The following is a 134,447-nucleotide window of genomic DNA, read 5'->3' as shown; positions in this document are numbered from 1 at the left end:
AAACTACAGCTTTGGAGCTCACCATGGCTTAGACTAAGTACTGAGTAGAAATGGACTATCAATTAATTTATAGCTTATTACTTCCACATGTTAACTCATTACTGGTACTCGTTCTGGGAATATGATTAGTTATTGAGGGGATTCTTTTAATAAGAAATGAAAGATCTGATCTGATCTGTAGCAAGCTGAGTAAGCTGGAACTGCTAGAGGAGCTCAATCTGAGTGGTAACAAGCTGAAGAGCATCCCCTCCACGGTGTCCTCCTGCAAGAGACTGCACACGCTCATCGCCCACTCCAACCACGTTAGCGTCTTCCCCGAGGTCCTCAACCTGCCCGAGATCAAGGTCAGAACGCTGGTGCTGCATTCATTTACGTTTCTATGGCATCATGGTGTCCTGCTCAACATGTGCAGGTGGTCTGAAGTGTCATGTTGGTGTTTTGGTGCTTGTGATGGTGTGAGTGAGAAAGTGTGTGTATGCGTGTGTTTATCCATCCTTTTCTATTTCTGATGCAGCTGGTCGATGTGAGTTGTAATGACCTGACTGAAATCCAGCTGCCGGAATCCTTACCGGCCACACTACAAGAACTGGACCTGACCGGCAACAGTAGCCTCATTCTAGAGCACAAAACACTCAACTTATTCAGGTATGTTACCGCACACCAACAAACATGCGCAAACACATACACACATGCACGCACACACACACACACACATACACATACTGTACACACACACACATAATTACAAGGACATCACAAAGTGTCAAGCTGCTTTGACTGATGCATTGTCCTTTTATCAGTCACATCACCACCCTGAAGCTGGATCAGAAGCCATCCATGACTGCAGGGGACACCACAGGCACTTCAACACTGTGGGACCACGGCTATGCAGAGATGAGCGGCCAGAGAAACAAGTGAGGAGATCTGTATGTGTGTGTTTGTGTGTGTGTGTGTGTGTGTGTGTGTGTGTGCATGCATGTGTATGTGTTTGTGTGTCCATGTTTCAGCACATGTCTGGGGGACAAAGAGAGGCACAGAGAGGGATTTAAAAACGTGAATGAATGCTGTTGCTGGCCTGAGGTCAGTGGACCCCTGTCAGTGGATCCTGTTTAAAAGTACTTCCTGTAGATGTACTGCAACTTTAATGAGAGTCCTGCACGGGTGGGGGTCATGACCCTCACATTGAACAGTATCTTGTAACACTCCCACCCTCTGGTGCCAGCTCATGACCATGGAGGATAAACATACACACACACACACACACACACACACACACACACCCCCACACACACACACACACACACACACACACACACATACACACACACTGGGTATATTGCATTCATATTTATTTTCAAATGGGCATGTCAATGAACAGTTGAAAAACAGTGGAAAAAAATGTCCCTCCTTTCCCAAATGGCAGGTTGTGTGTATCGGTGCTGGCTGTTGATCGATTTGGAGACAGCGTGGAGGCAGCTTATGGGATCTTTGATGGAGACCGTAATGAGGAAGTGCCTCGTCTCCTGCAGTGCACCATGGGAGATGTGCTGACAGAGGAACTACAGCATTCTAGCATGGACAGTGTCTACATGAGCAACACTTTTCTCACATCACACAGGTATCACCTGCTCTGCCTTTCTCTTTATTGCCTGATAAAAGCATACAACTTTTATATTAAATTCCAGCTAAATATTCTAGAACTGAAATACACAAACATATCATACCATGTTTTAAAATGCATTTACCGTAATGATAAGTCAGCCAAGAAGTTTGATATGAATTTTCCATTTTAAAGGAACATTGAACCATAACAGCACGTTAAACATGTATTGTGATTTGTGCAGCTTTATGATTTAAGCATTTGCTGTCTTCTCCCTTGACAAACATTTTATCTGTCCCATAAAATGTTTTATGCTTCTGTATAGTATTGTAGATACTATTCAGCGCAAGCGCAACTTATTGCACAAGTATTCTGGCCCACTTTAAATGGCCTTGAACTAGGTTTTGAAGTTCATATGACCATATCAGTACAATTAGATGGTATAAATGGTGACCATTATTAACAATAACTACACTCTTACAACTGATAAAACAGATATAAGTCAGTGATTTATTACATTTGTGGGACGTGAATGTAATAACATTTTTAACCTTCTCACACCAACTCAATTGCAAACACTTCCTACAAACATAATATTTATTATTTTGGTGGGAAATTATTACGTTAGTGGGTGCTACAACCTAGTTTTGAAAAATTCCAGCCAATCAACAGGTGGCTTCAGGAACAAGGAAGGAGGGAATTCACAAACTCAAACCTTAAAGCTTTTATATTGTTATGTCAACCACATATATGATGCAGGAAGGAATGTTCAGAGACAGTAAGGTGTAGCTTGGGTGAACACAGATGAATCTCTGAACACATTTGAATTAGCCCTGCAGATCATCAATACTTCAATTCACAGCGGTTTCCAAAATCACAGAAAACCCATGAAATATTAAATACAGTGTCTACATAACTGTTGAAACTAGATAACTGTCTTGTCATATCTGAGTCACAGTTATCCAATTAAATCAGGTTAGTTACAAACGGACTGGAACATAATTTTCTTACCCTGTCATTATCACGGTCCTCTGGCTGTCTTAGCTGTGTGTGCTCAAAACAACAACAAAAAAACAATTCAGGAAGACTGAGCTCTGTAACAACTTAACAGCTTAGTAGTCCAAGCCATGGAAATATTTCAGCCAATCAACAGTTTGCTCCAGGAGCCTGGAAGATGAAGATGTAATTTGATTGGCAATAGGCAACTTTTTTCTCAGACTCAACCTTTCAAGCTTTTGGATGTTCTGTCAACCACATATATGATGTAGGAATTTTGTAGCCGGGGTGAACCCAGACGTATCTGTGAACGTATCTGAATATGCTCTGCTGATCTGTCTGGCAATTCTTCAATTCACAGCGTATTACAAAATCACAGAAAACCCAGGAACCAATCCCAACTGCTTATCCATGGGGTGGGCTTTATACAATGACAGACTGCACTGCACTGATGGTGTCAGTATTAAACAACACAGATTTGTATCTTCTTTTGAGTAAACCACTCTAAACCTTTGTCACAAGAAAGATGTTTTTCCTGTACTTCCTAAAAGCTTCATTAAGACTTTAATGTACCTATTTAAGTTTAAGTTCACTGCTGATCATGCCCCTTGGAAGTCAGAAGTGAACGAAGCATCCCCAGGTCCATTCTCAATCTCAGTTGAGATTTGCGCACCAGTCTGGTGTCAGTGAGGCTAAATAAAGGTCTGATTGTCTTTGATTGTGGCTCTTCTGCAGAAAGTTGGGGGTGGCTGGACAGAAGCTGGGTGCCTCTGCACTGCTGTGCTACATCCACCGCGAGTCCTCAGAGCCCGGAGGCTACTTCTTCCTGACAGTGGCCAACGTGGGCACCTGCCAGGCTGTCCTGTGCCGGGACGGGCAACCACTGCACCTGTCAAAAGTCTTCAGCCTGGAGCAGAGCACAGAGGAGATGGAGCGTGTCAAAGCCGCCAAGGCCATCATCACAGAGGTAGGCTCTCTAGGTTGGCTCTTAAAGGTACAGTACATGAATCCAATCCAATATGCTTGTTATCAAATTTAGTCGCTTTCTCCTCACAGACCTCTTAGGGACTTTAGCTGTCCATTCTAAGTGAGTGCTCAAAAAAGACTCCAGTGTTTATACATGGTTCTGGTTCTGTAAATAAGTGGCTCAGGGTGAGTCAACTGTTTCAGGCAGCACATTCCTGCACAGAAAAAAAACAGGTGTAATCTGAAAATAACAGCAACCTTTAACTAGAATTATGGACTTTACTTTTAAACTCTTGAAGTGAGACTCTGCTCCATGTGACTGCTCTGACCTCTGCACTGACCTGTGACCCCATGCTGTTGCAGGACATTAAAGTGAGCGGCGTGACGTGCTGCTCCCGTCTGCTTGGCTGTTCCTACCTGTCTCCGTGGGTGCTACCCAAGCCCTGGGTACGTACAGAGCCCTTGTGCTCGCAGGACGAGTTTCTCATCCTGGGCAACCGGGCGCTCTTCCAGAAGGTGTCCTACCAGGAGGCGGTGCGCACCGTGCAGGCTGTCCGAGACCCCCGTGCCGCCGCCAAGAAGCTCTGCACGCTGGCGCAGAGCTACGGTTGCCGGGATAACGTCGGGGCAGTGGTGGTGGCCCTGCACATCGGGGAGGACAGCTGCACCTGCGAGCCACCGCTGACCACCACCGCTACGCCCGCCCCTGAGGGTAAAGGACCTGTGCCCACCCCGTTGCCAACTCCCATCCCTATCTCTGTGCCCCCCATGGGTGACCCCGCCACCCCGTCCTCCAGCAGTGGCATGGCCTCAGAGTTCAGCAGCGAGACCTCAGCCTCGGAGGTCGGCAGTGAGGCGGGGTCCACGGCCTCTGACGAGCACCCGTCCAATCCTGCGGCTCGCCCTGAGCGCCGCTGCAGCCTGCACCCGACCATGATCACGAGCGCGACCACGGGCACCGGAGGCCCAGGGGGACCCCCAGGAGTCGGCCCGGGGCCCGGGGGAGCCCATCCTGCCTTGTTCCAGCGCCAGCCGTCCTGCGCCACGTTCTCCAGTAACCAGTCCGACAACGGGCTGGACAGCGATGACGAGACCCCGCTCGAGGGCGTCATCTCCAATGGCAGCAAGTTGGAGGTGGAGGTCGACATCCACTGCTGTGCCTTCCAAATCCGCTCCGGGGCCCCCGAGAGCCCCAACGAGAAAGACCACCGGAATTTCAGCTACCCCAACGGGAAAGTGCGGCGTCAGAACAGTGTGGTGGTTTCGACGACCAATGGATGCCTGCTGGCCGTCTGCGGCAGGGAGATCACCGACCTGAAGAAGTCCCCCTCCACCTCGAGCCTCTTCGGCAAGAAGCTGTCCAATGGCTCCGTTGTGGTCCCCGAGGACAGCCACAATCTCATTGAGGTCGCCTTAGAGGCTCCCAAGAAGAAGTCTGGTTACTTTGCCGCTCCTGCGCAACAGGACCCAGAAGACCAGCTTGTGGTGCCTCCTAGTCTGGAGCAGGATGTGCGGGAGCAGCTGAGGATCCAGAGCCAGGTCGTCCCAGGGCCTCCGCCTCCCTCCACTCCCCCCTCTGCCAGAGACCCAGACTGGGATCACCCTCAGACGACAGTCTCCGGTCTCCCCGTCACCAGTCTCCAGCAGGAGGTCTACGACACAGCCCTGTGACAGCTGTGGTGCAGGGGCATCTCTCTGAGGTAGTGCCATGCCAAGAGGAAAAGACAAGGCCCTCTATGGTACCTGTGGGATATTCCAGTTCCTGTATCCATTCAGCCCTGTCATTGTGTGTGGAGTCCCAAGTGCACTAACCCGATAGCGTGCCATCTGCCCAGAGTGCTAGATGGTAGTCTATCCGTGGAGCCTGGCAGGTGGATAGGTCTCATGGACTGGTCAGGCAAGGAGTATCAGGACCAATGAAACGAGGTCTTGAAGCAAGGTTCATCCCCTCCGCCTGAGCTGGAATACCTCATATGTAGAACAGTGTTGATCTCATATGCTAGCTTAGCCCTTTATTATCAAGGTCACGCTCAAGGCAGGCTTTTTGATCTCTAGCCTTATCATCCTAGAAAGCCTCCCCATGAGAAAGTTTCAAGGGCCATCCTATGACCAAAAGGTGAAAAAAGTGCCTACTGTAAATTACCTGGTTCTGGGGGACTACTTTGGCTCTCGTTCAGTAATGACATCCATTGGAGGAATTCACTGGACCACCATCACAGCTTCTTTTCTTCTCTCTTTTCACTCTCTCTCTCTCTCTCTCTCTGTCCAAACCTGACTCATCCTACTGCACAGTGGACGGCCTTGAACAAGGCGCGACCTGCCAAAATGTCTGCTGCAGTTGACACCCGAAGAAGAAAGGCAGTTCTGAAAAGAGGGCTACCTGCTTGTGGATTTCTTTCCAAAAGAGATGGAAAACCACTTTTCAGTGGATGTTTGTCAGACATTATTTATCATCTCCAGACTGTAGACAGAGCCTTCAGACAAAATATGCCCAGGCCTTTTCCCTGGTGTCCATTGCGGAGCTGTTTTCTGTCACACAGGGGGAGAGTCTCTCACAAAGAGTGCATCACCTTCAAGCTGGGCTGGGTGAAGGGAAAAATACTACAACTCCCAAGTATCTCGCCAGAGTAGGAAGAGGGGAAGTGAGAAGACAGAGTGCAGGGTGTGCTTCACTCACACTCCCACAATGTGAAATAACACAGTGGTGTAATTAAACATGCAGATCAGTCAAGGCATTGTGAAGATGAATAATTGAAATGACCTTCGCTGCTCAGAGATAACTTTTCAACTTGAGTACTTGAAGTTACAAGTGTGTCATTTGCTGAAGAGCGAAAGAGTAATGCCAACAAAAATGGGCTGTAACACTCCATTTAGACTAAACTTTAGTCAAACTCTCTGATGAACCAGTGTATTACTGTTCTGAGGACTAAACCCGGATATTTCCTCCTCTCTGTAAATTAAATTGTCCAATACGAGAATACAAAAATTAGCCTTGTGTATAAACTGAGGCAAAGTGGTTTTTGATACGCCAGTGTAAGAAAAGAAGTGACACATAGTGTAATGTATACTGTAATGTCCTATGTCTGTGACCGTGCCTGAGTGTGTGTGTGGATCCTCTGCCATGACCATCCATTTTCAGAATAGCCCTACATGTATCTCCTTTGACAGATACTATAATGTGTCTGTCTGGCACTCCGCTTCTCAGCTGAAAAGACTGAGATTTGGAACGGTAGGTGAGCGCTGGGCTGCAGTGGATATCTCTTATGGTTTTGTTTTTTTTTCTCCCCCATGCGCTCTCACTGACAAAAGAGCAGATTTCAGACTTGGCTGCACCATTGCTTTGACAAGGTGAAACGCCTCATTTTAGCTTTGGGTTGAGGGGCCATCTGGTGGTGAGACGTGAGAAGGCTAGCTTGTGCTCTCCCTTCCACCACTAGTCATGTCTGTCACTGTTCCGCCGCCACTTTGCTTCCTCTTCGGTTAGTCAGACATGCATTTTAATTCCCATCCAAAATGGAACATCTCCGTTTACGTTGTCCTGGTTTGGAGGGTAGTCTACAGGACCCTCATCTGTCATGTACAGAAAACCTATATCAGGTCCTATATTGAGGCCAAACCAGAGCAAAAACAGATGCACATGGATAAGTGTGTTATCAGTATATCTGGTTTATCTGAAGGTTTGGAATGAAAGCTATCTTATTAGCTCGACCTACGAGTCTTGGAAGTATGGAGCTAATGAGGCTTCCTTTTTTTTGTTGGTTAATGCATAGAATTGCATTTCGTAGAAATATGATATTCAATAGTAATAATGTAATTTAATTATAGATATTCATATAACAAATGTCAAGAAATTATATGGACAAAATAGAAATGTATTTATTTATTGTACTTTATAGGAATGCAACAAATTCATTTATATATGCAGCAATTGGATTATTCGTGTTTGCCGAATGAATTATTATTTTTTATTTTTTTCCGGAAGCATCTATTTAAAAAAAATATTGGCTGTATTTACAGGCTTTTGTAGCGAGAACACTGAAGCTCCTAGTTCTGTATGTCTCCCTGGTCAAGTATAAGAAAGGATACCTATCAAAGGTCAAAATCCCTGTGCATAGCTCTTCTTGCTCCAGGTGCTGATGGTGTGCAGTATAACTATTGAAAAGTCAAAGAGTAGTATACATCGCACACTGGAGGGTATATTTTGCTGACTTTATGTGGCATGAACAACGCGTTTCGCAAGTTGCTTCATCAGGTTCACGTTAAGGAAGGATACCTTATACCCCTCATATACAATTCCCTTTTAAAGGAGTGAGAGCTTTTGTGCCATTTAAACAAAAGATGATGGATTTAATGGTGGTTTTATGTTTGATTTCACAGCATTGTGAAGCTGCGTGGGTGGGAGTTCCGCGCCAAGTACTGTAATGTGACTCTGCTGTATCAGTGTCTAGTCTGGGATGGCCTGATAGACATGCTAGCGTTCAGCAATTAGCCCATATTTTTAGGTTTAGAGCAGAGGCTATAAATGAAATTGGTGTTGGTCAGCAATTGTTTGTCATTCAAAATGTGCCAAAATATTTCAATACATCAAAACATTCACATGGAAACCCAATCCTACCACTTAGACTGTTTATTTTACTGGAAATCTTTATTGGGGAATGGGGACATGGGTTGCATAGCTCAGACACAAGTCTGTGTCTGTATTGTGGAGTCTTTACAATGGAGGTGTAAGTAGCGTGTGACCCTAAAGGCCCCTGTCCCAGGGATGGGTATTGTAGTATTGGGTAGTGTGTGTGTGTGTGTGTGTGTGTGTGTGTGTGTGTGTGTGCGTGCGTGCGTGCGTGCCTGTGTGTGTGCTTGCATGCATGCGTCTGTGTTTCTGTCTGTGTGTTTGGAGGAAGTATTTGAAGGCATTTATGAAAGGCACTGAGAGCGTGAGCCAGTGGCTGTTGTAGCTTGTAGCTGGATACGGATAAGAGCTCCCCTAAGCTCTCCTTTACTGCTAATGAGGATCCAAGTGTTTCATCTCATTGTGTTCTCCATTAGTGAATTCTTTTACTCTCTGCCTGATTTGGTTGAGGCCAAAAATATTAAGCACAGTTGAAAAGTCAGTATTCATTTATGGTGAGAGGACCTATGTGCTTGACCACAACTGTGCCAGAGAATTTCCTGAAAAAGATTATTAATCTGCATATGTTTGAAATGCATAGCTTCCCTTTAAAATAGTTTGTCTTATTTTTGACTCTTAGCTTCAGTAGTCAATTACCCATCAAAATAATCTTATGGACCTCTTGAACATATAGACAGTTCATATCATAAGAGTAGAGAGACTGTTTTTTTCATTACACATTACAACAACTACATTTGCATAAATATCTATGTTACTTGGATCACTAATTAGTTTCGGTATGTGTATGGAGTCATTTGTTTGAAAGAATCTTACACTGTCAAAGCACTTTGTATATAGTTAATCAAAATCTATATAGATATTAATATATTTGAGTATGATCTCACATATTAGCTATGTGTTAAATGCACAGGAAACTCATAGGTTTTGAGTTGTTGTGATTGTTGTGGCCTGTCTTGGTCAAACACATTCATTCTTCTCTAAGAGAAAGTAGATTACTGAAGAATATACAGTATTTATTAGGCAAAGGTGGCGAATGAGACACCCATGTGATTCAAGTTTGTCTTTCACACATGTGTCTCTCTAAATTCGGGGGTTCATTTCACATAGCCCAATTGGGAGGCTGGGGGATTTTGACAGCAATGTGCCAGAACACTGACAGATACCACTTATGAGTCTGAGTGCCAGAATGCCAGAAAGTAAACTTGGGGCTTTGGTAATAAAATAATCTCACCTCACCGACCTAGAGACCCCATACTCAGACACACGCCAAACACTACAGGCGCACACTCTGGTCCTCTAAATCCACACACCACAGTCCGCCATGTTGGCACTCAAGAGGAAGACCAGTTTGCCAAAACAGACAGAACCTGAGAGCAGGGGTCTAATGTCATAATGACCTTTCCCACTTCACAGAGGAGCATCTGGCTTTTCTCCTTCATGCAGGCGCAGTGGTGAATGGACATGAATTGTGCTCATTTCTTTGCCTAGTGGGCACGAGGAGAATATTCACAAGTGTGAGATGCACAACTATTCTAGAGGCATGAGGACGATCAACATTGGTCCTTAACTTGATATATGCAACATACTCAAGGCTTCAATGCGTGCTTGTGTGTATATATAGAAGAGGCTAGCCTTTGAGTGGACTGCAAACAGGAGGGTTTTTTTCTGCATTCATTGAAAATGAAGAGAAACTGAGCACTCCCTGTGTCAGTCTGTGTGTGTGCGTGTGTGTGAATGTGTGAGCTGTGAACTATGTTCTGTCGTTGTCCACCTTCTGTTCACTCTCATTGAAAAGTGTTCCTTTGTTTCATAGCATAGTCGCTCTTGGTGCGTGAGCTGCTTGCCTCTGTGTTTGGCTCTAGATTGCCAGTTAAGCCCAGAGTTGTTTATGCCAGTGCTTCAGGTCCACTTTATGTCTGTGTGCTGTTGTACTGTATGTGCTCTTGCAGCCAAATATTCATCATGTTGTGTTACTCAGAACAGTGCACGTGCAGAGCTATGGCCACGTACTGGATGATGGGCAGCTTTATGTTTACAGACACACTCTTTCTTTACCATGAACTGAACCAAAATGTTTACTCATGCAAGAGCTTCATGAATATTAGGAGTGGTGGTGTTCAAGGGAAGTACATTTATGGAGAGTACAAATGTCATTGTGGGTGACACACAGGGTACTGTTAATATGAATCAATAATCGAGTGGCAGAGTATTCCCTTTAATTTTTTAGAAAACTACTGAACAAGAACTAAGTACCATACAATATGATATTAAAGTGGAAGATTTTAATGTAAAATGTTTGTGTCTGTGTGATTGTTGGGTTTTCAATTGGTGGTGGCACGTGTGCCAGTTGTTTTTCATTAAGATGATACAACATTTTATTTACCCGCACCTACATTTCTTATGAAGTCCATTATGTTTGTGTTTTTGCCATGCAGAGGAAGTTAATTTGTCTTCTGCCACAAAGGGATCAAATGAACTGACTGTGTGTGAGTGTACTCATATGTACTGATGTACTTAGTTATGTGTACCATTTGTCCGTGTGTGTCTGGGTTTTGGTTTTGAATGACATTAACTGAAAAGTTATGTCTGTGGCAAAAAATTGTTCCATCGTCATATGTCATATATGCTGTATAGCTGTATGACTTATTTGCATATGTTTATGGTTAACTCTTGATAAGACCATAATAGGAGATGTTCCAATTGCTTTCCATGTGACCAAAGTTTGATCTCACTGTCATTTCTGTATATTCTTTTTTTTCTAGAGATTCTTGAATATTTTCTCTCAATGCCAAGAAGCTGAGGTTTATTTTTGTACTTCATTGTTTCATGCAAATTTATAGGTCCTCCAGTACAAAATATAGAAATGTTGGGATTCTGTGGTGTATCGTCACCCATCAAGATACTATCTTTTGTTTAAGATACTAATTATCAATGTATTTAATGTCTGAAGCATGCCCAATATAAATGAATACACAATATAAAATATATATGAAAATGTGATTACTTTGTACAGATAATAACATTTATGTTTATAAGGCATTGTTTTGGAACATATGATATTTTTATGTTTATATTTTAGCATGCAGAAAACTGCGGAATTCATTTCAGTTCTGTTAAATTTTGATGCGATTAGGTTTAGGAAATAATTTGTTCTATGATTTAGGTAAAGAGAAGCACTTTTGCTGTTTGTCTGCTCAAATCATACTCCTTTGGATTTTGAGAGTGGGTGATGGTCATGTGTTTCTTTTTGGGAGATGCTGCTATGAATAGGTTTGAGCAGAAAAGCTGTATTTTTAATTAACTTTTCAGCCAAGTAGCAATAAAAATTTATACTGTGAAAATCAGGTGTCCACATTGCTTAAATAACAACGCTGAAGTAATGAATTAGAATACAGTTTGTGCTTATGCTTTTATTTGATTGTATTTATGTTCATATTAACGTGGTGACCTCATATCTGAATGTGATATTTGTATAATAGTAATTATTTCATAATTTACAAATATTTAAATGGGTGTCATTCATTCATATACATACATGCATCCAGTATACATCCAGTATGTACCCATACGCGCACACACACACACACACACACACACACACACACACACACACACACACACACACACACACACACACACACACACACAGAGTACCACCCACTTGTATATTTTAGGGTATAAAAGATGAAGTCAAGTCAGTTTTATTTTTAAAGTGCATTTAAACATGCACAGAGTGCAACCCAAAGCGCTCCACAAACAAGACACATAACAAGACAAAAGATGCCGGATGGAGCGGCGTAGTCGCCAGCGTGCCCATGACATCAAGACAAGACAAATACATTTAAAAAATAACAAATACAAAAAATGCTGGACGGAGCGGCGTAGTCGCCAGGGTACCCGTGACACCAAGACATACAAGACATACAATAAACAAATAAAAAGTTTAAAAAAAAGAATATATATATATTTAAAAAGTGGGAAAAGTGATTAAAATTAGTCCAATTTCCAAACCAGCTGAAAAATGTCCAAGGGCAATGATGATCCATGAAAACTGCGCACAGAGCTGTGTCTTCACATGCAAAGTTCTTTAGCAACTGACCAACCCGGTGAATTCACTGGCAGTCATATGCATATATCATCGTCAAAGCCATATGCAGTCATTTAAACACACTAGTCATTTCCAAATAGCAGCCCAACCCTTCTTAATTTCTTGTCCCTGAAACCATATGATATATGACTAGCCTGGCGAGCCAGACCCACATTAAAATGTAGGGTCTGGGCACTCACCGTTCGCAGTGCTCAGTCCGAGGGGCGGGATAATCAGTTGTCTTTCAAATTCCCTCTGCACGGAATAGGACGCAATAGGATATTTGTTTTCAAGTAGCAGGGAATTCAAGCCAAACCGTTGCAACTCTGCCATCAATCATTATGCTAAGCCCACCAAACGACTCTATACACGATTTCAAAGGCCTGATTAAGTTTCGATTTCTGGAGCTCACAAGCCAACGGAGAGTTGCTAGACTAGCCCTGGCAGCAAATGTAATTTGCTGCCGATAGGGGCGCGTCTAGATTTCTAGGCTAAATAATTGACAGCTTTTGCAGAAAGAAACTAAATACTATATACTGTACCAGTCAGTGTATATTTTAAAAGCCATGTGTGCTAAAAATAAAAATCTATAAATTAAAAACTAAAATATTCTGTTTTTTAAGTATTGAACCCCTATAGGTTATACTTGGTAGAGAACCCCTTGCTACAACTAGCCTTTACTCTTTTGACATTAGTCAGCTTTGCATATTCTTCTGCAGTTTACCCCAAGCCTAGTTACAACAGACTACAATGAGTTATCTGGTGATTATGTGTCATTTATTTCCATTTATCCTCCCTTGCATTCATTTTCCCTTCAACAATGCCTGATTAAAACTCACAGCATGTTACCTCTGCAGTATTTGTAGGTGTTTTTTCCTGAGTCAGTGGGAGATTTACACCTGTAACGCATAAAATATTTGACAAAAAAAACTCTTTTGGTTTCATGTAGCCATAAAAACCTTTTCCCATACCTTAAGCTACTTGCTTTAATGTGGATCCTCTAAAACAATGTATCACACCTTCATCCCCAGCCACTGAACTAGTGGATTTTTTAAGGGTGATGGCTAGACTGTGGTGGATTGCCTCACAAACCTAATGGACAGCATTTGTGTGTGATTTGAGGGGTGTGATGCAACTCCCTCTTTCTTCTGACGGATCCACTGATACTCCATTGGGTATTTGGGATATTTTCTTGGGTATATGTTCCTCATTTAAGCATTTGAATCACCTTGTCTCATAGTCCCCATTTCCTTGGTTATTTACAACCTGGTAAGTTTTAGATAAAATGCATGCTGCTTTAAAATCACAGGAAGATTGGGGTTCTATTGCAAATAAACAAAGTAGCTTCATGCTACTTTGAAATAGGACAAACAGGTTAGGTGATAAGTCCTTACAAAAAAGGACTTATCCTATTACACTTTACTGACTGAGTGTCACTGAATGTGTATAACACCCTAGTTTTGTACAAAATTCTACTTATTCATTCATTATTTGTAATCAACCACAAAAGCAATTTGACATATTGCTGTTGCTATTCTGTGACAAAAGACAATGGTAAAATATGTCCAGAAATTAGTATTTATTAAGTGGGAAATGGGATGTATATGCATTTTAAAAAGAATAGACATGTAAATACCATAAAAATAAGTCAATCTAAAAATGCTCAAAAGATATTGACACCAATATAAATGGCCTATTAGCTTTGACACACTGACAAATAATACAAATGACCTATAATCGTTAGTCTTTAGATAAAAGCAAAGACAAAAAACAATACAGCTACATAAAACGTAAAATTGTAAAATTATACAGTAACTATAGACAGCAATCTGCAAGTAAACATAGTGTTAAAGTGTCCAGCCAAAAGTTACAAATGGTAATGAGATTTATGTGTGCTAGTTTCTGTTTCCCTTCTGTTTCAGCAGTAAAAAAACAAGCTATTCAGATTTTAAGTGCAAGTAGTGTATTCTGTACTGTATAGTGCACAGATATGGAATTTAAATTCCAACCAGTGGAGAGTTCTGTACCTAATGTGTGCTTTCTGTAGGCTAAATTTCTGATATCAAATAACAGTAATAACCCCATCTCTCTTGTGTGAGTGAAAATTTGTTCTCAGACCGTGCAGAACCCCAAAATACCTATAGCCCAAACAAAAAAACTGGAGAAGACCCTTTTTACAGATGATTGTTCTCCAGCTCCTGCTGCTTCTTGCGCTCTCTGACTGCCCTGAAAGCCCTGATAGCCAGCACTGCACCAAGGGGGAAAAGAATGACCCCCATCACCCCAAACAGACCTCCTGCAACATCTGCCCCATGGAGTGAGCACTCAAATCCTCTGTGACCTTTGCTCTTATACATTTCCTCCCTCTCCTTGCAAATGGGGTGGTTGTAAGTCTCCTGAAGTTTAATGAAGTAGAACGCCACTGCAGGGATGTAGCCCAAGCCAATCAGGCCATTCAGTATGGCCTCTACAAGTAATGTCAATGGCCAGCGGTATGGCACACGGAAGATACCCAGGGCCAGCATGAGGAGAGCATAAACCATCAATGCCCCTCCACATGCCATGCTGAAGATGTAAGGGGGCAGCTTGAGCTGATAGAACTGTCGGTCAAGTTGTTTCACCCGCTCTGCCTCTGATCCGGTGAAAGCGCTGGCACCTCCATAGTAGTATTCATACAAACCACCAAGGCTGGCAATATCACGGTACTCCCCCTTTGTACTGTGAGAAACTCCAGCACATATAATGATCAACATGTTGAGAAATACCTCCATTGCCTGGCAAATTCCTGAATGGTAAAAGACAATCACACACCTCATTTTCAAAACCATAGTGTCCAGCCCATGCTATAACTGTAATATTGATCTGTGGTTAAGAAGTTAGTGTTACACCTGAAAGGAAGGTCAGGCATGAGATTTCAATTCTTACTGCCGAGTTAAAAATAGCCACTTAGTCCATGAAAAGTTCAAGACCACTTTTGCCAAGTCTTGAAACTAAATGTTTTGAAATTAATGTTTCAGCTAAGATACCTCTTCCTGTGCCCAAATATCTGATATTGTGAAGTGCTTCTCGGTGTTGTGGGTCATACTGGTTGTAAGAAGACACAGGACTTTCCAAGTACCTTAAATAGAGAGGAAAGAATTACACAAGAGCCATACACACATCCAATTTAAGGTATAGTAGCAGTTTGTAAGCGCTTGTAATTCTCTTACTGTCTATGATGGCCTTGGTCATGATGAGAGTCATAATTATGCCTGTCTGGGTGAGTGTATGCACCTCTGTCTTTCTCGGGATAATTACGCTTTGTGTTACTCTTATCATTGCCGTAGTTCCTCTCTTCTCCTGTCCTGTTTCTCTTCTCATAATAGTTCTCAGTTTCTCTCTCATCATCTCTTGTGTAGTGAGACTGTTCTCGTTCTCTGCTTTTATGCCGGTGATCATCCCGTCGGTGGTGCCTGTCCGGCTCTGGCATTGTGGCAAATGTGGTAGGCTACTTGGCAAACTTCAAATTATGGGCAACCTGTTCAAGACAAGGAGGGAAATCAGATGCTTCTAAATCAAGCAAACATAGGCCAATAGTAATTATCAGTAGGCCTAGGTGAGAAATGTACAAGAGAGCAGAGCCAAAAAAAACCAACTAAAACACTGATCTAACTACTTGTGATTTGTTTAGTGGGGTTGTTTTATTCCTTGTGCCTGGCTGTTACATCTTATTGTGTCGTCTAATCTAAAATATATAAGCCCACCAATATTAGGCTTTACATTGGCTATGCTATGAACGTCATAGACTACATTGTAAACAAACACTAGCACTTAGGCTCACTAATGTTATGTTAGGCTATCGTCTGGGCAATTCTTGTCTTGATGTAGGCCTATACACGCGGGATTCTGCGTGTATTCTACGGAAATAAAACCGTGCTAAATATTTTCCTCCTACGCAACGTTGACCTCTTGGGCGGCTACCCTAAGTCTCGCTCTCGGCCATAACACAACAAAGACACAAAACTTACATCAATAAAAAAAAAACGGAAAACTGCCACATTACCTGTACGTTCGTGATAAGGTTCTCCGAATAGCTTACCACCCTTTGAAATTCCCCCTTTTAAGGCGATGTAGGCCTCCATCGAGATTTCACTTTTTCTTCCCTGCCTACCTACCTACTTACCTATCCAGTTTCAATTTAAGACCGCCCCATTCGCGTCATGGCTGTCGCCTTTTATTGCCACTGCGAAGTAGCAGGCTACAGGTAGAGGTGTAGGCTTTTGGTGTTTTTCTTCTTTTCTTGGGATAGTAGCAACTAGAAGGCTGTATCCTCAGTTGTCTGCACATGTTTAACTAGAGCTGAAACGATAATCCAGGTGTTTATTATCAGGTGTTTTGTGGCCCATTTGGCCTAGGTTTGAGTGAGAACCTTTTCATGCAATGTTCATGCCTAGCTGCGATAATTAGCCTATTTCTGCAGTCTAAACCCACATGGCAAAATTTGACCGGCCCACCTCTGGCCCACTACCTTGCCCTAGGGTAGTGTGAGTGTTGGCCCACTTCTGGCTTGGTCCCCGGCCCAAAAATGGCCCAGTCACTGATAACTGACACAAAGAATTTGCTCTGGCCCAGGTGTGGCCCACACACAGTAAAATGACTCTTATTGTTTCTCTTGGCCCAGTTGTGGCCCACACACAGTAAAATTACTTATTGAGTGTTGGCTGAATGTCGGCTGGGTCCCCGGGCTACATGTGGCCCATTAACTACCAAAAGTACTTGAAAATAAATAGAAATCCAGAACTAGTATTTAAAAGCACAAGTTACTTTTATTAACAAGTTTAACAAACACAACCTTGCAAATAAAACAAACATTTTAAAATTATACAAGCATTTACATATATATACACTTTAGAAATTACACCAGTTAAAATATACAAGATACTTTTATCTACAAAAATCTACATCTTTCATTAAAAATAAACATTTTTAAATTATATAATGATTCAAAGAAATAAATTATTCTAAATTAACATTGTTAAACATTTACAGAAATATTCTGTCTCTCTCCCTCACTCACATACACACACTTTTCTCTAAAAGAGTTATTGCATGGTCAGTAGTTGTGGGTTGTGAGTTAAGTGTAGTGTTAGTGCTTTAAATTCTGTATTTTTGTACCATGTACCATGACCTACTCAGCTACAGACACACACACACACACACACACACTAACTCTCAAAGTATTTTTCAACAGCAGCAACCTTTGCCACCTGCCTTCTCTTTCTGTTGCCGCTTCATTGTTGCCTCCACCGGTTTCAGCAGCACTAGCAGTCGGGGGGTGTCTCCAAACTGCATTAAGGTATAAAAGAACATATATTACAAGATCATTATGAGGTCTAAAGCAAGATTTCAACATGTCATTTGTCAGAGAAGTTCTATTTGTCCACTCAAATATACTTACTGATAGCCACCTCAGCTCTCTCAGTTGGGGGTTGGTCAAAGAGTTCTTTCCATCCACCCTTCTCAATTTGAGATGCATGGACAGCATGTCATCTTAGCAGTGGGAAAAAACATTAAACTATTTATCCTTTACTGTCTGACAAAATATTACTAAAGCCCAGTCTTGCGACTCTGCAGCTTTGGTAACACCTCCCTGGTAGTTATTTTGGGCAAACAAGACATTGTGTGGTTGTTAAATGATAATTTATTACCAATGACAATTACCAAGCGCAAAAGATATTTGTCAACACATATACACACCTGAAGCACAAGAGCTTGTGGACTTCCTTCACAAGAGCCTTGTGGGTGCTCCAGTTGGCCATGCAGTCAACAGCGCATTCCCCACTCCTGTTCTTTTCCGACATAATGGATGAGGCAAACCAAAAGCATCTAAAAATGACACATCAAAAAACACAGGCCTAGATGAAAGCTGATTCCTATTATTTGGCTCATCTAAACAAAAATGTATTACATATTCTATTAAATCAATGTACAACTTACCAAGAACTCTTCATGTCTCCTGTTTTACCAACACAAGAAATGGTTCACAAATGTAGCCTTCTTCATCCAAAGGATTGCAGGTCTCTGGTCAGTGTTGCCTGGATTCAGAGGTGTACATTTAAATTAGTTATAGCCACAATTAGTAGGCTAAGGAAGGGGCCTAGTATGTGTTCAAAATTATTAACCCCAAACCCCCCAGTACAAAACACAAAATGACCTTAAAATATGCCTACTGATTTTTATCAGCTTTACATGACCAGGACAGGACCCACCCTGCTACCAGGCAGGAGAGAGCTCTCTCTCTCTCCCTCTCAGACACACACACACACACACACACAATAAAGTCTCAGTCCTGCTTGAAGCATAAGAGAAAGAGATTCCCAATTACCAATCGCTAGCTAGCCTCTTCCAAGTCAACCAATGCTGGTTAATTGTTAAGCTGTATATTTCTGAAATAATTCGATCACAATTAACCACAGAACTGTGCAAGTATAGCTAACATTAACGTTACAGCACTGATTTTTTTTGACTAACCACCAACACTGACGGTAACGTTAATTAGCCCAACAGGCCATCAGAAGTCATAACCGCTAGCTTCTAGGTTAGCTTGAAACACCCATTCTTGTTATGCTAGTTGCTTGAAATATATCTGCTGCGATAATACGTACACTCATAATAATTTACATGTACAGGTAAATACAGGTAAAGGTAAAGTTATGTTACTTACCACAGCCAGTGCCCAAAACGAGACAGTTTAGCGCCGTCCTGGTTTCAAACGGAACGGTTGCTCTGCTTATGGCTCTTCCACAGGTAATGGGCCGACAGTCACTTTACAGAATTGGGCCATGTACGTTTAGTGTCCGTCTGCCGCTAAATGTTTCATTTTTGCCGCCAACAGCCCTGATACTGATCAGTGCTCGTTCCTCAAGTATCGGGCCACACACTGTATAAAATCCGTCTGCTGAAATTGCTTCTAACACTGGCAGTAGCCCGTCGAACCACAATCGGGCCAAATAAGAAACACAGTAACCAGCCCAACTACTGCTTGTCAGTATCGGCCCATTCAAGGGGACAGTGCCTCAGCCGACTTGAAACTCCGCCGACAGTGGCAGCACTCAGCCAGGATCGGGCCGACTGTGTTTACTGTGCTCAGACTGTGCTTCAGCCGACATTGCCAGCACTCAGCCAGAATCGGGCCGACTATGCTTGCTATCTGGGAAGTCCCAGACTTATCTTTGACTCCATTACACCAATATATCAAATAAAAATCAACTTGGTTGGTACCTATTAGCCAATAAATTCAGGAATGCGTTAGCTGACCCTCTTGGTAGGTTTGATGCCTTCCTGGCAAACATTTCACATGTCATGACATCTTTTAAAGCACAAAATCGGCATAAAGTCTGTTAACGCGACAAGAGGATCTGCTGCCATGTTCGTTATGAACTAGCCTACCCGTGCCACTGCTTTGCAGTGTGTTGCATGACAGACTACAATGGGACTGAGCAGAATAATTCCGCTTAATAACAATTTTGACAGGACCTTGTGCTGTAAACAGCGCCACTCTAGTTCAAACTTGTGCGTCAATTTTCACTCTCCACCTACTCGGACGTAAACGCACGCGCCGACATCGAAGCACACTCGCCACTCTCCGCGCGCAGGCCACTAAAAGCGAAGAGGCGAGACAAAGATGGCGGCGACGGCGGAGGAAACAGCGTGATATGCTGGAGTAGTTGAACATTACCCGAATATCACCACTGTCAGACCAGAGTTTGTTAAATTACAACAATGTCGCTGTAGGACTTGCTTTGTTGTAACTATTACACCAACATTTGACATATTCCCTGCGAGAATATTCATCTTCTGATTGAGGAGAAGAAAATCTCACCGGGAGCATGGCTTCGCGCAGTAACCAGGTACAGAAAACTTAACGTTAACTGACAGTCTTAGTGCTCCTTACTGTAACATCATTCAGATGTAAAAGTGCTTGCGAGTTGTACGCGGCTTGTTTAGCAATCTCTCCATGCGATGTATTTGTGTAACTGACGAGTCTCCTCGTCGATACAGTGGGCTTAGCAATGAAAAGCCCATTTCCCATTGAAACACCAGCATGGTGCAGGCCGGACAAGCCTTGCTTATTCAAATTAGCTTGCTAGCTAGCCAGCTAACTCTTAGCCAGATAGCTAACAACCATATGGGTGGTTTAAACTCATCGGAGCAAAAGTGATATTGTAAGAATATTTAGCAGTTGTAAAGTTAACGCAGGTGCCATTTCTTTTCCCTAGTGTTGGAAGCCAGCACATTATTTTGCTGCGTGAGTGAACTTGGCCCACCTGCTCAATTGCTGTGGCAGGCCTTCTTATCCCAGGGCAGATTTTGATTAGCAGGGTAGCTAAGGGAATGTTTGCCTTCAGGGAAGGATGGTTGCCAATTGTTTCCCCCCCTAAGATATGCCTATATATATGTACTGACAGTTAACTTAATAGTTTTTGAATGATGGGTGTCGTTTAAAAGTCTTACTTTTAATTCACGGCTTTAGCTATCACCGCGGGTTGCAGGTGGTGTGGCTTGCTAATGACATACAGTGGGCCTGTTGATTGGGGGCGGTCTTCTGTCGAAATCCATTCAAAATCCGCCGATAGAGTACATGTCATGAGGCCTGTGCAAGAAGCGTTCCATTCTCATCCAGAAATAGTTCGCGCTCAATGGATGCGCGATTGGAAAATAATAGTAGTTTTATAGTTTGGGTCGTATCGACTTTGATTGTTGATCTTGAAACGATGGTCAAATTTGCCATCGCTTTTTTGCTTACTGGCTATCACTAACCTAGCTAAATGGGATTGGATACAGTGCAGTGCACACAACTGTAACGTGCTCTACCTTACTAGCTAACCTTAGCTACGTTCCATACAGGAAGACACCCTTGCATCAGTAAGAGCAATAAGTGACAGTCGATGAATTCCACAGACGGTTAATCAAATGTGCAAAACTAATTGAAAGGGATTTATGGCCAACCCAAATGTCTGAAATACAGGCATGTATTACTCTAAGGTACCTCATCTTGAAGTTGCTAAATGATAACGTCATGGCGCTAGCTAGCTAACCCCGTTTCCCTGTCACGTTCAGCAACGAATACTTTTTTTAAAGTTATCAGTTGATCGACCTTATTCAGTACACGAAATTCATTTAACTTAACTTTGCCTCGAACTCAGACATCAAATCAGACCTTTACATTAACTAACTCGAAATAGCTAGATAGCATGTCTTGGTATGGCGCGACAGCTACTGCTAATGTTACCCCATATGCCTGTAATAAAGCAGCATGACTTAGCCTTCATGAAGTCCGTCTCATTTGAGCTGTTTATGGCAAAAATATGTTCGGTTGTAGTATTACCTGTACTCGTCATTCAGTAGTGGAGGTAACGCTTCCCCCCACAACATAAGGATAACGCGTTGAATGTCTAATGTTCGTGTGCCATGGTAACTGTTAGCATGTTAGCTAAAACCATCCTTGTCAACCAACGTTAGCAAGCGTATATTGATATATTGCCCGACCACATAAATGTGTTCACATTTAATTGGTGACACCTATGTCTAAAATTAGATCAGAGTTGGTAATGTAACGTTTCCCCCTTTGCTGTTACAAGCTGATGTAAGCGCAAAATGTGTTTGACATCTTAACTAAATATGACCGGCAACAGAATTCAGCTGAATCATAGTTGATCACCCATCCCCCTCCTGTGATTCAAATTGCAGACCACCGCTTGACACTTCTGTGATGTTTACAGTTGTTTATTATTAAGAGTGTTTGATGGAACGTAAATCAGTAACTTTGTTTTTCATTCATTAATATGTAAACGCTGCGTTTTATTAATATCGAAACTCTGACATTCGTCGAATAGCTCTGAACAATATTTAACCTACTTAATAAACCTGTTGAACTGTGCCTCTGTCAATCGTTTGTACAGGGCCCGCATCTCTGTTGTCTGTGGTTGCCACCTTGGGTGGTGGCTGTAACGTGTCTGCATCAGTAACTGAAACAACTTTTAGTTTCATTCTGTTCAGTACAATCTGAGCGTTTGCGGTGTGATTTTGATCCAGAAACTTATACCAATTAAATAATTTAGGCGTTTCATTGAAGCATACCAATTTCATTATACTAATTGCTGGAATGACTGACATGCACTATGTGAACAATAAATAAGCCAACACGCTAAACAGTCTTAATGACAGATGCGCAACTCTGGATTTTTGTATTACATAAACAATAGTTCTAAAGTGACTACATGCATGCTTCAAATGACTGTCTCTCCCTGGCTAAAGCAAATGCTTTCTGTTTGTGTCAGATGCACTTTACACAAGCCTATGTGTGTGGATCTATTAATGGTTTGTGATAGTTTGTCAGTTGGCAAAACATAACTAACAGAGATGTGGCAATGCTGGATTGTGTCAGTGTCACATGAGGTGGCAGAAGGGGTGGGTGGATTTTGTGAGTGTCTGTATGCTAGAATGAAGAAGCGTTCAGTTACTGAAAAAGGAAGAGGAGGGAAGGTTAAGTGTGTAGGGGTGGGCCCCTAGATCGCTGAGCTCAGGATGCCATCTTATTATGGCCAGAAATGGAATAAGAAGTGACTGGTGGGCAATGTTTACGTATAATCTGGATTGGCTGTGGGTTACCTTCTGTTGCCACAGAAGCCCGTGGAAATAATGCAGATGGCTTTGAATTTCAAACTATTGATCCCATTGGAAATGAAGCATCACTTTCTAATTGCAGGCCTATTAAACCTGCGTATAAGAATTGTAATATGAAATTTGTATGTATTCACATATAAATATGTGAATATGAAACACCTAATCATGAGTTGTTTTATTTGAAACTGGCATAACGATATATAAGTACATCTCTGAGTTACCTCAAATGGTACTTCTTCTCTTTCTGGAATGGTAGTAGTTGTCATTCCCTTTGGGTTGATATGTTGTCAGTTGTGCAGAATTTATTAGGTAGGCAGCAGTGCTGTGGGAGGCAGTAATTGGTTGTTTTGGACAGGAGAGGTTTTGGGGGCGTGTGTGGCAGGCATTCCACATTTGATCAGTTGGGAGCAATTTGTTGTAAGCAGAAAATCCTGTGAAACCACTTTCAGCTATCAGCGTGTGTTAGTTTTACTTAAATGTGATGCTGCTGAATCCATTCAGAAACTTGTCAGTCATGTGTTGGTGATGAACTGATCCAAACTTTTACATGAGTTCATTTAGCGAGACTGTGGTGATGGAGACAATATGGTGACAGTTTCCACATCTTGGCATATGTTGAAAACCATCTCAGAATGACATACAATAACAAGTATAGCAGAATGACATAAGCTTACACTTCTGTTTATTCCTCAGTTTCCCCTTACCTCTGGTGCTGCAGTGAATTTGCATAATGTCATTCTTCTCCCACCCTGCCCAGTTCTTCAAGGCCTGCCTTCTGTGATGACGTTGTCCGTTGTGTAAACCTTGCCCCTTCCCTCTGCAGTGACTTTGGTTAAAAAAACGTGTGTGTTGCCACAGAAGCCCGTGGAAATAATACAGATGGCTAATTTGAGGTAATCCCCCCCACTCCAAGCGAACAGCAAGGGGGCTTAGTATGGTACGTGTGGCACGCCTGCAGCAACGGGCAAAGGGACATTCTTTCTGTTGTGATTGTGATTATCCATCCAGAGGCCATTGGATTAGAGCTGCCTGTTTGTCACTTGTAGTGCCGTTTCAGCAATGTGGCTCAGCCGTTCACCAAAGAGTTACATGTTGCTTGAATTGCACTTTCTTTTCTCTGTGCCTCCCTCTTTTTTTTACCTCCCCTCTGTCCGAGTGAGGAAGGCAGGATTATCAGTGCCCAGTTAGGGAGCGAGTGAACAAGTGAGCTTGCTGCAGCCTTTACCCTCTCCCCAACAAAGTACACCAACTATAGACCTTTAAAGCCATGCATCAACACAGCCAGTTCATTACCAGCTTTAAATAAAATATTTTGGGAATGATGCATAAATGAACCCCCTGAATTAAGTTTTGCTATAGATGCTCTTGCATGCATTTCTTTTCTACATGAACTCTGGCTCCAGGTTTCCATTCCAACAGGGAGTGTGGCAGCAGGTCTGCTGCTGCACAGCAAGTGCAAGGGACTTTCAATTACACTGTTAGTGCAACTGGGATTAAGTTAATTATAGGCAGCGGGAGAACGCAGGTTATCTTAAGGGGAGCGAGTCCAACACTAGGGTGGGACTGGGAACCCAGCGCTCAGCCTGGGAAGGCTGCCATGCCCAACGACACTGCCCTGTCCTGTCTTGTGTGGGTTTATAGCTGTAGCACCTGCCTCATGCAACTTGCTTTACAGAAGCTAGATAACTACTAACAGACTGAATAACAGTGACAGACTGATAAGAGACTAAATGGCCTTTGATGTTGAGACTCGGACCATGATGTCATTGACCAGTTTACATCATGTTTGAGCAGACTTGCCTAGTCACTATGATTGATTGTTTTTTCCCCGTTATCTTAATATTTATTTAAGTTTGTACGCAATGTTTGTCAGTATGGTCATAGTATTGTGTTATCACATTGAACTCTGACTGATGGTTCGTTACAAGGGGAGGGAAATTGACTCATTTGCTTAATGCCTAATGATATTAGCCAATGTGTTGGATGTGTGAGCCCTCCCTGCTTGACAGATGATCGCTGTTGTTTAAGGGCACAGCTAGCTGGGGGTAATCCCTATTTGAACCGGTGAGATTTGAGGGTCAGAGGTTGGGTGTGTAAGGCCTGCCATTCCACTGTCTCTGGTCACTGCTGTCTGCGCTGCAGCTTAGTATGGAAACTATGCAGAGGTTGTAACATTTTGTTTCATTACGCCACATTGTTCCAGACAGACAATCAACTAGCCAGCCCTATATGCACATAACTGAAAGAGTACTTGTATAGCTAATACGCAATTGAGACAGACCTAGTAACTATTTATTGAGCATTCATTTAGTATTAAGGTGTCCTGTCTGAATGATAGCTACACATTTAAGTTGAAAAGTTTATTGATGCTCTTGTGACCTAGTTCCATACACAATAACATATGAGTGAATAGCAGGCATTTGAATAACATGTTTGACAGGAGGGAATTACAACATTGATAACAGAGTAAACTGTTGCCCCATCATTTTTATCAGGATTGTATAACAACTATATGAAGAAGGGGTGTCATGATTCTCCAAATTCTCACGTTTCGATTTTCAATCTGTTTTCAATTATGTTAGGCCTACTATTAATGCATATTTATTGCTATATTTCCTTGTTTTGTGGGACTTTTAGTTTTGAAACCGCATTTTTATATTGAAAACGTGCCTACCGCGAACAGAACAGACATTAAACATAAATGTGAACATGTTATGAAACAACTCGGAACAAAAATTTGATTGTTTCAGCACACTTCGAAGGGACACAAGGTGTTCATGGAATATTGCACTTATCAATGTGCATGTTATGCCTTAAAGTAAGTTTCGGACTGTAACTAGAACTTCTTTTCACTTGCTAAATTGAGTAAGTTAGTGTTAACTGACGTGAATGAATGACAAAATAGCTTACTTCCACACCAGAGATTTCAGAGTAGCAGGAGAGGCTTCGAGTTCAGTTAATGTGTGTTTTTTTTTTTAACTGGCTGCAGCTTGAAGTGGCATTGGCATGCATGCTGGACGTGACATTGGGGGTGTGGCTGCATCGTTGATTCTACATTTGATTTTGAGGTTTGAGATCGTGATGTTATTTCGGTTGATTTTCGACTGAAGTCCGAAATTGTGACACCCCTAATATGAAACCATTTAACATCTGCAATTGTTTGTAATCATTAAGAATTTTTGTTTGTAATCACTAAGAATATTCCTTATATTTGTGAGTAGGGATGTAACAATTACCGGTATAATGGTAAACCGCAATAAAAATGTCTAGTGTAATGTCAGTCTAATTGTAATGAATTATGGGAGTTAAGATCACCGAATAGTGGGTACAATTAGGTACATTTCATTTCCTGTTCACTTCCTAAATAAATGGCATATGAGTGGTCCTAATAACGTGAACAACAGGCAACAGAGATGTGTGAGAAGATACAATGTTTCATAGATGTATGTTCGGATGAGTTCATGGCAATCAATTTGCCAAAAGTGACATGCAAACGATGTAGCCTAATGGGAGATCAGAGCCAAGATCACCCTGCGAAGCTATTGCTTCAGTGTGTAACTCCAAAGTTGCTCCCATCACTGGAAGATAAACACTAAAAAAGTGACCTGACTGGGCAGTCTGCTCAATTATGACCTATTTTGATCCGTCTAGAAACGATGCATGCGTGATACTGAACCAGACCAAAGTCTGTTTGCAACATTGTAACAACTTATTGCCTGTTGTGGACCAAACAATAAAAACTATATGTCTGGAAACAACCTTTATCATTAGGTAGCCTAAAATTGTGTTTCAAGACGTCCTATTTAGTTTTAGTTTTTTTTCCCCTGATACATTTGACCTACTTGTTTTGTTTTCCTTATTATTTGGCTGACGCCTTTATCCTAGCTCCCAGGGCCTAGCCATGCAAATAGATCACTGTTTTAAACCATTTACGAGGCTCAAAGTAGCTCCATACTTCATTGGTAGACTTCCGAGGGCCTTGACATTTAAAACGAGACATGGAGAACTTTGAAAAAGCACTGGTCGTTTATTTACAAGAAGATTTATACAGACAGTACCTTAAGGAATTTTACCGTTCGACGCCATCTTGAATTTAGTCACGATAAGTCGAGCGACGAGTACGAATGAACAGGTATGATAAGGGGTCAGATTCCAAAAATAATTCCGTGGAAATGCATGGATTCCAGTTGCTGCTACTGGAAGCAATTGAATCCATGCATTTCCACTGAATTATTTTTGGAATCTGATCCCTTATCAGGTACTGTCTGTATAAAGCGTCTTGTAAATAAACTACCAGTGCTTTTTCAAAGTTCTCAATGTCTCGTTTTAAATGTCAAGGCCCTCGTAAGTCTACCAATGAAGTATGGAGCTACTTTGAGCCTCGTAAATGGTGTAAAACAGTGATTTATTTGCATGGCTAGGCCCATGCCTGAGGCACCACAACGAAACACTGTGGGTAGCATTGGCTAACTAGCGGCAGATTTCTGAGTGCAGGGGACAAGCCGAAGTGAGCTATGAGACATACGTTCACACTCGGTATCATGTTTCAACACACTTTAGGTCAATATCACACCGGAATTCTCCTTTAAGTAAGGGATAACGGCCGCCGAGGTGTCTTGTTATACGGAATTAATGGACGAGGGCGAGTGGCAAAAAGTTGCTTCCGCCCGAGTCCATTAATTCCGTATAACTGGACACACCTCGAAGGCCGTTATCCCGCTTATCACCCGTTTGCCACTGTAAAGCAAAGGAAACACGCGGTTTCGTTTAAAAAGAAGCTGAAGTTCAGCTTGTTGTACAACTTCCATTGGCCCTATAACAGCGATAGCACAGTTAGCTTGTTTACAGTTGATTCCATTGTTGCGAAGCTTGCAACCGTAGTCTTACTATGGTTGTTATAGTTACCATTCAAAAGCATTGATATGGAACGGTGTCCTGTTATTCCGAATTAATAGCCACCCCACCAGCCAATCAGGAAAGAGTATTTCTTCTCTCCGGGTGATAATGGAACCATAATAACTGCTGGCAATCCGATGTCTTCCACTACAAGTGTCATTGTTGACTAGAACCATGCAAGGGTTGCCGCTGTTAGTTGAAGTTTTCCCTCATGTTATTTATTGGCTGAACGCAGGCTCAACCCTTCACCAAAATAAGGACATCCAGCAGCCATTTTTCCATGACAGTGCAGCATGACTCATCACTTTCAAAGTGCTTCACTTCCACTGAAGTTAATGTGAAATTGTTGAGCTGATTTTTAAACCTCTGTTTTTCTGCTCTCTTAGCTTCTGCTGTGTACAGTGTCATATAGTAAGCAGTAAAAAATGATCCATAACCTTGAAAGGAATAATTCAGGCAAAATCTAATGGATTCACTAATACCAGTAATGGAGGTATATCAGGCTCATTAAAATCTGCACAGACATACCCCTCTATTCATTCAGCAAGTGGTAAAACTTTGATGCTTTGCCAGAAGGACTAGCACACTTTCCTATAAACGTTATATTGTTTGGAATGAGTAGGTCTGTTATTGTTTTGGGACATCTAGAGGATGATGGATTTTAGATGGATGAGCTAAGCTTATGTTTTCAATACTAGAATGCAGACATTTAGTGTCCATTATGTGTAAGTTATTTCATTTCTGAATAACAGTACAATTTATTAAACATATTCTGTAAGCATATATACTCATATTCACTGTTATCAACCTGTCATCAATTTCTTAGTGGCACAGGTTAGTCTGATTGAATGCATAATTGTGCAGTGCACAGCAGTGTAATAAAATTGAATTTCTTTTTATCCCAAACAGTATATCTTTGGGGAGTTCAGCCCAGATGAATTCAATCAATTCTTTGTGACTCCCCGATGTTTTGTGGAGGTAAGTATGTTTTGAAATGTTTTATAATTTATATATATTTGTGCAACCCACAATATTTGATCAGCTAAAATTGTAAGCACAATTTTAAACCACCACCATAAAAGAGATTGTGAGGTAAGACTCCTCCTTATTAGCATTGCCATTTACCAGTAATTTAATGCTAATGTTGTGAAACATCCATGTGTAGCACTTATGCCACTTATGTTATCAAAGTAGCTGCACAGGGAGAATGTGCTCCTCAGAGGAATACCAGGCTGAATTATCCCTTTACCGTCACATAATTTGGTTGATATTAGGCAATAGATCGCTCAGTGGATTTGTGTATGGGTTATGTGTGAAAAGGTTACTTTTTGTATATCTGTTCAGGGTCCATGTCAGGGGTAGTAGTTTCATGTGCAAAGTATATGATGGAATACATTCTGTGCGTGAAAAAAAGCAGCCTGAAAGTCCTTGAGTTTTACATTCCCTAGACCGGGAACCTTTAAAAAAGTATAATAAACAAGTTCAGTTTGACCCTGCCAGTTATTGTAAACTATAGAAATAGGACGAAAACCTCACAATGTAACTCTTTAAAGCTTCAGTTGTTCAAAACAGTCTCGTGCCAGTCCGATTTAATGAATCCTTACTTTATGCAATATCACTTAGTACAACAATATAAATATCAAATCTGCCCTACAGGCATACTAGAAAAAATGCTTTTTTGTATATATTTTTTGAGGAGGATGTAGGGCTCGGCAACATACTGAATATACTCGATATATCGCAGTTTGCTGTATGTGAGATACATTAAAGTGTTGTATCACAAATATCGAGTATTTCACAGTCATCATTCTTTTTAAGCGGCAACACTTACTTTGCCGTTTTGTGTCCTTATCTCTCTTTCCCTCCCTCTCAGTAACAAGGTGAACAACGCACATCACACACTCACCAACCAATCCTATTAATATTGGGGTGTGACGTCTAGGTGTAGACGAGAAGAAGTAAACTTTCAGTTCAACAGCAGCAGTAGCATTTCTATTTATGGGTTTCTATCTATGGGTCAACAATGAGCTAGGTAGATGGAAGCAGTTCTGATTTGGTTACACAAAATGAAATAGCAAGGGATTTTCAAATTAAACTTACAACAATATGATCCGTGGGCAGAAGGACTACTGTCTATGTCTATGTGCACATATGTCTATGTGCTGACTGTTTCAAAACGACAGTGCCAATGCACACATTTCACTCTCCACATATGCTTTTCTCGTGCTAAATGTTTGTCTATGCTTCCCTCCAGATTGATTTTTAAATTAAACTTATGAGATCTGCGCATTGAGGCAGGTTAGGCTACTGTCTATGAGTGCATCTCACTGTCTCAAAACGAAAATGCAACCCTGTCTTATTTATCAACCAACAACCGAACGACTAATTAAGGAAGCACGCCCCACCTTACCTTCTGTCTGATGTAAGCCAACCAAGAATGTTTTAATGCGGATATAAATTACAGGCATTGGACTGGTATGATTTATCCTAGCCTACTGCCTCACAGACATCATTTAAAACATCACTGGGTGAAAGTGAGATTTCATGAAGTCCTTTTGAGAAAATTTTAAAATATCGAGATGTATATCGTGAAATAGACTAAAAATACCACAATATTATTTTTTTTAGCCATATCGCCCTGCCCTCACCTGACTGCCCAGTCTGCTGAGGAATATTTCTTCTGCTTACTTTCTCTTTCAAATATTGGTGGTTTAGGAAAGTTTAGGAAATCTTACAATAGGCTAGTTAGACTTCATGTATTCTTACTATTTGTCTCCTGTTAGCTGAATACAGATCCACTGCTGATATGTAATTGTCTCTGATTTGCTCCTCCAGCTTCCCCCATTCAATGACAAAGTATCCTGCATCAGCCACTCCTCAGGTAAGAACAGAACTTGACCTTTGCTCCCGCCCTGGAAGGGAATACAGACATTGAAAACATAGTGTTTCTATGCACACACACATACACACAAATAACCCTCAGACACACTCATGTGTGCTGGTACATACTGAAGTGACATTTTTAACCGCACCGCAGTCTGTCACAAGGCCTTTGTGTCCAGGAAAAGATGCACTTTACCCTCTCGTCTGAGCACTCTTGATCTTTATCTTGATTTGTATCAATTATTCAGGAAGTTACTGCACTCCTGCTGTGCCTTACATTACGGAGTCAATGAGACGGCAGGTTTGCGGTGAGTTATGGGTCCAAAACATGGTGCCTTATTCCTCCTCCTTCCGCTGCCGAACTCAAACCCGAGTTTCTAAACACTGATGGCTTTCTAAACCTTGCCCTTTGTTATTACTCTCATTCTTGCCTGTTTCGTATGATCTGTGAAGCTTTTTTGCATGCTTTAGATGCCATTAAATGTCTTTCTGGCATAAAAACAATGCATTTTGCACAGCTGTGCTTCCAGTTGACTCCAAGTTGATTTTAATACCTCTTTCCTAGTTTTGTTTTTGTTTTTTAAGGTTGTTCTGTTGTGTTTAATCCCTTAAACACACTTACTGAATGTATCTGGACTCTTTGTTTTCCTTGCTGGGTGCAATGATGGTTGTGATGGGCCGCCAAGCACAAATTCTTTTTCATTATTTTTATTTTTTTGTATTGATGGTGTTCAATTAACATCTCCAAATTGGCCAGGTTTGATCACAGCTCTTGACTACTTCTGACTCTCTGTGGAATGAAAGCCCTTTGAGTACTAACAGGATTTCTCTAGCAATACGATGGGTATGACTGAAGCATATCACAGAATGACCTAACCAGTACAGAAACATTTGCCTCACTGATATATGACCTAAACATTATCACTCTCAGTATTGATGTTGCCTGAAATTACTAACGCTGTTCTCATGTTCTATTTTGAAGTCTTACCTCCAACAATTATGGTATCGGCAGTGTTACATCAGTTTTCACATATGGATAAAATTTCACAAGCTAGTGATGGAAGATCATAGCAGCATATAATAATTGCTTTTAAGTTTTAAAGACGCACTGTTTAAGCATACGTGAAAGTTGCATTTCATTTTTTATCTTTGTGGCCATGAAGGTGAGTTTACAAAAGTAATCGAAGTATACAAGACGAGCGCAAATGAGTAGGTAAGCAAGTTTAGGTAAGCAATCATATAGTGCACAGGACGGTAGTGCTGAGCAGAAAGAAAATGTCTCTTGCCTCAGGAGGGCGTGGCCCCCTTGCCTGTGGATGGCTGCAGCATATCTGATTGATTCCCCCTCCCCCTCCTCTCGTGCAGGGGAGGACTTCCAGCGCATCGAGTTTGGCGTGGACGAGGTGATGGACGCGGAGCCTGTTGGGGTGAAGGATCCCATGTACAAAGTGTCGAGCACCCTGAACCCCCAGGCCCCAGAGTTCATCCTGGGCTGCCAGTCTTCCCAGAAGGCCATGCCCACAGCCATGCCAGAGCCGGACGTCCCTGACGGCACCGACTTCAACTCCGTGGACTGCCCGGACTCTGAGCCCTCCGCCATGGACAGCGCCCAGGCTGGGCAGGAGCTAGACGGCATGGGTGGAGGTCTGGGCCAGCGGGAACGCAAGAAAAAGAAAAAGCGCCCGCCGGGATACTATAACTACCTGGAGGGCTCAGGCGGCAGTAACAACAGCGGCGGCATGGTGGTGCCGGACGGGCCATTGGGCTCGGGGCTGGTGAACGGACACTCGCTCGGCACCCCTAGCCTGACCTCCGAGGACACGAACCCAGAGGGGCTGTCGGGGCCTGAGCTCGGCACGCCGAGTCCAACCACCACCCCCGGTGCCATCCCTGCCCCCGCCACCACCCCCGCACCCACAGCGGCTCCCACCCATCAGAGGACTTGTGCCAGCCCTGATGAATCTTCCCTGGACTTGACCAGCGGCGCCGCCTCCTCTTCCTCAGACGGCAACAATGCCGCCTCGTCGTCGTCCTCCTCTTCCTCCTCCTCTTCCTCCTCCTCTCAGAGCAGCGCGGTGGCGGATGGGCGCAGGACTGCAGAGCAGCCGGCCGAGAGGCCAGAACTGCTGGTGGGCGGCAGGCACAGCCCTTGCCCCACCTCCCCTCCTCCACCCGTGTTGGCTGCTGCAGCCAGCCCGCTCGCAGCTGCTGCTGCTACTACTGAAGAGGAGGAGGAGGAAGGGGTCGTGGACAGTGGCGTAGCCAACGGGCTGGCTGGGCCCAGCTCTGCAGATGGACATGAGGACTCCTCTGAAGCAGGGGAGGCGCTGCAGAGCTTGCCCACTGCTGCCTCAGCAGCGCCCCCTGCTGCTGTCGCCCAGCCGCTGGCGGAGCAGGCACAGGTGCCCGCTGCACCAGCAGCACCCGCTGCCAACCCGCCCAAGTCCTGGGCCAGCCTTTTCCACAACTCCAAGCCTCTGCCGGGGGGCCCACAGGCCTATGTGGAGGTCAAGAACGTGCCGGTGGTGACGCCCACTTCTCCGGCTGCTGCCGAGGTGCCTGAGAAGGCTGGAGAGGTTCGGGAGGGCCCTGTCCCCGTGGCAGAGGACCCTATGGCCCCCAAACTGGCAGGTAATGTACAGAGTGATGCTTGTGTGCCCACAGAAGCATAGTAAACTTCAGTGTTTTATTTTGCAGGTCCAAAATCATGTATTGTTTCAAATGTCATGAGCAACCTATATGTGGGAAATCCAAGTGTGCTTTGCTGATATCTGCCATTAGTGTTTTGCTATTTAAAAAAAAAAACAAAAAAAAAACAGTGGCTTGAGAAGCAGATGTTTCTGTGATGTCTGGTTGAATTCAATCACATTCCTTTTCAGTGCTATTTAGTGTATTATAATTTGTAGTATTTTCTGTGAGCCACTGGGTGGCAGCAAACTTGTATGTTTGAATTTTTCTATTCTGTCGGTATTAATCTCTTGCAGTGAATTTCACAAATTGTTCTTGTATTATTTTCACAATTTGTATTTCAGAAAGGTTTTAGAAATATGTGTTAAGATATATTTTTTTGTGCGTGTCTATACATCATTGTTATTTTATGGAAGCAACAGATATTGGAACACTAGATGGCACCAGCACTCAAAGTTTATGGCAAGACCTCTACAAAAGTTTTCTTGTGCTCCGACCTTGGGAACACTACAAGCTTTTCCAAGATATGGCTGCGTGACAAGGTTCTGGATGGTTCACAACGGGCTTTAAATGGTTGATGACATGCCTCTGTCCATGCATTTGGGCATCAAAGAACCCCATTGTTTACTAGTATGTAATACCATTAGAGCCCCTAATCTGGCCGTCTCCCTGTGCAGTCAAGCCATTGCAGGAGCACAGGGATAAAAGTAGCCACACAGCTAATGGCATTTGCGGTCTCCACTGCCACGTTGACAACACCATCAATTTAAAGCTTTGAGACCTAAGTCTGGGTTTTCCCCAAATGTTAGCCTGATTGCAGATGGAAATTCAAGAATTTGACAATGTGAGCCTGAACCTTAAAACGTGACTTAATTGCCTATGAACGTCTCCCTCTTTCCCACTTACTCATGTTCCACTGAACTCTTTGGAACATTGGGCTCATAAAAGGAGTACAGCCTGCTTGGGAAGACAGGATCTTCTCTGTGGTTTTATTTGGTGTTGGTGGATTCTACCGTCACAGCATCCCTCTGCTGGGAACTCACTGGTGTGTGTGACGTGGTCGAGCTATCGCTGGCTGGCGTCTACAGTGCAGCGAAGTGTCAGTGAATCAGACATCGTAAGAGATTACTATCTGTATCTTCATGTGTGGTTCAAAAGGGTCTTGCTAGCCTTAAGTTAAGGCGTTTTGGTGATTGTAAGACACCGCAAAATGGGATGATCACACAATGTCCCGCATCCCAGAGCCAAGGAACGGGCACTGGCAGTCGTTGTCACAGATCCGACGTCTAGACATTTTGACAGTCCAAGTAGTGTAATGGAGACATCAGAATCTGTGGCATGGCAGTAGAGTTAAATTTGCCAGGTCCCCAAGAGAGACATTCCTAGTGGTCCATTAATTGCAACTTAATTAAGTGGCATGGCATGTACCATTGTGTTCTTGGAACCCTCCATTTTTCTGTGCAGGCCTCATTTCATGAAGGGGTGTCTGCTCATGAATTTCATCTGGTTCTGTTAACTTTATATAAACCCTTAATAAATAAATCACTACTTTTTTTAATCCCCCCATCCTCTTCACAACTGAAATTTTCCATCTTTTGGATAATCGTGTTTATTATTTATGGGGCGATGGGGTTTTTTGTCTGCTGGGTAAATATGGTACAGTGTACAAAATCCTGTCCCGCAGATAAAACTCTGAAGTATTGCTACCTCAGATAGGGTCCTGGTTTTTGGACAGCACTTTTAATCTGGAATGGGATGTTAACCACGCCATCCATTATATCAGAGACTGTCTAATGAGGAGACACAGCACTGAAAGAATGCTCCGTAGAAATGCATGGGGTTAGTTTGTAACGCCAATATAGCAGCAGTCTCTACACACATCCTGCCCCTTCCTGTATAGAATAGGAAAGTAGCTGCCCGGTAACTGCCCACAGTGCGTTGCAAGATGGCCACTGAGTGGGGGGACTTGCTTAAAAGGACTTTGATTAAAGACTCTGATGGTCCCCTAAGTGGACACTCCTCATGCGGAAATGATTAGTAGATATCTGGCCCCATCAGGGAGTGTCCTACTCTCCTGATTGGTCTGCACTATTCATCATCTGTCCAGACATGCTTGCCCTCTGCTTGTCCTTGTAGGCACACAGTGTAAAGTACAGCAGGTGGCTCCCAATGATTTAAAGGAACCATATGTAAGATTGTGGTCAAAACTGGTACTGCAATCACTTTCAAATTACTGTAGAGAGGTGTATCCCCTCCCCCTCCCCCCTGACTTGAGGTTGCCAACCCGGATACCGAAACACTACTGACTTTGCGATTAGTAGATAGGTGGAAGGTGGCGCATCAGGCCAAAACACAACATCAACATCAGTTGAGGGCTGTAACTTCACTTTTTAAATGACAATATCCTGGCCGGATTACTGTTGTCAGTGATATAAGTATTTGAAATGAACATGATTTCTTGTCTATGTCTAGTGCCTAGTGACACATCAGGGCCATTTTATGATTAATTGAGATACATTTATTACATATGGTTCCTTTAAATGCCGTCAAATTCATTGTACTCCTGACACTCCTGAGTTAAATGAGAATTTCTGACTTCTGCAGTAATAGCTTTGTGTGTGTGTGTGTGTGGAAGCCTGTGCGTCTGTATTTTTGTTTCATAACGTGAACGCTCAGTCACCTCGACGTGCCTAAGACGTCATATTGGTTTAAAGTCCCATTCTACTTATGGCATAGACGTAGATATCAGTGGTGATGCAAGATTCTACCAGTTATTTTGAGGTTGACTACTAGTAATGCTTTTTAATTACAGTCTCTGAACTTTGATGCAGCCACAGACCACAAAAACTCTAACTTGTGTAATGTGTTCATGAAGTGTTAAATGTTTTCTTGTACCAATTCCTGCCGTGTATTTGACTCCTTGTAATACATACCAAGAAACATGTTATAGTAGGTGTTATTTTGCTGATTTCCATCTGTTGACACCTTGATTGATTGATGTTTTGATTTATTAGCTGAAGAATTGGATTAGTAGCCTAATAATGTAAATAATGGAATTTTCCAAATGAGGGCCTAACTTTTTTGTAATATTGTAGCAACTAAGTTGTGGTGATCGCTCACCAACATGTAACTACTCGCTTCTTGCATCCCCAGAACTTATTGAGAATGTGAAATTGATACACAAACCAGTGTCTTTGCAACCCAGAGGACTGATCAACAAGGGCAACTGGTGCTATATCAATGCTGTATCCTTTTTCTGACATTCGCCTCACCTTGTGCTTGGTGATTGTGCACTGCTTTCCTTGTATATTGTCTCCTGAGAAGTTCACAGCAATGCCTCCTTAACCTGTGCCCTAAGACCTTGCAGGCCCTGATTGCATGTCCCCCAATGTATCATCTGATGAAATCTATCCCTCTGTTCAGTGAAACCCAGAGACCATGCACATCAACACCCATGATGGATAACTTGTGAGTTTCAGCTGTGTGTCTAAAATGTTAATGTGGATTAGATTAATTTACGTCTGAGTCAGGGGAAACACAACATCACTGCATGTCCCGTTGATGAGAGTGGAAATGTAAAGCCAGCTCTGGAAGAGCAGATTTTCATACAATCAGACTCTCTGTCAGTTGTCAGAAGTGATCAGTCTCAAGTGGGGCCAGTGAATTGTACTCAGTAATGAGCATGGCTGTTTTTCCAGTGTGTGATTTTGCATTGACAAGGTCATTTGTGTTGTTCCATTGTGTCCTCTTCCTCCTTCTCTAGTGTTCGGCTGGTGAATGAATTCAGTAACATGCCTGTGCCCTCCAAGGCCAAACTGCAAGGTAAAGAACTGCTCCTGTAGAACATTTTCAAGTGGCCTGTGTTGGTTGTTTAAGATTATTCAAGAAGCGTTTAAAAGCTCATCTTGAGTTTACAGTTTATATCAGGGGTATTCAATTAATCTTCAGCGAGGTCCAGTTACGGAAAATGTCCTCAAGCAAAGGTCCGGAGCATCATAATGTTTAGGCTATGTATATGTATGTATAATATATATATATATATATAATATTAGGATGGATGGATGGAGCCTAGTTGTAGATAGATAGATAGATAGATAGATTATAGATACTTTATTGATCCCCAAGGGGAAATTCAAGAAATAGAAGATTGTAGGCCTAGGCCTAATGTTTAATGTGAAATAAAATAAGTAGCCTAAAAGGCAACATTCGAAATGAGGAGAAATAAGGCAAGATAAGAGTAATTGGGGAGAAAAACTGAGTAGCCTTGGCTATTTTTAAGATCTTAACGTAAACTTAAAATAAAATTTGAGCTGAGACAAGGATGGATATTCCACAGCTGGTTCCTTGAACCCTTTAATCAGCAAGTTTAATTTAATTTTTTTAGGTTTTTTTATGTTGACCCGAAATCCTGGAAACCCAGGAACATCACGTTGTTGGGCAGTGAATGCATGTAGGCTTAACTAGATTGTGGTGGATCAATCACATTGCCTTCTTAAATCGTACAAATATTCTGTGGTCTCAGTTCACTGTTGAATGGGCCTAGCCTACCCTATGCTTGCTCAAAATATATGATTTGTCTAGTAGAGGTGCTTCAAATTGGCGCTTTTAAAAATCGCCTGTCTCAGAATACATAGAAGAGGTCCAGGGCAATTCCGCGCAAAACTGTCACATCCATATTGGACGTGACAGTTTTGCGTGGTATTGCCCCCGTATCGTTATATAAAGCTCTGTTCTCGCTGTCTAGCTTTCTCCTCTTTGAGCAATCGATGATTTGAAAATTAACTTATTTATCGTTAACGTAGATATCCATCTGATTGTTTCTCATCCCGTCTCCTCTCCTCGCTCATTTCAGGCCATCAGTCTCTTCCCCATAGTAGGCTACTTTACTCACTGACTCGACTTGATCAGAATTCACAGATTTCACTGGCTGAGTAGCAGCAAGCGAAATGATAATTCCTGAAGCTCTTGAAGTAAATGCTGTTATCCTAACCAACGAAACATTTAGCGCAGCTTTGAAATCTTACGTGAAAATCTAAATTAGGCTATTATGGTCTGCGTCCGGATAGGATCACGTCACGGTCCGGACTCGGACTGCGGTCCACCATTTGGTGATCCCTGGTTTATATGATTGTACAATAACTGTTACTTTTTAATGTTACTGTAATATTTATTGTTATTCTCTGCCGTAAGTTGTGTTGGATATATGTCTGTTAAGCAAGGATAACGATATTCACATGAACATTTACCTTTTCCCCCTAGCTGCTGGAGACAAAGTCATGAAAGACATTCGGCCAGGTGTCCCTTTCGAGCCAACTTATATTTACAGACTCCTCACACTCATCAAATCGAGCCTCTCTGAGAAGGTAAGAGCTTTATGCCTCCCTCATCAAGATATTTGCTTCTCTTTATTTATTTGGGTTTATTTGGAGCATTATCTAAGGAGAGAGGACACTGTGTTCTACCTAAATGTCCTGTGCTACCTGAGGGAATTCGCACACACGTTCAGCTTAGCGTTGCTGAGAAAACCACAAAGCAGAGATCGATATCAGGCGTCCTTTGCATTCTGAGTCAGATTTATTTTAATGAGCGAACAACGTAGCAGGGCTGCCGGACCGTGATTAGGAAACCTTTGATGCCTGCATATCTGCCTGCCTTGACTTGTTACCTGGCTTTGAGAGTGAGTCTTGCACTAGTCATTAGTGTTGTAATATAGTGTTCGTCAGCCCTGCTCACCAGACTGCCTGCCTCTACCTGCTGACTCTATTAGTACGCTGAGTCAATTGTGTGTGTGTGTGTGTGTTTATGTGTGGTGCTAATTAGCTGGCCATTGCCTCAATTCAATTGCCTCTGTCAAATTCAAATTTCAAATTCAATCAGCTTTATTGGTGTGACTGTAAAGTTATAATATTGCCAAAGCAATATGATGTGTATAATAGAACAACAAATTGGAAACTATCAAGAATAATCTCTCTCTTTCTCCCCCCCAGGGGCGTCAGGAGGATGCAGAGGAGTACCTGGGCTTCACCCTGAACGGCCTGCATGAGGAAATGCTGGCGCTGAAAAAGCTCATCTCTCCACAAGAAGAGAGTAAGCAATCACAGACTTGTGGCAGACTTGTGGCAAACAACATGCGTGTTCTTAGTGGGCAAGAAATGTAGCCCTGGGGGTTGATCTGTAATGGGAATTTGTGATGAGCCTGGTGAAGTTGACTCAAAGGTGGTAAACCTCCTAATAGACTGGTGTGGTGGAGCAGTGGTAGCATTGCCACCTAATGGCCTATGCCGATTACACAATTTCAGCCCGATTTTGCCACGATTTTGTCGTAGCTAACAAATTTCCAGTATCGTGACCGATTTATGAAAGGTCGGAAACGATGACGAACGAGGAACGTGTCTTGTAATGTGACATATTCAATGACCCGTGATTTATTGTCTGCGACATTCCACGACCAAAAGTCTATCATGTTAGATTTTTTTGGGAATCTCCTACAACTCCCGTATTGACGCTGACAGTTTGACGACACGCCACGAGTAGACTACAATAGGCTACATGATCTTGTAACGTGGCCAATCTTCCGACCAATACGCAGCCAGAATTTATGTTTCTATGATCGCCTAGTCTGACATGGTCAATCGTAAAAAACCATTGTGGAAGACAAAAATTGTCTGCATAGTAATCGATATCAATAAAAAATACGTTCGATAGAACATTCGATAATTAAAAGCAACACACACCTTCTGCCTTACGTTGTCCATAATTAAATAGGCTAATATATCTTGCATTGTAGCTGGTATGTGCAACTCTACCAGAGTAGACGATAGAAGTAGGCCTACCTCAATACAGACTCACAATGAGTCCTTGCCCCGTGCACACTCTCTCTCTCTCTCTCTCTCTCTCTCTCTCTCTCTCTCTCTCTCTCTCTCTCTCTCTCTCTCTCTCTCTCTCTCTCTCTCTCTCTCTCTCTCTCTCTCTCTCTCTCTCTCTCTCTCTCTCTCTCTCTCTCTCTCTCTCTCTCTCTCTCTCAACAGGCGCATCCCTCCTCATGCACATGTAATTCAAACATTCACAATCGTGCAAGACGACTGGCTAAATTGTTATTAAATCCGGTTAGCATCATTTGCACGCTGCACGAATTTGTTCAAAACTGTTGCATTCAAATTGACTGCTAAGTTCTATTCATCTCAATCCCGATGCAAATGGAAAAGTATTTTACAAGACTCAAACGGGCCTGTCCCAAGGAGAAAAAGTATTCATTTCAAACTTAAACACACGTGGGGAAACTGAACTGTCTAACCAGTAGACTATGATAAACTAGCAAATTAAGCTACTTTGTTTACAATATTTCCAGGCTTCAACCAGTGCTGCTTTTCATTCAGACTTATGTGCACATTTATCAGGGTACCCGCGGAGTCTTAAAAGTATTAAAAAGTATTACATTTCATTTTCCTAAATTAAGGCCTTAAAAAGTATTGAATTGCACCTCCGTCCGATGAATGAATGTGTGTGATGGTAAATGTTTAAAGACCTAATAGTGTTCTTGAGAACTTTCTGTCTCAATCAGAGATCGCTCAAGAAGATACGTCAGCCATGAGTTTAGCTTTGTTTATGTTGTAGCTACACGCTTCTCTCATTGGCCTGGGGCGGTTGCTTAAAAAAAAAAAAAAGAACACGTCTGGAGGACGGTCTAAAAGTTGGATTATAGTGACACAATCGAGACAGCTGATGAGGTTGCCCAATCCGTTTAACTTTTTTGGATATGCTATTGTGAGCTCTATGTGCGAAATCGGAGACTGTGTTCTATCCATGCATCAATGTAGACAATTTCTTACTATTGCGAACTCTTGTCAGGGGAGGTCATTCATTGTGGGTGTCACCTATGACTTGAACAGATAGCCTGCTATGCCACCCGATGTACTATTATTGTTACAGTTTTTAATCAATGCAACTAACATTATGTGTAAAGCGACGCAATATAAACCGTAGCCTATGCCTCCCGTATGTTATGACATGTAATGCTACAACAATGTTTTTCACAATTTGCGACGGAAGGTTTTGACTGAGCGTGTTAACAGTTCGCGATATTATTATTTTATGTTGAGTAAGGGGGTCAGTCGTGTTTATGACGCACAGCCTTGTAGCCTATTTTGCTTAGGCCTCACTTTTAATGACATAGGTTGTGAGCGTATGTTGACAAAAAATAACCATGCAATTAAAATAATCAACTTAAAACTTTGCTATTATTAATGTATAGCACAAAACCATAACCAGTAGGCCTACCAGAACCTCGCATATTAGCGTCATGATTTGTGTACGTTTATCTATGGCTGACCGTTTTTGCGCTAAGTAGGCTACGCATGTTTCTTTCATAGCGCAACACAACCTGTCCCTCACCATATCGCAACCTCTTGTCAACCTTATACAATCTGTTGCTGAAGACAAAAGCGCCCTCTCCAGATTGTCGTTATCAGATGCGCATGAGCACACACAGTATTGCTGCTCATTGGAAAACTGAGTTGTCTGTAAAACTCAAAATTACCATGTTTTCATTAAATGCGGATGAGGCAACAAATGGAAATATGAACAATATCTAGACTGTTCTGATTCGTTACGTTGATGAGGAAATGTGAAGTCTTGCAAACTTGCTTTTATAGATTTTACTTGGTGTTGAATTGCATATTAACAAGAAAAAAAATCTCTGCTTTAAACACTTTTGGCCTGAAGTAATTAAATAAGAGTGTAAGTTAAAGCCTTGCTACAATATTGCTGCAGTAGAAAAGAACAGCAATGGCTAATCAGCAATGGTCAGAGATGGTACTGAAATATTGTTTTGTTCATCAGGAAAACTCAATCTCAATCAAGAACACTCTCAATTCGCCTTATTCACATGGCGGCCATTGGCGGCTAAAACGAGGCTACAGGGTACACAAACCATAGGATTGTTATGTTCTATGCATTCACCTGTAGGTGGCATTAATTATATAGTAACTTAAGAGTACCCTGTAGCCTCGTTTTGGTGTTTATTTGGTGCTTTACTTTGCTGTTTGCATATTTTTGTACATTAAAAACCAATAGGTCGCTACCGCAAAAGGGGTTCTATCTCTACAGGTAGATATGAACAACGTATGACTTATGGCCTGAAAAAAGTTTTTTTTTCACTTTAATCAACTAGGTTCTATTCCGTGTAAATTTGTCCATGAAGCAGGACATTGTCACGTTACTACCGCGACAAATCTTTGCGTTGCCACTGCATTGCTGTCATGTTCATGTTGGCATGTTCAAACACTTGTAAATAGTAATTATTTGAGGTTTAATCTTACCTTTAATATTATTTATTCTATCCGAATGGGTGCGATGTAGGTATTAAATTTCATCTGAAGTGGTATTAAAAAGGTCTTAAAAAGTCTTAAATTTAGGTCTGACAATTCTGGGGGTACCCTGTTTATTTATTTAAATGTTTTTCATGATTGGGTTGCTATTTCTTTTCCCTGTTTGCTTTGATTGATAACTGAGGTGATAAAAATCAGAGGAAGGTTAAGTTTGAAAAAAAAAAAAAAAGTGTAACTTTTTTTTTTTCTGGTCCTTATCTGAAATAGATTTTAAAAAAAAATCAATAATTATCGATATCGACTGATATGAAATACTTATATCGTGATACAGTTTTCAGCCATATCGCCCAGCCCTACTGCATAGGCCATAACAGTTGGCAATTCCCAAACCCACCGTCATAAGTCCATGTCACTTTAGATGAAAGCATCTGCTATAGATGAATATCAGTCACCTTGATCAGTCCCATGGCTTTATTCTCCCTTTAAAAGCAAAGCTATATGACTTCTATTAGGAGGGTTACCACTTACTCTGACTTAACTTAGCCAGGCTCGTCACTAATCCAACTTTGTGGAATACTAGATATTTAGGCTGCATTTACACCGGCAGGCCTTGAGGCACAGTTCTGGTTTTCTGTCTATATCTGATTTTTTTGGATTGCCTGTTTACATTTACGTTTCAGAATGGCCCATATCAGATATGTGTTTTCACTGTTCACTAATTTGTAGAACACTTGAGACAATTCGCAAGCGCACCAGAGGAATTTTGGTCACTGAGATGAAAGCAAACAGACGGCACAGCAAATGCATGAAATATGCTTGCATTGGGGTGTTTCAGTGGCTAGTTGCTTACTTTGTTTACGAAGTATCTTGATGTCTGCAAAATAGGCTATCGGTTTCATTTTAAGTTGAAAAAGAAAGTGGAGACACTACAGTCTTTATTGCAACTTTTCATTTTAATTACACCATTCTGCCAGTCGTGCATGCACATGAAACTGAAACTGTAACTGCGAAAACGTAGAAGATTGTGGGCATTTTCAACAATGTACAAGTTGAAAATGACAAGGAATATCCAATCTGCACGTTTAGACTGCAGTCGGCATTTATCCGATTCATTTCCATATTGGCATTTATCCGATTAATTTCCACATATGAATGAGTCCTGAATGAGTCCTGAAACCAATCTGAAAATTTTTGAATCCATGTGCATTTTTCCTGTTTACACGTTAACGGTGCACATCGAAATTGTGACACATGTAAGCAAAAAAATCGGAATTGGGTCACATTTAACTGACTATGTTTAACTGATAGCCTTAGTTGAGCGTCAAACTGAATATTCCAGATGATTATTGGGGCTGTGTTGGGCAATCAGGTGAAGGTTAGATGTTTCCCATAGTAACTACAACCCCTGGCAAAAATGATGGAATCACCACTCTTGGAGGATGTTCATTCTGCTGTTTTATTTTTTAGAAAAAAGACAAAATCACAGATGTGCCTCAAAAGAATTTTTATGTAACAGATGAACATTCGGGCTTTGTGAAACATAGCTCAAAATTAGTACAAAACTAGTAATTAAAGGCATTCTATTTCAGATCATGTACAGGAAAAAATGATGGAATCACAAATCTAAAAAATGTGTACTTTGTTGCATCGCCTCTGGCTTTTATGACTGCTTAAATTCTCAGGAGGCATAGACTTCACTAATGTACAACAGTATTCTTCATCAATCAGGTTTCAACTTTGTCGAATAGCAGTTGACGGATCAGCTTTACAGAATGGTGCCTTGTCATGCACCATTTTCTTTTAGTTTCCACCATACATTTCATTGCATATCAGGTAAAGTACCAGGGCATATGTCGTTACCTCTATAGTAAATGCACAAGTGTACATTGACATTTTGACACTTGTCATTCCATCAATCGAAAGGAGTTTTGGAGTAGGTACATTTTACAGGATGATAATATATCTTCTTAGAGCAAAGAACTTTTGGAATGACATATCAAGTCAATGATATGGCCAGCAATCTGGATCTCAATCCCATTGAAAATTTATGGTGGAAACTGAAGAAAATGGCTCATGACAAGACACCATCCTGTAAAGCTGAGACGTCAACTGCTATTCGACAAAGTTGTAAACTGATTGATGAAGAATACTGTTCTATATTAGGTAAATCTATGCCTCAGAGAATTCAAGCCATCATAAAACCCAGAGGAGGTGCAACAAAGTACTAATTATGTTTGTTTTAGATTTGTGATTCCATAATGGTCTCCTCAGGATTAAGTGATTCCATATTTTATTTCCTCTACATGATCTGAAAAATAAATGGTCTTTAATTACTACCATTTTTTTAAATTTTTATTTAAAAGCCAGAATGTCCATCTGTTAAATAAAAATAGTTTTGAGGCACATCTGTGATTTTGTTTTTTTGTTTTTGTTTCTAAAAAATAAAACCGCTGAATGAACATCCTCCAAGACTGGTGATTCCATAATTTTTACCAGGGGTTGTACTACTTGTTAACAAATAATAACAATCAAACAAAGCATTTAAGAAACACGAATTTCCACAGAACAGAATTGGCTTGAGACATAATGTTGTGGGGTGGGGTGTTATGGGGAAGCTGTGGTCCAGTGTCCATGAGGACCCAGGCTCAAGTCTGGCCTGAGGTCATTTCTCTATCCCACACCCCATCTATTTCCCACTAATTTCTTGTCTACTCTCCACTCTATCAAAAGCCCATAAGTGAATCTTTTTGAGTGTGTAAAGTGTGTATTTTTAGACATGTTTTGTCTCTGTACCTGAACAGAAGTATCAACACCGAATGGCCCCGACTCCCAGCCAGGAATGGCGGACGATTCTGCTGAGAAGGAAGAAGAGGAGGGCAGCGATGACGAGTGGGAGCAAGTGGGCCCCAGGAACAAGACCTCCATCACCCGCCAGACAGACTTCATCCGCACCCCCATCACAGACATATTCGGAGGCCACATCAGGTTAGGGGCCAACGGCAACTCCACACCATGCCAACTTCCAAGCCACCACAGTATGGCTCTCACCAACCAGTGTGGCTAGTTCGTGGAAAGTGGGAGGAGACGGTGTGCTATGCAAGTCATTCATCCTCCGCAGTAATGCAAAAAGAAAAGAAAAAAACCATGAAGCGCTTTGTTGGCGTAAGAGCAGCAGCACCTTATTTTCTGCTTATTTTTCTTTGAGTCGGCTGGAGAACCACGGCACCAACGGCGCCCATGTCCTTCTTTTTGTTGGCCAGGCCTTCAGTGTTTTTGGTAGGCGCGTGGGAGCCGGGAGAGTGTTTGGTAGAGAGTGGTGCCATCCACTGCTAACGCTGGCCTCTAGCACCCAGCCCGGCCCAGCTCCTTGCTGAAACCTCTGCGGTTCAAGCATTATAAACTGGTCTGCCGCCAGCCACCAGATGAGCGCCAGTAGACTCATCATCACGCTCTGTGGAAGGCCCTTCGTCTCCCAAAAAAATGCTGTGGCCAACAGTACATGGTTCTGTTTGTCTACTCTGACGCAGGGTTCAAGTACAACTACTACCATTACTGAAATATCTCTATACGTCTTTCAATTTAGAGAGGAGGGGCTGGCCTATAATCAGAATCTGGTATTCTGCCCAGTGGGATTAGAGGTATTGGATCAGATGATATTTCTTTCTGTCTCCACAATTAGGCTTAATCATGTTGCCCTATTAATTCTCAGATTCCAGGAGAGATGTGGAAAATTTGATATTCTATAGAAATCATGCTGCCCTTTTTTGTTTTTGGAAGCTGATGACAGTTGTGGCCTTATTGGGCATGTCTTTTCCTAATGAATGTCTGCCAAACTTCCATTTGTGTGTGTCATTTTGGAGAGAAAAATAACAAGGTCAGTCCATAACAAAGTTGTTTGGTAACAGAAAACATGGCCTGACCTGTTCCACGAACGAGTGTAACACCCTTTTCGCGTGTGTGTCCTGTGTGTAGGTCGGTGGTGTACCAGCAGAGCTCCAAGGAGTCGGCCACCCTCCAGCCCTTCTTTACTCTGCAGCTGGACATCCAATCAGAGAAGATCCGCACCGTCCAGGAAGCCTTGGAGACGCTCGTGGCACGCGAGTCTGTTCAGGGCTACACCACTAAAACCAAGCAGGAGGTAGGAACCTCAGTTCCACAACTGATGCAGAGTACAATGTGGACCATTGAAGCCTGGTGTTTATTTGTAATATGCTTGGCTTGAACCAGTGTTAGAACTCAATGGGCACAGGCTAGTTGTCAAATAGAAACCAAGCACATCAGAGCAGTGAACTATGCACACTGAGAAAGTTTATGCACTGAAGTGACTAAAGTTGACAAAATTCAATTCTCACTCACTATAAAACTAGGAATAATAGAAAAATTAATGCAATACAACTCTTACTAAAAAATAATGCAATACAACTCTTACTAATGGATTTCAACCACCACAAATGTAAGAAATATGTTTGTCCTCTGTATGTAATATACTTGCAGACCTAAGCAGTACATATGAATACTTCAGCCCCTACCACACCCAGTTCAGCCATCAGTTGTATAATCATTTCATGTCCATGTAGACTAAACGGCAAGAGAACACCAGTGCAGAATTGCAGACAGAGACTTTAGGGTGGAAATATGAAGATATTTATGTTCCGAGTAGAAACCATTTAGACCTGAGACATGATGGATATCATATCAGTCTACACCTTTGGTCATACGTTCACTTGCTATAGTTAATTTTGGAGGTCATCCTGTCTGTTCATAAAGCTGGATGTCTTGAAATTGCACAATGCCAAAAGAAAACCGCAGCCCCATTGTGTTTGTCAGCATCTGTTTAGACAGTGCCAATGTTTGTGCAGTGTCTCCCTGATCTTTCCTCCATCTTACCCTGAGCTGAATTTGCCTCCTTTGGAGTGGCTGTCGTTTTGTTTGGACGAAGACTTTTTGTTTGGGTTGAAATGAATCTAATCTATTGTCCCCCTTTTCCCAACACAGACCCACACACATAAACCCTCCAAAGACTGCACAGTTCAGGACACAAAGAAACTGTTTATGCTACATGTCCTCTTTTGGCCACAGAGCTCCACAGCCCTGATGTTTCCTAGTCAGGACGTAGTAAAGGCTCTTGCCGTCGTGCCATAACCTCGTGTTCGGAGAATACCGATGAAGGGCCCACATCTGTCCACCAGCTGGCACAATAGACCTCTCTGCCTATTTTTTCCCCCACTCTTCCATTGTTTGTTTTCTTTCTTTCTCTTCTGAGGTATTTTGTTTTTGCAAGACAGCAAGTGTCTTTTGTTACACGACTTGCTGATGATGCAGATTTGTGACGACTAATTGTTACACCGTCTGGATTTATGTTCCCTCTGATTTGTTAACAACTTCAGCGGTTTGGAAATTGGGTCCTGCTCTTAGATGTGCCCCTCTGCTGGTTCAGGGCGTGCTGTTTTGTCCCTGAATGAGTGGGTGGTACCCAGCTTATATGGTTCCCTCTGATGTGGGTTTGAGTATGTTGTTTAATGACCCTTTGTTTTACTTCTGTTCTTTCTCCTGAATTAGATTGAGATCAGCCGGAGAGTTACCTTGGAGGAGCTGCCCCCTGTTCTAGTCCTTCACCTCAAGAGATTTGTGTTTGAGAAGACTGGTGGATGTCAAAAGCTGATCAAGAATATTGACTACCCTGTAGATCTGGAAATCAGTAAAGGTATGTCTTTACTTGACTGGTTCATACATCAGTTTACTCAATCAATCGTTGTGCACACGTTGATTGTATTAAATAGGAAACGACCATCAGAATGCAGTAAGAATTATGTCCAAGAACCATGATTGTTAGAACTGTTTGGTTCTTCACTTTGTTTTTATTCATGAGGTTACTAGCTATTCCTGCAAGGTCAACATCCTCAGCCCATCATAGGCTACTGTGTCTAGTCACACCATACTATACCACACCATACCATACCATACCATAGCAGACTCTGCAGTGTTAACAAATGTAGAATTGTAACCTTATGAAGTAGCATCCCAAAAAGAGTCTGTTTACCTGCAGAAAGCCCACTGTTTACAGTACACACACTCACCAACTGATGGAGGCTGGCCAGCCACCTGCGGCATAGCTAATATTTAGACATGCCATAATCCCGCATACAGCCCATCTTCCTACACCTCCACGCTTCATGCTCACTGCCAAGTGGGTCACCCTACCAGAACTGAAACAGGCCTGAGAATGAGTCCCTATGAGCGCTCTGGCAATTATTTTCTCCCTGCGTTCCGTCTGGATGAAACCCAAGCTCCCACAAGATAGAATGTTGCCCAAAAATACCCAGCTAAGCTTGAGGGGGGTGAGCCATTGGCCTCCTCCCCCTCCTCCTCCTCCTCCCCAGAAATTGGATCCAGCCTGTTTGGTTTCCTGCTGTTAAAAGTAGGCTACATGTTAGTCCAGTAAGTGGTGGATGAGTCCCGCCTGCCATCTCACCCGTCTGCAACGTGGGTGCAATCTGGATGACTGTTTCCAAAAGCCAATGTTTTCACCCCAACATTGTTCCTAAAAATAAGTGCTTAGACACCCAACCAAAACCCAAATCCAAAGGCGTAATAATTGCGTTACACTGCGTCAATGTTTTGTTTGTGTGCTCAACATGCTCTTCTGTGAATACTCCTCTTTCAGATCTTCTGTCTCCAGGGGTGCGGGGCAAAATCTTCAAAGGCCAAAGAACCTACAGGCTCTTTGCAGGTGGGTAGTCTTATTTTATTTGTTTACAGGCAGAAAGTGTGTGGGGTTATTATAATGTGATATATCTGCATATCAGCATGAGGAGTTGGCATGCTGTATATGGTTACCTGGGCTTTAAAAGAACCTCATTGTGCAAGCATTAATGAAAGGGAATGAAACCTTGTTGCTTTGGCAGAAAGTGTATGCTATTCAAAATTTGTACTGCCATAAATAGTCTACAATTTTTCTACAAGTCTGTCCACCGCATATCAGCAAGCCTGCTGGTTTTCAGTGCCAGATTGCATTCCAAGCCTTGCTTAGCTTCTCTGACATCTCTGGAGCTACTGAGGTATCTGAATCTAGGTCAGGTTGATGTATCGATGGTAGCTGGAAGGATTCTCTCTAGTATTTCTTTCAGTGGCATACTTGGACTGGTACTTGGTACTGGTATGTCATCATTTTCATTTGTGGATTTTGTACTCGTAACAAGGACAAATTGTTGGAACACAGTGTTTTTTTGTGTGCATGTGTTTAAGACAAACAACAACAAAAACATCCATATGATCCCTGAGGGGTTTTGAAACGCAATAAATTACTGTGAGGCGTCCACTGATTAAGATCCCAGCATAGTTGGAATAGAGTGGAAGCCTCCTCTGGCACGACGGCCTGCTCACTGGGACACTTCGCAGGTGTGTCCCAGCAGCACAGACTACCTTGTTCCTAAGAGAGGGGGGCAGTGGGTCTTCAGTGCAGCTTCTTAGTGTCATTTTATCCACAGAGCTTCCATTCTTTGTTTGGATCTTTACCAAAGACGGTTTACCAATTTGGAATAAGACGGAATATAAATCTTTGCCTTTACCTTAACCCCCTAGCAACTGTTGTTACAACAGTGCTTACATATTCCTGAAGACCTCCCCATCTCCCAGTGATCTTTTGGGAAATGCAATGGAAAGCTAAGTGAAAAGTATTCCAATACGCAGCTCTAACCTTTCTGGAAGTCTTGAGCCTGCTTTCTTTTGCCTTGTGCAATCAGGGGAACCCGGGTAAACCCCGCTTGCTGTGTTTACTTGCCAAAAGATGCAATCTCATTCCTGTGTTGACCTAGTCAAAACACTATCCATGCATATCCTGGAGCAGTGTACCACCATCACCACCCCTTTAGAGTCCTGGTTTCACTTTAATGTCCGAATTAGACCGTTCCTTAAATTAGGATGCTGATGCAAGTTGTGTGTTTATACAATGTAATGAGCAATGGCCAGAAAGTAGGAAAACTCACTGTGGACGAATGTCCCAAGGGATTATTTAGAGGAGATATCCAGATGCATCAGAGCTCCAGGGTATTAAGCTCCTTTATATTAAGAACACGTGTTCTAGGTGAATACCATCCACTACGTCAGAACGAACTACATGGGTTTGTTTACATTTGCATGCACAGTGGTTTTTCTTGGATTTAATCCTATGTTGATGAATTGACGTCAAACAAACATGGCTATAGTTTCCGCATATGGAATACATATGGATGTGGTTATGATTTGTACAAGGACATATTATGATGCTAGAGTTAGTATGCTGCACATGACAATGTATGTCCACCATTTATTATTGGTTTTTAATTTTGACAAGAGGAAGTGTTTGTTCGTCTTTGTCACAGGTACATAATTATACATTTTTAAAGTTTTTAAGCATGTGAGCAACTATTTTTTATATCCTTGTTCAAATTCATGGCATATGGTGCAGTGAAATTCAATTAAGCAAATCTATGTTCCCTGATGACACAACTGCCTTGTAGGTTTGTGATATATTGACAAAATGTATCAGTTACCAATGTAGTCAGCTGTTAAAAAGGCAAATATGCTCTTGTAAGGCTTTTTGTTTAAAACTAGTGCACTCACTTTTTGATCATTTTTAGTCTGTACCCACCTAGTAGAGTAAACTGCTGTGATGAATAATAGGATGGGTCACCCCACCAACATATTCATCTCTTGCTCTCTGTGCAGTTGTGTATCACCACGGGAACAGTGCTACAGGTGGCCACTACACTACGGATGTCTTCCACATCGGTCTGAACGGCTGGCTGCGCATCGATGACCAGGCGGTGAAAGTCATCAACCAGTACCAGGTGGTGAAGCAGACTGCGGAGCGCACTGCCTACCTGCTGTACTACCGTCGCGTTGACCTGCTGTAGAAACCACACACGCACACAAAACACACCTCAGTACACCTCAACAGAAACAAATCTACATGAACTCGCACACTTTCAAAACCACATGTATGTACGTTTGACATGCGTATGTACGTAGACACATACACACAGACACGCACACACACGCACGCACATACACTCTAGCACACACGCCACACACATACAGATGTTCACAAACACATTCACATTTGTTTCAACAGGAACACTGCCCAACTTCTTATCTTGCAAGATTTTCCCCTCCCCCCTCGACTTCCCCTGCTCGTCCTGAGAGCCAGCTTTTTACCAGCGGCACCTTTTTCCTTTAATATTTTTTTGGAAGTGAAAAAGACATTTCTAAAAAAACAAAAAGCAGTGTGGGAACACTTTCCAGAGATGGTTTACCATGGGCCGTATGGATGGCCCCGAGGGGTCCACGGTGCACCGCTGCGGGGACGTGGGGGGACAATGGGGCGGGGGGGCTGCTTTGGTGGGGGGGTGGGAGGGTTGGGGGGGATGGGAGGTGTTTTGGACTGTATGGACCCAAGACTCTTTAGACCTCAGCCTCACTCGGTCTGGGCACAGTGGATTCACTCACAGTAAGAACTCTTTATCTGGTGAGGCTGTAGTTGATGGACTGCTGGAAAGAAGTTGATATTTTTTCTTTTCTGTGCTTTTTTTTTCTTTGCTTTATTATTTTTTAAGATAAACAGCATAGAAAAATCAAAGTGTTTTTGCCTTTTAGCGTGGGGAGTTATTGGCCGAAATTCTTTTTTCAATTTTTTCATTTGTTTGTTTTTTTGCAGCGGTTTAAAAAGAAACATGATCCTGTTGACAAATTTCTGACCAGAGTATAAATGGCCCTGCACCAGCAAAAACTACCGCAAAAATTGTGTGTAGATCTTACACGTACAAAGTCTCTATCTGTCTAGCAACTTATGAACCAAGATGCTGCTCCTGACCGCTCACCACCATCACCTCCTCCTCCTCCGCCTCCTCCTCTTCGTCGTGACGCTGATGCTTTCAAATCTAGGTAACGCTTGAGCCATGGAAGAGAGCTGAGGAGCGGAGGTGCTCAGGTGCGCTAAGACAAGCGGGGCTTCCTGATTCGGAGAGAGGGAGCCCTGGTGTGGTTTCTGGATGTAGAGTTTAGAATGATTATCTAACAATTTGAATGCGCTTTAGGAAATAAAAAGATTAAAAATTATAAAAACGCTTCTGTGCACGTAAGAAAATTGTTAAAAAGTGATCAATAAGAGATGTTGGATGTGCAGATGCACATTTTTTGCAGATATGTCAAAAAACATTTTAAAAAAGAAAAAAAAAGAAGAAAAAAAATGACATTTGGGTGATGGCCCTCTTCACCACTCTATTGGGTGGTTGTGCTTGTTCTTTGGCTTTCTGTGTATACACTTGAGAGAGATGACTGGCGAAGGTCTCATCACACTCGACTTCAGTTACCTCCCCTTCCCACCCCAGCCCTCCATCCCCAATTGTTTTTTGTTGTTTGTTTTCATTGTTTTTGTTATTTTTGTTTTTTGTTCCCTGAAGTTTATTTCTGGATGAGTGTGGGGCCATAGGCCCATAAGCTTAATGATCTCTGCAGAGAGGTGAACTCTTTGATGTTCCCCTCATCCCCGTCCTCGCCCCACAGACAGACAGACAGACAGACAGACAGACAGCTGCCTTAGCACTGGCAAGGGTCAGGGGCGAGGCTGATGTTCACGTGAATGAATGAATGAATGAACGAATGAGAGAGTGTGTGTGTGTGTGTGTGTGTGTGTGTGTGTGTGTATATATGTGAGAGAGAGGTGTGCAACGTTCAGGTTACCTCTGGTCCCATTAGCCGAGGCCTTTTTTTCCCCCCTCTCTTGCACCTCTGTTGAAGTGTGCAAGAGATTGCGGCACTCAGCTTGGAACCACGATTACCAATGAATGAATGCGCACAAGAGGCACATCATGTTTGCTTTTGTGTAGAAGTCAGTGCTTTCCATTAATTATCAGAAATATTGATATTCTTTTTTTTAATGCTATGGATTTAAAGTTCAACATTATTTCCTTCCATATGTTGCCCATTATCTGTCTTTGCCCACTCCTCGCTGTAGGATTTCTGAATTGGTATTTTTGAAGAAAAGAGAAAAAAAAAACAAGGTAAAGCACAACAATGAATAAAGTTATACAAGTTCTATGTTTGATTTATATTTATTTCTTTTTCAGCTTTTGCCAGTGTTTCTCCTCAACTGGGTTCATGTGCAAAATGCGCAGAATTGATTTTGTTTGGGTATTTTTTTTTTTTTGTCTACTTTTTTTCTTTTGATGTTGTGAAACTGCATTTGAGTTATTCCCCTTCTCCAGAATAGACTTAAATTATACATATTTTTGGAGCTGAACATGACTCCTTTCTAACTGCTTTGTGGTTCTTGTATCACAATGATGTGTACAGGCAATGCTAACAGCTTTGTGAAGAGCTTCAGTAATCCACACAACTTGCACACCCAGATAGGCACAGAAACACGCACGCACACACACACACACTTGGCCATTGAATAAAGCAAGGTACACCAGCTTCTGGGAACAGGTCACTTGTGAAGTGGCTCTCACACGGTCCTGTCTCCGACCACAGGAACGCAGGGATGTGTTGTGAGTTCATTCTTTCCCACAGTGGAATATAGCAGAGCATGCACTTCAGATCTCACAAATGAGCTTATTATATCCTTCCTCACTGCAGCACATCCACACACACACACACACTCCAACAGTGATTTCAACAGGAAAACATCAGATTGCTCTAATTCTGTTTTACTTCGTTCACCCATGTTCAATTATTGGGAGAAGCCACCTTCAGACGGACGAATGGACAACTAACTGATATACTTGTGCATTTGCAATGTTGCTTATTCTTATTGAGATTGGAAGTTCGAACTGTGCAAAGACTTTTGACACCCTTTTTTTCTTCTTGAGGCTTTTAAACACCAGTTCAGTCATTCTAATTTGGGTTTTTGCATTCTGTGGACATAATGTGAAGTAAAACATTCCCCATATGAAACCAAAGTATACAGAACTGTTGTACACTGACCTTTGCCTCTTTGTGATTGAACGAACATGTAATAGATAAAGGATTCATAGGTATCTTTTCACTATTACATTGCATCATATATTCTACTCACCAGAGTCGATTTGCCAGCCATTATTATTGTCACTATGGTGACTGTGGGAAAAAAAGGAAGTGGACCATGTTAAAGTAAATGTCGACTCATAAAGTAAGTGTTGGTTCAAATGTGCAGATGGCTTAAGTGCTGCACTTATGGTGTCAAATGTTGATTTGATTTTCTTTATTTCTGGGGGAAATGTTTTTTTTAATATGGAGGTTTGAACCATGCACAAAAAAGCTGTTAGTCTTGATGTACATGTTCAGCCTCGGGTTTATTTTCCCTTTTCTTCTTTCAATCTTTGTTACGACCAGGAAATGTCCTGGCGTGTAGCTTCAATGATGTCCTCCTCTTCACTCTGTGCTTCCTAACACTTATGTCTGCTGAGAGCTTGAAGTGTTGGGAAATCAACTTAAAATACAAACTATACTGTCTCATCTTCAGCCTACAGCGCGTTATTACTTTTTTTTTGTCAATTGTTCAAATAAAAACTTGTGGAGGAAAAAGGGGTGTTTCTACTGAAGTGTAGTCAGAGGACTATGCTGTGCTTTCAAATAAGGGGATATTTGATCATTGCAGTCTTTCCACTCTTCTGACCTCCCTGCTGAAGAATGTGCACTGTAACCAAAAGAATGAAATAAAAAGAGAAACTGATGTTCACTCTGTTAGTATGTATTGCAGACTCACAAAATCCACTTAGCTGTGGGTTGCTTTTAATCCGTTTATTTTGCAATAACGGTTATCTATAGGTAAACTTAATACCCTGATGCTCAAAATAGGAATAGTTTTTATGAAGATAATTCTATTTTCCATTACATCTCGATCATACACAAAACTAAGGACTATGAAGGATTCTCGAGGGCTGATTATGACGAGAATGTCAAAATGTTTCCTGTTTTATGAACTAATCAGGAAATGTCTGGAGATGGTCTTCCGTGCCTGCCGAGTTAATGTGCGGACTTTACATTGTTGCCATTCCTGGTTACAAAATTGTGCATAATACAGTTGGAAATAGTTCAGTGTAGCTCAGGCTCTAAAGTATTTTTTTTTTATCAAGACAAGAAATAACACTTAATTAATGTAATATTTTACCATATCTGACATTCTATCACAGATTCTCAAGATCTGTGTTGGCCTTGCACTGGTCTCAATCATGTAAATATCAGAAGTCGTGATCCCAAGTCTAGACAATTCATTTATTTATCGATCCCTTTGTAATGTCCTGTCAAACTCTGTGCCTACTCTGCTCCTGCTGGGGGTGCAGGGAGTCTCATAAGGCCTCACTGTGCACTAACGGAAGCAACAGTGCTGCAGTGTTGGTTCAGACAGAGAGGGTTAAAGCAGAGCTTTAAGGATCTCTGGTTCCAATGTTTGTGTCCAGGCTTGCTGTTATCTTGAAATGTTGCTATCTGCAACATTTTTTAGCTGCTTATCACTGAATTCTTTGATGTATTTCCTGTTGGTGTTTTCACATTCAGACCTATTTTTTTTTTTTAAACCAAAATGGGCCCTTTTAGGTTTTTGTCCCAGTCTAATTGAGCTGTTAATGATGCCTTACTCAGTGTGAGGGTACCTTGATCCTTGAATGGAGGAGTGTTCATATTATTATTTTCATCAGGAACAGGGCCAAGTTTTATGATTCTGTGGCTGATATTCACCGCTGGGTTCCCGTTCATGGGGTTTCTTGCTGGGCCGCTGATCCCTGTGCATACTGAGCAGAAAGGTCTGTCCTGGTGTCCTCATGCTGTTAGAATCTACAGTTATGCTGCTTGGTGGGTGTCATTACACCCCCTCTCCCCCCTCCCCACAATGTTTCCTGCAGACCAGGTCAGATGTACATTATTGAGGCCTGCCGTGCCTTTCTCTGGGGCGCTAACATGTAATTTTCCTTGTTCGTGTGACCACAATGTTAAAGACCTCTTTACAGGCCCGCAGCATGTGTGGAGAAATTGCTATCCTCTGTAGCCACAGGCAGACCACCTAAATGCAGAGATGGGCTCATCAAGCTGCCCTGGCAACTTGGGCCTGTTTTTTTTTTTTTACCACCTGGCTTTTTTTAAAGGACCGAGTGGATTTTTATAGCCAGATCACATTCAAAAACAATCTGGTCAGCACTAATAGGCATGTTGCCCTGTGGATTTTGGCTGAAGCACTGAGCGGTGGAAAGATAGTCTCTAAATCTGAGAACAGAAAAACACAGGCTGGTGCCCCACTCTGGTCCAGTCTTTGATAACCTGCTAACCGTCAACCGATATCTCACTCAGTCATCAGGGGTGCTTTCTTTTCCATGTGGAGTTTTTCATTTTTGCCACAATGATCTCTGAGCTGAGCCTGGTTTTCCACATCATTTTATATCACTGTTTGATTCCCTTGAAGATGGATGAGCCTTGTGGACATTTTTACAGCCAAATGTGTTGGATGCATGAACAATGAACACAGGATATTCTGAAATTGAAACTTGAACCTGAACAATCACAGAGGGTTCGTTCAGTTCCTTAGATCATGTGGCTCATCTGTGTCCAGGGTTGCCACAGTCTCACTCCCCATTGTTTACATTTCAACTAGTTTCTTTTGGCCTGAGGAATATTAAGGCACGCAAAAGTGAAAAGAATGCCATGTCAACCAAACATGCATAAAATGATACTTTTATTATAGCAGAAAGGAGTAAAATTTGATACGTTAAACAATACATTTAAAACAATACTTATACTCCCTGATTGTAGGGTCTCACAATCCTGTAATTTGCGGTTTTATTTTCACTTAGGGGTTCTGGATCTTTGAGCCCCCAGCCAGCCCTCCTGCTCCAGTCAAACAAACTGGACCTTGAGAAAGGAATCCCAAACACGTGCTCAACGCTCTGTCCAGGCACCAGCTGTTACAGTAGGCCTACTGTAATTCATCCTGTCCTGCGGCCGAAGCTTTGCCATAGCCTCTGCCTTTGTACAGTCCTGCTGTTTGTTAGGTCTGTCTCAATATAACCTTACTGTTAGGTCTGGCACAACTTAAGCCTGCTGTTACATCAGTCGCAGCCTAACTTGGTGTACCCCAGGCTAAGCTTTACACTAATTTCAGGTCTAACCTGAGCTCTGTAATGTAAAGCTTTGGTATTTTCCTGCAAAGTCTCCTTAACACTAAACTCCTTACTATCTCTGTTATAGGCTACTTACATACTAGACTCAACATCACCGCTCTGAGTGGTTATGCCCAACTAGCCTACTCTCGCAGCGCCATCTCTGTTTGTCTCTCATTAGCATTTCCTCTAGCCTTGGCGTTTTCTGGATGAGTGAGGAATTTATTTTGTTTTGGTATGTAGTTCACAACATTTGTACACCAAGGCAATGATCTTGCGGTGGGAATGTAGACATTCAGGAATGGCCTGTTATCCCTGCAGCATCCACATGTCAAGTGATGTGTGCACTCAGGGAATATGGGGACAAACAATCTTTGTCTTGTCTCTTTTGTATAGCAGGACTTATGTACTGCTGTTGTATTATGCTATTCATTTGTATTCAGGTCTTACCACCTCTGTCTGGTCCGAGTTCAGCCATTGGTCCAGATTGGGCCCTGTGACCTCACGCTCTGTTCTCCTTTCCCATCGCACAGCTTCCCGTCAGCAACTCATGTAGAGCCTCTCAGTTGCTAAGGGAAACAAACAAACGGTGTGCAGCGGCACTCAAAGGATCTCCGCAGGCCCTCTCTAAATAAACCTCTAAGCTGGCTGCCGTGTGTGTGTGTGTGTGTGAGTGAGTGTGAGAGAAGGTGGGGTATAGTGTATGCGTGTGTGTGAGTGTGTGAGAGAGAGGGAGTGTGTGTGTGTGTGTGTGTGTGTGTGGGTGAGAGAGAGAGATTGTGAGCGCTGAGGTAGGTGTGAACCTCAAACCTCCACCCTTCTCTTCTTTCTAGCACGCACACATCATCATGGGCCGAGCCTTGAGTAAAGGATACAGGAGGCATCCAGAGACCCACTGAGCATCAGCAGACTCCTACGATCTCCTTAAACTCATCTCCATTATATCATAGCCAGGTGTAATGCCCCCCTCCCCTCAGGAGAATAATGTCTGTATGCATTCCTCCCAATAGTCTCTGTTTCATGTTTCTTCTCAGAAAGTGAATATCCTATGTGAATGAACTCCTCCAGTAAAATCAGTATGGCCCCAATCATAATTTGATGTTTCTGAACCTGGTTTGAATTATTCTGTTGTGATGCTCTCTTTGGTCCCCTGACAGGATTTCTGTCCATAGAAATCAGGAAATAGTGTCCTCTAGTGGACATAGGTCACTATATACGTGAGGGTTTGGAATTTGGCAGACCAATGTCCAGTCCTGTGTAAAATATTAAGGTGTATACTTATGTTTGAGTGTTAGTACCAGAGTGTCAGGTTTTCTAATGCTCTGGTTAGTGAAATTGTCAATTATTTTCCACAGTTCTGCAATTACGAGTTGCATGAGATCTTATGATGTTAATACAAACATGGCACAACATGTTTTTTTCCCCCTTGTAGCTCCACCGCTTACTCCCTGCCACAGCTCATGCAGCGCTGGCACTTTTCAGTGGTACTACGGGTCAACTGTGAATCATCACAAGACCATGCGGCCTTTCCAACCAAAATGTTGCAAACCCAGTTTATTGAAGAATTGGAGCACGAGCTCCAAGGTAAACCCGAAACAGGCGCACTGCACAGGGGTCCTCGCCAACTCCGGAGAGTGAAGGGGGGGGGGGGGTGTCCTATTGTAAACCATATGGCACACTGTGAAGAATCCGGCCTATTCAGGAGAAGGTCCTGTCTATTTGAACTGCTGTTTCACCGAGGGTTTCTCTGGCGATGTGTGAAAGGACAGTTCAGTCTCTTGACAATAGAACAGTTTCTCTGTGAGTTCTAAGAGCCAGAAAAAAGTTTCATGTATTGGACAAAGAATAAATCCAGCAGGGAATTAATTATATATGCTATGTAGTCATGGCAAGGGTGTAGCACAAGATCCTGGGCCCTATGCATAGGCAGTCCTGATGGACCCCCATGTCCCCCCCCTGAGTCATGGAAGGAAGGCTCTTCATAGTAGGGCAGAAAAAGGCAGGAGAAAAATCCCTTTAGGACAAGGATTTTTCCGTTTTAAAAGCTTTTGCGGACAGATACTGTACAGGCTCAGTCTGAATATATAGCTCACATCCTGTCTTCTGTTGGTAATGATGACACACAATATGAAGAAAGCAAACAGTGTTGCCATCTGTCATGTATGATAGCTTCCCTGTTTGTTTTTGAGGAAGTAACCCATTGCTTTTACCTATTGCCTTTTAAAGTTGTTTCTTGAAAACAAGATGATTTTCTCATCTTGATGTTTGGAAAGCCTCTTTGAAAGACAAGTTTGAGCACAAATGGGATGAAAATTTCAACAGAAACAGATATCAGAAACAGCTCATATCCTGTATGATAAAGAAGGAATTACAGTATGATTTTGGTAGTTTACAGGACGGTCCTGACATATATTGGGTAGCTGGGTTGTTGAATCATCAATCTTTTGTAAGTAATGAATCGACTGATGGATGTGCTTATGTTTGATGGTGATTATGATGTCTATTTGCTGTCACTTTACAGCACTTGATCTCATGGACTGTTTATATATGATATATTATATGAGTCACAGCATTAACATCATGCTGTGACTCATGCCTCAGCTTCCTCCGCATGCTGAAGTCTTTGTCTCTGGGGATGCTGCAGAGGGAAAGACCCCCAAATCCTCTATTTTTCTGAAGATGCTTCATGTAAAGGCCCCAGTGATTAAACTCGTCTTGTATACAAAACAGGAGGACCTCTGTGTCCAACACAAGCAAAACAAATAAATCACAATCAAGGACAGTGGTGCCAGGATGAACCATGTCTTCAGAACATGATGTCTTCTGGTAACTTGCTTAGGTACTAATCCTTTCCTGGCCTCTTCACTGGGCTTCTGTTCAGCCAAGTGCCATAACTTTTTACAGCTTGTTTTGAAATTTGAATGCATTCAAATTAGGCTCAGTTGACACCACCTTCAGTCTCCCTCATAAACAGGCATGATATCGAATGTGGAAGCCATGCTGTTGGAATCGTTGCCACAGTAAAAACATCGCCTAGAGAGAATTAACACTTAGGATACACAATACAATATGTGCGGTCTGGTTTTTTGACATCATATAGCCTACTGTACAACAGAAGCCTGTAAGGAAGACCTGTGGCAATGCTGCTTCTCAAGACAAGGGCTAGTATGCCATGTCAAGACAAGGGTTAGTATGCCAGTCCAAAAAGGTTGGCAAATGGTGGCACAGTAGCCTATGTCAACAAGAGACTGCACTGTAATTCAATGCCATACTTCTGCTGGATGGGATCCTCTCTAACAAATGTAATGTAAAAATATATTTAAAAAAAACGCAAAAATAAATAGATTTACATAAATAAATACGCATACAACGGCATATAAAAAAATGGTAGTATGTTATACAGCATAATGAATACAACCTTTAAGATTGTGGCTTGTTTGCTAGCCTGTCAGGTGATCTACTTAGTTAATATTGTGCTGTCTACGGTATTCTGTATCAGATGTTTAATCGTTGAGAAGAGATAAGGCTCTTTTTGATTAGCATTAAGCTTTTGACGCGCGTCTTAGGAAGACGTCTCTGGTGATTTACGTTCTCTGCGTTTTCATTTCGACATCTTTCGTCAGAGCGCGCGGCGCTTGCCAGGAACATAGCCTTCTTGAGGGGGCACAGGGGGAGTGAACGGGATGAGAGCAGTTTTTTTTCGTGGTCCACAGCTCGGGTCTCATTCACTATAAAAGGCGGTGAACAACCTCCAAAACGCCAGTCAGAAGTCCCGGCGTTCCTGTGCTTATACCTTTGACCAACTGGTTTAACTATTTAGCTGCCTCTGAGATTTGGAAATTAGTCAGAAGAATTTGGGGATAACCGTGATCAAGCAGATATTGGTAAAATACTTTTTACGTTTATAATTGTGTATTTCAGCAGCTTGATTTTGTATTTTAACTATTATTATAATTACCTTGACCATTATATTATCTAACGTTGTTTCATTGTCTGTCAAATTGAACGATACAGATTAGGATATGTCAGTGTTTATTTAAAATACTTTAATGCATCTGTGTTTTCGGCTTCATATCAGCACTGCAGGACTGTTGTACTCTGGTTACTTTGAAGACATGCATGTTTTTCATGTGCTTTAATCTAGAATTGCTCTCGTTGTGCACATCGCTTGCTTTGAACATGAAAGACACCAGAGGGATGCTGGCACCTTGTCAGATCCAATCTAGTGTTGCCCACACACACACACACACACACACACACACACACACAGAGAAGGTGCAAGGGCTCAGGTCAGGCTTGTTCTCTGTTGCTGAGTTTGCAGAAGGAACCGTGCAGAAATGGGATAGTCTGTGAAAACAGCGCTATAAATCCACATGCTCCAGCTCCAAAAATGCTTATTTAAATGCAGCCTCCCTTGAGCAAATGAAATATCCATACTGTTTATGTTTCTCATTGTCTGCCGGTTGCATGAGGAAAGGGGACGGTGTAGTATAGAGGTATGTGTGATGCAGCAGATGCAGATGGTACTGAACAGCTACTGCATGTAGGCATCACAGACCCTGGAGGTTGGAATAGAAGTGTGTTAAAACCAGTTGTGAAAGTGTGTTCAAAAAGTAGTGTGTGTTTGTGTTTGTGCGTGTATGTGTGTGCGCGTGTGCGTGAGGACATGGATACTCTGACCAAAGTGAACGTTTGCCATGCGCACGTGTGTGTGTGTGTGTGTGTGTGTGTGTGTGTGTGTGTGTGTGTGTGTGTGTGTGTTTGCCTGGCTGCCACACCGGTATAAAATTCCGGTGCGATAAAGTTCCGTGTGTGTGTGTGTGTGTGTGTGTGTTTGCCTGGCACACACCGGTATAAAATTCAGGAGCGAGATGAGAATGGCAGCAAAAGGGAGTGCTGTGTGGAGCACCTCAGGTGATAGGCGTGGCGGCCAGGGCAGCGTGGCTGGACGCAGGACTGACTGGGTGTAAACGCCGACCTGGTGTCAGACCTCCAACCTTTCCAAAACCACCAAACAGAGAGAGAGAGAGAAGGAGAGGGGGATAGAGAGAAAGAGAGAGAGGGCTGGAGGAAGCGGTGTGATGGCAGTGGCTCCACTCTGTCTCTGGCCGGTGGGTGAAGTCCTGTTCAGCAGGCTGATTTAAGAGCTCTGCTGTTTGACTTCTCGCTGCCAGCAGGCAGTGGCTGTCACAGGCAGGCTGGCATGTGCCCCCGGGTGTGTGTGCTGTTCTCCACTGGCATTTGCCATGCACGCAAGACAGTGGCAGCACTCACACACACACACACACACACACAGCACTTCTCCGCCTGCCCTGATGAAAGAAAAAGAAGAAAAACCCTCATTCACTCTTTCAATAATTTCCTCTCCTCTCTGCTGCTCCCATCTCTGCTCTTTACCTCTCATCTTTTCTCTCCTCTCCTCTCCTCTCCTCTCCTCTCTACTTCTACTACTCTTTTCTCTCCTCTCCTCTCTCTTCTCTTCTCTCTCATCTCCTCTCTACTTCTATTACTCTTTTCTCTCTTCTCCTCTCTTCTCTCCTCTCTTCTCTACTACTCTTTTCTCTCTTCTCCTCTCTTCTCTACTACTCTTTTCTCTTCTCTTCTCTCTCTCCTCTCTACTACTCTTTCCATACTCTCTTCTCTTCTCTTCTCTTCCATCTCTTGTGCTGTTCTCTGCTGTTGTGCTGTTCCCTGTATGTTGTTCTCTTGTCCTCCTCCGGTCCTTGCTGGGTCAGCCAGAGGATGCTTTTATGAGGTCAGAGAAATGACTGATCTAATGAGAATGAAGAGTTTATGACCTGAGCCGCTCTTGTGTTTTGGCTCTTAGCTGTCGGCTGCGTAAATCCTTTCTCTTTCCAGACAGTGATTAACTCTCAAAGATTGCACTCTTGTAAAGTTCCGCACTCTTGTAAAATTAACGAGCTCGATTAAGCGGCTTCAGTTTTTTTCACAGCTGACTAAAGCTTTTGGAGGCCAGGTCATAGCTCCCATCACAGACTCCCAAAAAAGTCTAGTTTGAGCAGACATGGCTTTTAATTAAAAGTCATCTGCTTGGTGTTACTCGTGGCATGGAGTTGTAGAGGGCTGCCAGGTTTCAATTTGTTATTGTTATGGTTCTGAGTAAATCAGGAGAGATTGTTGTTCTTTTACCACTGAGATGAAACAGGCTTAGGGCAGACTGAAGGGGATCACATGCAACTGGAGTGTGTGATGACCCATGGTGATTTTAGTGATGACCTGAGAGGCCATAGAAAGGAGAACTTTGCAACTTATGCAGTGCATACTGTATGTAAAAATAAGCATGCACAGTTGCATCATCACATTCAGGTCAAACTCAGCAAGTAGCTCATCTGCGATAAGTTTTATTCAGCAGTGGAAGATGGAAGATTGTTCACACAGATTTGCATTTCTGTCAGTAGCCTTACAAGTTGTGAGGCTGCTCACATCTGTTCAAGTGGGCATGCCATTGCTGGTGTCATCCAGGCTGTTTGGGGAGAACAGGGTTAGTCAGTAGTGAATGGTGGATCGACATCTTGTGTGCCCTTCTAGCTCTGTCTATTTACCTGAGCCTTAAATAGGCCGAGGAACACAAGCCCACACTAAACACACTAGTCCACCCTGATGAGTGTCTGACAGCAGCTAGTTTGTGGGCACACATACATAGACAAGTTCAAGCTCGTTCAGGCGTCTGTGAAGTGTGCCTCTGCAGGTTTCTCACTGTGTGTGTGTGTGTGTGTGTGTGTGTGTGTGTGTGTGTGTGTGTGTGTGTGTGTGTGTGTGTGTGTGTGTGTGTGTGTGTGTGTGTGTGTGTGTGTGTGTGTGTGTGTGTGTTGTTTGTCTTTCAGATCCCTGTGTGTGTGCCAATAGGAGCGAAACATTGGAAAAGGAGTCCAGCTCACAGAAGACTGCCCACTGTTGTCTACACAGAATTTGGAGGCTTTCTCTCACACACACACACACTCTCGCTCTCTCTGACTTACACACCCTCTTAATGACCCACACATCCTCCATGCCCATGCTGCTCACCCTGGCACTCCTGGCGCTGGCTGCCAGGCAGACGGGTGCCCTCTTCCTGCCCGACTCCCCGGAGCTGCGGCAGCTGATGAGCCGCCTTCAGCGCGAGGCCGACAACAGCACCGCCGACGCAGACGCCCAACCTCACACGCGCCATCGCCGCGCCATCCCCTGGTCCGACCGCGACGAGATCCTCAAGCTGCACAACAAGCTGCGCGGCGCCGTCTACCCTACCGCCTCCAACATGGAGTACATGGTGAGTGTGTCACTCCAACCCACTAGCTCCAACATGGAGTACGTAATGACTGTGAGCAAGGACCTGGGCTTTAACATGTTTTAACCAATGTCAGTGTGGTCACTTTGCTTATGAAATTGGCACAAGAGCATCGGCAAGTTGCAGAGTTACTGCACTGGAATGTAATCTGGAGCGGTGATGCAGTTTCTTATGCTTATCGTTATTATGCAGTAGCAGGGCAGTGATGGTGCTTTGAGCACGTAAACCAGACCAAGTCTTACTGGGCTGGTATGCATTGTAGGCCAACGACCATGGTGAGGATTTTAATCAACTGACAAATTAGAACCCAAATACCACGTGTCAGGCCAATCAGTTGCTTCTCCTTACGTTTACTCAGTGTTGAGCTGCACTCAGAACCCCTGGATGTGAAAACCTGAGCTATGGAAAGACTGGCAAACCATGCAGCCAGGATCCCAGCTAATAGTGGAATCAACTTGTTGACCATGGCACCGGGAGGCGTCATTGTTTGAGCAAGGTGCTGAGCCGGTGAGGCGCGTCGAGCCGCGGTGCTCCGCTCCATGTGCCGCTGCCTGCCTCCAGTCTGGCCGAGGCTCCGTCACCCTTATTGGAGATGCCATAAATCTCCACGGAGCTGTTTATTGGCCGCCGTTAGCCGCTCAGCCCCCGTGGCTTAATTGGAAGGGACGTGTTGATTTTACTGGAGTAATCCTCTTTTGGAAAAGATGAACTCACCACGAGCGCGGCCGGGGCCAGCTCACTGAGGTGCTCTTTTCACGGCAGAGATAATTATGCTCAGTCTAAGCTACCTGCTGAGCGCGCCAGACACAGCGCCAGGGCCAGGGCCAGCCCAGAGCTGAGGGCACAGTGGGCACACAAAGAGGGTGGGGGCCTGGGGCCTGGGCAGAGGGACTGAATGGAGCAGTGTGAGCCTATGGTTAGACAGGAGAAGAATGTTGCATTGTGGGACTTGTAGTTCTAAAACAACGAGGTGAATTTGGCATGGTCTAATTAAATAGATGGGTGCATTGCATTTGAAGTGTTTAGAGACTATATTGTACAATATGTTTAGCGACCAGTGGTGACAAAGACCTCTAAATGTCTAGTCTGCTTTCACAGTCGAGTGCAAAAGGTTTGGTTGGACACAGTTGTTGCTGAATGAGAGGCCAGCCGCAAGGTAATGAGTGCATATTTGATGTGTCTGCGTGTCGGGCCCAGTGCGGTTTGAGCAGGGAAGAGAAATACGGTAGCCGCCCGCTCAGATTCTTCCAGCGTCCAGCCGAGGCCAGCACAGCCTCAGGGAACAAGAGAGGGTTTCAGCATGAGGCCTGGACCAGCTCTCTGGCCCTCTGGAGAGAAGAGAGGAAACCTGTGTGTTTGTGTGTGTTTGTGTGTGTGTGTGTGTGTGTTTGTGTGTTTGTGTGTTTGTGTGTGTGTGTGTGTGTGTGTGTGTGTGTGTGTGTGTGTGTGTGTGTGTGTGTGTGTGTGTCTGTGGGTTTGTGAGTGATTATATGTGTGTTCAGAAAAATGGAAGAGAGAGAATTGTGTAAGCTAATGTGTGTGTGACTCATTCTCTCTCTCTCTCTCTCTCTCTCTCTCTCTCTCTCTCTCTCTCTCTCTCTCTCTCTCTCTCTGTGTGTGTCTGTATATCTGTGTGTGATTGTGGCTGTGTGGGTGTCTGTGCACATTCGAGGAAGCGTGGGGAGGCTAACCACTGAGGCTCTGGAAATTTACTGAGTCAAGAGGAGCTTCAGTGTGTGCTCTCCTCTGAGTGTGTGTGTGTTGTGTATGTATATCTGTGTGTGTGTGTGTGTGTGTGTGTGTGTGTGTGTGTGTTTGAGAGAGAGAGAGAGAGTGACTGGAGGAGACAGGCCTGTGGAAGCAGCCAGACTCTCCCTTTTTGCCGTCTCTCTTCCCGCTCCTTTCCACAGGTGGAGGGAAAACAACACAGCGGCGGGAAATGTGTCTAATTTAACCGTGATTGCTGTGGATTTGTAGTGGAGGCCAGCCAGCCTCTGAAGTGCAGTGCAGGGCAGGCCAGGCGCTGTTTTACTTGCCTTTCAAGCGCTGTGTTCTCAGATCAGTTGTAAAGGAATTGTGCAGAGCTTTGCAGAGCTTTTCCATGTGGTGGGCCTGTGTGGGAATCAGAGTCTCATAAAATGGCCTATTAAAGAAAAGGCGTGCGTGTGCATTGTCTCGTGAAGCTGAGAGGGAAGGTGCTGGTATGCAGGGGTCAGCAGCAGAGAGGTGCAGATGAGCCACAGGTTTCTGCTTGCTCTGTGTTTGCCTTTGCCAGCTTTGGAGCAGCTTTTCTGACACTGTGTGTGTGTGTGTGTGTGTGTGTGTGTGTGTGTGTGTGTGTGTGTGTGTGTGTGAGCAGGTCTGGGATGACCAGCTGGAGCGATCCGCCACTCATTGGGCACACCAATGCATATGGGACCATGGGCCCACGGATCTCCTCATGTCCATCGGGCAGAACCTGGCAGTGCACTGGGGCAGGTAAGCCACTCACATGATGAATATCATGATTCTTTAGTGTGCATATGTGCACTATTGTAGATTTGTTTTAGTTTTATGTTCATTTGAATTTCAACCTTACTGTGAAAACCTTCCAAAAAAGCCATTTTAATAGTACTAATATTTACCTGATCTGATGTGAGTTCATTGTATCTATAAACTACATATGTCGTAGTTATGTATATTATAACTATATGACTAGCATTATCATCACCATGCATTATCGCACATAAATCCATTGTTCCTCCACCCCTAGTCCTGGACCCCCACCCTCAGTCTTGTGAATTCACCACCCTTGCTGTACTTCCTTCCCTCTTTTTGATATACAGTCTTCTTCTGACACGCCCCCCCACCCCCACACACACACACACACTCACACACAGACAGACTCATGCCCCATTGCACACACATTCCAACATCACTCAGAATGCCCCCGATACTTATTGAACAGCATGGACAGTGTTTGGAGAGGGAACAGTGTTTACAGTACAATACCTATTATGTAACCACTCAGTAAGAGTGAGTGAGTGTATGTGGTGTGGTGTGGTGGTGAGAGAGAGAGGGGTCTGTCTTTTGTACACTGTTCTAGAGCACACTGTGCTACTGTGCTAAACCCCACAGCAGGTGACTTCCCAGGAATCCTCTCTCCTGTTCCCCAACTGGTCCCCAACCTCCTTCTCTCTCTCTCTCTCTCTCTCTCTCTCTCAAACTTTCTTCCTTCCTTCCTTCCTCTCTGTCCATCCAAGCAAATCATTTGACGCTTGTCCAAGCCCCTTCCTCTCATCTCCTCCACCCATCTGTGTCCCTCAGCTCCATATAAAGGCATGTTCTCTGCGCTGCCGCCCGGACGATTTGTCAGGGGGAGCGTCAACTTGTTTGGGTTTGCTTGTTTTACGCAGGACAGTGCAAGAACTCCTCTCGAGGATGTGTGTGTATGTGTGTGTGTTTGTGGGGAGGAGGGGGGGAGAAGATGCAGTACTAAAAGGGAATCAGTAAAGTCAGCACACACAGAAGGCGGCCATGTTGGATTTCATCCCAGCATGGTCCTGCCTCTACCCACTTACTCTCTGCACAGCATCTGCATCTGTGCTCTGGCTGGATTCTTATGTGTTCCTTCTCCCCTGTGTCTGTCCCCTTTCTTCTCTTGCAGGTATCGCTCGCCAGCCTACCACGTGCAGGCCTGGTACGACGAGGTCAAGGACTACACCTACCCCTACCCTCATGAGTGCAACCCCTGGTGCCCTGACCGCTGTTCTGGACCTATGTGCACCCACTACACCCAGGTGAGTTATGGATTTGATATTCATCATTTAGATGATGCTCTTATTTAGATCGATTGGTTAGATCCCTAACCACTAGACCATCACCACACCACAGAGATGAGAATAATTGATAGGCTGTAGAGTAGGTCAAAAGAGCCACATATATCCACAGAGCTGTTACATGAAAAAAAGCAAAACAACAGAGCCATTTTGCAATCGGGTTCCACTTAAGGCTGTCAGCATCATTATTTTGACAATAAGTCCAAACTGCCCTCTGAGCGTGTTGCTAATGGGTTTATTTGCGTGTCTTGCGTGTGTTTTGCATATGCCATACGTCCTCTCATCTGAGTTTGATATGTAGCACATGTGACCCGCATACGTACAGATTCAGGTATGTGCAAGGGTTGTAGAAAACAACATGTGTGGCGCAGCTTCTGCAACTGCACCCAATTAAGCAGAGGCAGAGCCCTTTTCACAAGCGCACATAAACACATGAAACAGGTTCCAAAAGAAAGGTGGAGCCTCTTTGGCCGATCACATCATTCTTCCATCCCTCTCTTTACTCGTTTTTTTACTCAAGAGAGGGGGAAGACTAGGATGGAGGAGTGTACGGCTGGCCTGCTGTCCCCTTAGACTTTACTTTGTACCAGGGATGGGTTTGTGAAAACACTCACCCTCCCTCCCTCCCTCCTTGCCTCCGACTCCAACTCCCTCTCAGAAACCAGGTCATGAGCATCTGGAAGCCGTTCCCAGACTCGTGGATCACTTTCCTGTTTGACCTGGATTCCTTTGAAGGTTCCGGAACGTGGGGAACAATGCCAAGTCCGTGCACCCACTCCCCCTGTTGCAGCCCCTCGGATGCACACAATGGGAGAGCGTTCTAAGTAGTTGAGTATCAGGGTTTGGCGTTCAGGATACCCCGACAGTGGTTAACATTTCTATAAGACCTGAAGGGCCTTGGTGATATATTCCTCAGTGCCGTGTCAGCCCCAGAAGTGTCAGAGTGACTGGAGGAGTGTGATGGTGGAGAGCGGTAGCTTTGCTGAATCACTGTCTCTCAGTCGTCACCCTCACTGGCCTCTCCTTGGCTCGAGACGGGGAAGTACATTCCTGAGGCAGGGAGAAAAAAAGTGAGAGAGGAGGAGGAGGAGGAGGAGGAGGAGGGGGAAAAAAAGCTTTCAGACATCTCTGTGTGGCTGGATGCAAACCCACTGTGCAGTATGTGTACATTTGTGCGTGTGAGGGAAAGAGAGAGAGAGAGGAAGAAAGAGAGAGAGAGAGAATGGACTGAGTAAGCATTTCTCATTCATTTTTTGGAGTTGAAGTGGCTGGCTTGCTGACATGGCCTACCCCTGGTGAACCCTCTGCAATTCCATACTCATTGAGAAGAGGGGAAACAGCTCCAAAGTCAAAGAGGATTAGGAGAGCTATGGCTGCTTTATTTGAGTGGCTGGCCCAGAGGCAGGTCATGAAAAACATCACAGACGTTCACAGGAAACAAGCTGCTCTCTGGGTTAGACTTGAGGTCCATCTCCTTCCTGTGGCAGGCGCACAGTGAGAAGGGCCCTCTTGGCCCTCCATTAGGGCCCCAGGGGGCCATCAATCTGCCCGTGGTGGCACTGTCTGGGAAACACTTCCTCACTCAACAGACCTGGCAGACCTGAGCAGGGTGAAAGAAAGGGGGATGGAAAGGGTGAGATAGAGAGAGAGAGAGAGAGAGAGAGAGAGAGAGAGAGAGAGAGAGAGAGATGGAGAGAGAGGAGAGCAGTGTGGGGACTGACTACTGTTTCTGCTTGTTTTAAAAGCCTCCCACCATTAGAACTGTTGAGACTCTCTGTCTGCCCATGCCAATCGTCAAAGACAAACACTCCCATTTCAGCAGTCCCTCTCCCTCAGCGTCCCCAACTTCCGTAAACTGTGAACAGAAATGTTCCAGCTCAACTGAATGCATGTTTGAATGGTTAAAGGGTTAAAAATGATTGAAGACATACACATAACGCATGTGTGAATAGCTCAACACATAAAAACAATGAATCTATACTTAATTAAACTATAAATTGATGTTTTCCCTTGTGTGTGTGTGTGTGTGTGTGTATGTGTGTGTGTGTGTGTGTGTGTGTGTGTGTGTGTGTGTGTGTGTGTGTGTGTGTGTGTGTGTGTAGCTGGTCTGGGCAACTACAAGTCGAGTGGGGTGTGCCGTGCACACGTGCTCCCGGATGAACGTGTGGGGAGAGATCTGGGAGAACGCCGTCTACCTCGTGTGCAACTACTCCCCCAAGTAAGCACCCTTTTTCTCCCACACCGTGTGCACTGACCTTAGCCGACATCTCCAGCGTTTATCCCCATGCTAAAGGCATTTCCAATGGAAGTATTTATCTCACAGCTAGCCTTCCATGACACATTGAGAGCCTACCATTTTTCCAGCCACAGGGAAAATAATCAAGGTGAAGGAAAGAAAAACAAGGGCTGCCCTGCCTCTTCTTTTCCAGATGGCTCTGATGATTTAATTGCCAGTGGGATGAGGGAGGGGTGGAGTGGGGGAGGGAGTTTAGGCTCTGGGCTCCGGGGAGCTGGAGGACATTGTGATAGTGTGAAGAGATCTGTGACAGCCAGCAAGGCCATTATACTGATCTCACACGGCCTCTTCTGCTCATGCTTTAGGGGCAACTGGATCGGAGAGGCCCCCTACCAACATGGCCGCCCTTGCTCCCAGTGCCCACCCAGCTATGGAGGAGGATGCAGAGACAACCTCTGCTATAAGGGTGGGTGTGGAGCAGTCCTCCAAATGTGTCACTGATTGCATTGTAATGTCATGATATCATTGTATCATAATGTAATATGATAATAATAATAATGTAATTGTAATATGATAATGTAACTATGAATTGTACAACTTGTATGCTTGGGGACTTGTGTATGGGGCTGACTCTGTCCATCTCTCTGGTCCAGGAGACACCCAGCGTCCTGAGACAGAAGACATGAATGAGGTGGAGAGACAGCAGGTGCCCATCCAGCCCCGCATCACCACCACCAGACCCAAGCCCAGGCCCAGACCCACCCCTGCCAGGAGACCTTCAGTCAAGCCCTCCACACCAAGATCTACACAGTTCCTGGGTCAGTTTGGAGAGATGTTCATAAATATAAAAAAAAAATGTTCTTATCTAGTATCAGTGTTTCAACAGCTGACTTGAAAATCCTTGAAGGCTAAAATAGCTTTGTACTGATTTGCAGCCCAGAATATTAAATGTGAGACTAAGATGAGAGACAAATGCAGAGGATCTACCTGCAACAGGTCAGTATACTTCTCACATTCATAAAGTACCTACACTGATACCAGTCCTGCCACCATACTCACTGATTTGAATGTCTTTAACAGGTATAAGTGTCCTGCTAACTGCTTGAACAAGAAGGGCAAAGTATGGGGTACACTGTATTATGATGTGGTAAGTCTTCTACTCTGAGTTTCCATAGCAATAACACTATATGTGTAACCCTTCAAAGGCATTTTTCACTAAAAGGCAATGGCTTCTTCCAACAGCAATCAAGCATTTGCCGTGCTGCAATGCATTATGGGGTCATCGACAACAGTGGCGGTGTAGTGGACATTACCAGGAAGGACAGGCTACCATTCTTCGTCAAGTCAACAAAGAATGGCATTGAATCTTTCAGGTATGGTTTGGGTAGAGGGATGATGGAGAAAATTATAGTGATGGACTCCTGTAAACAGACAGGAGTCATCATCAGTAATGTGTCTTCAAAACTGCAGGACAGTCTTCCATGAATGAAACTAATCATCATAATGTATGTTTCTTTTTTCAGCAAATACAAACCTTCCAATGCCTTTGTTGTGGCGAGGGTAGAGAGTAAGTATCTTTAATCAGATTCAACAGCATGCCTTCTCTTTCATCACTCTATATACTGTGAAACTGGGCTGTAGTTCATTGTTTCATAATATCTCATCTTTTCCCCTTCTCTCTCCCTCCCTCCCCTCCACAGGGCAATCAGTGGACTGCTATGCCACAGTAGCAGAGATATGTCCATATAAGAAGCCCTATACCAACTGCCCCAGGTAGATATTTCTATTTGTATTTCTATTATATTAAAATGCTTATGATAGAAGCAGAGTGCATCTCAGTAGACCACTTTTAAAACCTTCATCCCTCATACCAGAGATCAGTCCAGTGTTTTAGGCCAATACCGAGGCTTTGCATTATGGTATTACTGGAATGTTTCATATTTGCAATAAGCAAAACCAAACTGACCATAGTTGTCCAACTCCATACATATAGTATGTAGCTGAAACTAGAACCCACAAATACACTTCAGGAATGCTGCAGAGTCTCTGCCGAGCACATAAATGTACCGATGCTCATTCTGTCCTGTTTCACTAATCGTCCGTGTCCTCTGTGTCCTCTCCAAAGGGTATACTGTCCATCGCGCTGCAAGAACCAGCCGTCCTATTGGGCTCCGGTGGTTGGAAACAGCATGTACGCTGATGTGAGTACACGCCGGGCTCCTCTTCTCCGGGATGGCGGGGGCATATGGGTTTCTGCTCTGACCTGATTTATGGGAACTGGCGGGGGTGGTGATGGGGAAGGGGGGTGATCGGGTAATGTTAAGCGCCAACAAACACTTAAGAGGCTGTGCCGTGCCGTTTTTTTTTTTTTGTGGCGGCGGCGACCGCAAGAGCGCCTCCGAGAGGCGGCGCAAAAACACGCTCGGAACGCGTGCGAGCGGTGCAGTGGAGTGGTGCAGTGGAGCGGAGCGCAACGCGGCGGTGGCCAGTAATGTCTCTGACAGAAGCGGCTGACCGCATCCAGCTGCTGATCTGGAGAGCTGAGCTCGGCTCACTGACTCACTGCTGGCACCAGGGCCAGCCCAGGCACTGGGATTGGACCAGCACCGGGCCCAGATCTGAAAACCCCTCATGCTGTGAGGGAAGCTTCCACTCACCACCATCCCTTTGTAATTTATCATTTCATTCCAAGTTTTAAGACCCTCTGCTCAGGGACTGGGGACTGCCCAGACACTGCATCATCTTAATTTACATTAGCCCTTACATAAGGCATCCTCAATCACTGCAGGGTTTCAAACCAGCTCAAGCATGGCCTAGGAAAAAAAGTAACAGTAGATCAGTTTGTGTTTAGCAGCAGATTCTCACCGCTGCATTAAGCCGAGTATGTTTCAGAGCTGCTCAGCAGACGCACATGCTGTGACAGGCTCTCTCCACTAATGGAACAACTGTCCTCAGACGTCTGGCCTTGAACAGGGAAAGGAAGGATGGTTTGGATGTCCACCAGCTTAGCACTCCAGACTGAAGGGTGGAATAGCATCCCTGTCTGAGAACGCCATGCCCAGGAATGGTGTCTTGGTGTCATATGCTGCAAAAAATGAGGTGTCATCCAAAGTTGACATTTGGAGCTCGATTCACAGTGTCTTTTACAAGATATACGTCCTTTCCATAAGCTTGAGCCAGCCATAGGCTGCATAAGGAAGCATATCATTCTTGGTCAAATATTTGAATTTCAAAGGCTAGTCCTCTATCTTCTTTGAGCTGCCCCGTGTGAGTGGGAGCGGTTGTCTGAACTCATTGCCCTTACTTGAACTTCCTGCCTTTTGGCTTATTCCAGCAGCATTCCACTGCAAAAGCCGCACTGCCGTCCAACTGGCCACACATCAGTGCACTCCCGAGGGACCTCAAACAATCCCCAAACTCTCTCACTGTTTCAGGGACCTGAGGCCAGCATTCACAGACCAACCACACCAGCACGTAGATGGATGGGCAACCCACCCCACCCCCCCCCCCCCCGAAAAAAAAACCCTTGAGTTTGTGAAAATACAAGAAAGGGGCATTGTGATAAAACAGCCTCAGTGGGGACTGCTTGGCAGAAATCGGCAGGAATGAGGGAGCGAGGGGGGGGGGGGGGCAGGAATGGTCCTGGTCCAAGGAGGGAACGTGACCCTGCACGTGCCTCCGTGAAGCAGCTGAATGAGCTGGCCATGCAGGCGTGTGGGTGATAAGACTGCTGGACGTGGCCCGGCTGGAGCTAGCGGCACCATCCGATAGGTCAGGAGACTCAGGCAGCTCTGATCAAAGGCCCAGGCGCCTTTCAGTGTCCCGGGCTGCGGTTGATCAGCAGAGGGCCTCAGCAGTGATCTGAGGCGAAGCACTTTACTCCCTAATACCAGTGATGTCAGTGGTCTGGGCTCCCCACAGCTGAGGTCATGTGTTTGGAACCAAGGCCATTGCCCTTATATGCCAGGATTACAAGTGGAGGTTGGGAGAGTGTTCATTCAGTTAACAGGGAGTGGAGGATGCCTTTTTGTCATGTTCTTGTAACGAAACTAGTAGAACGGCACCAGCCAAGGTCATGTGTTGACACATACTAACGCAATACCAAGTTTACACAAACTAACTGTTCTTAGGAAGCCGACTGTAACATCAACATTATGAATAGTTAAACAGTTTGTACATTTTCACTAATAACAAATACTGTGTCTTTTAGAGTGCTGAAATGTACACTGTACCTTCTATGGCTTTTATTTAGATCTAAATTAGATGAATGCATTCGGTCAGAGCAAGAGGAAAACTGGTTGTGATTGGTCATTACTAACCAAGGCCTTTGCCTCCTCCGCAGAGCTCCAGCATCTGCAGAGCCGCCATCCACGCCGGGGTGATCAAGGATGAGGGAGGCAATGTGGACATCCTGGCCCTGGAGAGGAAGAAGAGCTATGTCGGAGTTCTGAAGAACAGCATCCAGTCAGACAGGTACCAGTACTGCCCGCTATGGCCGCGATGCCCTTGCTCCCTTTCCCCCTGCCCCTGCCCCTGTCTCTGCCTCTGCCTCTAATCCATGGTCAGATGCCCAGGCACTTAGAGGCTCAAGAGGGCCAAAACTGCGCTTGGCACGCAGGGGCGCAAGAGTAATGGTGTGGTTTCCGCATGTGGACGGACCACACATGGACGCTTTGCTTACTTTAGCCCAGTTCTCAGTGGTGTGTGTGTGTGCAAAGTTGCTGCATAGACAGAAACCCATGTCAAGCAACGAGAGAGAGAGAGAGAGCGAGAGAGAGAGAGAGAGAGAGAGAAATCCGAGCGTCAAATCAAACAGCTCAAGCTCAGCCCTGATTGATCTGCACCTCAATTAATAGCTACTGTACATGTCTCAGTGGTAACAAGATGGGGCCAACAAAAAACGCTATAACAATGAGTGCCATTGGAATGGATCTATTGCCTTGACAAGAAGATACACAGTTGATTTGACGCAACCTTCATGCATGGGAGGCTGATGTGGTCAGGCATTTATTAACAAGGAAATAATCGCACCCTATCCAGTAACTTGTGGATGGAAAAGCTGTCGGGGGCTCAGTGGTTCCCCTTGTATCAGATAATTGCGGTTGATTTGGGGCCAGTTGAGGCCACGGTTACCCTTACATTAGCAGAGATGGCAAAGCTTCAAGGCCGCTCCACTAATGAATTAATAACAAAGCCATCAAGCCAAGCACAATAGTCAATAGTGGCGGCCAGAGAGGTCAGTCACGGTAAGTGAGGCCATAACATAGGTAACAATGAGCCAGTGTTTGAGTCATGCTTTCCAGATACATCCAAGGCTATTTCACGACATAATACGAGTCCCCTGTGCAATATTAGAATAGCTTCTTATTCAGCATAGCCATAACCACTGTCCAAAATGGCACCAGGAAAAGTATGTCAAATATTAAATGGCAAACCAGAATGGTTTAAACAGGTCTATTAAAACTCCCTATTTGGTTGAGGTTTACGTTTTTTATGCTTTAGAGTTTGTATGCTGTCATCCTACCATGAGCCTCTTTTTCTTCATAGATTTTTCTTCCCAGTGTAATACGTCTTTAAATATGCTCTCTCTCTCTCTCTCTGTTTTTCAGTAAGAGCAGTCATGATGGGGGCTCATTCCGTGTCTTCGCTGTGCGAGAGTGATAGCACACATACGGAACCTCCTATCCATCCCCCAAACAGCGTTCGGACACTCTGAGGCCCTCTGGACAGGAAGTGACCTTATGCTGTGTGCCACCATAGGTCTCACTATCTGGCCTCTGTCGACTCGAGGGGGAATGGGACCCCTGTACAGGATAAATGGATTCCACTTCTAGTCAAACAAGTGCACTTTTTAACATTTGAGATAAGAGATCGGCCAACTCACGGAAGCGACCAAACAAGGAAGGTTCCTCCATCACTCCTTCACTCGTATAGACTGCAGATGTTTATATTTCTGAAAAGGTTTAGTCTTACACATAGTTGATACAGATTCTGTGTGATCGCAATCACATTTAAACAGCAGTGCTGGTTTTATATGTCATAAAATATGTCAACCTGAAATCAAATAATAATTATTATTTTTTTGTTTTTCAAAATTATTTTTTCTGTCATTTTTATAAAATTATGTTTGTTCATTTTATAAATTGAACTCTAAATTGTTGATGATCACCATACACGGGAATGTATATTGATCACTCTGTATTTAATCATTTTGTACAGACTTTTTTTATTTGAAAGAAAAATCTTGTTAAGCTTTACATCTTTATAATTTCAGCTTTATTTTTCATGCTTTTTTTATTTGCCTAGAGATCTAAAGAGTCCCTACCATTCTGGTTTAGCTGTATGTGAGTGTGTGTGTGCATGTGCATGTGCATGTGCATGTGCATGTGCGTGTGCGTGCGTGCGTGTGTGTGTGTGTGTGCGTGTATGTGTGTGTGTGTTTGTATTTGAGATAGTGAATCTGTGTGTGTGTGTGTGTGTGTGTGTGTGTGTGTGTGTGTGTGTGTGTGTGTGTGTGTGTGAGTGGGTCCGTGTTTGGCTTGGTGGAGGAGGCTGGACAGACGGATGCGTTGAGTAGGTAGAGGAGAAGCAGAAAAGAGAGGGGGAGGGAGAGGCAGACCTCCAAGGAAAAGAAACCCTTCCTGAACAACCCTCCCATCCCTTCCAGAATCAATAGTGTGCAGACATCTTAGTAAAGGTGCAAAAACATTGTAACAGTGTTTCTTCCCCTTTGAGGCTCCGGGTGCGTGCATAGACAGAGAGTGTCCAGTATGCTGCTGCTGCTCTCACAGAACCCCACTAATCAAAGATTATTGTTCCAAACTACATTTACAAAAGATCACAGCCAAGCATGTCACATTCTGCCCTGCACACTCGGTGAAATACAATCATATAGTAATTACAGCAAATGTTTATTTCTCCCACGTGAACTAGTGAAATGTACGAGCTCTTTTCTTTTCTCACAGTAATAAGTATATGTCAAATCCAGAGTTAGTTTCTCCCAAGAGTAATTTAAGTGAAACTTACATTATGTTCCAGGCACTAGGAAAATGATTTATATTACAAGTGGGCATGCCTGATCCGTAAATCTCTACTGCATAGCAAAGTAATAAGATAATGATAATTATGCGGGAGGTCTGAGCTTGTCAGACCGCTGACTCAAACCTTTGCTAGTCCACACTTTCTCTTGTCCTTGTAGGCCACTTGTAAACGAAAGCTAAAATATGCAAACATGTCAGTATGTAGGTACACATGCCTGCAATGAACTCAATGCCAGTTGAACTCACCATGCTGCTTGCTGTGTGTCTCTTTCCTTTTTGTATTGGCTACCTCAGTCCTGTCGCAGCGTTTCATTTCAAATTGAACATTTTGTTTGAGGGGAGGGCAATCTCGAGTTTTTTGTACAGCTATGGAAATTGTTTACTGTAAATACTTTGGTGTTTTATAAAATTGTCTTCTTTGATGTAAAGCTATCTTTCTTTGTTGTGTAGTGGGATATCTATGTCTGGCTTTATACAGACAATGGAGGGTTTTGTATTTTTTGCACAATTTGGAAAAAAAAATAAAGTTGTGATAAATGAGCTTGTTGAGTTAATGTTAATGAGTCAGGGTGAGGATGTGTCATCAACTTGGCTTGATGTGGTAGCAAACCTTCAGTCAGAAAGTTGCATCTGAATCCATCTGGCCCGGTCAGCAGTCCAATCTTATCAGGTTTATCCTGTGCAATTTAGGTCAGAGGATCCCTTAGGCCTGCCCTGCCTGCAGCTGTCATGTGACACTCTGGTCAACCTGAGGTGGAGACGTGCTCGTCCTCGGACCACCCAGGCAAAGGGGGATTATCCTTGGACGCATTGTCAGACCACGAGCTCACACATTCATTTTTCTCTGGAACTAAAACTCCTGGGCAGAATCAGGACAGCTTTCAAGGGTTCAATAAAGACAGGAGTTTATTGTGAGGTCAAGAGCTCTGTTCTTTGTCCTACGAGTGTACCAGAATCCCAGAGGGGAAACCCATCCAAGCCAAAGCTCTGAGACTTGTCACGTTTATAGATGTGTGTTATGAGAGCTGGGACATACTGAGGCTTGTCAATTAACATGGAGAAGAACCAAGACAAACTCATAAAGGAGAATTACCTTTACCTAATGTCAAACAGATGCTAGACTCTAGGTAGAATATTCCAGTTGTTTTTATGTTATGAAAAGATCTAATTTAGTTTTATTTGAACATGAATGAAAATGTGACTGAATTGCAGCACAGAAGTGCTGTGAGAGATGAGATAAAATACAGGATGAAACTGTGTCATTTAAGGTATATAATAATGACCCTTATCAATTTCAGTTAGTGCTCTATGAATCTTAATAAGGATCAAAAAAGGAATTGAGCTTTTTTTAAAAAAATTTTTTTATTGCAAACACCATTGACATTACAGAAAATGCAACACATACAACGACATGCACAAGAATACTACATCGGACAAACAGATGTACATTACATAAACACATACTGTAACTTAACAATACATCACATTGACATGGCTTATTAACACACATAACATTAACAACAGAAAGGCTAAGGATGATTTGCGTCCAGGATGATTACAGATATGATTATCAGGGATGAAATTGATGACCGGAATGACAAGAAGGGGGGGGCTGGGGGTGCGGATGGTAGCTCTGAGAGTGTGAATGAGGTGGTGTTGGGATGGGGGTGTGGGTGGGGGGGTAAGGGGTAGTGAGTGTGTGAGGATGTATGTGTGTGAGTGTGTGTGTGTGTGTGTGTGTGTGTGTGTGTGTGTGTGTGTGTGTGTGTGTGCATATGTGTAAGGTTGGCTTGCTGTTGGGCCAGAAGGAGAGAAGCTGGAACACAGAGAGGGAGGGTTTCAGAGGAGAGGAGTTGTAATTATTCTGATTTGAGTTTTTTCTAAGCTGCTTTCTGATGCATTCCTGTGACGATGGGCGGTGGTAGTGTAGTGGTTAAGGAGCTGGGCTAGCGTGCAGTAGCCTGAAAGTTGTAGGTTCAATTCCCAGCTTCCACTGTTGTGTCCTTGAGCAAGGCACTTAACCCCAAGTTGTTCCAGGGACAATGTGATCCCTTGTAATATAGCTGACATATGTAAGTCACTTTGGTCAAGAAGTATCTGCTAAATGTAATGTAACTAGATGTACCGCGTAGCGGTACAAAATATGACCGCCGCTCAGTCCTGCACATCCATTCCGCGAAAATAAATCATATTAATGAATTTGTCTCCATCTTCTACTCCATTCCTCACTCTTGAAACTTTTGTGTATGCTTGTTTGAAATGTGTGTTTGCACACATTCCGCACACAAAGTAGCCTACTGGCGCTGCAAAGGTGAATAGATTTGTTTCTGGGCCAAAAAATCTGTAACATTGTTATAAAACCTTTAAAATCTCTAAACAATCACAAGTAGGGCAGTTCATCACAGTCCATCCATTGCAACTGGACTGATGAAAGGTACACCTGTAGGCTACATTGTATTTGGGAAAAGCAGAAGGTAGCAGCATAATGTATTTATTTATTTATTATTAAACAAAACAATCCCTGTCAGTTCCATGCAGTTTTCAACAGCTATCAAGAAGAGAGGTCATGTCATGGATTTTTGTGAATGTTTCTTCTTCTACATATGCATAAGTTTAGTCATCTAGTTCAAATGATATTCAGCTTTATTGTCAATGCACAAATGAAATACCAGTAGTCTAAAACAAAATGCCGTTTTTCCCAGTGGTGCAAATAACTGACATGTCCAAAGGGCCTTCATGAAATGCGTTGCGAGACTGTTCATACACATTTTAACGGGCAAAGTTGAAGAGCTACTCTCCGTTATTGTTTGTGCAAATAATATGCTGATTCATGTTCCCTTGCATTTTGCAACCATGAGGTCAATGGTTAAGCTCAATCTTTTGACGCAATCTTTTGATTTTCACCCAGCCTAGTCCATGGTAGGCGCCCGATAGAAATATTGTTTAATTTTGCGATTGAGATATCCACGCACTGGCGCCCCCCCTGCGACGTGTTCGCCCCCCGGTTTTAGAGCTATTCTAAATGCAAAAATGCATAGAGGGAGTTATGACAAAACCGTGACTGTTAACAAACTATAAGCTATATAAGGTAGGCCCTATGCTAGGCCTATTACACAACACAAATTGTCGCTAGGCTATGCTGGCGACCCAAATAAAATCTCCGTTGGAACCAATGGCTTACACCTTACAGTATCAAGCTGCCACCTCTTGGCGAAAAAGTTAATAGTTTTGCATATCAGTAGTAATACATTTCACGTAGCTGTGAATCACGGAAAGGGCGAATGAAGTGGACACTTCTAAACGGAACCCAACCCACTGTACAGTAGCTCAAGGTCTGTGGCTAAAGCAGCCATAATGAAAGCGTTATCATTGTTTGGATACTTCACACACACGTGTTTTTTAATCGCATAGACTACAACTACCAAGCTGGAATCAAAGCACATCGACTCCCCTCTCACACCCTAAACACGCACTTCGAACAAACAAAAAGCGCCTCAGTCTCACGGAATAGCCATAGGCAAAACTGTATCTGACCCTTGTAACGTTGGTACTAAATCATTCATCGCAAAGAATGATTTTTGTAGCACGTGCAACAAATATGTGTAGGTACAGCCCTGCCCTGAATACATCTCAACGTGCGCTCTAAAACATCTGGTTTAAATGGAGATTGTAGATCATCACGGGATCATAGACAGGTTATCTTTCAGGTAGCCTATATATTTTCCATTAAAAAACCATCACGTAGCGAACGTGTTGTGGCTAACTCACTTAGCTCCTGTTAGTAGCCTAGGTTATGGTCATAAACAAATGAGATGACAGTCGAAAGATACAATTAGTGCTGTTATCGATTTGCTTGGTAGCTTATAAACGCATTTATGGTTTTCTACAAATACATCAATAATCAAATTGGCCTCCATCACTCAACCATGCTAACGGTAACATTATTATGACCGCCGCTAGCGAAGCTAGCGAAGCGGTCATATAGGGATTGTCAAAGTTTTTTTTTTTTTTTTTTTTTTCCGTCATCTACTTCCTGAAATTTTGGTCAACGATACCCGGGGCACCGAAACACCAGGGCACATGAAATTTGGTGGGTATGTAGCCCCACTAGACTTTTACGGAAAAATTTCGTTTGGTCCCCGGGGGCCACTCCCCCTCCGCGCTGGGCCCCCCGAAACCCAAAAAATGCAGTTTTTCCTCAATAACTACCTGAACCGTGGCACCGAGGATGAAGAAATTTTTATGGTATGTTGGTCTCAAGGGCCCACATCAACTTAGCCCATAATCACTCATTTGTGATTTGCACCCCCCCGGTAAAAAATGAAAATGCAATATCATTCTGCTTTAATCGCCCCTCTCTTCAGTAAAGACGTTCAGAACTGCACCAAATTTTATGTGTATGATTAACCTGACATTCTCTGGGGGTATGCCAAGTTTCGTAGAATTTCATCCATGGGGGGGTCTAAAAAATTAAGTTATGTGTACATTTAGTGACTCTACACTCATTGGCCTGTAGATGGTGGTGCACACATATACACATGCACACACACACACAGGCACCCACATACTATCGGCATTAGAACGGCCGATACATAATTACAAATTCAGTAGGATTAAAAGAAAGCCAAAATAAATATTCATCATCATCATCATGGCTGCATTTCCAGTATTGGCGATAAGTAGTCGTTTGTCCACTAGATGGCGCATCGTTGCAGTGAGACGTAATTTTGTTGGAAGTTAATCTTAAATGGGTTGGAAAGACACTATGCTTCCTACAAGGACAAGACTGTAGGCTACAGTAGTTTACCGCAGAGAACGTCTAAGGGTAGGATGATTTCTGCATGACATGTAATTCCCATTTCCTCTTGAAGCCGAAATAAATCTGAGAATGTTTATCGGACATGCTTGTTTTTTACTGCAGGTAGGCTACGTTAATCCTATCAATAGCAGAACGTAGGTAAAATAATGTTACCGTTAGCATGGTTGACTGATGGAGGCCAATTTGATTATTGATGTATTTGTAGAAAACCATAAATGCGTTTATAAGCTACCAAGCAAATCGATAACAGCACTAATTGTATCTTTCGACTGTCATCTCATTTGCTTATGACCATAACCTAGGCTACTAACAGGAGCTAAGTGAGTTAGCCACAACACGTTCGCTACGTGATGGTTTTTTAATGGAAAATATATAGGCTACCTGAAAGATAACCTGTCTATGATCCCGTGATGATCTACAATCTCCATTTAAACCAGATGTTTTAGAGCGCACGTTGAGATGTATTCAGGGCAGGGCTGTACCTACACATATTTGTTGCACGTGCTACAAAAATCATTCTTTGCGATGAATGATTTAGTACCAACGTTACAAGGGTCAGATACAGTTTTGCCTATGGCTATTCCGTGAGACTGAGGCGCTTTTTGTTTGTTCGAAGTGCGTGTTTAGGGTGTGAGAGGGGAGTCGATGTGCTTTGATTCCAGCTTGGTAGTTGTAGTCTATGCGATTAAAAAACACGTGTGTGTGAAGTATCCAAACAATGATAACGCTTTCATTATGGCTGCTTTAGCCACAGACCTTGAGCTACTGTACAGTGGGTTGGGTTCCGTTTAGAAGTGTCCACTTCATTCGCCCTTTCCGTGATTCACAGCTACGTGAAATGTATTACTACTGATATGCAAAACTATTAACTTTTTCGCCAAGAGGTGGCAGCTTGATACTGTAAGGTGTAAGCCATTGGTTCCAACGGAGATTTTATTTGGGTCGCCAGCATAGCCTAGCGACAATTTGTGTTGTGTAATAGGCCTAGCATAGGGCCTACCTTATATAGCTTATAGTTTGTTAACAGTCACGGTTTTGTCATAACTCCCTCTATGCATTTTTGCATTTAGAATAGCTCTAAAACCGGGGGGCGAACACGTCGCAGGGGGGGCGCCAGTGCGTGGATATCTCAATCGCAAAATTAAACAATATTTCTATCGGGCGCCTACCATGGACTAGGCTGGGTGAAAATCAAAAGATTGCGTCAAAAGATTGAGCTTAACCATTGACCTCATGGTTGCAAAATGCAAGGGAACATGAATCAGCATATTATTTGCACAAACAATAACGGAGAGTAGCTCTTCAACTTTGCCCGTTAAAATGTGTATGAACAGTCTCGCAACGCATTTCATGAAGGCCCTTTGGACATGTCAGTTATTTGCACCACTGGGAAAAACGGCATTTTGTTTTAGACTACTGGTATTTCATTTGTGCATTGACAATAAAGCTGAATATCATTTGAACTAGATGACTAAACTTATGCATATGTAGAAGAAGAAACATTCACAAAAATCCATGACATGACCTCTCTTCTTGATAACTGTTGAAAACTGCATGGAACTGACAGGGATTGTTTTGTTTAATAATAAATAAATAAATACATTATGCTGCTACCTTCTGCTTTTCCCAAATACAATGTAGCCTACAGGTGTACCTTTCATCAGTCCAGTTGCAATGGATGGACTGTGATGAACTGCCCTACTTGTGATTGTTTAGAGATTTTAAAGGTTTTATAACAATGTTACAGATTTTTTGGCCCAGAAACAAATCTATTCACCTTTGCAGCGCCAGTAGGCTACTTTGTGTGCGGAATGTGTGCAAACACACATTTCAAACAAGCATACACAAAAGTTTCAAGAGTGGGGAATGGAGTAGAAGATGGAGACAAATTCATTAATATGATTTATTTTCGCAGAATGGATGTGCAGGACTGAGCGGCGGTCATATTTTGTACCGCTACGCGGTACATCTAGTTTTACCTACGTTCTGCTATTGATAGGATTAACGTAGCCTACCTGCAGTAAAAAACAAGCATGTCCGATAAACATTCTCAGATTTATTTCGGCTTCAAGAGGAAATGGGAATTACATGTCATGCAGAAATCATCCTACCCTTAGACGTTCTCTGCGGTAAACTACTGTAGCCTACAGTCTTGTCCTTGTAGGAAGCATAGTGTCTTTCCAACCCATTTAAGATTAACTTCCAACAAAATTACGTCTCACTGCAACGATGCGCCATCTAGTGGACAAACGACTACTTATCGCCAATACTGGAAATGCAGCCATGATGATGATGATGAATATTTATTTTGGCTTTCTTTTAATCCTACTGAATTTGTAATTATGTATCGGCCGTTCTAATACCGATAGTATGTGGGTGCCTGTGTGTGTGTGTGCATGTGTATATGTGTGCACCACCATCTACAGGCCAATGAGTGTAGAGTCACTAAATGTACACATAACTTAATTTTTTAGACCCCCCCATGGATGAAATTCTACGAAACTTGGCATACCCCCAGAGAATGTCAGGTTAATCATACACATAAAATTTGGTGCAGTTCTGAACGTCTTTACTGAAGAGAGGGGCGATTAAAGCAGAATGATATTGCATTTTCATTTTTTACCGGGGGGGTGCAAATCACAAATGAGTGATTATGGGCTAAGTTGATGTGGGCCCTTGAGACCAACATACCATAAAAATTTCTTCATCCTCGGTGCCACGGTTCAGGTAGTTATTGAGGAAAAACTGCATTTTTTGGGTTTCGGGGGGCCCAGCGCGGAGGGGGAGTGGCCCCCGGGGACCAAACGAAATTTTTCCGTAAAAGTCTAGTGGGGCTACATACCCACCAAATTTCATGTGCCCTGGTGTTTCGGTGCCCCGGGTATCGTTGACCAAAATTTCAGGAAGTAGATGACGGGAAAAAAAAAAAAAAAAAAAAAACTTTGACAATCCCTATATGACCGCTTCGCTAGCTTCGCTAGCGGCGGTCATAATAATAATAACTAGATGTACCGCGTAGCGGTACAAAATATGACCGCCGCTCAGTCCTGCACATCCATTCCGCGAAAATAAATCATATTAATGAATTTGTCTCCATCTTCTACTCCATCCCCCACTCTTGAAACTTTTGTGTATGCTTGTTTCGAATGTGTGTTTGCACACATTCCGCACACAAAGTAGCCTACTGGCGCTGCAAAGGTGAATAGATTTGTTTCTGGGCCAAAAAATCTGTAACATTGTTATAAAACCTTTAAAATCTCTAAACAATCACAAGTAGGGCAGTTCATCATAGTCCATCCATTGCAACTGGACTGATGAAAGGTACACCTGTAGGCTACATTGTATTTGGGAAAAGCAGAAGGTAGCAGCATAATGTATTTATTTATTTATTATTAAACTAAAACAATCCCTGTCAGTTCCATGCAGTTTTCAACAGCTATCAAGAAGAGAGGTCATGTCATGGATTTTTGTGAATGTTTCTTCTTCTACATATGCATAGGTTTAGTCATCTAGTTCAAATTATATTCAGCTTTATTGTCAATGCACAAATTAAATACCAGTAGTCTAAAACAAAATGCCGTTTTACCCAGTGGTGCAAATAACTGACATGTCCAAAAGGGCCTTCATGAAATGCGTTGCGAGACTGTTCATACACATTTTAACGGGCAAAGTTGAAGAGCTACTCTCCGTTATTGTTTGTGCAAATAATATGCTGATTCATGTTCCCTTGCATTTTGCAACCATGAGGTCCATGGTTAAGCTCAATCTTTTGACGCAATCTTTTGATTTTCACCCAGCCTAGTCCATGGTAGGCGCCCGATAGAAATATTGTTTAATTTTGCGATTGAGATATCCACGCACTGGCGCCCCCCCTGCGACGTGTTCGCCCCCCGGTTTTAGAGCTATTCTAAATGCAAAAATGCATAGACATTGCATGACAAAACCGTGACTGTTAACAAACTATAAGCTATATAAGGTAGGCCCTATGCTAGGCCTATTACACAACACAAATTGTCACCAGGCTATGCTGGCGACCCAAATAAAATCTCCGTTGGAACCAATGGCTTACACCTTACAGTATCAAGCTGCCACCTCTTGGCGAAAAGTTAATAGTTTTGCATATCAGTAGTAATACATTTCACGTAGCTGTGAATCACGGAAAGGGCGAATGAAGTGGACACTTCTAAATGGAACCCAACCCACTGTACAGTAACTCAAGGTCTGTGGCTAAAGCAGCCATAATGAAAGCGTTATCATTGTTTGGATACTTCACACACACGTGTTTTTTAATCGCATAGACTACAACTACCAAGCTGGAATCAAAGCACATCGACTCCCCTCTCACACCCTAAACACGCACTTCGAACAAACAAAAAGCGCCTCAGTCTCACGGAATAGCCATAGGCAAAACTGTATCTGACCGGTGTAACGTTGGTACTAAATCATCCATCGCAAAGAATGATTTTTGTAGCACGTGCAACAAATATGTGTAGGTACAGCCCTGCCCTGAATACATCTCAACGTGCGCTCTAAAACATCTGGTTTAAATGGAGATGTAGATCATCACGGGATCATAGACAGGTTATCTTTCAGGTAGCCTAGGCCTATATATTTTCCATTAAAAAACCATCACGTAGCGAACGTGTTGTGGCTAACTCACTTAGCTCCTGTTAGTAGCCTAGGTTATGGTCATAAGCAAATGAGATGACAGTCGAAAGATACAATTAGTGCTGTTATCGATTTGCTTGGTAGCCTATAAACGCATTTATGGTTTTCTACAAATACATCAATAATCAAATTGGCCTCCATCACTCAACCATGCTAACGGTAACATTATTTTACCTACGTTCTGCTATTGATAGGATTAACGTAGCCTACCTGCAGTAAAAAACAAGCATGTCCGATAAACATTCTCAGATTTATTTCGGCTTCAAGAGGAAATGGGAATTACATTTCATGCAGAAATCATCCTACCCTTAGACGTTCTCTGCGGTAAACTACTGTAGCCTACAGTCTTGTCCTTGTAGGAAGCATAGTGTCTTTCTAACCCACTTTAGATTAACTTCCAACAAAATTACGTCTCACTGCAACGATGCGCCATCTAGTGGACAAACGACTACTTATCGCCAATACTGGAAATGCAGCCATGATGATGATGATGAATATTTATTTTGGCTTTCTTTTAATCCTACTGAATTTGTAATTATGTATCAGCCGTTCTAATACCGATAGTATGTGGGTGCCTGTGTGTGTGTGTGCATGTGTATATGTGTGCACCACCATCTACAGGCCAATGAGTGTAGAGTCACTAAATGTACACATAACTTAATTTTTTAGACCCCCCCATGGATGAAATTCTACGAAACTTGGCATACCCCCAGAGAATGTCAGGTTAATCATACACATAACATTTGGTGCAGTTCTGAACGTCTTTACTGAAGAGAGGGGCGATTAAAGCAGAATGATATTGCATTTTCATTTTTTACCGGGGGGGTGCAAATCACAAATGAGTGATTATGGGCTAAGTTGATGTGGGCCCTTGAGACCAACATACCATAAAAATTTCTTCATCCTCGGTGCCACGGTTCAGGTAGTTATTTAGGAAAAACTGCATTTTTTGGGTTTCGGGGGGCCCAGCGCGGAGGGGGAGTGGCCCCCGGGGACCAAACGAAATTTTTCCGTAAAAGTCTAGTGGGGCTACATACCCACCAAATTTCATGTGCCCCGGTGTTTCGGTGCCCCGGGTATCGTTGACCAAAATTTCAGGAAGTAGATGACGGGAAAAAAAAAAAAAAAAAAAAAAAAAACTTTGACAATCCCTATATGACCGCTTCGCTAGCTTCGCTAGCGGCGGTCATAATAATGACGATGACATCATTACAAGGCATGGAAGTTAATGTTGTGCACAACAGCTATTTTAGTTTAGGCCCTGGCTAAACTGAACAGGTGACAAGACCATATAAGTCAGAAGACCTAATACTCATAGGGACCTGATCTAAATAGTGGATCAAGTGCAAAGTCTAAAAACTATCTAAAACTAATTTGAAAACAAGGCAAAATCTATTGCTAGTAATTTTACACCATGACCAAAGCACAAACATTGGTTTATCAGCTCAATGTTCCCACATTCCACATGACCCACGATAGCTTAAATTCATGCACTCTCTTTGCTCACTGAGTGGCTTTGCACATTGCCCATCATTTAAATTAGGGCTGAGTGTTTAAAGGTCCACATTCCTCATGAGGGTGTTTATGCTGCTTTGGACAAGGGTTTGCCAAATTTCAATGCCTTGTGTGCGGCTACTTGGGCTACCATTGCAGTGTCCAGTGCAATAGCTGACATGTAAGGTTTCGTCTGCTACAGTGCATGAAAGGAAGAACAGGTGGAACTGAAGATGCACTTTTATTACTTGAGTGTCCATCAACATGGCATACAAAAGTCTGACTGAAAGTTGCTGCATAGGGTGAGTATTTGAAAATGGTAGGCTATTATGCAGGCTTTTTAATTGAAAAACAAATGAAATAAAAGTGTCTTAGTTTAAGCTTAGCTTTTTCAAAAAATTTCAGAATTGTACATAACAGGTCCTTACTGTAAATTGTTTCAAATACTCACTGAGAGTGTGTGATAAACCTTTTCTTTATTTTCAAGAATGAGCATTTTCTATGCATGTGCAGTGCTTCACTGAAAGTAAAAATAAAGCTGGCCTCCTATAAAGTTAGATTGTTTCCGATGTTTGTCTTTTGTCTTTTAGGCCAGCTGTGGGAGAATCCTGCAGTGCAAGTCTGGAGACCGGACAGATGATAACAGTAGATGCACTCAAGTGAACTTTGAAGCTGAGCTGTTGTGGATGCACGCTGTTATTCACACAGATTTATACCCGGAGGATCTTGATGACCCATACCAAACAACAGAGCCTCAACCAGTGTTTATGCTGATAACAAAATGAAGTCTGACCACAGTGTAGAATTTATCGACCAGCTGGAGCCTTTTAAATGTGTGTTAAGCGGCACGGCTTCTTCCTTTGCTTAAGGTATCTGATGCTCCTTTGATGTGTTTGCTGACCTTGAAAGAGCACGTAGTGCCTGGTTTATTTTACCTCAAATAATTGACATTCGCAGACCCACAAATATTTCCACGTGTGACTGATACAGAGTCACGTGTGCAGTCTAGGTTGAGGAGTCCAAGAGACTTGTGAATGGCGATGATGAATGTAATACAATGATTAACACTATGATTTACACAATTCAGAATACCACAGAAGCTACCAGCAACCCAGGATCGAGGGCAGCTGGGCTAGCATGTGAGTCAGACCAGTCAACCCTTCTTCTGCAACTTCAGCATAATCTGAGAGGGATGAATATTCTCATGCTTCAGGATTTCATTAGCACACTTTCTTATTTTTGTCCTTCTCTTGGTGAGAGCCACAGGCTAATTCCAAGTCCTAAAGCATCGCAACAACCCCTTCCCACCCCCTCACCCTGTCCCTTCCTCTAATTTTCTGCTCCCTTGCTGGCATCTTGCACCCTTGTGGTTCTTAATCATTCGCCCTCGGACTTGGAAATCATTTCCAGTCGTGGGGTATCCTGGACTGTAATTACAAGAGTGAAGTCATTCACAGAGGCCAGGGATGTGTGTGTGTGTGTGTGTATGTGTGTGTGTGGGAGGGGGGGTTGTTGCGGAAACGCCGCTGGCCTTCCAGGACACTCTGGCTGTTATCAGCCTCCTGTTTACCGACGGAGCTTAATGAGGCTTCACCGCTGTGGCCTCCGCTCGCCCGCCGTGCAGCACAGCGCAGACACAGGTCTCCTCTGTGGCCTCTACCCTGCCGCTCCGCTATGGCTCTAGCAGACAGCCGCTTTGATAAGTGCTCACCTCTGAGCCCCGTCGACAGGCACAGGAGGCGGTGTTCTTTTCTTTTCTGTCGACTCATTGAAATGAAGTGGACCAGAGCGAAGCAGTGCCCTGCATGCCTTGGCGCCACTGCAGTCCTACAGCTCCGGGTCCTCTCCAGGACCCTGTCTGGGGCAGTCCCACAGGAGCGGAAGTACAGTAGTCTGTCCTCACTGGACACCCAGTGATGATGGTGCTGAGTGCTGACAACCCTCTCAGCATGTGCCAGCGTGGGGCCCATATTGTGTCAGGGTGGCACGCCGGTGGTGCAGGAAGCTTCTTTAAGGTCTGGAAGGCTTTATGAGTAACCTGAGGTAGTTGCTTCAGACTTAAAAATAATATATTACACTGTCTTCCCAAAGGACAAAAAAGCAGACAAGAGACAAGTATTACGTCAATATTAGATTCTTCTTGGAAATCTCGTGTTAATCTTGGAACTGTTTACACAACTCACGAATGCATGCACCATAATTAAAATCTGTGCATAAGTCAAGACAAATTGATTAATTTCAGGGTTTAAACCTCAGACTTTAAGTTATGACATCAGTGTATAACACATTGATTTATGGAGACAAACTAGGGGATAGTGTTGATATCCCCAAAGTTGACTATCACTGAAACAATGTTATCACTGTGTCTCCATTATTAAGTGGCAAGAAATTCTTAAAGCAGCACGAGTGTCCAGTGATCAGGAGGACATATATCAGTCTTCAGTCCTGGAGCGAATTCAACAGGGCAGATTTCCGCTCCGACAGATTTAAATTGTGGATGTGTTTTTCCAGTGTGGGATTTATGATAGTCTGTGGACATGACGAGGAGGAGGAGAGCAGAGGTTCTCTGAGAGCTCTGTGTGGGAGGCTGGGGAATTTGGAGGTGGGAAAAAAATCCATTTTGAAATCACTGACACCGCTCCGAGGCCACGGGACTGTACACTTTCCACCTGTGCAGCTTACCAACTCCAAGAAGAGACGGCCAACTTGACAAATCAAGAGTTGTGTAATGATATACAGTGATAACCCGCAGACTAAGCGTAAGATCGGAATAGAGTTTGTCAGCTGTGAGTAGGAGGAATTGGATAAGGATCAGGAAGAGAACGAGGGAGTGTAGTTGGAAGGGTGTATATCACCTGGAAAATTAGGCTGTGCATGGGAGCAGTCTTTCCATTCCAATGCAGCATCAGCATCCTCTGCTTAATATCAAAGAGCTTGATGTCAGTGACTGAAGACTTTGAGCATGGACATCAAAGCTCCTCAGCTTATACTCAAACATATTTAGCTCGTCAGCTCGTTAGCTTGTTAGCGTACTGCGTTATGATTCTAAGATGATTTAAATATTTCACAGTGTCAGATGCTGCTGAGAGAAGGCCAGTTTTTGTTTAGCGTTACTCTGATCCACTGTCAGCTTGTTTACCCTCACTCTTGACTCATAGTGATATAAGCCTCTTTCTCCCCTCAGCTGTGCCTGCAGTGGGGAGACCCTGACACCTCTGTGGGGTCAAAGGTTGTGGGCCCCAGGGGCCCTCTAAATAAATCCAGCAGAGGAAGTGAAGGACACCTTCAGAGGAGCCTGTGGTCGCAGTGCGGTGAGTGTAAATCACCCTGGATCTGCAAAGACCATCAGTGGCAGGCAGGCACTACCCAAACATCGTCCTACTAGTCTCCTGATACTGCGTCTCAATCGCCACCACTAATGGAGTGGTGGTCGATGTACACGTCCCTCCAGTGCTGTTGAAGGCACACATATGCACATGCACACGTATACTCTCACGCTGGAGCACGTACACACACACACAAACACACACACACACTTTTATGTACAGGTACACATACACACTTGCCCACACACACACACACACACACACACACACATGCAATGATGCAGAGGGGCTTAGGGAAAAAAGAGCAAAATCTTTCTGTGTTTGTGTAAATTTTTATAATAGCAGTCTTCTATGTGATTTAATGTTATAGAATGAATGATTTTATGAAGTCAGCGAAATAAGGGACTCCCTAAAAAACCACACAAAGAAAAAAACAGATCAGATTTCTCTTTGTGGCTTGTACGAAGAGGAATCTATGCTCTGCATTCCCAGAAGAATGCTCTATTGTTTTTTGGTTTCTGCTTACGACGCTCTCATTTATTAACATTTTTTTGTGTCCATGCACCCTGATGAAACCACAATCAAAGTCACTGAAGAGAGACAGCGGATGCCCGTCAAAGGACCACAGCAGAACAGAGGGCCACTATGCTGGGTGAATCCAACTGGAGCCACAACGCAAACACAGCCACAGCAGCGCAGGGATGTGTGAGTTAGCGATGACTAAATGATAAGAACCGCTGTCTGTGTCAGGGCCTAGCACTTTAATGGCAGCCCACTGGCTTGTTTTTTCCCTCTGTGACGCACTTCCATGCTGGGAAGTAGGAAGTAAGAAGTTCAAACAAGAGGGCCAGGACCAGGCAGAGGACCAGGCAGAGCATGTATGGCTCAAGCCATGAGGTCAGAGCGAAATTCCTTCAGATGCCAGCTGCAGAGGCTGTTTAACTTGGACTCGATGGCACTTGAAGGGCATACAACATAAATTCATGTTTTTTTCTTGCTTTGCCATAGTGGCACCAGGTAGGAGGGGAAACATTATTTGAAGGCCAAAATATAATTTTTCATGGAAGGGTTAACTCCCTTCTGGGACTGGTCAGTTACGTAATTGTTATGCTGATGATTTGCTGGTTTTGAGGAGTTGAAGGATGGTTGCTCTTTTATTGTTGCCACATGGCTATGCAGCTTTTTTGGGCTACAGGTCTCTTTGAGGTCATGGGATGTCATGAAAGAAGATCAATGAGATCTTCCTCTGTGTACCATGGCTTTGCTCAAGGGAGTTGCCACAGAAGGCATGTTTAAAAATGAAGACAAGGCAGAGTCAACATGCAGTCTGCTTATGCAGTCACTTCTAGTTAGAGTCAAATCTTAACAATCCCCACCCACACAAAAAGGGATCAACCAATAACAAAAAGGAGATACGACAGGCTGATTGTGTAGATTTAAGTGCTGCACTGTCCTGAATTCACTGTTTAATTGTACTGTTTATTACTGCTGTAATAATCATAATATACAAAACAATCTAAGATTTGTAGAATGTAATGTTGGGGGTGGGGAGAGGGATGTCTGATTACCTGACTGGATGGAAAGTTTGTTTTGGATAAACAACAGTCAGGCAGCATTATGGGGTGTTTAAACAACATCTGTCCTGTGAGTATTTGAGTCAGATCCTGAGTGAGGGTGGCCAGCCACCATCAGCACCTTGACCTGTGTGAGCAGCTGTGTGTGGACGGCTCCCAACTCACAGCACTGAGCAGCGGTCTGCTCCTCTGTTAGCCAGGCCTAGACAGAGGCCAGCCAGATCACTGTTGACTCAAGCTTCTGTCCGTCCACACGGACCCCCAGCTCAGCAAAGCATGTAAACGTAGTGATGACGACAAATACGATCAAGCCGAAGAATGTCTATTTGAATCCCTGTGGGGAAGAGGTGTTAGCAGCACAGCGTTGGCCAGTAGCCATTTTGGAGACAAAGAGGCCCCTGCGTGTCACCATGTGCTGCTGTAGAGGCCCGTTTGTGTACAGATGAGGGTGTGAGGGAGTATGAGCTCTGCCCACTCTCTGTCCACTGGGACCTGAGCCCTCTGAGAGATGGTCTGATGTTTGTGTAACAGAGAGGCTTCACAGGAGCGGAGGAGAATGAATGATGGAGCCGATGGCTCTCTTGATTGGAATGACACGTGTAGGAGAGGGGACCCCCTACTGCTTCCCAGGCTCGTTACTAAGCAAAGCCTGACTCAAGGATGTGGACTTGGCCATATGTCAGGACACAATGACTGTTCTGGGCTTTGTTACACTGAGTCAACCAATCATTAATGCTGTCTAGAGTTATAAATGTACTTAAAACATTTATTTCTTTTCCATGTTTTAAGCCTACATATCCAGTTTTACCTCTGTAAACCAGTTTTCAGCCTAAATATGCTTATATTGAGATGTCTGGATGTTGTTGGTAGTAAAATCACTGTAAAGTGATATTTTATCACAATATCAAGGTTGCAACCTCTTTGCCCTTATGTAACCAGACCATATTTTTAGCAACTAAATGGCAATAGGCCCTCAGAGAAGAAGCACATTGGGAATAAGCACTATAATATTAAGTACAATATCAGATGGATGATCGCTGTGGGACTGGTATAAATTCCCTTTTGTCTCCCCACTCGCGCGCTCTCTCTCTGCTGGGCCAAATCCAGGGACTGAAGATGATAGACTTTCACAGAGAGAGGCCACATCTCAAGCTGTTGGCTCTACTGTAAATATCAACCCTCCACCTCAGCACCGCACTCCAGGAGCGCTCTCAGGGAAGAGCAGCTTGCATATGTGCAGCCTTCTGTGCTCTCCGGGGAGGGGAGGAGGACTTAAAAGATAAACTCTGAGGTTACTTATGCAACACACAACACTTCTGAATAACGACATGTCCATTATAACAAGTGAGATACTCCCTTAAGAGCTATGTTTCCAATTTGACAACAATCTGAGAGAGAGCTGAACTAGAGAGGTACTTGCTGCCTTGTGGAAAACACTAAGGGGAGAGTTCACATAAGGTTTAGGATAAGTCTGATCAAAACAACATTCATATACACACCACTGTCCCTCTGACCACTCTGCTGCCTTTGTACTGTACAGATTCCTTCAGTTTACAGTGTCTTATTGAACCCGCAGGCACAATGTTACAGTTTGTAGAATAGACCTTGCCTGGGTACTCCACAGGGAGATACTAGTCTGGAACACTCTGGTTCACTACTGTTTCCCTCAGACAAAAAGAATTTCAGGCCAATCAGTGATGAGAGGGGATGACGGAATCGAAACTGAATGCTGCAAACATCAAAAAGTTGGGAAAATGCATAGTTTTATTTATAGCAAAGGTATGTTTATAGCTGTTTATAGTCAGTTTGTAAAGTATAGGCAAAGTAGGAAGTAACGTTAGAAATCTCTGATCAATGTGATTGGTTAATTCTATTAACATTTTGACATCTTAACATTTTGACATCTGCCCTATTTGATATGGTCTCCAATGGAACACCGTGTCCTCTTCATAGAGTTTCTCTGTTCTTTTTCCCTGAAGTTTCCTTCTGTTATTACATGTTCCATCCAAGACCCAGTGTCATGATATTGGCTGGGGCAGTGCTTGAACAATATTACATCACAAGTTGTTTCACAGAGTGTAATTTCTGGAGTGAGGCATGTTCAGTGAGGTGAGGTTGATGTGACATGCTGAGGTTCTTGTGCGTAACACATCATTCATAGAGGCTCTCATGGGAAGGACCTGTTATCAGCAGTTGCGTTTGCGGTCTGATTACCATCAAAAGGAAAACCCCGGCAACCCCATTCCCATATTACTCATGGTGCCATTGTGACATCATCCTGAGCGCCCAGTGCTGGCACTTCGTGCTCTCGCCAACACAAATGTCACTGGGTCTGGGCAGGCGGTATTTTTGTTGGGCCTATGATGGATGGGCCATTCTCAGGCTTTGGGCTCCCTTCTGGTTGGTGCACAGATCCCTCCTGCCTCTGGGCCGATCTCTGGGAAAGGTTCAGTTCCCAGACTGAGAGGGTCATGCACAAAGAGAGAGAGAGAGAGAGAGAGAGAGAGAGAGAGAGAGAGGGAGAGAGAGAGAGAGAGAGAGGGAGATGGAGGGGGAGTCATTCACAGGCCTGCATAGAGGCCCTGTCTCTGGGGTGTAGAGAGCAGCTCTGTCAGAAAAGGCTATAAGATCACACTCCCACCTGCACCCTATGGAGACTTCCCACTCTTTCCCCTTGCCTAATATGACCTTAAGACAAAAATGCAAGAAAGCATCACAGATGGCCAGATTTTCAGTTTGACATTTTGTAGTCTTAAAATATAAACAAAAATATTTGACAAAAATTGTCCTAACTATGCTTTATCCATTATTACTATTCAGTACAGTTACTATTACGCGTTTGTATGAGCTCAAAAGAAAGACAGTGTGCATGTTGAAACACTCGATATTTTTTAAAATACTTCTTATTATCTGTGTGATACAACTGTTTGTAGGATAACTTAATATAGAATAATGTTATGTTTAATGTTGTCCTGTTTTCTTTCATGTTTGATTTGCTGCATAAAAGTCTTTCAGTTATTTCTTTTTGTTTATTTCTCCTCCCAGCCAAGTGGTTTGTGGTCCATTTTATTTGTTCAGCGGAATATAGGCTAGTTAGACAATTTAGTAAACTAACTGGTGGAGTCTTGGCCGATGAACATAATTCTAGTGTCTCTTAGAACCATAAATTATATTTTGGTTGGTGGCTTGCCTTTGACGTCTGTGCCTCCTCACTGCCCAAGGTGGTGTTTGGATTTTCTGAGTTTGAAGAGTTGTAGTGGCTTGCCAGTGTTGAATAATTTTTTTCCTTCTCCCTTAAAAAAAACAGAAGCCTGACACGAGCTGTGAGCAACCACAGCAGGTCTCTTGATATACGTCACTAGAAGAGGACTGATGTCTTTTGCCAAGATTATGTTCCAGGAAATGAGGAAGAGGAAATAGAAAAAAGGCGTCAGAAAAAGAAAGAGAAACAGAAGAAGGGTGAAGGGCAAGGAGATGGGTAATATTTGTCCTCTGGTTGTGTATATTATATGGTATGTTATGAGATACCCTCAATCTGGATTGTTTTTGTTCAAAAGTTGTTTTGCCCTGTGATGACTCTCTGTCTCACTGCCCAAGGTATCTCATCTCCTGAGCAGGAAAAGATGTGTGGCTGTTCTTTTCCTAATTTTTGGTTAACAAGGCCTTATTCGCTAACATTTGCCTTTAGAGGAAACATATTATCCTTTTACACTGGAGTGGCCAAGTTCTTGTTTACATTTTTGTTCTAGTTCAAGCAGCAACAAAAGTAACAAATTGAACATTTCCTAAATTTTCAAAAAGCAAAAAAGAAATAGGTTACATAATAAAAGCTTTCTTGTCCAATAGAATATGTCTTCACAATAATAAAACAAAATATAGCACAACATATCCCAACATAAATATAATGACTTTGTTCAAATGTTCAAGACATTGCTGAAGCCATGCACTTAATAATGAATTATGTGGAGCAGCATTGAAGCAGAAACCAACAACTTGTACATTTATCAGTAAACAAGACATATGTTAAGAAGCTAAGGCACAAGAAGAATACCTTAGAATAGGGCTGTCTTACATGTTGCAGTAGGTGAGCACGCTAATGGTTTCTTGGCATACCAATTGTGGTGAGTGAGCTCAGATGAATGGAGGTAGACACCGCAATCTCAGAGCTAATGGTAGGGCTCCGTATCCCATGTACCACACCATCCCAGGAATGCCATTTATTGGCCAAAAAACACACAAAGCAGACATAGCAGGTGGGTTTTACACAGAACCACAGACAGTAATGAGAGACGACTACACTAACACAAGGCATCTGGCCTAAAGTAAGTCATCAAGCAACACATGCACACAGATGAAATGATAACAGAAATACACAATGACATTAGACACAGAATGAAGACTACAGATGATATGGAAGACCCCTGAGCTGCCAGTTTGGTGGCCCCTGTGGACCACAGTAATGACGTCCTGCCTGTTAGCAGAGGTGCAGCGACTCTCCTGGCTGACACGACAATACAGAGGACCTCTGATATGTCCTCAATGTTGTGGAGCTTTACCCACTCTAGCTTGACTGCTACAACTGTAGCACCCAGACAGACAGTAGCACTTGGTCACCAGCGGCAGCTGTTGTAAAAATGTAAATGTAAATCTAGGTTTCTAGGCCAAGTATACTTGCGTATACAAGGAATTTGGTCTCTGCATTTATCCCATCCGTGAATTAATGATCACAGTGAGCCTGGTCTGAGGAAGACAGATCTACAGGAGATGGAGGTTTCTCTGTCTGCCCTGGTCCAGTACGCAGAGTTCATCATCCGTCAAAGACCAGGAATGATATGGGAAAGGGTCAGCCATCATGATACTAGGGCAGTCGTGGCCTACTGGTTTGGGCTAAGGGGCTTGGAACCGGAGGGTTGCCGGTTCGATCCCCGACCGGTGGGAGCGGCTGAAGTGCCCTTAAGCAAGGCACCTCATTGCTGCTCAAGCGCTGCTGTAGCAAAGCAGCTCACTACTCCGGGTTAGTGTGTGCTTCACCTCACTGTGTATTCACTGTGTGCTCTGTGTGTTCACTAATTCACGGATGGGATAAATGCAGAGAGAGAGACCAAATTCCTTGTATACGCAAGTATACTTGACCTAGAAACCTAATTTACATCAGAATATGCTGTGTCACATATGAACGGAATATTCAATTAACAACTCATGTAAAACACCATATTCACAATATTGTCTTATTCTGAATAAGGTCAATACTCGAAATATGAATGTAAACACACTCACTGATGTGCACCTATTCCAACAGCCATCTGTTCAACTAGGCTCCATTTCTCTCTATTTAACAAGAATACAAGGCACTTTCCATCCAACTGTCTCTCATCCATCCATTTCAAACCATTCATTCATCCATCCATTTAACTATCTGTCTATCAACATCCATTAAACTATCCACCTATACATATCGATTCAACTATTTGTCTGTCAACATTCATTAAACCATGTCAACCTAGCAACCATCATGGCAACCAGCAGAGCAACCACTTTATTTAGCATAGCAACCACCATATGTTCCCTAGCAACACTCTAGCAACCATCTTAATTATCCTAGCAACATAGCAACCACCACTATACTATCGACCTAGCAACCACCATAGCAGCCACCATGATTACCCTAGCAAACAGCATAGCAAACACTTTATTTTGCATTATTAGCAACCACTATATGTACACTAGAAACACCCTAGCAACCATCTTAATTACCCTAGCAACAACCATAGCAACCAACATGATTACCCTAGCAACCAGCATAGCAACCACTTTATTTGGTATAGCAACCACCACATGTTCCCTAGCAACACCCTATCAACCATCTGAATTACTCTAGGAACCACCATAGCAACCAACATGATTACCCTAGCAACCATGGCAACAGCTTTATTTAGCATTGTAACTGTCTACCTAAGCAAAACCATTGTAACTATCTCTACATTATCAGTTTTAACTCTGTATGATATTTTACATCATATGCATTTTTATGCACTAGTAATTCCTTGGAATTGCATTTCTAGTTTAAATTGTAATGCAATTCACTGTCAAGCTAAGACTCAACATCTTTACACACACTGTACATTGAAGACTTGTCAAGCTGGCATATAAGTAAACTGTTCTTAGTGCAAGGTGTGCTGCTATTTCCCCTCTGTGAAAATTAGGCCTACTTCCTTTCATGAACAGACATTTCCCCCCGTCTCGCGCTCAACTACTGTACCTCATAACGTCCTGGACCACGGGCGTGTCCCTAACTGTTGGTAGTCAGCGGTTGAAGTGGCTGATGAGGGCAGAATTTCAGTCTGCTCATCAGGTCCTCGAACCCCAAGTAACTTTGACGGAAAACATTCTTGGTCTTACTCCCTGCTTAGAAGGACCTCCAGATAGGTATAGGCAACGTCCAAACAAATTACAAGTGAGTAGCCTACCCATTAACACTGTAGCTGGAGAGCTATTATGAGACATGTGTCTAGATTTAACGTACTAATGCCACTTTGTTTTAAGTTTGTAACGTGACTACAGTATCACACAGGTTTTGGCCATCCCATACAGAAGTAAAACATATTCAAACATGTTAGCAACATTTTTTGAGACTTCTTTTTTCTGCCTTGTGAGAGCATCAAGGGCAAAGACATAGGCCTAACTCCTATCCACATGCTTAAACAACGTTTACCACGCACGACGATTTTAACCGACAATTGGTGCAATGGAAGGAATGGATTAATTGGGCTGCTGTAGTTTTTTTTTTATATAGTTTTTTTAGAATCAACATGTCCACTAGCCTGGGTTTTCACATGTCCACAAAAATGAGTTGCAACAGACCTCATGTTCCCGTCTCGTTTTTTTCTCTTAGGCTACTACTGGTTTAAGGACTAGCTTGTCGTTTAATATTTTCCACTGTCTGACTCAGTAGGCTACTGTTAGCATAATTCTTCAGAGACCAGATTTCAATCCAGAATCCTGAAATTTGTTAGCAGTTTTTTTTGTTGTTGGCACGTTTAGTTTTCAGGTGTAGTTAGAACAGCTTACGTTAACATACAGTAGTAGGCCAATAGCACCTTTTTTGTATGCCCTTTTGACGTTTTACCATTTCTCTTCAGTCAGTCTCTCAATGGAAAAGTACCCTCTGGAATGTGGACTAAAGGCTTTCAGAGAGAGCTACTGCTGAGCTGGCGTGGGTTTCTTCCACTGGTGATCCTGCATGTGAACAGGTGTACAGGATCCTCACCACACGCCATAACACAGTCCATCTCCTGCCAAGAGCCTCTTCAGAGGCCTCTCCAGCTAACCCCAAACTGCATTCAGCACACATCCTCTGGAGACCCCACAGGTGTGTGTGTGTGTATTCCAGTTTGCTGCAATGTCTCGTTATATAAGTCCCATGAAGAATCAGACAAGTCTGTATGAATTAGGCCTACATGTGATACACAAGTACAAATACTAGGCTGCCTAAACCCGTTGTTTTTATCAAAATGTTCTACTCTTTTTGCTCATTTTGTTCAGTTGGTTAGAGGAAATGCTTGGAATTTGGGAAACTCTCCTACTCTCTTATCATCTACCTCAAAAGAGTTAAGTGAAGGCATGCATCAGTTTCCACTATGGACAGTCCCTGGTGCAGCAGCAGTGCTGTAGTGAACCTGTACACCATCAACATTTATGAGAGGCACAAATACTAAGTTCTGCTTTTGTAAATAAGGGGGTAAATAAGAAAGGGGCTGGCCACCCTGCTGTCTCAGATCAAATACAGCTGCCCTCTGTCCTCACGTCACCTCAGCCTATTTGGGCCTTTTTAGTCCATATTGACCCAGATTTCACATGGGCAATAGGGTTGGGCCGTTGGCTAACAGCTGTGTTGAGCCCAGTTGTGTATGAGTATAGTGTACTTTTAATAACAAATAGAAAGGCTATGTCACAGTGTAGTACTTTATGAAGCAATAAAGGTATAGCTTCCAGCAGGAATAATCGTTTCTGAAAAATGTTTCTTAGGTAGTTAATGCTTCTAAGAAAGTAAGGCTGAATTGCAAGTTTTTTCATGTTCGATCTTGGCCATCAGATGTGTGGTCATTTGCTGGCCTGGATACTTGGCTTGCCCCCTTTGTTCTCTGTCTGAAAAGTGAGGGGCTAGATGATTCATGGTGATCTCCATCACGGCATTTTGCCAACATTTGTGTTCAAGACCACATTGCGTTCATTTAATCATGGGTCAGGCCACATTTACTGGAATCGCCCTTCCTTTTCAAAGGCACTGTTTTATTCAGCCGTTTTAATAAAGGATTTTGGACCAAATCACCAACCAGGTTTGTCAGGTGTTAGTGAAAGCTTCTCAAAACAAGTGACCCATTCAACTAGCGGTAATTTGCTTTTCTCTAATTTGGCAGGGCAACTATGCAAATCAACTAGCAGATGATTTTATTCAAAGTGACTTATGACATGACAAATACAAATATTAGTAGTAGACTAAATGAAATGGAACAGAATACTGCATAGGCCCGTTTTTTATAGAATACCTATACATATTGCATAGCGGTGCGTAATAGAAGAAAACTTTGACAAACACTATATGACCACCTGTCTGTGCAGTGGCGGTCATAATAGGTCATTCTCAGAAAAAGAAAGAAAACTGTCTGAAAAAAAGCTTGAATAGTTTTGTTCTTAAGTGCTGAAATAAGGATAAACAAGAGCAATCCCTGTGCAAAAAAGAATGGTTGGCTCTATCATGCATCATTAGTCACCTTCCTCTGTGGTTTGGGTTTGGTCACTGACATTTGGATCGCCTTTGCTTCAGCTGAAGGTCAATATGGCGGCTGCAGCTCCATAGACAAGTCTGTTTGAATTGCTTTTGGACACTCAAAAGTCTTAAATACCTTCTTGGGGTGACTGAGGACGTTTTAATCCATCGGCTGGTTGGAAGGGAAAAAAAGGGGTATTCCCTAGTCGCACTCGGGAGGTAAACACAAGGCTTTAATGAGACTGGGCTGGCTGAGTTTATGAATCAGCTCACTTATTGAGATGGTCCTGATTGGTTTATGGAGGAGGGCCGTGTTTGATTTGGGCTGTACCTGTGGGCATCTCCGTTTAGGGGTGACTGTTTGAAATTCAGGGCACGGAAGGGAAGCTCTTTCCATGGCTATATTTAAGCAGGCTGGTTTCCTGTCATAAATCCATTACACAGTGGAGACTGGTGTCGGTTTAAAGCTACCTGAGTGAGCAGAGAAACCATCTGGAGAGGAAGGGAAGGACAGACAGAGAGAGGGAGAAAGAAAGAGGACATTTTTAGATTCTTTTGTTTGACCAAACATCATGTTTATTGACTTGATGGCACATGGAATACTACCCTGTTATTGATGAGGACATTCACATCTGTTCTGCAGCCATCCACGCAAATGTGCTTGATCCCTCACAAAGACAGTTGTGTCTTGTTTCATTTTGCTAACAGCCACATTTTACTGTGCATATTCAGGCCTGAAAGTGACAAGTGGTAACAGATGTTTACGCACCACGTGCTACTCAGGACTTGTGCTCTTGTCACTTTGCATAGTAGCTGAGTAATAATAACAGACTTAGAGAAGGGGGTTATACTTTTCCTGGTAGGGAGATGCAAATGTAAAGCAGGGGATTATCTGAGAGGATAACAATTTATGGATCATGGATCAGGAGATAACAGGTCAACATGCTGATGCAGTGACTGAAATCTGTTGTCTGGGATCTCTGGTCTCAGCCTTCCCTGGCGCCAGGGGAGGCCCATAAAAGGAGTGACCAACTCCATCTTCCTTGATTTCTTTCTTTTTTCTTTTTAAAATAGTTGCCTGACTTGCCTATGTTGCCATACACACAGTCTCACCCGCTCTCTGACACATACTCCTCTTTGTTTAGATCACACCCATCCTTTCCCTTCACTCCGTGGTTCTTTCTTTTCGGTCTTTTTGTCCTTTCTTTCTCTGCCTTTACACCAGCTACTGGCTCAGCATCCCTGCTGCTGGTGACGTGCTCAGTGCTCTCTGGATGTTTTACTGCTCTGTTATTGTGGCCTGGAGGGGATTAAGCCACCCACTCTTTTGTGATTAGCCAACGAGAGGCTCATTACAACCATCGCGTCTGTTTACCCACCAACTTCGTCACCACCTTAGAGATGGTTTTGTTAAAACTTTGGCATGTTGTTTGTATAGGGTTTGTGTCAGTTATTTTGGGGCAAGACAATTCAGTAATGACTGTCATTACTTAAATGTCTGAAATAAAGTCCAGATGATGAGGTTTTCTTGCTGTATAGTATGGTGGAAATTGTTTTTCCCCTTTTGTAAGTTAATATATAGCCTACAGATTCTGTGTTGCAGGCAGCACTTACAAGATGAAAGACAAGAGTAGAGAAATTGCTGACTTGGCTTCATGTCTTTCTGTCTTTCATCACCAGCTTTGGTCCCCCCAATAGCCTCTGGTCTGCTTCACCAGTGGTTCCCAAGTGCAATGTTGTGAAACCCTTTGCAGTAGCATAGAGTCAAAGTGATGGGGGTTATGACCAGTGATGACACAAGCCATATTCCAAAGTCAAGGAAGCATACTTAACGGCCGCCTTTCTTTTAAGTTAAGTTATACTGTATAGTCCTGTAGTAAGTTCCTACTGGAAATTTGTTCTCTGCATTTTACCCATCCGGGGGTAGTGTACACACATTCATACACACACACTCACTAGGAGCAATCCCACACTAGGAGCACACATACACACCCGGAGCAGTGGGCAGCCCTTAATCCGGCGCCCGGGGAGCAGTTGGGGGTTAGGTGCCTTGCTCAAGGGCGCCACGTCATCAAACTCCACCGAGCACTGTTCCAATGTCAAGAAAACTCATAAATTTGCGCCCTTCACTCTGAGAATTTCCAAGGATGCATCTGTGGATCCTCAGGTGAACAAAAATACCCATAATCCTCTGCGTTGACATGTATCAGGGCAGCGCCCCTACTGAAACAGAAGCGTGCAGTTGAAATCAGAAGTGCTCAGGCGGAACCGCGGAGATGTGCTCGTCCACACTAGCTAGTCTGTTCCAAAGTAGAGTCCGAGAACACTGGGGAGGCTTCTATCTTCGTAGAACCCAACTCGCAAGGAAGCATTCTATCAAGGAAGCATGCTCGACTTTGGAAAACAGCCATAGAGTCAGGGTTATTGGAATATGACCACTGGACCCCCTTCAGATGACCTTTTGAACTTGAGAGGAACTGGCTCTATTGAACGGTTAATTTTGGAGCATCATGCATGCTACTGTGTGTAACTGCTTACACATGTCTCAGGACATCACCCCTTGTTCCCATAGTCAGTAGAGAACTCAGACTCAAGCTCTCCAGTCTTTGATCTTAGGACAACATTGTGATCTTTTGGCCTTTTGCCATTTCTCAACTCTCTATGACACTTATGGAGGACACTGACAAACTCTAATGCTGACCTGACTTGTTGCTAGTAGTCCCATACCTGTCCTCACACCTTGCCTTGCATGTTTTATTGTTTTTTTTAGGACATCACTTCATATTTATGAGTTATCTTAAAGCAGTTGTCTTGTTTATCATCTTTCTGGAAATATTTGGAATATAATATCTGGAAAAAAAATCATATTTACCGGCATTCTCAGATTCTTCTCTAGGTAGCTAGTGTGTGAGTATTTTTTCCAAGCAGTTATAATGTTGTTTGACACAAATGCAGTTTTGGAGTGTAGCTTTAGTAATACTGTTTGGAGTACCAACAGTACTTGCACTACTTATAGCTCCTATGTAACCAGAAAGTGCAACAACTGAATACCAAACATGTCCCAGTTGGTTAATCTCTTGGAGGTTAAGATGAAAATATATGTAAATAATAAGTCTTTTAAGAAACCCCGCACATATTTTGTTACCAGGTCAGCAGAAGCTATCGATTACCTTTGATGCCGTGCACCCTGTGGCTTGCCAATTACCTTTGCACGTGAAGCCCTGCTGCAGCATTGAACCTGAAACAGCTTTAGCCTTAGCAGGGCCCAAACACTTTCAGCGTGAAGCCGACTGCCAGGCACATGTCTCGTCTGGTGATGAACATCTGTGAGCAGCTGCTCTGAGTTTAGAGTGAGGATGAGTGTGATGAAACAGAACGATGCTCACCCCCCCTTTTGCTTTTTGCTCATCGCTGACCCACATTACACACAGCGCTTTGAGGGGGGAATGGAAACGAGAGATTGATGCGCTGGCTCCGTGGTGGCAGATTTGAGCTGACCCTGAGTGTGGTGTGTTGAGAAGTTTAAAACGTTCTGTCAGATGCCTCTGTCTTCTGGAAAGGGCCCACTTATCATGCTTCCTTGGGTTATGCATACACACACCACATACTGTGTTGCACAAGATGAATAAGTGCTCCACAGCTGATATGACTACAACATAGATGTTTTGCCAAAGACAATGAAATCTAAGTCTCAAATTTGGAAAGACATCGTGTCAATGGCTGCAGGCAGACAGACAGTCCCACAAATGATACAAGTACATCAACACTGAAAATTCTGTTAAATGCAAACAAATCAGGCACTTAAAAGCCATCAAAAGCCACCCAAGACATTTCCACAGTTTACTTTGCCCCAAAACTAAATGAATAAATATGCTGACAGTGACCAATCTGCTGGACTGTGTCATTCGCTGAGTAATTCTTCCTGTGGCATTGAATAAAAACTTGTGATATGATTTTGACATGGGGAGGGCTTGGCTGACTGGAAGTGAAGTAGGAACAGGTTCTTTCCCAATTACCTCTTTGCCAAAGGTAGGCTGTAATGCAGACAAGATGTGGGTGTTCTCTATCAGTCATAATCTTAAGCAAACCACAGGCAGGAGATCATCTTTGCCAATCCTCCTTGTGTGTGTGAAGAAAGGAAATGTTCAGTTTTTCTTCAGAGGTACCCAACTGACGTGGTTTCACAAAAGTTTATGCTCCTTGTGCATGTTTTAAACAGAATGCTTTGTGTTTGTGTGTGTGTGTGTGTGTGTGTGTGTGTGTGTGTGTACTTGTATGTTTTTGGGTAGGTGCCACATGTGCAGTATTGACAAGATTGTGTTTTCTAGATGTGTGTGTATGGGTTGGTGCGTTTGAGCACACGTGTGCACCAATGGCAGCAGCTGTGAACTTTCCTTCCAGTCAGACCCAGGGATTTCCCCAAAAGTGTGTTTCATGTGGAAAGACTGCTGTGTTGGTTTATGTCCCATAGAGGATGTATTCTGGTCAAAACAAAACCCTGCAAATGATGGCAAGCTCCACAGGCCACTCTTAGACAGAAGCATCAGAGCAGAGCAGGTTTCAGAGGGACGTAAGGGGCGGGTGAATGTAGGTGGTTCAGCAGGTGGGACAGGTGAGGGTAGGTCCCATGGTTCCGTGCACACCATATTGTTTTCAACTCCTACTATTATTTTCCCTCAACTAACAGATTGAGTTTGAGCAACATGGAAAAAGCTCATCTGTCGAAATGCTGGACCAGACTACTAAGAGCTGCCAGAGCCTCCAGCTCTTGCCAGAAGGTGAGAAAGCACCTTTGCAGCACCAGCCTGCAAACATGTCCACCCATTAATGTCCAAGTCCAAGACATGATGACTGTTTCCTGGAATAAACGCTTAGGCACTTCTTAGTAAAACAGAACCTGGGGGAAAGAAAGCTCACATATTGTCTGTTATTTCTGCTTAAATTGGACCAATCTGACCAACCACATTTGAGTGTTTTCATCTTCTGTAACTGTAACTGAATAGCGGGATTTGGATTTGAGGATTTTTTTGGTGTGTAGGAGGTGGTCTTGGATTCAACCCATAATAAGTTTGGTTTTTGGTTGTAAATGCGATGGCAAGACTTTGTGGTACCCTCAGATTTGTATGGTGCAGCATACAGCAACAGCAGAGCTCTCTTAACTTGTGTGGTTGATCATAGCCACAATATACTACCCTTTGTGTGTGTGCCATTGCAGTGGGGAGGCCCGACTCCTCCTGTGGCTGCCGAATCAACAAACGAGTGGTTTATTATTACGATAAATCACACTTAGCCATGGGTGGGTGACAGCATAACAGGCATACAGCGTAGCTCTTCTGTAACAGGAGTGTAAACTCAAACTTCCAGTTTCTGTGAGGGGAAAGGACAGTTTACACTTTTTCAATTACTTACTTCTTATTGATGGAACTGGCCAGCCTTCAGACCAGAACACCATTACATAATCTGCTTAAATTTCTAAAGGGTTTAACTAATTGCTGCTTAGTTTGAGAATCAGGTGGTAGTGCCTCAGATGTGTGTAGTGGGTGTTGCCATAGTGAGTATATGAACTTTGACCCTACCATGGACCAAATGATGACTCGAGCAGTTTAAGGCAATGATAGGAAAATCTTTGTGTGTATGTTTACCTTGGAATGAATGAGGAGCCCAGTGAAAGTGCCCTGTTCTTCCAGACAGGATCCGGTGGACTACCAGTAAGCCCCTTGGTGGTTTTCAGGTGGCAACAGTTGCTATCACTCTCAGGGGCAGGCCTGAGGATATTCCTCGCTCTACTTGTGCTTGGGCCTTTGGAAAATAAACACAAACAGTCATTTGGCTCTTTCATGGGAGAGAGTCTCCACTCTGCTCGTTTCTGATGAGTCATGTTCTCCTCACAGTGGCCTCCTGTCACCTGTATGACCTGGGCCACCGTTGCTCATTAACTTTTACTGCTCCCTGGCCTTAGGCAGAGAGAGACAGAGAGCCCAAGTGAGACAGACAGACCCATACCGACTTGACCCGTTCTTAAAATATTTTGGTTTTTGGTTATTTTGATAGCCTTACCAATGTCTCTATGGACATTGATATCTGCAATACCCTCCTACCAGTCCAAATACATCTGCTCCTGAGCCACTGAACCTTCTTTTAGTCGTTGTAACAGAAGCAGACTGCTTCAGTGGAGCAATGTGCACTCTTTTGGAGTGTGCACTCTTTTTGCCTGTGATTTACTTCCGAACAAACTTGGATATGCATGGCTTATCCTGTCTCCCTGGCCAGGGGCGCTGGAGAGGGGTCTGGGCTGAGATGAGGCCCAGGGCTGGGGAAGGCTCCTGCAGCAGCCAGGCCAAGTGGGCCTTTGTTTGGGGCTTCACCACTGCACTGACTGACAAAAAGCAAGACTGTGTTGCCTCAGAATACTTTTGAACAACTGCATACTGTGTATACAACACACGCACACACGCACACAGACACACAGACAGACAGACAGACAGACACACACACACACACACACACACACACACACACACACACACACACACACACACACACACACACACACAGCATCTATTTATAACATTTGTTTTTTTTCAGTAATGCATACACTCAATCCTGTGTTTATTTTCCAACAAACATACATTTATCTGGATCAATCCTCTCGGGTCTGTTGTGTTGAATTTAGTATTGCTCAGTAATGGCATGCTCAAAACACATTCCTGTTTTGGTGTTCTGCTTCAGTAGTCGAGTTCTCTGTAAGATGTTTGTTTGTACTGTGGTTTTAAACTTTGTTGTTGGTCTATCTGGATATGGTTACAGATCTGCAGAGCAGGAGCAGCTGTGGGCATTTTCCCAGTGGGCTGATAGCGCCCTCTAGTGAGCAGTAGTGTATCCTACAGGATGAAATGACCACAGTCCATAGATAGTGTTGCATTTATTATCTTACTCTAGAGAATCCTCTTTTTCCTTTTAATTAAAAACATTAACCATACCCCGAAAATATTGGACAAATTGTGCTTGAAAAACAAGGCTTTGAGCTGAATTTAAATCTCGTCTCAAATAAACAAGTTTGGTGTATGACTTTGAAGACATTGAAATAATGGAACAACTACACAAACATAGAGTCATGACATGTAACAAAAATCAGAGGAACCTGACTTTCATATTTTTCCTCATGACTTAGTTTGTGATTGGGAAACAAAATCAAACATTAGCTTATATTATGATGGTAGGAAAATCTGTCATGCAGCAATATCTCTGCCACATCACCACTCATAAATGCTGCCATAAAGTCATTCACTAGTTATATGATAAGGCTAGCCATGTCTTTTTAAGACCCCCATGCTATAAATGTAAATAAGTATTTATTTAGAATATAGTTGACATTTCTACTAATCATTCATTGAATAACACTTGAGTCACTGATCAATGATTCTCTGAATCAGTGGTCACTGTTGCCCTGTTGCGTATTACTGACACATGCTTGTTAGGCTGATCAGTGGCTGACTTCATTTGTTATCAGTCTTCTGGTGCAATGTGAGCCTTTGCATATTCAGGTGTTTTTGTGTCAGTGTGTGTGCACGTGTTTGTGAGTGTGCGTGGTTGTTTTCTCAGAGGCACGTGTGCCCAGGTGGGATTGGCATGCTGTTTGGCATCTCTTGGGCCATGCCTGCGTCTTCTCCTGGTCTGTACACCTCAGTGCCAGTCTGCGTGGGTAGTACCATTGGAAGACCTGGCAAAGCTGTCCGAAAGAAAATAAAGGGAAGTTGGCACTAGCTGATCGATGGGGTACATTCAAGGTTTAAAAGTATGGAGCCTTAGCAGCTCAATGTCATTTTAGCTTTTGGATGGTATGCATGTCATGTGAATAAACATGAATGTTTCCCATCAGATTTATTGTGACTGACTCCTGTTAATGGGTCAGGAACTTGCAACACTCCACTGAGCAGAATAGGACCAGTAATCGGCAGAAGTCAAGGAAAATTTCTGCAGAGCTCATTTCCTCTTTTGCCATGTGTATCTCACATTCCCAGGACTGTGGCTTTGGTCTTGCTTAAGGGTCAAACCACCTATATTACACTTAAATGTTGTATGAAACTAGTCTGTTTGTAAGGAATTGGGTGAAGAGAGGCAGCAAGCTGGGTGAGGGGCGTTAAGTTGGGCTTACACTGTACTGATGCAAGGGCAGCTTAGGTCAGAGTTGGTCGGAGGGAGGGAAAAGCTGCCTTTCTGTGGTGGACTAGAGCAGCTCGGGACCGTGAGCTCACTGAGCTGTCAGTCCATCTAGTGAAAGCTTCATCAGTCAGAGAAACCCCTGAGCCCCTCCTGTGTGGGGATGATGTCTCTCAGACAAATAAACAGGCTCCTTCTCAGAGTCTGGAGCAGACCACCCGCAGGAAACCAGAGTCTGAGGTTGCATGCACCTGAGGACTGGGCCACTGGGAACAGGTAGCGTGGCAGATTCAGGGAACTGAAGATGTTTTCATATGGTGGCCGTTTTATAATGGCAGGTTTGTATACAAAACTTGTCAGCATTCACATTCTGACCAAAATGTAATTGAAAGCCATTTCCAAGATGTTCAGTTTCACTGAATGCAATATTTTAAATGTGCTACACATCTATACATAATGCACAGTGTTTTCACTTGGATATGTATTATTGAAGGTTTGGAATTGAGTTAATGAATGTCTATGTAGGGAAGCTCCCAAAATGGCTTACTTACAGTTTGGTACTGGCAGAATTACAGAGATAAATTGGTTTGGCAGCATCTCCTGGGCACCAAGGGGACCACAGGCCAAGGCAGGGTCTCCAGAGGACATGAATGAAAAGACATCGGCGTTACTTCCTGGAGTTTGGCAGAGAGAGCACAGAACAAGATTCACGTTCCTTTCAGGAATCCGATTATCAGATGCGTTTGAGATTCACTACAGAGATGATTGAGTGGTGTAGGACGTGAAACGGGTAAAACACACTACTCATTCATTTCATTTTAGGGTTAACGTTTGCGTGTCACTTGCGTGGTTTCTTGCTGCAAAATGTGTCGCAGGTGTGCCGAACACACATTTTCACATACTGGGATCTTCTGGCAACTGCCACTGGAGGCCATTTCAAGCAAGGCATAGAGGCTGTTTGAGCCTGTGGTTGAAGCCTGGGCGAGGGTGTGTGAGTAGGAGCGGAGCAGTGCAGTACCTTGCTGTGGGCCTTTGGACTGGGCCTGGACCCCAACTCCGACCCCGTCCCCAGCTCCGGTGGAGGCTCCAGGGCCGCCCCGGGCCCCAGTGGCCCCTTCTCCCAGCAGCATCTCTAGCAGCAGGTTGTCGACGGCCGCCTCCCCGAGCAGGCGTGCCAGCTGGAGGGTCTCGACCATCTGCCAGGCCACGCTCTGCAGCGGTGGCAGCATGAGGAGCAGCTCCCCGAAGCGCCCGCGCTGCTCATATGTGGCCTCGTCCAGCAGCACCTGGGCCTGGAAACGGACTTGCCGCACCGCCTGAGGACTTAGCAGCCCTGGGCAGTCTGGCAGACGGACACGTGAAGACACATGCACACACGCATGCACACACACGGACACACATGCACGCACATGCACGCACGCACACGCACGCACACACACACATGCACGCACACACACACACACACACGCACACACGCACACACACACACACACATGCACGCACGCACACGCACGCACACACACGCACGCACATACGCACGCACACGCACACACGCACACACATGCACGCACACGCACGCGCACACACACACACACACACACACACACACATTACAACACATTACAGACAAAATAACATGTGAATCTGAACATTGTTGCCATGTACATCTCATGTATTTGAAAGATGCCCTTAATAGAAGACACTATGAGACAGAGTTCTGATCTGATTGTGATGTAGTTATTAATTCCCTGTAATACCTATGGGTAGTCATGGGCCATTTTTGGAGGGATGGATGGCACTTGGTGGACTGAGCTGAGCCCAGCAATGTTTGTTTGTGTAGCTAGTCAACACAGACTGGTCCTCACACTGGCCTGACAGTTTGGCGAAGGCCAGTCTGTTCACTTGACCTGGCCCCGGTGGTATAATCAGACCGCTTAGCCAAGCGGCTATAAAAGTGCAGAGACCAGCTTTCCCTGCCAGCAGCCTCACAGATATTAATAGTTTTCCACAGGACGCGATGAAAATGTACCACCTAAGCAAACTCAGGCATGCCAAGGGGGGGGTTATTAAGGGAATAGGCTAGTTCATTACAGAGGACACCATCTTTTATGTTAAGATGGAACACAAAGATGGTGTATGTGTCTATTGTGAGACCCCAAACACCAGAGGACTACCGGGATACACTGGGAACACTGAAGATGTGTCAAAGTTTGTGCATTGCCAGATGTTTGAAGAACTACAATTATGGGTGCAAGGGATTGACTGAGCCATATGGGTGCAATATCTCCATTGACAGACCTGGGGCAAAGAAGACGATGGCTTTCAGACAGGCGAACTCCATGTCGGTGACATCCAGCTCTCGCAGCGGCCTGACAAGCTCTTCCAGAATCCGGGCCGCCACTTTGGACACCTCCATCTCGGGTCCGTTCACTGGGATGATGAAGTCGTTTCCTGCATGGAGAGAAAACCACAGTGGAAACCATCAGGGCCCGAAGAGTGGCCCCGAAGATTCTGGCTGGACTGACTCTGCCTGCTGGCCAAGCTAAACGAGAAAGCTCACTTACCCAGAAGGATGATGTCATTGTAGGGAAGGGAGCGGCGCGCCACGCCAAGGATGAGATGCTCGGCAGAATGGGCTCTAAGCAAGGCCACCTGCACTCAGACACATCACAGACATGCACACGCACGCACACACACACACACACACACACACACACACACACACACAGACAGACAGGGACGCTTTCACACATCAGTGCAGAGGATGCCCAAGCTTCTCTCAAGTAGACCTCTAAACGGCTGCCGACATGCCTCGGTTTAAAGCTGACTGGCTCATCCATGCCGGAGAGATGCCACACAGTGACGTGGCACAGTGCTAAAAGTAGCATAACATGTACACAATGACCCTCATTTATCAATCGAATGTAGAAACCAGCGCAGATCTAAGCGCAGGAATCATAATTACAACAGGGCTCATGTGTGATTCATGAAGTGTTATCACTACAATTCACTACAATTCCAGCATAAGAATAAACGGGTGTTGGTAAATGTGGTGGCTGAAAACAAGAGAAATTTAAATATCATACCCTTTATATATTATCATTTTAGAGGCCTCGCCCCTAGAATTTACAACATAGAGGTGCTTCCAATACATACAAAAGAGAAGTATTTCTGAACTCAAGATGTGTAACAGACTTTGTCTTGCAGACAGAATGCATCATGTGCTGCAATGAAATGCATTCATCGCAAAACCGTATGACACATAATATGCCATTTGACCCATAACACTCCAACTTTTCAATCATCTGCCTCTTCTATTTATATATGCTGCACCGTAAGACCATCCCAACTCGAAAACTTATGTACACAAATTGAGACTTGACGTGACTTGACGTACGCCTTTTCTCTGCTTGTTTTATGTTGTTTGTATGTTTGTTTCGTAGAGGTATGTAAATGTGTGTGTTTGTATGTGTGTTTGCGTGAGTGCCTGCCCACCCTGTCGTCCACCGGCAGCTCGCAGAACTCAGGGATGCGCTTTGCCCACTCCACCAGCAGAAGGAGCTGCTGCTTCATGGATTCACATACATCCCCTACGCGGGCAACCTTTTTCATGCCTATGTCACAGGGGATGCCAGGGACTGAAGACAGGAACTGGAGAGAGAGACAAAGAGAGAGATAGAGAGGGAGAGAATATGAGGAGGAGAGCCTCATTCACATGACATGACACAGCAGAACACACAGCACAGCACAGATGACAAAGACCAAAGCATGAGTACTAGTCTTTTGCAGCAGCATTATAATTTCCACACACCAGCATACTGAGGACAACCCCATCATGTTAATGGCTGAGCAGTTGTCATTGATTCCAATGGCTAAGCAATGAGCAATGAGGTCACTTGGAGACCAGGAGTCTTGGAGCATGCAGGTGTGTTTGGCTGTCTGATTTAAGAGATCACAGAGAGGCACAGATGGGCAGAGAGATGTTGCATGAGGAACTTACAAGGGTGGGTGTGAAGTGCAATGATTGCAGCAAGGAAGTGATGTGTGATATATGACTAGTGTGACTAGTATGGCTGAGAAGAAAAAGAACTTGTCGAAAGGACATGTCAAGGCTGACTGTATGAGAATAGGAAAGCGTTCGAGGTGTTAGAACAGGAATAGCAAGAGTAGAAGGTGAGAAATGGGTGAATGGTCACCCCTCTTCCCCCCTACCCCTTGGCTGTGGCTGCCCTGAACCCGTTTGATAAATCCTGCTGGCGTGCGATCAGAGTTTGGTGGTGCTCTGGCAGCGTAACGCATGACACATTGCATGAGGAGCAAAGCCCAATGGAAACCAGCTCAGCCTTGTTTTGTGCCCCATTTGTCAATCATCCAATTAATTTCACTGCATGCCTATGGCATGCAAAGAGGAGGTCTGGTTGTTATTATGCATTTAGAGCAAATTGAACGCTGGCACAGACTCCAAGCCTGTGCAATGCAATTAAATAGGCAGTGATCAAATTGAGTCCCTGGGCAATTTGACCGTTCTCAGACATAACCGAAGCCAGGAGTCCATAGTTAAGATTTCCAGGGGACTCAAATGGCTGCCTGTCTTAGTGAGGCCTGAAGAAAATACAGCCTTGGCCTCTCTCTCTCCCTGCATCTCTCAATGAAACTGATAATTCAGAGTTGTATTAGGACTTCTCAGGCAAAAGGGAAATAGGCAAGAGCGAGTCTGTGGTTTGCCTCTGCCTTACCTCCCTGCCTCCCCATGGGGAGATGTGATTGTGTAGTGGGGCCCAGGTGGTTGAGGCCTACCTGATGTGTGCTGGCTTCTGCCTGCAGGAGCATGTTGATGGACAGCGTTCCCAGCCTCTGTCCGTCTCTCTGACAGCTGATCCGGTCCCGCTCATTCTGGACAGCTGCACACACGACATGGATGAATGTTATTGATTGTTTTTTTTTTCTTCTCCTTGTGCTTTCATGTCTTAACAAGCGCCACTTTTCTTATCCCCCCCTAGAAGAACAAGAGAACATGCATACAGTACATGTGACCTGGGACCCACCCCATTCCTATGAAATTAATTTTCTCTGTTCTCTGTTTCTCTTTTTTCGCTTTGAATGCAACATAATGAATGTGACGTCATGATGTTGTTAGCTGTGCGATACCTACTGAAGGAGAGAGGGTTGTTGTGAGGAGTATTGTTTTAGCCTGTTTAGTGGCACAAGACGAGCCCCCCCCCCCCCCCCCCACACACACACACACACACACACATACACACACACATACACGCTTTCTTTGGTTTGGATTGTTTCCAGCACAGAAAAAAGTATTTGATTACGACCTTCTGGTCTGGCGTGAGAAAGGAACGTGATCAGAATATGTGCAGTCAGCTCGTGCTGTGCTGTGGTGTGCTGCGGTGTGGTGTGCATCCCCTCAACAAGGCCAGACAGTGAGGCCCAATCTGAAACCAATTAGTCATCTACAGCAGATTTCTCGCCAGCTACCCAGTTAAGTTCCTATTAGCCCCGCAAAATGGCACTTGTATGGCACAAACATGGCCTCCCTCTCCACTGCCTGCTGGTAGGTCTGCAGTTATCCAGTCTTTGCTTTTTCTTTGAAGGTTCTGGTTAAATTTTTGGACATTTCATTGGAAACTAGTTTTGGCATGTTCTGTTATCATTTCAATTTGATGGCTTTCATGATGATATAAGACCTACCAGATAGGCTACAGTTTTTTTTACAGTTCTTTGAAAAACCTCTCCACCACAGTCTGTCTGTTACGTAAAGCGCTCCAGGACTGTGAGTTATAAAGTGAGTTTCTCTGCAGGGGGAAAAAAAGACCCTAGCAAATATTTGCCCAAACTGAGCCATGTTAATTATTGATGTGAACAGGCCATTCATTGCTCTCCAAATCTCGTCTCTCTTCTGGTGATTGGGAGCAGTCGGTGGGAGATAACGACTAGCATGCATATCGTTTGTATGGCCGTAGTGCTCCAAGAGTGCGGGGTGCAGGGTTTCTCCCCTTGGGGCACACCACCCCTCAGAGCGCAGCTTGTTCAGAGCCACCCCCCCCCCCCCACACACACACACACACACACACACATACACCCACCTACATAAACACACACACACACACACACTTCTGCAGGTCTTATGTAATATAGGCAAACACAGAGAGCTGTACACTTGGCCTGTCCAGGCTTCTGTGGTCAACAGATGTAGCTGGATGCCAAATTTGGTTTGTGTGTGTGGGGTGGGGGGTAACAGGATGTTCCATTAACTTTGGAAAGAAATTTACAATTTTCTTTACCTATCATCTCTGGTCCCACAGTCATCACATGAAACATGTCTAATTCTCTGTAGTTCTGAGAATCATACTTGTTAGGCTGTAATGGTGCGATCGAGTTTCTCACCTTCTTTTCTCATGCCGGCCCTGAAACACTTCCTGAGCCGGCAGTAACGGCACTGGTTCCGCTTGTCTTTGTCCACCACACACTGTCTGTTGAACCTGTGGGGGCAAATACACACACACACACACACACACACGCACACACACACACAGGCTGACTATCACATGAGCAGGGGCATGTACGGACCCTAATGAAACACTTCAGGTGTCATACTCAGGCTTCTGTTGATTTTCTTTCTCATATGGCCAGAGATTGTTTGAGTTGGGCCTATTCTCTGTCTGCCTGCATAGACAGGCCTTCTAGCACAAAGACAATTTGCCTCAGACACACAGATCATAGGAGTCTGAAATTAGATGGACCTTGTCAGATTGAACACCTTCAGGTGTGAAACAAACTTCCCACATTTTGTTCTCTCTCATTGACTCAAGGTCCAGGCCAGCTGTAGTATACATGTGACTTTGATGTCTTACTCTACACTAGATGTACAGCATCATCTGGAGAAGTCAACATTTATAATTACGCATATCTAAGTAAAACATGTATAATGTAATGTAATGTAATATAATTAATTATTAATTTCAAATAATAATATAGGATGTGGAAAGTACTACAAATGTGGAACATTGATCAAAGTGCTGTTTTGGAGTATTCCTATTGAGTTACCAATCCAGTGGCAGCTACCCTGTTGAACTGAACTGTTGGAGGCATGGGTGTTATGGTGTCTGCCTGATTGGATTGGTCTCCTCCCTCACCTCACCTGTCCTCACCTGCACGTGTAGGCGTGGTTCTTCCTCACACTCCTGCGGAAGAAGCCCTTGCAGCCGTCACAGCTGGCTGCGCCGTAGTGTTTGCCCGTGGCCCGGTCTGCACAGATAGAGCACAGGCTGCCACTGCTCGGGGGCAGGGATGGCGCCGGCCCTGGCACCAGTGGCTCTGCCATTGTCAGGAAAACAGACACGTGCTGATGGGTGAGTTCACCTGTTGGGTTACACCTGTACTGCACTGTGCTGTAGACACAGGGTCAGATCTCTAAGTAATGTTCTACAAGTATTATTAAGGATTATTACTAGGTAAATATCCATTAATAATTTGTAATTTGGTATCTCTTTGGTGTCCTAGTAGATTAAAACCAAATTCTTTGTAAGTAAGACAAACAGCATATATTTATGTTAATGAAAACAAAATTCCTGAATGAGTCAATAGGAGGCAATCTAATGGAATGGAATCTAATCGAGGATGGCTATGACTTCAATGCAACTGATTAGTTTGAGTGATCTCCAGGCATTTACAGGGAGAGCAATCAGAGAGTTACTTTGCTTTTGACAAACATACTCTCATCCCTACACACATGCACACACATACACACACACACACACAGAGACACACCCACACATACTCTCACTTTCACATACCGCAGTACCACACAAGCAGACACGCGTTTGTGAGCGCATATGACATCTGTGTGTGTCGCCTGAGCTGTGTGGCTTTATGAGAGCGGCAGTAATAAAAGGCTTATTGGTAGAGATATCACCAACCTCTCTGCTGGCCCGCTTCACAGGCCTCTAAGGACTTGCACTCCTTATTACTTGGAGAAAGAAGAAACTCCCCATTTAATTAAACCAGTCACAGGTCAGTGGCAAGCCAAAGCCGGCGCAGCCATTTTGTGGTTAATTTCGCTCTGCAAGCTTGCACAGTTTTAATTCAATCTGCCGGTGACTGGGGCTAAATTGCATTCTGTCAGTATTCAAGCACCCCTGGATTGGCTCAGACAAACTGGTCACCATCAAACATGCTGTTTATGTAGCTTATCTGGCGGACAATGACACTCAGAAGCAATGTATGTAAATTGCACTATTAAGAGTTTGAGGAAGTGAACGGTAGAGGATTACTCTTCAACGTGCTGAATGCTTTTCTAGGGTCAAAGTTTTGTTGGATTGAATTAAGTGATTACAATGCATCCACCAGCCGTCTCTTTCTTTCCCTCTTTCTCTCTGCATTTGTAAGGGAGAGTCCTGGTAATGTGCGCAGCTAAAGGTGCCAGAAAAGATTCCCTGATTCAGCAAGTCCTCTTTCCTAATGACGGCAGAAAATGAGATTATGGCTGACAACCAGAGAGTGTGGGGGTGGAGTATGCATGCACTTGTGTATCTATCTGTGTGTTTATGTGTGTGTGTGTGTGTGTGTGTGTGTGTGTGTGTGTGTGTGTGTGTGTGTTTGTGGTGGGCTGCCAGTGGGGGCTCTGACTTTTGAACGGAGCTCTCATGACCAGATAATAGCCGTTGTATTTTGAGCAGCTTTTTTCTTCGAGATACGGGTCGGGTGTCTTTGGAAGGACACCCTCCCCTGCCCTCGTGTGCCATGAGAAAATGCCAGAAAAATCCCTGGGTGTGTGGGAGTCGTAATGTGAGGCACAGAGAGTGGTTAAGCACATGTTACTCTTGGCCTGCTCCTCAAAGGCTCCGGACAACCTCGCATTAGTCTGACAGACAGGCAGACTACAGACAGACTACTTTTCATTTTTTTGACCCCGCTAAATATGTCACTAAAAAGCACTGTCTGATTGCAGCTGTGGGTGTGTGTTTAGCTCATAGCTAATGTTACTCACACGCTCTCTGTGTGTATCCACGTGAGAATACCAAGATTATGGATAATAACTTGAATGCAGGTTATTGTGGTCACTGATCATCAGCTGTTATTTTGCAGTGAGATTGGGAAGCTTTTCAAACGATTCACCGAGAATTATTTCCCATGACAAAATACTTTTCGTAAGCGCACAAAAGACATATTATGAATGTGAAGCGTGTCATGACCATTACTCTCGCCCAGCTCATTACCATGTCACTGAAACATAACGCTACCTTTTAGTGCAGCCTGAGGTCACCTGACGAACAAAATACAATATGAGAGACTCATGCTAATATAAACTGCCGTGGCAGGCTGACCATGTTTACGAGACTTGGTAAGTAAACTGTATGACAGCTGGAATTACTGGAGCTCTTTTACAGACTTTCATCACACAAACCCTCCACTGGCTTAGATCTTTGCCATTAGGTTGAAGAGTAAATGTTGTCCCATCCAGCGGTCATGACTCAAGACATGTCAGCCTGTCCGTCAGTCTGTCTGGGCTGGGGTCACAGGGTCAAACATACCTGCCTCTTCAGGAAGTGCTCTCAAGCTGTCAAACTCCAGCATGGTGTAGGATGGCTCCAGGTTCATGCCATAGTCATTGGTGTCCAGGTCCAGCCCAACTCTGTGGATCCGCATGCTGTGGTGCGCTGCTCCCTGGCTACAAACAGTTGAGCACAGGGCCCAGCAGTGACCTACCTTACTCTAACAAGGCCAGTGGGCAGATTTAAGGACCACTGTGACCCAAATCAGCCTTACTCTACGGTTACTCCTCAGTTACACCTCCTCACTAATGAATTACTATTAACTCACTCTTAGTGAATTAAACTCCTCTCACACTATGTGCCTTCCTCCTTCTTCGGCCTAGATCAAAAACTAGGATTCCCATACAGACATTAGTGGCGACCCCCCTCAGTCCTCTGCTGTGGAAAGATATATTGCTCTGTCACATACAGCTGACTGTTCTCAATGGTAAAAAGACCTTTGGTCAGAGTCGTCCTCATCCAGTAACTTTCAGTATGACAAAGATGGCCCATATACAGGGACTGATACCCACGCGGAGAAACAAATAGAAATGGAGGGGGAGCAGGACAAATAAATAAGAACATAGGCACCCAGTGAGATTCTGCTAACTGTTTGCCTATCGGTTTGCAGAGTTCTTATCAGTGTTGAGGGTAGTAGCTATAGGGGGAGGGATTTGTAGATTTCTGGCACATAAACATCACAGAGGAAGGAAGAGAGAAAATACAAAAACAGAAAGAGTTTATAGGTTTAAACAGTCACAACATTTCAATGCAAAATCAATGTGTAATATTGTGCTAATCTGGCAAAGCAAATTTGTTGTTTTTGTTAAAAAATGTCAACAAACTCAATTTTAACATAACAAAAAATGGTTGTGTTGCTTCTCTTTTGCCACTGGGGGCAGTATTTAACAAGCTTAGCATCTAGAGACTGGTGGCAGCCGCACCTACGCCTCTACGTTGAGGGGGCAGGACAGACTGCCTTATCTTTACCTTTGCCCCCTGCACTGCTTTGGCCAAAAGCCGCGTGGAATCATAGATTGAGGTTTGCATGATGGCTCACCACAGCACACAGAGCCTGCCCCTCTCCAGGCCTAACTGATGTAGATAACACTCATGGACATGCCCTAATCTGTGTGTGTGGAGTTAAGGAGAGACTGCTGATTTGTTTGATCACTTTGCTCAATGTGCTGGTTTAGACAGATAGCCTATTGTTCAGCTCAACAGTAGCGTATGGCCAGCGCTGCTGAAATACTTCTCCGTTCTGGTCTGTTCCTGGGCCTTGTTAGGGATGGCTAAGGATGTGCAGTAGTCCGCTGAGGCCCAGGAACCGTGGATAAGCACAATGGTCAGCAGTGTCCAAAAATGGAAAGAGATCTCTTATTAATGTCCTTCATTTTTAAGAGCAAAAATTCCCAGACATCCATAAATTCTGATGTCTGGGTCACAGCATGGGAAAAAAACCGAAGAAGAATGAATGCAGAAGCCAATTCTTTGTGAGTGTACGGCATCAGACTCTATCCAGCGCCACTGCAGCCAGAAGCCTGTGTGTGCCTGTGCATTCAAAACAAGTCTTGAGCTGAAAGTTGGCGATTATTCTATACCAGTGATGTGGTTGCTTTTAGATGCACTTTGAATTGCTTGAAAGGCTTCAGCCTAAGAGATTCTCAACCCAGTGTGTGTAACTCCTCTGCCTCTCTTTAGCCTTTCTGTAAGTCTGTGGTAAAAGTCAATGAGAAGTTACAAAAAAGTGTGTCTTTGTATTTGTGTGTCAGAGAGAGCATGTGAGGGCTAATGTATTGTGTTAGAGAGAGAGAGAGAGAGAGAGAGAGAGAGAGAGAGAGAGAGAGAGAGAGAGCGCAAGGGGAGAAAGTGGCCATATGATTTTTACAAATTATAACAAATTATATGTCAGGCCACATATGAGGTTCTCGGGAGCAATATCCATCATGCTTTGGTGTAATGGGATTTCCTTGGTGAGCTGCACTCCTTGCTTGAATGTCACACTGGGCTGTGGGTCAGACCCACCCCACGGTGGCAGGAAGCCTCCAGTGCAGGGGCTTTCTGAGGGTGATGGATGACTCATAAAACCCTGTCAGTCACACACAACCACCGCAGCGCACACCTCTTCTTTATTCACGGATGTCCACAAAACACATACATGTGCACGCCGCGAGTGTGCGCATACACACACACACACACACACACACACACACACACAAAAATGCTAGATTCACACTATTCACTGTATTCAGGGACACAAGAAATATTCTAGATGTTCTAAATGTAAAACTAAATCGTTGTCCTCCAAATTAAATGTTGCCAGAATTTCATTTGAGTATGTTGTGTATACACAGCAGGTAGATGCTGCATGAACACTCCATTTGAAATATTGTGTGCTGCTGTTCACATTTTCTTCCTGCAGGAGGAGACAGAATCCACTGAATATCATGCTTCCGTGTCGTTAATGAATCTGGCACTTTCTCCTCTAAAATGTAGACTCTGGTTTGAGCTTGGACAAAACCAGTTCTCACAAAATTGTCTTTAAAAAAAATTACTAACACCAAGTCTGTAAAGCCAATCTTTTGTGTATATGGCCCCTCAAGTCAAGTGACTGATGCATGGGCTCAACCCTGAGAAAGTCAAAATATTGTGTTGTTTTTTGTCTGCGGGGGTGAAAGTCTTTCTGTCAGAGACGCTGGATTTACTCGGCACAGGTGTGCTTGTGGCAGCACCTACCTGTCCGTCTCCATGGCGGGGCACCATGATTGATGAGGTGAGAACAGCTGAATGTCAGCACTGGGACTTCTGGCCCACGGGGAAGAGGGTGGGGGACGTAGGGGTGGGGGGTCTGCACCAACAGTCGCTCCTGGCCACAGCCTCTGTGCCCGCCATCACAATTCAGCCCTTAATGCAGGTTGGCCCTATTAAGCAGACATACATAAATAATGTGGCTGATGCTTCTTAGTGAGTGTGTGAGCTGGTGCCGAAACTCTGTGCATTTCTAATTTCCTCGTCAAGGCGAGTCAAATGAAATTACTGTTTGATCCAAGGCTCTCGCTTGAATGGTTACCCTCCTTAACGGCCAAGACACACACACACACACACACACACACACACACACCATACACAGGCAGTGAATGCCAACACTGTGAATTATGGACTTAAATGTTTACTGTGGATTACTCTGTGGAACTAGGTAAAACGTTTAAGCTTTGATGGTAAACGTTGTCAAAAACCATCATGTGTTCTGCTGTCTCTGGAACCAGGTGTCTATAGCCTCTAATGCAGAGGAAGGTGTGTTACTCCCCTCTGATCTTCTGCTTTCTGTCACATTTCCATTCATGTTGATTTATTCACATATTAAACAAGGAGGACAGGCATCAGACGAGCTGATGTCATGGTCCTGGGGAGTCACAGAGCTTTATCTTTTTTTATTATTATTCTAAAACACATCCTCATATCACTCATCGACAGTGGCTGTTTTTCCTAATCAGATGCATGAGGCTGTACCTCTGTGAGGCTCTGGGAAGCCTTCCCGGGGAGAAGCCCTCGAGTGGACCATCCTGAGGGAGTCGGGACGAGGACGGGGCGGAGCGGAAGCAGACCCCTGTCCCGTGCAGGCGAGGTAACGGAGAGGCAGCGGGTCATCGCTTTCTTCTTTCCCTCTTTCCATTTTATGCAGAGAGGCCCGCTGCAGTCCCCGATAATGAGGTCGTAGCCAGTACCATCACACTGAGGGGATATGGAGGGTGAAACTACTGGATCGCTCGCTGCGCTGCGCTCCCCCAAAAAAGGCGAACCTTTACACAGTTGTCACCAAATGCATTTTCATGAAAAGTAATAACTGGCATAATGTAGTGTGTCATTACCAGAGGAATACACTCACAACGAGGTACTAAAGTCTGCCAGTGCCTATGCCTGCATGGCGAGAGACTGGAACAGGTGTGGGGAGTAAATCATGTTGATGACATGTCCTTCAAGAAAAACAGCATCCTCTCCACACCTCTCTGCACAAATCCAGAAATCAGTTTTGTCTAAAGGTTGAAAAGAAACTATTCTGATGCATTGTGGGTGCAGGTTTGCTTGCTGTTATGTATTGTATATTCAGATTATATGGAGCAGTTGTAAGTTAGAGCACAGTGGAGTGACACTAAATATTCTACAAACATTTCTCTTATCTCTTTTACATGCATCTGTTGAAAGAAGAGAATTTCCACTTGACTGTGAGAAGAGATATCAGGGCAGTGGAGCTTGTCTTTGCTGGTCTCCACTCCCCATATCTCAGAGCGGTACCAACCCCATGCAGCCAAAGCACCCCAAGAGACCAGTATGTTCTGCATTAGAGAAAGTCCAGTCGAGGCCTTTGTAGTTTTATTCCAAAAAAGGAGGGGATGAGAAAGCAGCAAAAATTGGTTATAAAAGCATGGCAGGCATATGATTTAGTGGGGCAATAAAGAATGGAAAGGTGGCCATTCATCATGGCAGCGAGCTCACGGAGAGAGGGCCTGTCACGGACACCGCCAAGTCCGGGAGGCGGCTCCCGGTGCGCCTCAAAAAATCGCCCCCCAAAAACCCGCTTCAGCCAATGGCTTTTCCAGACAGGCGTGGAGGGCTGGGTGCTGACGGACGGACGGACAGACAGACGTTTCCATCGCTCCCAGACAACAGCAGTGTCGGGGTGGCGTCCCCTCAATGCCGTGTGCTGCTGGTGGTGCTGCAGACAAACTAGCTTGTCACAGTGGTCCGCAGATGTGAGCGAATCGGATGCAGGGTTGGGATGTTTGTTGTTTGTCTGTTGTGTGTTTGTGTGCTAAAGCTTTTTTTTTTTTTTTTTGCCTGCCTCAGCGTCACACTGCTTGAGCTAAGGATGACTATTCTCAATGTGGACATGTAGGTGCTACTGCACTATATGGCAAAAAATCTTTGAGCTGCTATTTGCTATTGGCCACGGTTGTTAATTCCCAAATGAAATATCAAATTAATTCAGGATCAAATCTGGAATATATTTGAAAGGTCAAGAAAAGTTTACACATAAAAATAGTCTATAAAAAACATCTTCAGAGCATATTTGAAGAAATTCAACTGCACTGACCGGTTATCGACCTGTTCAAGGCCAGTGTCTCCGAGTATGTGAATATGATAGCCACTCATTATCCATATTCTTATACTTCAAGTCAATAAATGTAGACCTTGTTATGTTATTTTGAGGAGAACATAGATAGTATTTATTCAGCTCTGGGTAACCAATGCTAAGGCACTTGAACCACAAACTAAATTTAAATGTGTTACCAGAAGCCAGTTTTGATATAGTACTAGTTTATCTCTCTTTAACCATTGTGGAATTGGCTGCTATGTGACTTTGGCTTTGCTTTGGAACAGTTTAGTGGACTGTGAATTGCCAAGGGGGGAAGTTTGCACACACAGGGGGAAAACTTTCTATGAAAATGTCCAGCAGAATCCATTCCCTCAGACATGACATGATTTCTGTGGGCCCATGTGCACTGTCTGCTGGATCTGTTAGGGTGATTACAGTGGTATGTAATTGTAAAAGCCTCTCCAGGTCGCTGTGTCACAGATGTATTCAAAAAATGCCTACGCCAGCGCTGTTCATTAAGTCTTATAAACTTCAGCTTACTACATGAGGGAGAAACAAACTGCTGTCAGCCCAAGGTCATGAACATTTCCCATAAACTTTCCAACTTATCCTCCGCTCCTCTCTCTGTCGGAAGTGGTAAAGGAGGAGTTTCCGACATCCTCTGAAGATGTGTCTTTTCCCCCTCTCTTTTTTATATGGCTGTTTTTACCATTCCCTTTGTTATGCCCACAGGAATCCCACGTTCCTCCTGCTCTCTTCATTGTGTCTGGCCCTCGTGTTCCATTTTTTACAACCCCCCCTCTTTTCATTATTTTTCTATCGTGCTTACTAACAGAGATGCGCTGTGCTTTGTGATGCAGACTCGCCGAGAGGACATGTGTGTGCACATCTGTCTAAGCTTACGCTTTGCTTTTTGAAAGTGAGGAGTACCTTTGTGAGAACCTAGTGTGTTCTTAACATCCAAGAAAGAAAGAAAAAGAAAACAGACGAACAAGTAAAGCACTCACATGCGGGCTCCTCTGAAGAACGATAAAAAAAGTTCCCCAATCTGAGGCCCTCTGTGAACCGACGTTTAATTAAAACCACTTGTTCCCAAACTTGTACTTAATGTTTCCCATTAGTCATGTTTGAGGGATTACAGACAGCTCCAATGAAAGTCAAGGATTAAATGGAAAACGCAGATGTGCGAACAATGCGGCTTGTTTTATTGTGATCACAGTCGTTTAGTAATTACCAAAAATTTGACCAGATTTGACAAGGTTTCCTAATTCGGTCTGCAATTAACTTTGACTTCTTTCGCAGGGGTGGAAAAAAAGAGGAGTTTACTCATGGGGTTACGTGGGTCTGTTTGAGGGGGAACCCTGGGTTCAAAAGTTCTCCTTTAAGAATGAAAAGCTCTGTTTTTGCCCCAGTCCTCTCTCATTCAGAGCGTAATTTACCAATGCTGGCTCTGACGAGGCCTGTGGCCGCCCCGCTCACTTTCTCAGTCAGCGTCTGTGTGCTTCATTGAAGATGGCATTTGCCCCCCCCCCCCGCCCCCCCATGACCATCTGTTGTGAGAGATGATAAGTAGAAACAGAGTTCACCAAGAGGCACTCAAATGGCAGCTGAACGACCAAACGATCATATGTTAAATACAGACTATATGTGCTTTATATTATTTTTACTCTCTCTGAATTTTTTAGCCATGCAGTCAAGGCAGAGGAGTTGAGCGCGTGGTGGGGGTACGTTCTGATTTATGAAGGATACCTAATCACCCTTAACATAAGCTTGTTTACCCACGGACTTTCTGTCTGGGGTCTCTATCTCTGCTTGATTTGTATTGATGGAGGAAGGCCTGACCCCTAGGGGTTTGGGCCTTTCCCCTGGTCGTGTGGACCTCCCTGTTCCTGCCGGAGTTGTTCAAAGCTGAGGTGAGCACCTCTACCCCCGCCCTCATTACTAGCCGCCCTCGTCTAAAGCAGCGTGGCCACAGATGCCGGTCTTGGCAGACGATCAGTGAATTTCCGAGGCATGCCTACACATTAATTAGGCCCTGCACGTCTGCGCCTCAATGCTAGGTATATGCCTTTAATTATGAACCCTTGTTCTGACCTCTTCCACGGCAGTGTACCTGTTTTTTAAATAGTTTTCGGTGGAAGACCCATGGAGATTCATAAAAACTACATAAAGTGATGCATCAACAGCATGATGTGATGTTTAAAATTCAGGACAGTATTATTCAACATAAGAGAACGGGGAGGGTAAGGGGGAAAAATTAATCTCAGGTGCTGAGGAGAGGAGTGGAATATGTTTGGGATCGAACTGTAATTCACTTCCACAGGGAGTTCCACTGCTAGCCATTGTGAAAGAATTGAGTGATCTATAAGAAAATAAGTTCGTTTTTCTGGGTCCATTGGTCTGATTATTATAAACTGCTGCCAATAAGGCACATGATGAAGTTTATCATTGCATTGTAGACTCTAATTGATACTCTGTGTCTGTGCTCTTTGGCAGGGTCTCTCACACGCAAGAAACTGTTTCTTTGCCACAAAAAGCAAAGCAAAGGAAGGCTATAGAAAAAGGAAAGAGTTGAAGGGGAAAAAAGAGAAGGGAAATGCTTCTCTGCGCAGAGCTCGGAACAAGGTATGAAAGTAATTATTTTTGCTTTTCAAGATTTGGGCATATTTATGAGGCATTACTGGGGGAGTAGGCTGTTTAATGTTATTTGCAGAGCGCACACATTGTTCGCATCAGGCGCACGGAGGCTGAGAGCATGGCTTTGAGGGCCTTCAGCTCCCTCAGCCTGCCAGAGGACGGACCACGCTCAGGCGCGCTCTCTCTCACTCACGCTCTCTCACGCTCTCTCTCTCACTATCTCTCACACTCTTCTCTCTCTCTCTTTCTGTCTTTCTCTCACACACTCTTACACACACATACACTCACTTCACTTTCTCTCTCTCGCTCTCTCTTTCTGTACACTGCACACACTTAATAATGGAGTCCGTGCCCAATCACTCGCTGGATGGCCTGCTTGTCCTCCACTCTTTCGTGAGAGTGAGGCGGAGGTACAAGTGCACCCCCCACATCCCCCACACCCCCCCACTGTGCACACATATGGTATGAAGAAAGCGCCCCATCAGCTCGTTCCGTACTGCCTAAAAAGTGTGTGTGTGTGTGTGTGTGTGGGGGGGGGGGGTAACCTGCTACACTCACTCAGATCTATTGCATCAGATAACCAGTTGGAAATTATTTCAGAGCACCTCAAAGTCTTGTTGTAATCTACATTATATATACTTTATGCATAATGTACGATGCACTTACATTAGGGACAATTTGAGGTAAAGTGTGTTTTGTGGGGCATTTCAGTAGGGCTTGAATAATCAATTTAGAAATGGGAGGATTTCAGTCTTGTTACCAGAAAAAAATGCATCAATGCACCCACACGAGGCGTCCCTTTTAGGTAATTTCTCGGATCAGAACTCTGGCAGGCGAGGACCCGTTGGCAGCCTGTCCTTTTTTGTTTCCAGTCAAAAAAGGTACAAAAGAAGGTTAGACTCACTGAAACAGTCTCTTTCCTCCGATTCCTCACCCCTAAATGATATCATTTGTATTTGTGCGGCGCACGGTGGCGCTGGGGACGAGGGGGGGGGGTGGCGATGGGAAGCGGCGGGTCCTTCCTTTGGCCCTGACTGGCGGAGGGAGCGGGGAGGAAGTGCTGACTCGTGGGACCCACTTACAGCCGGGGGGACGCTGGCGCGCTTTTATCCCGCCCGGCCAAATGTGAACTAAATAAAAAAGAATGGAGAATGGCTGCTCTCTGGGCTGTACCCTTGCTCCCCAGCTCTTTGTTAAAACCCTATCTCTACTGCTCCATTGCCCCCAGCTACATTAAATCCCATTAAATTCACCTTCATTAAAGCAGCTACCTTCTCTCTTTCTCTCTCTCCCTCTCTCTCTATCCTCCTCGCCACGGCCCTAATGCAGGGCCTCTCAAGGACAGCGCCGTAATGAGGGTGGACTGGATTTAACCTTCAAGAGTACAGGTTTTCATTTCCAAATCAATAACTTATGCTTCAAAACCACCACGAGATCCATTCCAGCCTATAATTTTCAGGCATTAATTGCAGGGATTAGGTTTCTGCTGCAAAACAGTAAGACCGAAAAAGGTATTTAACTCTAAGCTGTGGCATGCATATTGCATTTAGTTGTGGCCTTTTTCTTCCTTCTATCTTTGTGTCTTGTGCTTGGACAAACACACACAAACACACACAAACACACGCACACACACACACACACACACACACACACACACACACGAAAGGAATTGACAGCTTGCACATTTCTGTGTGAGTGGCCTTGTGTGCTTGTATACAGTACAGTTTGCTGTCCTGGCAAGCCTAGCGCAGGCATATAGGATTTCAAAGACTCTTTATGCTACGTGTAAACAATTAGGTGAAGGCTGCTGCGTGTGTTTAGTGTGCTATTAGGTGAAGGCTGCAATTTCTGAAACAGAGCCAAAGACGTGGGCCTCGTCGGTTCATGATTCATCCTCTTTTTTCTCTCTCTTTAAATCCTGCTCGCGAAAAAATTGCAAGCCAGTGTCGTCATGCGACGCGCTAAATAAGGCGGAAATATCCGCAACCACTACGCAAAAGATGTCAGGCGCCCTGGCCTCGGCTGCCGGCAGTGGGAAAGAGTGAATTATAAATAGAGATTTGAACACGGGGTGTGATTAGCAGACAGCAGGTGAGATATGGAGCACACCTAAGTGGAGAGACCGGGCTGTCTCCCGTCTCGCATGAAGACACGGTGGCCAGGACGGGGCTCTCTCCCTCGTGTGCGCTGCATGTCCCTCTCCCATGGGGCGGGGAGTGGGGAGGGAGGGGGGGCATGTCATCATCCTATGGAAAGCCTTCAATTGTCCCGCGGTGATAATTTCTCTGCGACATGTTCATAATGTGAAATATTGGATCTCATCTTGAGGTTGGAGGCAGGGGGTGGGGAAAGGGGGTGGAGGTTGAGGGGGTAAGGGATGGGGATGGAGGGGGGGGGGGGTGTTATCAGTGCAGCTTCATTTTTTAATCAAATCCCTTTTAAATGAGGCTTTATTAAATTACATAGCTCATACTGTGGGACTGGGACAGTGGCAGCCATATCGCTGCGCAGAAAGAGCTTCTTGGGATAATTAAATAAAATTAATAAAAGAGCCTTGGCCAGAGCGAAGCAGAAGAGAATGGGAAGGAGGGAAACCCAGCGGCCATTTTGGGGGTTCTTTCTCGCTCTCTCTGTCTCCCTCATTTGGATCCTGGGGATTGTGTCAAGCAAAATTAGTAAAGGGCTGTGTGTGTGTTCTGCAGCCATGAATTGTGTCTGTCTGTGAGGTAATCGAGACACGCAAACACACACACACAGACACACACGCACACAACACACACACACACACACACACACACACACACACACACACACACACACTTGCTTAACACAAACCACACACACACACACACACACACACAAGCCACACATAAGCCACACACACATGCACACACAAAGACACACACACACACACACACACACACACACACACACACACACACACACACACACACACAAGCCACACATAAGCCACAAACACATGCACACACACAGACACACAGACACACACACACACACACACACACACACACACACACACACACACACACACACACACACACACACACACACTTGCCTAACACAAACCACACATTTGGCCTCTGCGGCAGAGGTGAGCAGATGTTATCGCAGCACAGTCTTATCTCGGCCTTAATATCAGATTAGAGCCCATAACCGCTTATGGGGTCAGAATATGACGAGGCTCTGAATTTTACTCAGTCCTGGTTTGGCTGCACAGGAGGAATGCAAGACAATTTATGAAAAACAGCCTGTGCTTCTTCTCCCTCCTCAGATGTAAAGTCTCTGAGGCCTAGGTAATCTCAGGTAGCTGTGTGCGTGTGTGTGTGTGTGTGTGTGTGTGTGTGTGTGTGTGTGTGTGTGTGTATGTGTGTCCTGCCCTCTCCCCTGGGGAAGTGGGCCCTGGCTGATGTGCCAAATGTCAGTAAAGTGACTGGTTAGCCTCATCCCAGCCTCTGGCACTGTTGGCGACACAGTCAGTCCTCTTGTCTGCCACTCAGCCCACAGTGCATTATGTAACGACTAAAACATCTCTCTCACAATATCTGCGCTAGAAACAACCCTTTATTTTCTTTTTCTTTACTTACATTTTGCATTTTATGGGTCTCTGTAAAATGCACAGCTGCAAATTTCCATGTGTGTATATGTTTTGCACATGCTTACGTGTATGTTTGAGGCCAGTGCGTTGCTGTTGGGTGTTTGCCACTCACGCTACATGCGAACTGCTTAATTGAGCATGTAATGTGGATAATTGGCGCTATAATGTGCAGCCATTGTTGGGGGAAAATTTCGCTGAGTTCATGTTTGTCTTCCTTGGCGTGTAATGAGATTGACGTTGATTCTCTCGCTCTGAGCAGGGGCCTCCGCGTCTTTTTTTCATTTTTATTTTTTTCATTCCATTTGTGGTGCGAGGGCGTTTGGCTCAGTGTCTGTGTGGCATGTGTGTGTTTGTGTGTGTTTAATGTGCCCTGTAAAGATGTCTAGGATCTCTGTCCTCGCTGCAAACATGGCAGCCACCTGTGCAGGCTTTGTTCACACTCTCTCCAGCATTTCACAGTCACCCTCAGGCTCGGGAACTTGTTAACACACAAACTGTGCCACACACTCCAGTATATTAAGCTGATTAGAGTTATAGCATAGTCCCCAGGACTCAGGTCTCTAGTATTTTTGAGTGATGTTTTTCTCCACCCCCCTCCAGCCCCATATAGAGCTGGTCTTGAGGCCTCGGGTCTTTACGCTAGCCCTGGTAGTTGAAACTGATATGTGTGGAAAGGCATTACCCAATGACTCAAAGGGGTCTGTGGTTTCAGTGGGGCATCTCGTGCACACTGCCTGACCACAAAAGCAAACACCTCAGCGGGAGCACCCCTCTCACAGTCTCTTACTGCCCCAGCTCTGTTCGGGCTGCTACAGCAGACCTGGGCTGGACGAGGTGGATGATCTGACACACAGCCATCTGGTGACTAAAGTTTTGTAGTGTAACATGTTTTATGTTGGAGAGTTGGAGAGAGCATTGTTCACAAGGCTGTGTCACCATGTCTCATCTCAGAGAGAGAGAGACAGAGAGAGAGAGAGAGACAGAGAGAGAGAGAGAGAGAGACAGAGAGAGACATAGGATCTAAAGAGGACTGGTAAAGAGGGGCCCCTTGTCCTCTCTGCTAAATGGGGGTGAGAGACAGTGTGTCCGGCAGCTCTGAACAAACCCAACAGTATCTCCTAGCCATGCATGACGGATGGTCGAACGGATAGGGGTGGTGGTGGGGTTGCAGAAGGGGTTGTGTGTGTGGGGAGGTAACCTGCAGAGAGCCCCTCGGAGCCAAATGAAAGTTTGGCGGGCAGAGGCTCTCAGGAGAGCGCTTTGGTGCGGTGCAGCGGCTGTGGCTGTGGCGGGGTCTTGTTTGAATTAGTTTACGGGGCGGTGAAATGAAAAGCACCATGCTGTGACGAGGAGGGCCCAGCCTGAAGGCCCTTTCATACTATCTCTCCCTCTCCGAGAGCCATATTTATATCTTCCAGACCAGTAATTAATCACTCATGCCTTCTCCAGGCCCACGGTGCTGCTGGGCCAGCCAGCTAAAGAGGGACTGTGGGGAGCTGGGGATGGGGTGGGGTGGGAAGTGTGTGTGTGTGTGTATGTGTATGTTGGAGGAGTATTTGCATTTCATAGATCTCCTGGTCCAGTTGAAAGCCATATATCATAACTACAATTAAAACAATAATTTAATTTATGGCAAAACAATGTGCAATGGAGGCCGCTGAACCACAGCTTCTAAAATGAGAGGGAATACTAAGCTGTTCAGTTATTTATGTATTTATTTATTTATTTATTTTCCTTTTGTTGGACTCCTTGGCACTATAACCTTGTTCAATGTAGTATCAAGAACAGAATAAATTTAGTGTAATTTTCTGTGTTTCGAGTACTCTAGATTGGCCCTGTCCAAATGGAATCAGATAAAATATGTTTGTCTTACTGTGGAATGCTGAGTGTGTAATTGGAAATATGGCCATGGTCATGCATTATTTCCATATGCTCTGTGTAGTACTGCAGTGCCAAATATGTAGTACACAATGACACACTAAACCTTCCCATAAATTAACAATTATTCATGTTAATTCATCACAGACTACCATAGATTTCATACATTGACAGTTTAGCAGTTACCATAATTAAATGTTCCTTTTGAAAATATATTTCCAGTAAAAGATAAATTACACTTTTCATTAGGAATATGGTCACTGAACAGGAGAGTGCTTTAAGGAAATAAAAATATTGCATCCTGTGCTATGTCGTGTGGGCTGAGTTGTAGTAGCAGTCGGGTTTGGCTTCGGCAGCAGTGAATGCTGTTGGTTTACAGTTTCCCTGGAGAAGACAGCGTTGAACAGGGGCTACTTTCAGCACACTTTTCAGATGTTTCTGTGGTAAACAAGAAGGGAATCACAGGGTGAAATGGAGCATTTTATTCTGTGGTGTGGATTTGCGCTCTGCAGAGACGATCTCTCTCTCTCTCTCTCTCTGTTTCTTTTTAAACAGTGCTATGTGGGCTGTATTACTGGGTTTCAGCTAAATGGGTTTTGGACTCTTATATTCAGATACAGTATCACAGCAAGCTCCGTAGTCCCTGAG

The 134,447-nt window shown here is 43.8% G+C and overlaps 5 protein-coding genes and 1 long non-coding RNA gene across 6 annotated transcripts in view; 3 read left to right on the top strand and 3 right to left on the bottom strand.

Annotated features, from left to right (window-relative positions):
• phlpp2 (PH domain and leucine rich repeat protein phosphatase 2) overlaps positions 1-5,253 on the top strand; it is a 42,656-nt gene extending 37,403 nt beyond the window's left edge. Inside the window, exons 14-19 of the mRNA XM_076287870.1 lie at positions 182-344; positions 515-645; positions 801-914; positions 1,424-1,618; positions 3,332-3,563; positions 3,926-5,253. Coding sequence (XP_076143985.1) covers positions 182-344; positions 515-645; positions 801-914; positions 1,424-1,618; positions 3,332-3,563; positions 3,926-5,233 — 2,143 coding nt within the window. The 3' untranslated portion in view covers positions 5,234-5,253. The remainder of the gene's footprint in view (positions 1-181; positions 345-514; positions 646-800; positions 915-1,423; positions 1,619-3,331; positions 3,564-3,925) is intronic.
• Positions 5,254-13,840: 8,587 nt separating this feature from the next.
• Positions 13,841-16,452, bottom strand: marveld3 (MARVEL domain containing 3). The gene is made up of 4 exons (XM_076288236.1): positions 16,319-16,452; positions 15,486-15,793; positions 15,303-15,394; positions 13,841-15,061 (listed from the first exon to the last, which is right to left on the bottom strand). Exons 2-4 carry the CDS (start codon positions 15,743-15,745, stop codon positions 14,451-14,453), a joined length of 963 nt encoding a protein of 320 aa, XP_076144351.1. The 5' UTR covers positions 15,746-15,793; positions 16,319-16,452; the 3' UTR covers positions 13,841-14,450.
• An 878-nt stretch (positions 16,453-17,330) lies between these two features.
• Positions 17,331-19,805, bottom strand: LOC143125984 (uncharacterized). The gene is made up of 5 exons (XR_012987340.1): positions 18,980-19,805; positions 18,253-18,350; positions 18,013-18,141; positions 17,714-17,805; positions 17,331-17,601 (listed from the first exon to the last, which is right to left on the bottom strand). It is a non-coding gene; the product is annotated as an uncharacterized LOC143125984 (long non-coding RNA).
• A 127-nt stretch (positions 19,806-19,932) lies between these two features.
• On the top strand, positions 19,933-52,078 carry usp10 (ubiquitin specific peptidase 10). The gene is made up of 15 exons (XM_076287869.1): positions 19,933-20,165; positions 28,747-28,815; positions 30,673-30,718; positions 30,969-31,028; positions 32,086-33,351; positions 36,562-36,653; positions 36,767-36,876; positions 37,172-37,230; positions 38,668-38,771; positions 39,396-39,495; positions 45,536-45,719; positions 46,707-46,872; positions 48,294-48,438; positions 49,399-49,464; positions 51,441-52,078. Exons 1-15 carry the CDS (start codon positions 20,145-20,147, stop codon positions 51,626-51,628), a joined length of 2,676 nt encoding a protein of 891 aa, XP_076143984.1. The 5' UTR covers positions 19,933-20,144; the 3' UTR covers positions 51,629-52,078.
• A 9,471-nt stretch (positions 52,079-61,549) lies between these two features.
• On the top strand, positions 61,550-78,704 carry crispld2 (cysteine-rich secretory protein LCCL domain containing 2). The gene is made up of 15 exons (XM_076287868.1): positions 61,550-61,725; positions 64,687-65,111; positions 67,489-67,607; positions 68,776-68,908; positions 71,050-71,165; positions 71,549-71,649; positions 71,837-72,001; positions 72,119-72,179; positions 72,264-72,330; positions 72,426-72,556; positions 72,707-72,750; positions 72,884-72,956; positions 73,309-73,384; positions 75,526-75,656; positions 76,793-78,704. The coding sequence occupies exons 2-15, from the start codon at positions 64,833-64,835 to the stop codon at positions 76,842-76,844; spliced, it is 1,548 nt and encodes a 515-aa protein (XP_076143983.1). The 5' UTR covers positions 61,550-61,725; positions 64,687-64,832; the 3' UTR covers positions 76,845-78,704.
• Positions 78,705-110,469: 31,765 nt separating this feature from the next.
• Positions 110,470-120,688, bottom strand: hnf4b (hepatic nuclear factor 4, beta). The gene is made up of 9 exons (XM_076286639.1): positions 120,574-120,688; positions 118,192-118,357; positions 117,428-117,522; positions 115,829-115,932; positions 114,527-114,682; positions 113,596-113,683; positions 113,330-113,482; positions 112,050-112,373; positions 110,470-110,600 (listed from the first exon to the last, which is right to left on the bottom strand). The coding sequence occupies exons 1-9, from the start codon at positions 120,686-120,688 to the stop codon at positions 110,470-110,472; spliced, it is 1,332 nt and encodes a 443-aa protein (XP_076142754.1).
• Positions 120,689-134,447: the final 13,759 nt, after the last annotated feature.

This window comes from Alosa pseudoharengus, unplaced genomic scaffold, assembly GCF_046254945.1.
Source record: "Alosa pseudoharengus isolate Yale_2024_CS ecotype anadromous, Long Island Sound unplaced genomic scaffold, YU_APseudo_1.1 YU_APseudo_1.1_scf_16, whole genome shotgun sequence".
NCBI classification, from domain to species: Eukaryota; Metazoa; Chordata; class Actinopteri; order Clupeiformes; family Clupeidae; genus Alosa; species Alosa pseudoharengus.
The sequence above is the reverse complement of the archived record's forward strand: the minus strand, read 5'-3'. Positions and strand labels throughout refer to the sequence as shown.

Bases quoted from the DNA above. Each gene is read 5' to 3' on its own strand.
- marveld3 (XM_076288236.1), bottom strand. From the start codon at position 15,745: ATGCCAGAGCCGGACAGGCACCACCGACGGGATGATCACCGGCATAAA. The intron at 15,395-15,485 runs GTAAGAGAATTA...TCTCTATTTAAG, and splicing joins GACCAAGGCCATCATAGACA to GTACTTGGAAAGTCCTGTGT. The intron at 15,062-15,302 runs GTATCTTAGCTG...TTTACCATTCAG, and splicing joins ATATTTGGGCACAGGAAGAG to GAATTTGCCAGGCAATGGAG.
- usp10 (XM_076287869.1), top strand. From the start codon at position 20,145: ATGGCTTCGCGCAGTAACCAG. The intron at 36,654-36,766 runs GTATCCTTTTTC...CTGTGCCCTAAG, and splicing joins ACTGGTGCTATATCAATGCT to ACCTTGCAGGCCCTGATTGC. The intron at 37,231-38,667 runs GTAAAGAACTGC...TTTTCCCCCTAG, and splicing joins CTCCAAGGCCAAACTGCAAG to CTGCTGGAGACAAAGTCATG.
- crispld2 (XM_076287868.1), top strand. From the start codon at position 64,833: ATGACCCACACATCCTCCATGCCCATGCTGCTCACCCTGGCACTCCTG. The intron at 72,331-72,425 runs GTAAGTCTTCTA...TTCTTCCAACAG, and splicing joins GTACACTGTATTATGATGTG to CAATCAAGCATTTGCCGTGC. The intron at 75,657-76,792 runs GTACCAGTACTG...TCTGTTTTTCAG, and splicing joins AACAGCATCCAGTCAGACAG to TAAGAGCAGTCATGATGGGG.
- hnf4b (XM_076286639.1), bottom strand. From the start codon at position 120,688: ATGCGGATCCACAGAGTTGGGCTGGACCTGGACACCAATGACTATGGC. The intron at 114,683-115,828 runs GTAGGCCTCAAC...CTCTCTCTCCAG, and splicing joins CAGAAGCCAGCACACATCAG to TTCCTGTCTTCAGTCCCTGG. The intron at 113,684-114,526 runs GTGGGCAGGCAC...GTCTGAGTGCAG, and splicing joins AGCTGCCGGTGGACGACAGG to GTGGCCTTGCTTAGAGCCCA.